The following is a 144179-nucleotide window of genomic DNA, read 5'->3' as shown; positions in this document are numbered from 1 at the left end:
TTCCTTCTGTTGTTTCTGAGAGAGTACCTGGTACATAAAAGCCACACCATAGCTACTAAATAATGCAAATGAGAGCTTAAATTGCAATTTAACTACCAAATTCACAAGTTTTCTTAAAAATAAGTACTTCTCATCTCAATATGTCTGTTTCCCAAACTAAAACAACAACAACAACAACAATGGAACAATGTTAACTAAAAACCCTTTTTGTAACAAGGAAAAAGCTCGGTTAAAACCACACCTTTCATGAAATTTATTATTTGAAAATCTCCTTCCTTCTTTAAGAAAATGTTTTTTCACTTAGAACTATACAGTGTTTTTTTAGATCCACTTCATAATTTGGGAAAATGATATCTTGGAAAATCACAATTGTATAAGAACATAAAAGTCTTTGAAGACACATTCATAGACTCATACATATTAATTTTTGAAAGATGATATTGCATTAAATAAAGAAACAACCATATGGAACAAGAAGAATAGGAAATGGTGAACATTTGAAGAAAAAAAAGATAAGGTGAAAATAATATAGATGAAAATGAAGAGATTGAAAATAAAAAAAGAAATAATTGAGGAGAATGTAATTGTAGCATTTTAATAAGAAGGAATAGATTCCAAAGCAATTAACATGTTCACCTTAAAAGAGTCTCCTATATTTTATAATTTTAAAGAAATGGATCAAAATGAATGTAGGAGACAACATTGGGATGAAATAATAATATGTACACTATATGTATTCAATTGTCTTCATTCCTAAAAATAACATTTAGAGAATACACAGTATTAGAATAGCATTGGCAATAAATATATATACCATTTTGTGAGCATGAATACATATTAATTGTTAAAGCAGAGCATACACCTTTGCAGGTATAAATAAATGTTCATGCAGTTACGTACTGAGCACAGATGGTTCCATGAGAGGGCATCAAATAAGTGGATCATCTCTTAAGAAAAATTGTAAAATGGTTAAATACTTAGAAGTTATATAACACTTACCAGCCTACAAAAATTAGCATTTTGAAGTAGAAACATGTTGTATGCATCATTTCATACCAAAATGATGACCTTTCTATGTCAATGAGAATGTAAACTGGTTTATTTCGTAATTATTTGACATAACAAACATTTTTTCTGTCTGAAGCAAATAATTTAATTTACCTATTGAAAAAATAACTTCAGTGAGAGAAGTTTCAGCCCCTAAAGCCAACGGAGCTGAAGCAGCTAAAATGTGAGAACTCAAAAGGGGAGAACAAACCACCCAGTGCTGCTACTCCACCTAAAGGAAAACACCATATCACACATATTTAACAATAACACAAAAACCTTCTACGGGACTGTACAGATCCCAGAACACAGGGAGGCTCTTGACTAACAACAGATTGAGTGTCAAAATATAAGAGAAATTAAGATTAGACAAAATCTGTTCCTTTCTATGTGGACTTCTCAACCTACTAAGTGCATGTTTGATTAATTTATCAGATTGTTAATTTCATTGTTGTACTGTAGAGAGTTTCTCCAGGTTTAAGAATAAAAAGAAGGGAAAAAGGAAAGATGGAAGGAAGGAAGGAAGGAAGGAAGGAAGGAAGGAAGGAAGGAAGGAAGGAAGGAAAGAAGGAAGGAAGGGGAGAAGGAAGGAAAGAAACAAGGAAAGAAAGGTCTTGTGAAAAAATTTAACAACTAAATAAAATGAGTTTAAAAATTTCAAATCTCAAAATCCACTGTTTTTTGATAACTTTGATATTGTTTTTGACCCCTCCTTCTTTCTGTCTCTGACAAAAACAAAACAAAATTTTTAAAAATATCAAGCAAAAACAACTAAGAAGATAAATAAATAAATAAAAATCACTGGAAAATATTGTATCAGTAAATATTATATCAGAAAAGCAATCAACAGAATAAATTTTTCACAGAAAAAGTTAATAAAATTAACATTTAAGTATTTTGCAGGGAACAATTTGAATATTTAAGTATTTTGCAAGGAATAATTATTGAACAATTATTAGGATCTAATGATAACTAAGAATATAAGTAGGTGGAGAAGATTATTACAGATAAATAGGGACATTGCATCATGATAAAGGGGTCTATTCTCTAAGAAGACATAACAATCCTTTACATTTATACATGTAGCAACAGAGCTTCAAAATACCTTAGGCTAAATAAATAAATAATAAATAAATAAATGTAAAGAGAAATAGACAAATCCAGTATTATAATTAGAGGTTAGAAACTTAAACACTCCCCTTTCAGTAACTGATAGGTCAAGCAGATATTTATAAGCATATATTTGACCAAAAAGTAACATCAATCAACTTGATCTGAATGACATTTAGAAACAACTGCAGATTATGCAGTCTTCTCAAGCTTACATGGAACATTCACCAACATAGACCACTTTCTGAGTCATAAAACACACCTGAAAACATTTAAAAACTAGAAATCATGCAAAGTGTGCTCTCAGACCACAAATGTTAAGCCAGAATTTACTACGAAAAACATAGCTGGAAAATCGCAAAATACCTGTATAATTAACAGCACACTTCTAAATAACACATGGGTCAAAGAAGAAGTCTCAAGAGATATTAAATAATATATTGAATTTAATGGAAATTAATATACAACCTATCAAAATGTGTGGAATGGAGAAAAGTACCACTTACATGCTTTCAAATCTGTAAATTTCTCAATATCAGAAAAGGATAAAAATCTAAAATCAATAATTTAAGTTTCTACTTTAGAGAACTAGAGAAAGAAGAACAATAGTAATCTAAAACAATCTAAAGAAAGAAATAATTTAAAAAAATAGAGCAGAAATCAGTACAGAATTCTTTGAAAATAAAACTGGAAAACCTCTAAACAGCTTAACCAAGAAAAAAAAAAGAGAGAGAGAGAAGACACTAATTACTAATATAAGAAATAAAAGAGGAATCATCACAACTGATCTCAGGGACATTCAAAGATTAATAAAGGAATATTTTCAACAACTCTATGGCCATAAATATCATGAATTAGATGAAACACACCAATTCCTGAATACGTACATACTATCAAAATCACACATGGAAAAATAAATAATAGGCCTATATTTATTAAATAAATTAATGTAATAATAACACTACACAAAAGAAAGCATCAAGCCCAGACAGCTTCAATGGTGAAGTCTACCTAACATTTCAGGAAGAAGTGATGCCTATTCTCTATAATCTCTTCCAGAATATATAAGTAGGGTGAACACATATTACTGTCATTTCTATGACCGTATTTGCAGATAGGGCCTTTAAGATATGGTAAAGCTAAAATGAGAATTTCATGGTGTGCCGCAATCCAATGTGGTGGGTGTCCTTAAAAGAAAAGGAAATTTGGGTACACAGAGAGACACCAGATATGCACGTGCACAGAGGAAAGACTATGTGATGACACAGTAAGAAGGTGGCCATATGAAAACCAAGGAGAGAGACCTCAGAAGAAATCAAACCTGTCAACATCTTTATCTTGAACTTCTAGCCTCCAAAACTGTGAGAAAATAAATTTCTGTTGTTTAAGCCACCCAGTATTTGGTATTTTGCTAGAACAGCCCAAGCAAACTAATACAACTTCCCAATTCATTTTATTAAGCCAACATTAATACCAAAATCTGATAAAGATATTAAAAGAAAAAAACTGTAGATCAATATCTCCCATTAACATAGATGTAAAAATTCTCAGCACAAAATTAGGAAGTTTAATCCAAGAATGCATAAAAACAAACATACCCTATGACCATGTGTGGTTTATTCCATGTATGCAAGACTGATTCAACATTAAAAAACAGAAAACAAAAAAACAATTAATGTAATCTGCCACCTTACCAGATTAAAAAAGAAAAAAATCATCTAATCATATCAATTGATGTAACAGAAGCTTTTGACAAAATCCAAAAACCATTTATGATAAATAATAAATCTCAGCAAAATAGGAATAGACAGAAACTTCCTCAATGTAATAAAGAACATCTTCAAGAGACTTATAATTAACAATTCTACTTAATTGTGAAGCATTATATGATTTCCCCCTAATATAAGGAACTAAGCAAGAATGACCTGTCTTACCATTCCTATGTGACATTGTACCAGAAATCCTAGCTATTACAATAATACAAGAAAAGGAAATGAAAGGTATGCAGATTATGAAGAAAAAAAAAAACTGTCTCTATTCTCAGATATGATTATCTATAGAAAATCCCAAAGAATCGGCAAAAAGTCTCCTGGAACTAATAGGCAATTATAACAAGGTTTCAGGGTAAAAGATGAATATACAAAAGTTAGCTGATTGCCTATATAGCAGCAATGAGCAATTGGAATTTGAAATTTAAAAACAATGACAATTGGGATCTACATATACGTACGAAGTCAGACAATTAAGTTCGCGAACTCATCCTAGAAAAAGTGCTACATACCTCATTGCTGAATATCACTACGGTCACCTTCCAAGTACTCCCCTTGGGAAGCTATGCACCAATGGCAGTGCCTAGTACACTCTTCAAAGCAATTTTGGAACTCTTTTTCTGGAATGGCCATCAGAGCTGTTATCGTATTACCCTTGATGTCCTGAATGTCATCAAAATGTCTTCCTTTCAATATTTCCTTTATCTTCGGGTAGAGAAAGAAGTCATTGCGGGGCAGATCAGGTAAGTAGGGAGGTGTGTTCCAATACAGTTATTTCTTTACTGGCTAAAAACTCCCTCACAGACAGTGACATGTGAACTGGTGCATTGTCGTGATGCAAGAGCCATGAACTGGTGAAAAGTTCAGGTCGTTTTTATCTTTTTCACACAGCATTTCCAGCACTTCCAAATAGTAAACTTGGTTAACTGTTTGTCCAGTTGAAACAAATTCATAATGAATAATCTCTCTGATATCAAAAAAGGTTAGCAACATCATTGCAACAAGTTTGCAAACTTAATTGTCCAAACTTGTATAAGCATGGGGAGAAGGTTGAAGATATTGTTGAAGTATGGAAGCATAGAATCTTTTGTGTGACCTACATTGATTCACTTATTTATTCATTTATCTATTTATTTAAGAATTATTTACTGAACCCTTAAAATTATTTACTGAACCAGTGAGGTAATACAAAGATGAGAAAAAACATAATTGATTTCTTTAGAAAATTCTAATCTATAAGAGACTACAGAATAAATACTAGACTCTTATATATGCAAAACTGTATTTTAAAATATTTAAAAATAAAATACCACAGCAGAGGAAGAAAGTTTATAACTGCACAGTTGGATTAAAAATAGTGACTTTGGAGGGAATGATGTCAGCAAGATGGAAGAAGAGTAAGCCCCACCCTCCCTCCCCTCCTGAGATTTCAAATTAACAACATATATACCAATTCCCTTTATGAGAAATCCAAAAATCAGTTAAGAGGCTTCAGGGCATCCTAGGTGAGTGTGAAACCAGCTGCATTGAAGCTGATAAGAAAATTTTGGCACCCACTCTCCACCTCCCCTCCCTCAGCACTAAACAATGCAATGGAGAAGAAAATTCCAACTCTCAGCTATTTGTGGAGACAAAGAAAGAAGACTGGATACATCTAAAGTTTTGACTTTTCAGGGGGGTGACGGAGAGACAGGTTTCTGTTTTGCCTGAATCTAGGGGTCTCTGGGAAAAATGATAGTTTGGAATAAAATGTATGCACCCACAAGAGCCTCTCCCACATGGAAGAGTAGAAAGCAATCAGAAAAAACAAAACAAACAAACAAACAAAAAAACCACCCATAAACAAAAGGATACAAACAAACAAAAACCCAAAAAACAATTCCCAGCTTCTCTATGTGGAGAGAGAGTTGGAGCATGCATCCAACATTCTGGCTTTGCAGGGAGTTGGGGGAGAGGCTGTCTTTTCAAGTGTTTTTTGTATTGGATGTCTCTGAGTGCTAGTGGGACCAGTATATTTTAGATGTCTGAGAGCTAATGTGAACAAGAGAGGAGGGAGGTTTGTTTGTGCCTTGCTCTGGCTCCAGAGGACCCATGCACTGTACAGCAGACAGATACTGATTAGCTTGGTGTATTCTACATCAGCGGAAGAGAAGATTTGTAGTGTGTATCTAACATCCCAGTTTTATGGGGGACTGCCCAAGGGCCTGGTTTCTGTCTTTCTAAAATCTAAGAGCTGACAGGAAAGGGTACAAATTGGGAGTCAATAAAAACAAAGGTGACTTTGAACTAGTAGGTACACATGTACATGCCTGCCTGAAACTTTCTCCCCTGGCACAGAATGCTCATGAGAAAACTCCTAGCTTCTGGCTTCCCCTTGGAAAGAGAGAGAGCTGAAGTGCAGATCTAATATTTTGGCTTTTTAGGGGGCTGTCTGAAGGACTGGTTTCTTTTTTGCCTATTGAGAATGCTAATGGCGCCCAGAATATTCTAGATCCTGGGGGCCATTGAGAACAAAGGAGAGGTGGGTCACTTAATTGTCACCTCCTGCTGCTTCACAAAACCAGATGTACCACAAATGGACAACAGAGAGAACAAGTGAGACAAACTCCTGAAAAGGGAAACCAGTAAAAACCTATATAATCGAAAATTTACAAGCACATGCCCAGAGAAGCCAGATCCACAGAAGAGATATGAGAGACCCCTAGAATGTCTAAGGGGTTGATCATCAAAGTTATTTCCCTATGAACCCAAGCTGTAAAGACTGGGAGGGATGGCTGTTTTTTTTTAAATTCCCAAATACCAACACAAAATTGTAAGAAACACGAATAAGTAGGAAAACATGACTCAATCAAAGTAATAAATCTCTAGATATTAAGCATAAATAAATGGAGGTCTATGGATCACCTGAAAAATAAGATAACCATCATAAAGATGTTCATCAAGTTCAAGAAAACAATATATGAACAAAATGAGATAGGTAATATAACAAAGACCCAAAGAGAAATTTTGGATCTCAGGAATACAATAATTGCATTGAAAAGTTCATTAAAGGGATTCAAGAGAACTGATTAAACAGAAAAAGAATAAGCCAACTCAAATACAAATAATTTGAAATTGTCTTGTTAGAGGAACAAAAAGTCAAAGAGAATGAAGAATGTTAAAGAAAACCTAACCGATGTATTGGATAACATTAAGTTGACCAATATATACATTATACATATTATATACAATAATATACAGTAAACATACATACATATTTAATACAATAATATATATTATACATTATATACATACAGGTATTATGCACACACACACGCACACGCACACATGAACACACACACATACATTCTTGGATCACAGAAAGTAAAGAGAGGAACAAGTCTTACTTGAAGAAGCAATGGTCAAAAACTTCTGAAATCTGGAGTAGGAAATGGACATCCATATTCCAGAAGCTCAGAAGGCAGAAAAATAGAATGAACCCAAAGAAACCCACAGTGAGATACATTATATTCAAACTGTCAATAGTCAATTACAAAAAGAATCTTTTGAAATCAACAAGAAAAAAAAATGACACATTTGTACAAGGGAAATCCCAGTAAGATTATCAGTGGATTTATAAGCTGAAACTTTGCAGGGCAGATGGGAGTGGGAAAATATATTCAAAATGCTGACAGAAAAAATAGAAAACAAAAAACAGCCTAAGAATGTTTATATCTGGCACAGATGTTCTTTAATAATGAAACAGAAATAAAGAATTTCCCAGATACATAAAAGCTAAGGGAGTTCATCCACCACTAGACTTGAGTTACATCCGTGTTTCCCCGAAAATAAAACCTAGCTGGACAGTAAGCTTTAATGCGTTTTTTGGAGCAAAAATTAATATAAGACCGGGTCTTATTTTACTATAATATAAGACCCGGTATAATATAATATAATATAATATAATATAATATAATATAATATAATATAATATAATAAATATAATATAATACCGGGTCTTATAGACGCATTAGAACTGATTGTATGGCTAGGTCTTATTTTCGGTGAAACACAGTATGTGGACCTAATAAACCACCCAAATATATGAAGAAAACACTAAAATAATAGGGGAAATAAATAGCAATACAATAATGGCAGGAGATTTTGATACCCCACTTTTAATTATGGACACAGAAGATCAAAAAGGAAATCGAGGACTAAACTAACACTATAGAGCAATTGGGCCTAATAAACACATAAAAAACATTCTACTCAACAGCAACAGAATACATACTTTTCTCAAGTGCACCTGGAATATTCTCTGGGATAGATCACAGGTTAGGCTACAAAACAAGTCTTAATAAAATAATGTAATACCAGGTATAATTTCCCATCACAATAAAATAAAACTAGGAATCAATAGCATAAAGAAAATTGAAACATTCACAATATGTGGAAATTAAACATCCCACTCTGGAACAGCCAATGAATCAAAGAAGAAATCAAGAGGAAAATTAGAAACTATCTTAAGACAATTGAAAACAAAAATATGACATGCAGCAAAAGCAGTATTAAGGAGTTTATAGTAATAAATGCCTACAAATGCCTTAAATAAACAACTTTACACAAGAAACTAGAGAAAGGAGAAGAAACTGAGCCCACAATAAGCAGAAGGAAGGAAATACAGATTTGAGAAAAAACAAATGAAATAGAAATGTAAAAGACAAAAGAAACGATCAATGAAACTAAGAGTTGGTTTTTCGAAGAGAGAAAATAGACCAAACTTTAACTAGAGTAGCCAAACAAAAAAGAAGATGCAAATAAATGGAATTGTACATGAAATGGGAGATATTGCAACTGACACCACAATACAAAGGATCATAAGGGTCTCCTATAAATAATTATATGTCAACAAATTGGATAACCTAGAAGAAATGAATAAATTCCCAGAAACATACAACCTACTAAGAATGAGTCTGAAGAAATAGAAAATCTAAACAGGCCTATAACTAGCAAGGAGATTGAATCAATAATCAGAAGCCTCCCACCAAGGAATAGACCATTATTGGATGCATTCACTGGTAAATTCAATCAACCATTTAAGTAGAACGCTACTCCTCAAACTCTTACAAAAAATTGAAGAGGAGGGAACATTTGCAAAATCATATTATGAGACCAGTATTATACTGATTCGAAAGCCAGAAAAAGACACTACAGGAAAGCTACAGACCAATAGTCTTGATCAATATAGATGGAAAAATTCTGAACAAAGTACTAGCAAAATGAGTTTATCAGCACATAAAAACTATTGTACAGCATGACCAGGTGGGACTTCTTCCTAGGATACAAAAATGGTTCAACATACAAAAATCAATCATTGTGGTGAACCATATTAACAGAACAAATGATAAAAGTCATATAATCATCTCAATACATGCAGAAAAACCATTTGACAAAATGTAATGCTTTTTCATGATAAAAACTCTCACCAAACTAGGAATAAAGTAAATTATCTCAACATAGTAAAGGTCACAGAATGTAAGGCCTGGAACCATAAAAGTGGTAAGTTACTTGACATTGGTCTTGGCCATGATATTTTGGACCTTACACCAAAAGCAAAGGCAACCAAAGCAAAAATAAACAAGTGGAACTACATCCAACAAAAAGTTCTACACATCTTCTTTATCCAGTCATCTATCGAGGGACACTTTAGTTGTTTCCATGTCTTGGCCACGGTAAATAAAGCTGCAATGAACAAAGAAGCATATATATCTTTACAGATAAATGTTTTCAGATTTTGGGGGTTGATACCCAGGAGAGGGATTGATTGCTGGGTCATATGGCACAATGGAATATTATTCTGCCATAAGAAAAGATGAAATAATGTCATTTGCAACAGTATGGGTGGATCTTGAAATTATTATGCTGAGTGAAAAAAGTCAGATAGAAAAAGTAGAGAACCATATGATTTCACTGATATGTGGTACATAAAACTGAAAACAACAAAGGAACATGACAAACAAATGAAGACACAAAAACTCATAGACACAGACAATAGTTTAGTGGTTACCAGAGGGTAAAGGGGCCGGGGGGTGGGAGATGAGGGTAAGGGGGATCAAATATATGGTGATGGAAAGAGAACTGACTCTGGGTGGTGAACATACAATGTGATGTATAGATGATGTATTACACAATTGTACACCTGAAACCTATGTAACTTTACTAACAATTGTCACCCCAATAAACTTTAATTAAAAAAAAAAAGTTCTGTAAAGCAACAGAAACCATCAATAAAATGAAAAGGCAACCTACCAAATGGGAGAAAATATTTGCAAATCATGTATCTGATAAAGGGTTATTTCCCAAATATAAAGAACTCATACAACTGAATAGCAAAAGAAAAAAGAAAGAAAAGAAAAGAAAAATCAAATTAAATAATGGGCAGTTGGTCTGAATAGATGTTTTTCCAGACAAGACATACTGATGGTCTGCAAGTACATGAAAACGTTCTCAACATCACTAATCATAAGGGAAATATCAATCAAAACCACAATGCGGTATCACCCCACACCTGTTCGAATGACTGTCATCAAAAAGACAAGAAATAACAAGTGCTGTTGAGGATGTGGACAAAGCAAACCCTTATGCACTGTTGATAGGAATATAAATTGGTGCAGCTATTATGGAAAACAGTATGGGGATTCCTCACAAAATTCAAAGTAGAACTACAATATGATCATGCAATTCCACATCTAGGTATTTATCCAAAGAAAATAAAGACACTAACTTGAAAAAACTATCTGCAGCCCTGTTTATTGTGGTAATAGTTACAATAGCCAAGATATGGAAACAACCTAAATGTTCATCAGTAAATGAATGGATAAGAAAATACTATATATATATATGACATGATATATATGTGTGTATATATATATATATATATGACATGAGATATATATGACATGAGATATAATACACATAATATATATGTGTATATGTATGCACATAAAAGCAATAAAATATTATTCAGCCTTAAACAAGGAAATCCTGCCATTTGCAGCAACATGGGTAAACCTTGAGAGTATTAAGCTCAGTGAAATAAGTCAGACAGAAAGACAAATACTATATGATCGAATTTATGTGGAATCTAAAAAAAAAAAAAACATGTCGAACTCATTGATACAGAGAAAAGATTGATGTTTGCCAGAGGCATTTTGGTGGGGGGTAGGTGAAATGAATGAAGGAGATCAAAAGATAAACCTTCTAATCATGAGATAAATAAGTCCTAGGAATGTAATATATGCCATAGTGCCTGCAATTAATAATACTATACTGTATATTTGAAAGTTGCTAAGAGAATAGATCTTAAAAGTTCTCATCACAAGAAAAAAAAATGTACCTGTGTGTTGGTGGATATTACCTAGAATTATTGTGGTGATTATTTAGCAATATACACATATTGAGTTATGTTGTACACCTGAAAGTAATATTATATGTTAATTATATCTCAATATATATGCCAGGGGTGCAAAAAATTGTGTACACGTTTTAAGAAAGGAAAACTGTATTAAAATTGTAATACTCAATATATACTGATAACAAAAGGTGAATACAAGTCACGTTTGACTTCTGCAATTACAAAATGTGCTCAAAATGGTTACCATCAGCATCCAGACACTTCTGATTACAGCAAAATACTGCTTGAGCAACGTTGACCAAAGTGTCCACTTGTATACATTTTTTGGCACCCTTGGTGTATAAGATATTCACTGCAGAAAGAAATAAGTTGTCACCTGTACATGCAAAAGCATACATTATTATTATTATTTTTTAATATATAGAAAACTGGGATGTGCATTTCTTCTTTATAGATCCTGGCAAGTTTTCCATAGTTATTTCTAAATAAAATAAAAAAACAAACAAAACTGATGAAATTTATCTACGTATCTAAGAATGGTTTGTTTTTCATAAGTAATAGAAATAGAGGTGAATAAGCTATGCTCAAGTCGTTCACATTTTAGTGAAGAGAAATAAGCAATAAATAAAATAAGCAAATGGGTAAATGATAGACCGCAATGTACTGATAATTATGAAAAAATGAACAGCTACTTTCCTTTAATCTAAGTATGTTATTTTTTTCTTAAAAATGTGGTCAGTGACCACAAGAAAGCACAAACTAAGTAAAGCCAAGTAACTGCAGACTTCCACAGGATACTGATCTTCATCCTGGAGTATATGTACTCCTGAAAAACTCAGACTTCCAGCAGGTTTTCACATGTAGATTTCTTAACAGAATCTGTTTTTAAATACTTGTCTTCCATAGGTATTTTCTCTACCTGAATATGACTTTCTCCCTCTCTCCCTTCCTTCACTCCATCTATCTTAGAATTCAGTAGTTGAAAAGGGACATGTGTTGGTAAAAGAAAAGGATGAAGTTACACCTTTTTGGCAGAAAGCTAAAAATCTAATCTAGTTGATAGATTGGCAGTGAGGGCCAGGTGTACCATTCGGTAATATATGGTGACTATTTTACATAAACTGAATGACTTAAATCTGTAGCTCCAAGGTTTTGATAAAAGTATATTTAAAACACATATCCAATATCTAATACAGAAATTGTGTCCATTGAATCTATTTAAAATATTATGTAGCAGCTTTAAATTCTACAGGGAGATACACAGTTTTTAATACATTAAAGATATGTTAGCAAAAATATTTGGAGAGCATTTTCATTGAGTGGACAAACATCAAGTTTAGCAATGCTAGACAATAAAATTTATTCAACCTTAACAAAGGCATTTGCTTAACTGTTAAATTGGACTTATCCCTTTTAGGAGAAGATCATATTTATGTTTTAGTATTAAAATTTGAAATACTTTGTTTAAATGTTTGATTGAACTTAATTAGTCAGCAGGACAAAATAACCAGAGTGTTCTAATTTTTCAGTTTTCTCAGATTGGCTATATCTGATTACTCCAATGAGGACATAGTTTCAATAATTTGGCATAAGAATATCTTATTAGCCTTTTCCATTTCTTTAATGACAATCACAAAAAGGGTTTTGGCTGCTCTTGGTGGTTCTCAGAACGAACCTGATGAATACTGTATGATATCTAATGCCATTGATAGAAACATATTTTTAAGACACTGTCCCCAAATCACACTTAGGTGACCTTAATCGCATAGCTCAGAAAAAGCATGGGGTCTCTCCCTTTCTTCCCTTCTCTGCACTGGATGCAGTCATATATTGCTCAGATCCCCCAATCCCTTTAGGACCAAAACATTTTTTTTTTTTTTTAATTCTCCTGGGGCTAAGAGTTCGCATCTGAGCCCCCAACCTCATTGCCCTATTTACTCAAGGACACTGCCAAGGTCAAGCTCAATGACTGGTCCATGCCCAATTCTGGACAGTTCTAAACTGCCAGACTAGCTTCAGAGCTCCCTGTAGTATTAAAAGGCTTTTGTTGAGATTACATCCATGATCCAACAGCTTCTGCCCAATCTCGCTTCCTTTATTCCTGTATAGGAGTGATTCCAAAAGCACTCCCATATGAACTTCATGCATACACAGCTCGGCCAGAAGATCTGTTTCCAGGGAAGCCTAACTCATGACATTCTCTCTACTTATATTCAATTAATTATAAAATCTGCCCATTTATCTCATATGGAGTTCCAAAATCTGCTACCTCTTCCCATCCTCACCATTACAATGTTACACCAGACCCTCACCTGGCTTCTATTAATTCCTATATCTACTTCCATTTATTTCCTCATTAAACCCATCCTTCATATTGCTATACAATGATCTTTTACAATTTTAAACCATATCGAGCCACTATCTGTCTTAAAATCTTTAAGTATTATTTTATTCCTAGAAAAACCAATTCCTTAAGAAGACATACTACATAGGTCCTATAGAATCTAATCTTTCAAACTATTCTCGTTCTATACTTCAGCAGTCCTGGACAATTTGTAGTTGTCTGTATATTTGATGCTCTTTCACTCCTTCATTGATTTATACATGCTCTTCTTTCAATCTGGAATTACTTTTATTTTTTTGTCCCTCTAAACTGATAGGCAACCTGCATCGAATCAGTTTTTACCTCATCTGGGAAGACCTCCCTAGGCACAGTTCACCTCTCTTCCTAGGACTGGTACATATCCTTGTTGCATGACTTTTTGTATTATACTCTTTTTTCTTTTTTTAAACATGTGCACTAAGTTTTGAACTTCATGCATATGTTGTTTTATTTATCATATTAAAATAACATTAAAATAACATTGTTTTATTTATCTATTTCCATGGTACCTGATTCAGTAAATAACTGAAAGAAGTGGCATTGATTAGAGAAATATTGTTAATGGGGAAAAACTTGCATTTCAATTCTATTTTATGATTATGTAGGATTTTTGGAGAACATTCCAATAACTCTCCATCAGAGGGAAAGATCTTCCTTCCCTCCAGACTTCAAGCAATTAAGAACCTGATACTTAACTATTATTTTATGTTCATTAAAAGAGAGAATATGGGAGATAATCAAGGAATATAAGACCGTGTTTTTGCCCTAAGGATGTCTATAACTAGGAATAAGGCAATAAGATTAAAGGATTATAACAATAGAATATGTCCAAAGGTATGTAAAATACATATTCTTAAAAAAAAAAAAACTTTAAAGAAGAGTCAGAAGAGACTTTGAAGGATAAAAAGAAAGCTACAATTATTAATCAACTACAGTTTTCTCATTTAGTCTACATAGCACCTTTCTGAGTTAGCTACTATTTCCTTTACGCACGGGGGAATTGTGCCCCTAAACACTGACATTAAATAGCTTTAAGGACTTGAAGGAAGGACTTTTTGATTCTCTCAGTGATCATCTATTTTGCTTTTCTAAAATTCACTTCACTGCATACCAATTCAATGCTATCTCTTTTATAATTTAAATCATTTCATTCTTTCCTTTAGAAAAAACATGCAGCTTTTTTCATAGATTTCTTATCTTTAATTGACTACCTTCCCTCTTTTTGTCCCCAAATGCCTAATCAATAAGCATGTATCCTAGGTGTTTTGATGATTAAAGAACATATCAACATATTAACAGTGAACATAATTACTGCGGGATTATCCATCTGGTTCAGAATCCATTTCTCTGAAAAATTACTGGAGTGCTGCAATATATAAAGAAAACATATGCTAAGCGAAATAAGTGAGACAGAAGTTGAAAACCATATGATTTCACTGATATGTGGTGTATAAAACTGAAAACAACAAAAGAACAAGACAAACAAATGAAGAAACAAAAACTTATAGACACAGACAATAGTTTAGTCGTTACCAGAGGGTAAGTGGGGACGAAGGTGGTAGATGACGGTAAAAGTGATCAAATATACAGTGATGGAAGGAGAACTGACTCTGGGTGGTGAACACACAATGTGAGATATAGATGATATATTACAGAATTGCACACACGAAACTTATGTAACTTTACTAACAATTGTCACCCCATAAACTTGAATTAATAAAAAAAAGAAAAGAAAAAAGAAAAGTTATAAAATTCCAGACCCTTTGACAACAGTAAATAGCCATGCAGTTGTATGCTCAAAGTCAAAGGAGACTATAGGGTTGAGAGATAAAACTAAGCAGATAATCACAGTTTGACATGTTGGAGTGAACTGGTGATGGGTTATTTTGTAGCCAATTTCTGGAAGTACATAACTATACAGATGCTACATTCGGGACACTGCCACTTGGTATAATTGTTATAAGCAGCAATAATATGGAGGGTAAGGCTGTTCAGATGAAAAACTGAATTGTGTGGCAAAAGGCTTCCTTTGGAAAAGGAAAATTAAAACATCTTTTGTAAATGATGAGCATGTCAAGTTTACTTGTTTAGCCATGTGATACCATATCATGAATAAAACGGACATAATAATGTCTGAAATATATACGGACATTATTATCTTGAAAGAAAACACATAGAATAAATGCAATCATTGTACAATGCCATGTGATCAGTTGTAAAACAGAAGGTGAAGCATGAGGTCCAGGTTTAAAACCTTGGCATTTAAAAGTTTCCTTAATTTTCAAAGTGCCGTTCATAAACATTAGTTATTGCTTTTTCTGATAAATTGCTTTTCTTGAATACACCTTACTTGAAGCCTGAACAATAGGCTGAGTTTGTAATTACTAATAAGAATGCATCACAAATAACTGAGGAGGATTAGCTATTGTTTGGCATAGTCAGGTTAAGTCAGGGCTTCCTGATCCATATGCTGGAATATTCTGTTCTCTTCCACAGGTCATCCTCAGCCTAATTGCAGTGAAAATCAATATATGCAAAGTCTTTTAGGTGGAAATGCAACTTCCCTGTGTGTAGTTTGGTCTCTTCCTGTTAATGCAAATAGAAAACTTCTTATGCCTAAATTATATCCTTCAAATAAGCTGTCCAGTCTTGCCTAGGAGAGATGAGCAGCGGATAGTAGTGCATAAGTAGTGCACAGTTTGAGGAAAGAACAGGGCAACATCTTTCCAACATCAATTAGAATTCATGTTTTGTGTGTAAAAATTGCCATTCCTGGTTCTAACTGGTTCTTACTCTTAGTTTTAATCCTTTTCAGTTGTCAGGCCAGAAGAGGTATGTCTAATATACGCCTGATCCGTTGGGAGAAATAATAGTTGAAATAAGAGCATTAATTTATACACTTAGATTAGATTTACTTTTGTATGTGCCTAAAATTTGGTTCAAAAATCCAATCTTTTTCCTTGGTTTACAAAAATGGTGAAAAATATATATGTAAGTGTATACACTTTTTCTCTATTTTCTTTATTCCATCAATCAATCTATTTATGGCCTATTTTGATTTTAGTGTGAAAATTTTAGGCATCTTAAAAATTGGCAATTTTGACAATATTTTAAGTAGAAAACAGTACCTTGTTTCTGTGAAGATAAAGGCTTATGAAAATACTTCTGTGACAGGCAATAGTAGAAATTTAAAGTACTGGTACTAATGTGAAAACTTTCAATCACAAAATTTTCTATAATTTCCATTTCTCTACATGATGACATTTTTGCTAAGTTGCAAGAAAATATCAGAAAAGATTACAAAACTGAGTTTATATTGATGTTATACAAATGGAGTCTATGTTGACAAAAAATGCTATTCGTTTAATTACTTCTTCTGTGTGGGTATTGATGAATTTAGGATTTGGTTTTACTTCTATAAAACCACGTTAACTTGTTGTATATAAAATATTATATATGTGTGTGTGTGTGTGTGTGTGTGTGTGTATGTACATGTGTGTATATATCTGTCTCTATATGACAGACATTTCTTTATTAGATTTTAAAAAAACACCTTTCACGTTTTCACCTATTTGAAAAATATAAATAGAAAAGTATAATTTTAGATGATTCATGCATCTGCTAAAGTAAACATATTATTATTACCAACAGTTATATCATATAGTTAGTTTATTTGTTCTATCCAGTTGTCAGTGAATTGATTTAGAACAAGAAAATGGAACCAGCAGATGCAAACCCACTGATTTTTGGCAGCTGGAAGTTGAACAGCTGAAAGACATGACATTTTGAAGCAGGCATGAGCAAGAATATTTGGCACAAGCTGGTCAGTTTACAACAGCAATATTGCTTTCTAAGTCACTAATGCATACTATAAACAAAATATTAGGGTTGGTAATGAGAAAATAACTCTATTTATTTCAGTGTTGACCTTCTGAATTCAAATTCAGCATCTGCATATATTACATAGACTATTTGAAATATCTCTTCTAAGTGGATTTTAAAGCACAGGAAAATAGTTCAACTTTTAAAAACGCTTAGGTTTTGAATTCAACTCAAAATATAGACATAGTGTCTCAAGGTTGGATGTTCAGCAATAAAATGTCAATGTTTACTAACAAAGCCATAAACCTAGTAGCAAACAACGGAATGCCTCAGAATATATAAAACTTTGTCATAAAGTTCATTCAAGGAGTACATCCAATGTACTTATTATTTCTTATTCAGAGCTTCATTGATGTTCATTTAATATATAACTCTTAATATTAATTACTTGGTATCAGCCTATAGCAGATTGGAATATGAGACTATTAGGAACAGCTAAAAGGTGAACTAGCTGACAGTCTTGAGATTGAAAGAAGGAAAAAAAAAAGAAGCTGTCTTGGAATGATATCATCATACAGTAAAAGGATAAAGATCATTTATGAGTCTGCTGAGTCTTGCAGTAAAGTTTCAATTATGGTCAGGTCAGTTTAGGCAGCAAGAGAAGGATAGAATTAAGTCTTAAGGAGGAAAATATGACCAGAAAAAGTGTGTAAAATTTAAAAAGATACTTGTGCTTAAATAGATAGGACTTAGATGAAAGAATCAATTGATAAAAATATCATAATAAATGGTAAGCAATAAATAAATAAATAAATTAAATAAAAATTGATCCTTGAATGATCTCATGAAGTAGAATTACCTACTTAACTCTACATAGTTCACCTCCATCTGCATTGTTTTATGAGTTAAATAAAGAACACAGTATCATTTAATCTCATCACTACTACAGTTTTTTTGGGGACTTATGTAATGAAAACAACTATTATTATTCAGAGTAATATAGTATAGTCAATGCATTTATTCATTACAAATTGTGTGCCAAGCACTCTGCTCAGTGCTTTAAATGAATCATCTGACTCATAAAGGATTCATAATTGTATATAGAACATAGATATGAGTGTCTAAAACCTTATCAACTAAAAAGACCTATGCATATGAAAATACTGAATATATATCACATACCATAAAATTAGCAATTTGTTCTTGTGCACTGTTGAATCCTAATTTTTTTAAAGTGGAAAAACATAATTATTACCTTCCCTGATAAATGTTGTATTTTTAATTCAATAAACCTAGATATTTTTCTTTTATTTACCCGCCTGACGTACTGATTTCAGGTATTTGCAGAAGTTGGCAGATACTTTTAAAATAAAATTAAAAAAAAAAAATGACTGAAACTCCTTGAGAAAATGTCTGTTATATTGCCTATGACTTATACTTAGAGATGGACTTTCAAAATAAAATAATTGGTAATAATTGATGATCATACATTTCTAATAGGTAATGTCTCTAAACCATTCTGTGTCCATTTACTTAATAAATCTTTTGGAACCGAATAATTCAGTTGTTTAAAACACTTTTATTGCGTGTCTTATGTGCTCTGGGAACTGTGGTGAATCCTAGAGATATAAAAATGAAAAATACAGGTCCTGGTTCCAGAAGATTTCATTGTTCAACAGTATTAATTACAGTTAAAGAAAAATACATTAAATCCGACATTGAAACTTTGAGTTTATTAGTACTTTGTATGAATTATTTATTGATCTTGTCCTAAGATATTAATTATACAATTTCTTTCTAAATATTTAGTAAATTATTGAAATCATAAACAACATTTATCTTGATCACTTCTTTAAAATGCCAGCCATTCAAGGTTATTGTGCTCCCACAGTGTGTCTTGTGTTTTTGGCACCAGGGGACAGATATAAATAAGACACATTTGAATGGTATGAGGTAGCAAAAAATAATTAGTAATTAAGATTTGATTCCACAGACAGCAATTAAGGCCAAAAAAACCTGTTTAATAATATTCGATGTAGGAAGTAAAATTGAAATGCAAAAAATCTACTTCCCTCAGTAATAAGTACTTTTAAATATTAGGAAGTGTATGGAATTGCAACATCATGTTATCTTAATTTAAAGTTTATTCAGATACTTAATAGAATTTTTATAATATGAAACACTTCATCTTTTTAATTCTCACAAAGCTCATCCATCTAAGCAATAAAGTAAAAACAAGCAAACAAAGAAACAATAATTAATATGGGCAAAGAAAATTAAAAAACTTAAAATGACAAATATACTTTGAAATATATGCACATATTATAATAACCAAAGAAATGGAAATTAAAATAAATAAAAAGTTAGCATATCAAACTGTGAGAGATAGCACTAAATACTCATAGATATGTTGTGAAAAAAAGGACCTTTTTTATAAGGTGTTTGGATATAATTAATGTACACAGGTGTTTTGGAGGACTATTTATCAAGATGGATAAAAATCCTTAATATTAGATAAACCCAGACCAATAATTCCAATAATACACAATTATGTTCCAAAATACTGTAACAAGGATATTCATTAAAGTGTTACTGTATTCATATTGTATTCCTATTGCACAAATTGTACATTGCTTTGAAAAATCAGAAAAGAACAAACGAACATAATGAAATTAAAATTACTTGCATTTCCATATAGAGACAACAATCATTGATATTTTTGTCTACATTTAAATATATGTTCAATTCTTCACAAAAGTAGATTATGGACTTACACAAACATACTTACGTGTATGACTGTTGGTTTGGAATCCACATAGCTAAAATAGAAAAGACCTCCAGTAATACTAAGGAATTGCATAAATAGAATATGGTACATCAATAAGGATTTTTAGTATGACTTATCTTACTGGTTGTTTCATAAGAGACTCTTTATAGCATCTTTAAATTTTTTTAATGTTCTTCTGTGGATATATATTTAGCGTTTCTCAGCCAAAATGATGCATGCTATTTCAAAATAGATTGTTTTGGCATTTATCAAGAACAATTTCCAGAATTAGGTTTTGCTTTGGTCATGATTTAAAGCCTTGGAACTATAGCTCTTAAAAGAAAACACAGAGGGAATAAATGTTTATATTATGGACACTGAATGTGGACATCAAGGCCAACAATCATTAAAAAAGAAAAGTAAAAAGAATAAAAAATAAAATGTAGTACAAAAACTAAGACACTAAAATATTTTTAAAAATTGCTTGGAATATATCATTTACTGTGATAAGTCCTTTATGTACATTATCTCTGCGTTTTTAGAACTGTAGTTTAGCCGCTCAGTGGCCACGGAATCATCTTAGTGTCTGAAAACACATTTTCTTATATAATAATATAGAAAAGTATATTTCAGAGCTCATCACTTTTAGAAAGGGTAAGCATTATTCTATGTAACTTTTGTTTCAATTTTATATTATGTCTTTGTGTGTGTGTGTGTGTGTGTGTGTGTGTGTGTGTTTGTCATGCAGGCATCTCTGTTCTTAATGTAATATACTTCTTACAGTAGGTCATGGGCAAAACAGTTGAAAGTCACTGTCTTATTTAATCACCATGACAAAATTTGCGTTAAGTACAGGTGCTACTGATAATTTACAGAAGTCAAATTGAGTTTCAGAATTGATGATCTTCCCACTTTTATATTTAGTATGTGGCAGAGTCAAGTCTTGAGCCTAAGATTCTGAGTGTATCAGAGTTCCATGATTTAGATTTCTCCCTCTTTTTATAGGTATCTGCTCTTTCCCATATTTTCTAGTTCTCTCTCTCTCTCCCTCTCCCTCCCTCCCTCCCCTCCCCCTTCTCTCTCTCTCTCTCCCCACTTTATTTATGATCTAGAATAATTCTGCTGTTAGTTTTAACCTTTTCTTCTACAGTAACCTAGCAACCTCTGGGGATTTGCATCTTTCACAAGCACACAAAAGAAACAAAAATATTACTAAGGCAAGCAAAATCTCCTCTATCATCAATTTGGAAATCCTCTCATATATGAAAAGATTTGAAGTTATCCCTTTGAATTTTTTATGAATTTTAGACTATGTCAAGATGTCTTGTGTTCTTCCAGGGTTCCAGCAGAATCACAATCACATTAACATGTTTGAGTCTGCGGGGTTTTACACACACACACACACACACACACACACACACACACTCACACACACACACACACACAAAGAAAAAAGAAAAAAGAAAACAACAAAAAAATGAAAACAAATCTCACAAATCTACCTAGGGCCCTCTTTATGATGATACATAGTATTCTAGATATTATGAAAAGCAGAACATGTAGGAGTTGGATAACTACAACAAATATAAATGTATTGCCAAGCTTTTAAGAACTTATAAGATAAATATTCAAGAGAAACCCACCCCCCACCCCCCAAAAAAATCATACAAACAATGTATCTGATTCTGGAAACCAGAAGGTAGGTTAAAAGGCTCGATGAATGCAGAAGATGGTGTCCCTACGTCCCGCCCCACCATCACCACCACACCATTGCAAAAGTCTAGCACAGCAAATCACAATTTGGTACATTCTTTACCACACATGCAAAAACTAGTGGCATGAGGCAATGGATGGGTTTATTAACTTGACATTGTGGCAATCGTTTTGCATTGTATATGTATGTGAAATCATGTTATACACTTTAATTGTGTACAGATTTGTCAATTATACCTCAGTAAATCTGGAAAAAAAGAATTTGGGGCGTTATAGGCCTAAAGGGAAACTGCACATTGCTCCTATCATGAGAAAAAGTCAAAAGATACAGCTAGTATTTCAGAGAACTGGAAAAACCTAAGGCTAATACATATATAAATATTGCTTTTTTCCTATTTCATTTGTCATATAAGAAATGCAAATTGTTTAAGTAGCTTTATTGAAGTAGAGTTGACATGCACGTAATTAAAGTGCAGTTTAGTAAGGTTTCTGTATCAATAAACATGAAACCATCACCACAAAAAAGATAATGGAGCTATCCATCACCTCCAAAAGTTTCCTCATGCCCATTGTAATTCCTCCATACATCCTGTCACTCTTCACTTCAATGCCCACCCCTAAGCCCTCATCCCAATCCTTAGCTCGCCACAGTTCTTTCTACCTTATATCATTATAGATTAGTTTGCATTTCCAATAATTTTATATAAGTGAAATCATTAGTGTCACATCATTTTCCTGTGTATGTGTGTGTGTGGTGGGGGGAGGGGTGGCAATGTCTTGTTTCTTTTACTCAGCTTAACTATTTTGAGATGAATCCATGTTGCTGTATGTACCAATTTTTATAATTAGTATTTCATCATACAGATATACCACAGTTTGTTAATCAATTCACCACTTGAAAAATACTTATTAATAATTTTGAACTATAATGATTACAAATAAATTCGCTATGAAGTTTTGCATAGCATTCTTTTTGCAGACAGTCTTCCATTTCTCTGTAAACACCTGCTAATATAATACCAGAGTCATATGGTGATCTTAGGTTTCTCTTTTACAACACTCTTTTACAAACCTTATCAGGTACTCCAAAGTGGCTGTACTATTTTATGTATAGGAGCATTCTACTTACTCTACATCTTTACCCCCACTTGAAATTTTGTTATTATTTAGAATTTAAATCATTTTATTAGGTATAATGGTACCTCATCGTGGTTTAATTGACATTCCCTAATGACTAATGATTTTGAATAAATATTCCATCCATAAATCTTTTTTGGTAAAGTATCTGATTAAATCTTCTTTAAAAAAATATGTTGTTTCTTTTATTACAGTTGAATTTTGAGAATTCTTTATGTATTCTGAATGTAAGCATTTTATCAGATTCATGACTTGCAAATGTTCTCTCCCACTCTGTAGTTTGCTTTTCATTATCCTAACAATATTTTTCTGGAACAAAAGTTCTTAATATTTATGAAGAACAATTTGTCTTTTTTCTCTTTTAGTGATTGTGTTTTTGTGTCATATGACAGAAATCTTTGCCTCGCAAAAAGTCACAAAAAATTCCTATCATGTTTTCTTCTAGAAGTTTTATAGTTGTAGGTTGTACACCGTTTATTGAAAAGACTATTCTTTGTCCAAGGAAGTGTATTTGCACTTTTGACAAATATCAATTGACCATATATGTATGGGTCTAGTTGTGAACTCTACATTCTGAACTACGTGCCTAGTTCTGAACTCTATATTGATCTATTTTTCTATCTTTATGCAAGTACCACATTCTATTGATTACTGTAACTTTATAACACATCTTCCAACTTTGTTATTTTAGAAAAATTCTTTTAGCTACTGTATTAGGGTTCTTCAGAGAAACAGACGAATAAGATTATATATATAGATATATATATATCTATATATATATCTATATATATAGATATATATATATAATCTTATTTATAGCTATATATAAAACATATATAGCTATATATCATCTTATATATATAATCTATATAATCTATATAATCATATATATATATATATATATATATATATATATATATACATGTATATATATATCTCCTGACCAGTCCTAAGATCTGCATTTTGAGTCAGCAAGCTGAAGACCCAAAGGCTGGCAGGCTTGATATCCAGGAAGAGCTGATGTTTCAGTTTGAGTCCTAAGGCAGGAAAAAGGCAATGTTTTAAGCAGTCAGGCAAAAGAATTCTCTCTTACTTGAAGGAAGGGTTGCCATTTTGTTCTACTCAGGACCTCAGCTGATTGGTTGAAGCCCTTCCACATTAGAGAGAGCAATCTGTTTTGCTCAGTCTAACAATTTAAATGTCAATCTCATATGAAAACACCCTCACAGAAACATCCTGAATAATATTTGACAAAATGCTGGGCATTCTGTGACCCAAGCAAGATAACACATAAACTTAACCATCAAAAGTCTAGGTCCTTTGTATTTCAATATGAATTTCATTTGATTGATTTCTATAAAAAAAGCCTGCTGAGATTTTGATTGGAATTGTACTGAATCTGTAGATCAATTTAGGAAGAATTTAAATAATAAATATATTGTGTTTCTTGATCCATAAACATGGTATATATCTCACCATTTATTTAGGACTCCTATAATTTCTTAACTAAAGTCTTGTAGTTTACAATGCATAGTTCTTGGAATTTTTTTGTTAGAACTGAGTAATTTATATTTTTATGCTACAGTAAGTGGCACCACTTATTCCTGATATTTGCAATTTGTGTCTTCTCTCTCTCTCTCTCTCTCTCTCTCTCTCTCTCTCTCTCTCTCTCTCTCTCTCTCTCAAATCTGAACAGAAATTAATCAATTTTATCAATTTTCTGAAGGAACCAAGTTTTGTTTTCATTGGGGTTTTTTTTGTTATATTCTGTGGCATTGATTTCTGCTTCGATCTTTATTTCCTTTCATTTACTTTCTTTGTAGTTCATCTTCCCTTATTTCTCTAGTTTCTCAAGGTAATAACGCACATTGATTAGAAACCTTTATTCTATTCTAATTTAGACGTTTACTACTCTAATTTTCCCCTTTAAGTTTAGCTTCATCCAACAAATCAGTATGCTGTGTTCTCATTTTCACTAAGTTGAAAATATTTCTATATTCCCTTTTCATTTCTACTTTGACCCTTGTGTTATTTATTTATTTTAAATTTTTTATTAAAATATAGCTAACATACAATGTTATATTAGTTTAAGGTATACACAATAGTTATTCAACATTTACATACCTAAAGAAGTGATCACCATAAGTCCAGCAACCATCTGACACTGTACCACACTATCACAATATTACTGACTATATTCCCAATTCTGTACATTGCATCCCCATGACTTATTTGTTTTATACCTGGAAATTTGAACCCATTATTCTCCTTCACCTTCCCCCCCTTTTTTAAATTTTCAATTATAGTTGACATTCAACTATATTATTTTATATTAATTAATGAGATTATTCTATATTAATTTCAGGTGTACAGCATAGTGGTTAGATATTTATATAATTTAAGAAGTGATCCCCCTGACTAGTCTAGTATCCACCTGGTACTATACATAGTTATTACCATATTATTAACTATATTCCCTATGCTTTCTTTACATTTCTGTGACTGTTTTGTAACTACCAATTTGTACTTCTTAATGCCTTCACCTTTTGCACCCTGTCCGCCAACACCCCTTCCATTTATTACCCCAGTAAATATAGTACCCATCTGACACCCTAAATAGTTATTACAATATTGTTGACTTATTCCTTAAGCTATACCCTACATCCCCATGACTACTGTGTAACAACGAATTTGTATTTCTTTCTCCCTTCCCATTTTTCACCTATTCCCAACCCTCCTCCCATCTGGCAATCATCAAAATGTTCTCTGTGTCAGGCCAACTTGTTGTGAGGACTGACTGTGACTACAGTGGGCGGGCGGTTGTGCACAGTCTAACCCTACTAAGCAGGGTTCGCTTTAGTGGGCTTTTGTTGCCTACCCAGTCTGCCCTTTAGGTGTGTCCTCCTTGGAGGTGTCTGGGTAATGCTCCTGCCCAGCCCAAAGTGGCCTCTGGGCCACCTGCCAGCACCTGGGCCTCCTGAGAGGTGACAACTGCAAGCCAAATTTAACTACAGTCTGTGCCCTGCCCAGGACCACCTAGCATGAGCCACAAAGCAATCCACAGATAGCTGCTGCCCACACTATGCTTGGAGGTGCCTTGAGAGGCTAAGCCATGAACTAGTGACTGGCTGTCACTAGTGTTGGGCTTCAGGTTGCTCAGCCAGAGGTTCAGAACATGCTGAAGCCAGGTGCTGCTTGTTTAGGTTTTGTGAGCTTTTGAGAGGTTTTAGCAATGTCCATAGCATGAACCAGTGCTGTTCAGTTATACAGAAAAGCCACTGGAAGCAGGTTGGGTGTGCCTTAAAGTCAGGTGGGGTGTGGCCACAGGGAATCACTAGGGTGGGGCAGATGAAAGGTGATAGACAATTTGATGGAGACTCAGATTGGCATCTGCCTGCATCTGCACACAGGGAGGAAGGAGGGCTCAACAAAAAAACAATGGTTCCCGTCAGCATCTCTGTCCAGGAGAAAGCTGCCCCTCCAACCCTCTCTGTGAAGCTAGACAGGTCAGTTCCTCACCACATGTCCCTGCCACCTCTTCAGCTGCTGCCCCAGTGCTGGAGCTCAGAGCAAGTGAGTCCATCAGCAATTAAATCTGTGTATGGTCCCTTTAAGAGGAGAGCCTGGGAGTGCAGCCACACTCAATCTCACTCAGTCACAATCTCTTCTGGTTTTCACTGCCAAAAATTATGGGGGCTTCTCTCCCCAGCACTGAAACTCTGAGATGAGGAGAGGCTGGGACCCCTTGCTCCTCAGGGAGGACCTCCACAGCAGAGATATCCCTCCCAAGTTTTAATAGTCACACATGGGTATTGGATCAACTCATTCAGCATCTCTGCCCCTCCTACCAGTCTCTAGCATGTTCTTAGTTGTAGGGCTTCAGTTCAGCTAGACCTCAGGTGATTCCCAATAATGGTTGTTCTGTGGTTTAGTTGTAATTTTTATGTGGTCCTGAAAGAAGATAAGCACAGTGTTTACCTACTTTGCCGCCATCTTGACCAGAAATTTTACCCATGTGTTATTTAGAAGTATGCTATTTAATTTCCAATACATGAAACTATCTTTCAGTTATTGATTTTTAAATTAATTCCTTCATGGTCACAGAACTTACTTTGTATTATTTGAATCCTTTTGAATTTGTTGAGCTTTGTCTTATGGCATAAAATATAGTGAATATTTTTGATAAATGTTTTATGTGTACTGAGAAGAGTGAAGTATCCTATAAATATCATTTTGATTAACTTGTTTAATACTGTTGCTCAATTTTTTCAATCCTTACTGGTTTTTCTGTCTATTCTCTCTAGTTTTGAGAGAGGAGTTTTGAAATCTGCAAGTAGTACTGTAGATTTATTTATTTATCCTTTCGATTTTATCAATTTGTGCTTAAGTATTTTGACTCCTTCTTATTAGATGTAGAAACATCTAGGATTGTGTTTTGTTTGTGTTTTTGATGAATTGATCCTCTTGTAATTGTGTAATTATTCTCTTTATCCTTTGCTCTGAAATCTGCTTTAATATTAATAGAACCATCCCTATTTTCTTTTGAAAGATATAGCATAGTACATCTTTTTGATTATTTTACTTTTAACTTTTTCTAATTGTATATTAAACATGGTGTTCTTGTAGGCAGCATGTATTTGGGTCTTGCTTTTTATTACATATACTAAAACAAGTTCTGTCTCTTAATCTGAGTATTTAGCTCATTTACTTTTTTGCTCATTGATAATCTTGGGTTTACATCTATCATTTTGCTCTCTCTTTGCTGTGTGTACCCGTTAGTGAGAACATTTTTCTTCCTTTTCTACCTTATTTTAGACAAATGAAATATTTTTTTTTAAGAATCTCATTTTATCTCTTTTTTTGCTTAGTAGTTGTATTCTTTAAATGTTTGCTTTAGGATTTATATACATCTTTAACTTATCACACTTTATCTTTAAGTGATATATTTGTTTTATATTATGTTTAATATAAGAACCTCATAACTATATACTTCCATTTATCTCTTCCTAGTCTTTGTGGTATTTTTGTTGAAAAAAGGAAAATAAAAAGCAGCCCCTTATGTCCAGAAACTAATCTCATGTTTATAGCTAAGACTTGATGTTATTACAGAATGATTTAATGCGTACTGCTAAAACATTTTGTTCTATTGAACATAACAATGTGACAGAATGTCTATATGAGGTTACTCTGAGACCATGATAAAATGAGACAAAAACAAGGTCACTAGGCAATTCACAAAACACTACACATCCCTCATTCTTGCTAAATGGCTTTACCAATTACAACTTTATTCTCGTACTAGTCTTTCCGCCTGCAGAAAAGATTTACTGAGATGCCCAACCATATAGTTGTCCCACTTTTAGACAGCACCCAATCAAGTATGAGCCACTGTTTCTTTAATACCTTTCACATATTATCCAGGCAGAGATTAAATGCTATAATACAGTTTTTTCAAACATCCTCTTAGTAAGGCACTCCATGGTTCCCAATGCTGGGTTCTCTATCATTGCAACAAATACTAAACTAAAGGTCTTTAAATGCAGGTGCTTTCCTAGTGGGCATTGGTTGAAGAACATTGACATTTCCATATATTTTCTTCTACATACGAGTATGTTATAAAACAAGATTATCCCATGAGAATGTGGAATAAATTTTAAAAAAAAGCAATGCTTAAAATCTCTCTTTGAGAATAAAAAAAAGTGCAATCATTTTGATCACCATTTTCATATTATCTTATAAAATTCAGAAAGTAAACAACCTATGATCTGTACTTCTTGATAAATACTTAATAGATATATGTACTAGGTAACACCTCCAATATGTCCAAGCAATTCTGTTTATAATATCAATGAGCTGTAAACAATTTGTTTCCATCAATAGGGAAATGGATAAATAAATCACAACACATTCATATAGTGAACATTAATGAAATACAGTTGCATGCATCAAAATGGATATATTTCCTATTCAGTCAGAGAAGAAAATAACCAATATGATACCACTAAATATAAAGAGTAAATCATACAAAACTAAATAGTATGTGGCTGGGCATATGTAGATTTGTACAAAAACTATAATCGCAAATTATACACATAAGATTCTTGTAAATGGTTTCCTCTGGCTGAAAAGAGAGAAAAAGTTGGAATCAGTGATAAACAGGACTGAAAAATATGGTTATTTTGCCATTTCCTGGTACTTAACTTGGGTTGTGAATTAATGGGTTCTTATTAAATTTTTATCATGCATATCTTTCTGTTCATGTGGCTGTGATGGATAGATAGATAGATAGATAGATAGATAGATAGATAGATAGATAGATAAAATCTCTTAAAATGTGTATACTTTTTTTGGATATATATATATATATATATATATATATATATATCTCCAAAATATATGCATATTTTGTTATAGTAAAAGGAAAAATACCCACTTATATATATTAATAAAAATTTTCCAAATTTGAGAATAAGGAAAAAACTGACTGTGTCATCCTTAAAGACCTTACTAGGGCATTTTCTAACAAGGCTGCCTGAGTGAGTGAGGCTTCCTGATACTTTGGAAGACTGCAACTTTAAATAATTGATTGGGGTTTGCATAGTTTATAATTCTATGAAACCAAATAAGTGTGATTTTTTTTCTGTCCGTTAAAGAGAGGATAACCCCAAAAGCTTTTCAAAAATCATTTGTTTGTAATTTACATATCTCATTTTATTTTCTTCACTGCTATATATAATGTTAGTTCTCAAATCTCTGAACTCGCTTTGCAGCCTGCTGTTTCCCTCATTATGTAAATTAAATTTTGATACATGTGTTGTATTTGTTTGAGCATTATATTTTTAACATTTTGAGAATTATAACTCACTCTTACGGAAGTCCCACTTATACGTTATACTCATTGGACTGGAAAACTGCTCATGGTTCAAAAAATCACAAGTACAACTTTGAAATCCCTGACCTTCCTGATCTGTGAGTTTTTGCTGAGTTGTAGAAGAATGGCCTTATTTTCATGCGGTCACATGTTAATACCTAATGACCTAAGGTGTTTTCCTTACAAAAATTAGGAAATAAACCTATAAGTGATAACTGAAAGTTGGTGAAAGACAATTAATGCCTCATCATTCTGTTTATCTATCAAGTAGGAGTCTGAAATATCCGTCTGACTTGGTCTTGGAGTTCAGGGTGGCAGTTTTCCCTCCAGAGTGAGAACCTTGTTTATCTGGTTCTGGTTGGACACCTGTCTTTTTAAATTTGAAACTGGTGTACTGTCTGGGATGCCACAGTTTCAATTATTAATAAAAATCTGTGAAAGCTTCAGAACCTGAAAGCAAATAATGAAATTCAGATGTCTTAGTGTTTCTTCTGTTTAAGGAATTTCATAGCTTGGAGAGCTTAGTATCAGAAAGTAAATTGGGGAGAAAATATGTCTTATAAATGAAGAAAGAAGAAAATATGTGTACATGAGTATTTTAGGGTAAGAAATTATACTTTCTTAGAGGTCTGCCTACTTTAAAGGTTTTTTGTTTGTTTGTTCCATTTAACCTCTCAGGAGTTGTTTTCATATCTTTCGGTGCCTATATTTTATTTCATGTATGGATAAAGTTGTAAAATGGAAGTTGCAGACTCTCTATGCTTTTAGGCATTTTATCTATAAAAGACAAGAGGCTTAGTTTTTCTTCCATTAATATTAGTGTGAAATCTTTTCCTAGGATATAACAAATTCGATTATGAAGTTTCTTAACTTTAAAGAAGTTCCTATTTTGATTGGCTAATAAAGAATAAATGCTTATATAAATCATATCGAACTGCTCATATAAATCTAATAGAAACTAATTTGAGTATACCAAAAAAAATAGTTTAACTATACCAGACTTTTCAGAAAAATGCCTTCTCACAAAAGCTGATAACACAGTCACTATTTTTGAAAATTGTATGTAGACTATAATAAAAGTATATATTTAAAATTTAAGGATTGAGTTTGTTTTCTCATAGAAAAACCTAGTTAATAATAAAGTCCTTGAACTTGTGATGTTATCAAGATGGCCAAATAGGAAGTCCCAGTCATCAATTGCCCACGGAAATACCATTTTACAACAGAGCAGCACAGGAGAGATTCTCCCATAGGCTTTAAAGATGTTAAGATGACATATATGAGAACCATGTGGCTAAGGCCTGAGGGCAGTTTCTGGGAGCTAATAGTGACCCCTAAGCAACAGCCAGAAAGAAAATGGGACCTCAGTCCTACACTTATGAGGAACTTAATCACACAAACAGCGGGCTGGAATTTAGAAGCCCTAAATTTCAGTTAAGATTATAGTGCTGGTCAACCAGACACCTTGATTTCAGCCTGGTGAAACTGAGCAGGGAACTCAACTAAGCCATGCCTTGGTTCCTGAGTCAGGAAAATAAATCTGTGAGATAATAAATCTGTGTCACTTTAAGCTGGAAAGATAGTAGTAATCCATTATGCAGCAATAGAAAACATACAGTATGGATACTGTGTCTTTTCCTTTAAGGCATGTAAATAGGTATGTGTGACTGTAGGGAAACATACAGTAAATATTTGTGAGCTCTGCTGGTCTTATGTATAACATATGTAATAACCCTTCTTCCAATTTTTTGCATGTCTGTAGAAAAATTATTTCAGTTACAATTATAATTAATATGGATGATCAAGACTGTAGTAGAACTAATGATATTAAAGAAATACAAATGTGTATTGAAGCTTGTGTGTGTGTGTGTATTTTAATCAGTATTGTAGTTTTCCGTTATTAAAGGGAAAAGGGACTAATAGCTTAAAGTCAAAATGTGTGGTTGTATCAGAAGGTGAAAGAAGATATTAAAATATCAATTTGCAGATATACAGAGAGTGATAGAACATTTGAGGGAAAGTGAACTTGATGTCTTTTAGTTTAAATACCTGCAGATAATGAGTCTGAAAAAAAAAAATGAAATGTGCTAAAATTTTGACAAAGTTGGCTCTTTTTGGATTAGGTTATTCAAAAGAAAACTTAAATCTTCTGAGTTCTTTATTTCCAATTGTTATATTACTGCAAGACTAGAATTTTTTTTTCTCTTTGTTAAAATGACAAATTGGTTTTGGAGTATTAAGTTTGCTCTTAAGGAGAGCTAGTGTGTAATCTGCCAGGTAAGAAAACTTTTAATCATACTAGAATAACTTTAGGTGCTTTTCTGCTGAATTTGTCTTGCCTGTAATTATTTTTAAAAGGACAAACAAATGATAGAATATTCTCACTCCTCAAACAGTTAAAAAAAATCCTTACAATTGTATTCTGCTATATTTTTAAATAAGCCATTGTCATTTGGAGTAATAGGTTGCCTGATCTGACAGAATAAGAATTAACTATGTAGGACTGAGTAAACTGATACGAAAAAAGAAATATGTGTTTTTAAAAAATGTATCATGATTAGATTCTTGAAAATTTAATATCTGATACATCTATAAAACAGACTTTTCTCTTCTTGATCTCATTTCAGTAGATTCTCATTTTGTAAACTATAATAAAACATTTAAAAAAATGATATCTTGCTCTTGCCAAACACGCAAGATTAAGGAAAAAAATACTTTTACCTATGCTCTTTATTTTTAATGGCTGTATAGATATTTACATATGTTTAATAAGAAATTGTCTCCTTTGTACTATGAAATAATTGGACACATTGATTGTACAATCAAGGCTATACCTGGAGTTTTATACTTGATAATAGATTTTGTTTAATATGGAGTGACAAGCCTGCCATTAAAGTTTGGACTTCATGTGTAGATGTCTACCTAACCCTTCCAGGAAACTAGCCTGTTACCTGTTCTTTGACTTGCCAGGTTGCTGCTGATAGATTAGGAAAGTTAAAAGATTTGAGTTGACTTCAACTAAAGGGAATGAACCCAAATTTATAGATATAAATGAATTTCTTGGTTTTTCTGTGTATACTTAACAGTTAGGCAAGAATGTGGTTTGCCCCTGCTAAGACTGTTTTGGTCATCGGCACCTTATATAAGGAGTATACTGTCTAATTCAAGAAAATTGCCTGACGATACATAATAGTTCAATGCTTAACCGGACTGAAAAGTAAATTTGCACACCTATCAGTTCTTTTGCAAAGGCCTACAGAAAATTTTGCCATAGTTGCAAAACAGTTCTACTGTAAGGCATTAAGGTAACATGACATGGAAGAGTGGAGAGTAAAGGAGGGGAAATTTGAAATATTTAGTAATATCTACCATCTCTTAAGTGTGTGTTCTATGTTAAGCTCAATTCTGGGCAGTTAAAATGTTATGCTGTTGCGGAAAACGGCGGGGACCGAGAAACTCAAGCGACACGCAGAGATCAGGGAGAACACAGCTTTATTACCCCGGCGGGCTCAGTGGGATTGCTCCCAAATACTGAGCACTTACGGGGGGGTTGGCCGCTTTGTTTCATAGGGTTAGGCCTCCAGGCTTGGGGGGGGATTTGCACCATTGCTATTGCGGCTCTAGGGATTGGTTAAATCTGGCTGGGGTGCCGGGGAGGTCCGTCCCTAACAGCTGTGATCGCTCAATACTGTTTTGACCGGAAAGCCTCTAACTGCTGTGCTTGCAGGAAAACTGCTCCGATAAGATATCGGAGGAGGGAGGGGGACGGAAATCTCCTAAGGCTGTGCTGGCAGGAAAAAACCATCCCAACAATGCTATATAATCCTCAATACAATTTTTGGAAGTGAGTCTCATTCCCTCTTCACAAATATTAAGCTGAGGTTGAATAAGTTGCAGTAACTTACCAGAGAACATGCAAGTAATTGAGTCACGAAGCCAGGAATCAAAACCAGGTTTGTGTTGCCTAGTCAGGGGTCCTCCCTTGAATACTTAGTGTAACTGAATTCTCCATTTCCAGTGAAAACATTTTGGACATACAAATGACCAGTTAATCCTTTACTTTCTTTTCCTCCACTTTTTTGATTTGTGTACATTTTTAAAAACTAAGAGGTGAAACTTAAAGTGGAAGTAGATACCTAAATTAGATAAAATATGTGCTCTCTTCTGGAACAGCAGTCCAACAGACATTTGAGGACTCTGTAGATTGTTTTGCGTAGTACAGGCAATTTAACAATTTAATTTTTCTAATCCATGAGTACAGAATATCTTTACATTTTTTGTGTCTTCAATTCCTTTCTTTAATGTCTTGTAGTTTTTAATATATAGATCTTTCACCTCCTTGGTTAAATTTATTCCTAGACATTTTATTCTTCTGGGCATTGTTTTCTTAATTTCTCTTTCTGATAGTTCATTATTAGTGGATAGAAACACAACAGGTTATTATGTATTGATTTTGTATGCTGCAAATGTACTGAATTTGTTGATTAGTTCCAACAGTTTTTGATGGAGTCTTTAGGGTTTTCTATATATAATATTATGTCATCTGCAAATAATGACAATTTTACTTCTTTGTTTCTAATCTCGATAACTTTCATTTCATTTTCTTCTTGCCCAATTGCTTGGGCTTGGACTCCCAATACTATGTTGAATAAAAGTGGTAAGAGTAGGCATTCTGTCTTTTTCCTTATCTTTGAAAAAAAGCTTTTAGCTTTTTACTGTTGAGTATGATGGTAACTATGGGCTTCTCATATATGGCCAACCACAGGCATCTAATATCAAGCATCTTTTCTGACCACAATGGTTATACCACTGCAAATTAATTACATGAAGAAAACTGGAAATTTTACGACTATGTGGAAATTAAACAACATGCTACTCAACAACCAATGGGTCAAAGAAGAAATCAAAAGAGAACTCTAAAATACTCTGACACAAACAAAAATGGAAATGTAACATAGCAAAATTTATGGTATGCATCACAAGCAGTCTGAAGGTAGCAATAAATACCTACCTCAAGAAACTAGAAGTCACAAATAAACAACTTAATTTTATACCTCAAGGAGCTAGGAAAAGAAGAACAAATGAAACCCAAAGTTAGTTGAAGAACAGATATAAAGATTAGCGTATAAGAAAGTGAAATAGAGACTAAATAGACAAGAGAGAATATCAATAAAACTAAGAGCTATTTCTTTAAAAAAATAAACAAAATTGACAAACCTTTATCTAGTCTCACCAACAAAAAAGAGAGAGGACAAAAATAAATAAAATCAGAAATGAAAGAGGAGGTGTTATAACGGATACCACAGAAACACAAGGGATCATAAGAGACTACTTTGAACAATTATACACAACAAATTGGACAACCAGAAGAAATGGATAAATTCCTAGAAACATACAACTTACCAATGCTAAAATAGAAAATCTGAACAGACCAATTACTAGTAAGGAGATTGAATCAGTAATCAAAAACCTCCCAACAAACAAAACACCATGACCAGATGACTTCACTGGTTAATTGTACTAAGCATTCAAAAAAGAATTAATGGCAGTCCTTTTCAAACTCTTCCAAATATAGAAGAGGAATCTTCAAAACTGATTTTATGAGGTTGACATTACCCTGATCTCAAAACCAGACAAGGAAGCCACAAGAAAATTATAGGACAATATTCCTGATGGAAATAGATATAAACATCCTCAACAAAATATTAGCAAACCAAATTCAACAATGTATTAAAAGGCTCATACACCATGATCAAATGGGATTCATTCCAGGGTGCAAGAATGCTTCAACATTAGCAAATCAGTCTATATGATACACCACATTACCAAATAAAGGATCATCTCAAGAGATGCAGAAAAAGCATTTGATGAAAGTCAACATCCATTTATGACTAAAAAGAAAAAATATCTCAACAAAGCAGGTATGGAGGGAATGTACCTTATCATAATAAAGGCCATATATGATTTACTATGTCTTATGCTTACTGGGGAAAAAACGTTTGTCTATTTGTTTGTTTGTTTTTAAGGAAATCATTAGCCACAACTTCTGTCCCATGAGGGAGTCAGAGTGTTCAAACTTAAAAGTCAGGTATCTCTCATGATGGCACTTAGTGAAATCTACCAATTGTGGGGACATCTCCTTCCATGAAGAAATAATTTTAAATTATTCTCTAGCTTCTTGCCTCAACATGTATTAATAATCCCACTACAGAGAATCAACTCTTATGACACTACAGTCCACCCTGAACTTCATTAAGCACTTGCTTATTTTAGCTGTTATAACTTTTTTTAAATTACCACTTTGAGTGCATTTATGTGTTTTATTAGTATGATGAGTATGTGATTTACAGCTCAGATAGCCTCTTAGTGTTATTTGTTTGTTTGTTTGTTTTTCATGCTGCCTCACTAACCTGTCTAAGGCATGGTAATATTTCATAAGAAGCTAATAGTCTATAGTAGTATTGTAAATATAAATCAATTTTAAGTTTAAACATCTTCAACGAATTTCCATTCTCTTTTAAAATAAAGTCAAATCAGTTATCATTCCCACCCCGCTCCTTACTACATGTAGCTTTTCGTACTGATTTTTTTTTCTCTTTTTCTGAAATCCCCACTATTGATGCTTTCTTTTTCCTGTCAACCTGTGCAAATGCTGATACTCCTATCTTTTTCACTGAACCTTTTTACTAGTCTCGGCCCAAGTCTCAGTACATTAAGCAATTACGCATGTGCTCTTACAATGTAACTCATATAGCACAGGTCTTCCCTGATTACAGGGAATCATTATTTCACTTTCTGTCTTCACTCCTTTAATTATTTGTATTTTTCATTAGACTAGAGCTTGGTGAGCACAATGCCTCTGTTTGCCTCAGGCCTTTCAGCAGGATTTTGCAGTTTGTGTGCTGAACAAAGGGTCCATCCAAGAGTGGATGTTTAGGTAGGACTTACGTTCCACTCTTACTAAACCATTTACTCTTTCTGTCAATTTCTACTCAGATGGGGTACAGTTTTGCAGTAAATTATCAAGGTCTTTTTAAAATTCTTGCAGAGGTCCTGCGTATGCAAATGGGTCCCTGCACTTGCTATTCTACATAGTATTTCTAGGATTAATTCAGTGTCTGACAAAGGTAAGACAAAAAAAAGTGTTAATTGAATGGATTAATTATGTTACCAGCTGATAAATAGTGTTTCTTCCATTCAGTAACTGTATTTTAGCTTTATGCCATTTCAGGTCAGGAAGTAATTGATGTAGTTGTAAGAAAAACAAATTTAGAGCTCCTGAGTTAATTATTTGAATTCTACCATTTACCAACTGTGTGACCCTGGGGAAGTTACTTAACCTCTCTGACTTTTAGATCCCTCATCTGCTAAATGGAAATAGTCACACTAGTTATTCCATAAAATTACCACAGGAATTAATTGAGCAAAAATATATAAAGAACTTGAGACAATGCTTGGCACATAAAAATGCTTGTTAAGTTCTTATTACTATTTTTACTGTCAGAAACAATCCTGTAAAACTCATTATTAAATACTTGAACAGTATTGTTTATTGCATCTTTCATTAAATTTCTTAAAGGAGAAATTTCCCTCTGGTATCTGTTCTAGGAATAGTGTTGCTTTTGCTGAGAAATGGGTTATTTATAATTGATCATATTCTCATCCTTGTATTACTACTTGCATAGTCAAAGCTGAATCTGCAGTCCACTTATAGCAAATTAATAAGACTTTACAACATGTAATTTATATACTAACTTGCATAGGTCTTGCTTATATTTCATTTTTAGATTGTATTTTTGTTACTTCAAATTGATTTAGGAAGTTAATATTTTATATCAAATAATCAATTAGTAAAATATTAGAAAAAAACTGTGACCCTAATTTTGTATGTAATTTTCACCAAGATTCTTAATTGTACAGTATAGTTTTTAAATATATCCAAATGGTAAAATACAAGGTTTCAAATGGGAAAATATTAGAAAATTTTGCATGATATCCTATATACATATAATATCTTTGTATTATTTATTCTTAAAGGATATTATCACTTGATAAATCAAAACATTATTATTGTAGCTATATTTACATGCTGCCATAAAGTTTTTACTGTTATTTCTTTATAATACACATACTAGGAACCATATATTTTGTGGAAAATGGCTTTTATAAACATTACTAACCTTAAGGGCTGTACTAAAAAACATAAAAATTTTCCTAAGAAAGTAAAACACGCAGACACACACACCAGACAAACACAAAAATCCCTGCCTATTCTAAAGTCACAGTGAAAACTTTAATGTTTGATTCAAAACTGCTGTACTTATCAGAGGCATTAATGGCCCCTGGAGATCCTGTTAAAACTATTATATGAGACTAGAATAATTACTATTTTCCTGGTAGTTAAAGTTATCAATTGCTTAGACTTCTTTATTACGTTTTAATTGGCAATGATTTAAAAATATGTCAACACCGTTCTGATACAATTGTAACATGGGAAACGTGGTGCTTCTGTATTCTAAATTTAAAATTCCTTTTAATTTTAACTGGGATAGAAAATGGAGCTTCTGAGAGATATGTAATTGCGATTTTTCCTATTCTATGGTGTGATTCCATATATAGCTCTGAATATTATTTTCCCTCTTTACAAAATCTTCTCAAGGTCACATGTTGCTGTGCCATCATATTTTAAAGTAACTTCTATAGAAATGCTGTACCAAATTGATATTAACAAGTTTAAAGAAAATTTACCCATGAGATCTTAGCATCTCTCCTGAGTAGGTATCTTAGCAAGTGAGGGTTATGGACTTTATTCTTTCCTCCATTCTCTTATAAAGAATTATCACACAAATATCCACAATCAATAGTAAAAATAACACCTTTAATGGCCTAGGTCGTTGGAACCCAAGAAAAACTGCCTGAGGGAATAGCCTTGTGAATCTCTGATCCCCCACCCTCCAACCCCCCTCACACACACACACCCAAACATTTTAAGAAAAAGGAAGTAAAGTCCCTGCAATAGTTGTAGAATCTCCCTGCTTCCTTCCTGAAGAAAAATGTCTTCAGGGGACATATTTAACTAAGGGGCAAAAGGCGAAAGAAGGAAAATTTGTCCTGCTAATCCCCTTTGCCAAAATAAACCCAGGAGTTCTCTAATTTAACTTCAATTGATTGATCACGTTGTTTTGTTACCAGAGGTGTATTTGACTTGCTCAACGTCATAAAGTTAGTTACCAGTAGGGATTTAATGATAAAAATGTGATATTCTGTCAAGTTAGTCTCTACCAAGTTGCTTTTCTCTTACACAGATGATGGCATTTGTCTTTCAAGGAGTGGGGACAAATATTCCAATTAGCCAAGTTCATGAAATTTCTCAAAGCTTTGATTTTGTACTCTTGACAGTGACAGATTAGTGACAGACTTTAAGCAGCCAAATGACAGAATCAGGCTTAAATTCTAAACTGGTTACAGTGATGAGAAGAATGATAGACTAACAGAGAATAATGAAGAGGCTATGATCGTGGTCCAGACCTGAGCATGAGAGCAAGCTTCCCCAGTAATAGAGAATGTGGGCAGAGTCTGAAGAAGAAAGATTAGGTAAACATTTGGGAAATAAAAACCATAGATTTTCGGATTAAACTTCAGGGCGAGGAAGATCTTGAGAATGATATTTATAGCCTCTATCAGGTTTGAAAGAGTTAAGCATAAGTGAGATAGAAAAACCACGGGCAGTCAGAGACATGGCCACCGTGGAGGAGATTGGGGCAGAGACCATGGCAGGGCCAGAGGAGATAACTTTAATGGCTAACAAGGTAGATCCAAGCTGCAGAGCACGCCAGGACTGTCAGCTCAGGTGTGGAGGTGGAGAGCCTTTCAGCTTGTACCAAAGCCATTCAAGCTGCAAAGCCTGCCAAAACTATCAGCCCAGCTACAGGGAAGGGCCAATCAGCTTGTAGTTAACAATTTCAAACTTCAGAGAACATGCGCAGTCTGAAGAGATAATAGTCTCTTGTCAATCACAGGTGTCAATCAAGTTGTCCCACACCCGGAGAGGAACAGCCCATCTCAGATAAAACCCCCAGGCTCTTGTGATCTACGCCTTTTTGAGCCTTGCTTTTGCTCGGGGCTGCTCCAAACATTTTGGAGTGTACTTTTTCTTCTAATAAACTGCTTTTTCTCTACTTTACCTCAGTATCTCGTTCAATTCTTTGCTCGAGACACCAAGAACCTGGAGATTGCACAGAGAAGAGCTTACTCTCCGGTAACATAAGAAATGACCAAGAAGGCCTTAACATATCTCTCTGCTTGACTGAACTTTAAAAATCTTCTTTATGCCTCTAGGGCCCTAATTGCCCTCTCACCCAGGCCTAATTGTGGAGGACCTCCTTTTTCTTAGTGCATTTATTTAGGAAACTTGTAAATTGTTTTCTCTGCCACTTTGAGATAAAAATCATTTAAAAAGCTTCTTGCCAGTTTACAAACCCAAAACTGTATTTCTCACAGACCAAAACTTTCTCTTGGAATTGTCATCATCAACAAACATAGCATCTCCGTCAATCTCTGTGGAAGGGTAGGAACTTAACTCCAATTTGCAAAACTACCTCTTGTAATAAAGATGCGAGAAGTTCATTTTTCCTTTGGATAAAGCGAATTAGTCAACATAGATAGTTACTGCAGTTGTTTTCTTGTTTTTGTTGTCTGTTCACTCTCAGCTCCACCCTGACTTCACTTCTCTGAACCTGTGTTGCTTTTTATCCCTAGATACCAGTGTATGAACTATCAATTCAGTAAGGACTTTTCTCATCTGGTGGGCTCAGTTAAGTATTCGATAAATCTTGGTCTTCTTAGCATTAATTTCTAACTAGTTATCTAGCACAAATATTATAATTTTGAAATGGAAATTATATTAGTGTTTTAAGGCTGCTACAAAGTATAGCAAAGTGGGTGGCTTAAAATAACAAATGTGTTGTCTCCCACGTCTGGAAGTTAGAAGTCCAAAACCACAGTGTCATTAGGCTCTCCAAAACTAGCAATCCTTGATGTTCCTGGGTTTGTGGATGTGTCCCTCTAATCTCTGTTGTCACAAGGTCATTTCCCCACTGTGACCTTCCATATCTTCCCTTTCTGAATGTCCAAATTCCCCTCCTCTCATAAGAGCACGAGTCATATGGTATTATGGGATCATTCTATTCTAACATGACTTCATTTTAAGTAATTTAATCTGCAATGACTATTTCCAAATAAGGTTACGTTCTAAGATACTGGAGGTTAAGATTTCAGCATATTTTTGGGGGGAGAGAAAAGGGGGAGAGAATTCAACCCTTAACAGAGATTAAAGGATGATACCATGCCTTCAAATTCAAAGTCCTTCATGAAGCTCTGAGTACTTACATCTAATCACCTTCTGTTTATCTAGGATACTTTAAAATGAGGGAATTCAAATCGATCCAACAAGGTGGGAAGCACAAATACCAAGTGCTTCTATCATAACCTGTCGAATAGTTTTTGAAAAGCATATATTTTTCCCTACTTCTATTATCATTTTCACAGTGGGTTTGATGAATTTTAGCAAATATCAAAGATGATATAAAAGACATACTTGTGAAAATACAACAAGCTCCTGCAATGCAATTCAGAAACTACCACTTGGTGGCAAGATAATGCTGTTGTTAAAATATGCCTAGCAGTGACCTAAATACTTGCTCTTTTCAATTATAAATCCTTGATAAATTTAACATAGCTTCGTAAGGGGAGTCAGGCTAAATCATTCATACCTTTTTTGAAGAAAATAATTTGCATAATAAAAGTGACTAGTAAAATACACATGTAAAATCCAATTCAAACAATGAGTTCATTGTATTTTGGCTATCCTTTAAAAAGACATCTAAAGTGAAACATGAAAATGAATAAGAACATAATCATTTCATAGATATATTTTATATCTCTTTGTTTCTTTAACTATTTTAGACCAAGGTGTGGTGTCATAAATATTTTTTCAGTTCTAACCTATTGGGTTGAGCATAAGTATTCAATCCAGTATTTATATTTATCTCCTGATAAAACTTTTGAACGTCTCCCTTTATTATTGAACTGCTGCCACTTTTTACAAGAATTAATGAAGCTTCTGACAAAGCAAATGGATTCCTTACTTACCTCATCAGCGGTGTGGTGTCAGTGTTGTACTTAAAAAATGTATACGATTTGGTTAATGAACTCCATGTTCATTCTAAAATACTAAAGGAGCATAACTGTTTCCAAGGATTCTCTGAGAGGAAATACAGTAATAATACGAAAAGCCTATTCATATTTGTGAAGGAAAATAAAAAGGGATAATTAGAAATATATTTGTGGGTAAGAAATTATGTGGTTATAGAGAATACCAAAGATTAAATGATATTCTTGAGCAACGTGGAATGCATATAATTAGTCAGTTGTTTTGTGGTCAAACAAAATACCCTTTTTAAACACTTATTTAGGTTTTTCATAAATAGTTCTTTTAGAGAACAGTTGAGAGAAAGAAAGGAGTAACCTCTCATTGACATGTGAGAGATAAGAGTTTGATTTGTTGTAGTTTGAATTATTGAGGCAAAGAATTATAGTAGTTAGGTAAGCAAGACTTGGCATTCGACACTTGGTTTGGGTCCCCTTTCTATCATCCACTAGCTATGTAATCTTGAGCAAGTTACTTAATTTCATTCCACCTCAGTTTCATCACTTGTAAAATGGGGGAAACAATAGTACCTATCTCATCGTATTGATGTGAGAATTAAGTAGAATTATCCATTTAAGGTGCATAGCATAGAATGTGTTATATTGCAAACATAAAATATTATTTTTTAAAATTATTTTTTCCTAAGCATCCATGAGCACATATTTCTCTAAGATATTTGGTGAACCGTGAGTGTCTTGGAAGACTCTCAGGAAAGATGTTTTTACCAAATTTCCTTTTCCTGAGTCTTTTCACAACTCACTAAAAAATTTCAAATAGGGAAAAATTATGGGGTCATTTTGGTTGCTCCACAGATCAATTCTTCTTGTTCTCTCTGGCCTTTGGTACTTTGCTTTGGCTGGCAATAGGAATTCAAAGAATGCCTGGCGGTGTTATGCTTCTGGGAAAGTGCTGAAGCCCTGTAGTGATAATGCTGAGTGTAGCTCCAGGATGAGCTTTTCAACTTCTGCGCCATGGTCTTTAATGAATATTGCCAAGGGCTGCCGACTTTTAAACTTCTTTTTTTCTCAATGTTTTGTCTCTTAACATATTGCCACAGCTGATAGAGAGAGATATCACCGTGTCCCTCAGGATGTTAAAATATTCTACTCCGTGCTTATTGTCATTGGCAAAGGGGCAAAGCTGTATCCAAGCAATGATCTTGAAATGCACTGTGCTAATTAGGTCTTAGAGGAATGCTCCTCTTTGTTACTTTTAAGGTTGGCTATTTGTTAACTGAACAAAAGCAATATGGGGATACACAAATAAACCGCCTTGGGAAATTAAGTTTAAATACTGAAAAATAATTTTTATAGAAATATCTAGCGTCTCAGGACTTCAAAGTTTGTTTTAATGTATTTATAGGTAGTTTTGATGTTGATTAAATCTATAAGCTATTTTGAGAAATATTTTTGGCAGAGTCACCTCACGTAACAAATAATTGGCATCAATAAAGGTTTGAGGGGATCCAAGAGACTGGAGTATCTCTATACAGCACACTAGAAAGAGACATAAAAGTAAGCCACTGGCTATTTTGAGGGACAAGAACAGTACTTCTTCCTCTTACCCATTCCTACTCGAAATACACAAATACGGGGGGAGGGGAGAAAATCATGCTTAGCTGCTTGCTGTTGTAGTCAAAACATAGACAACATTTTTCTAGCTATGCTGAAAAAGCCTGGTCAGTTCAGTGATGATACTAGAAATAATAATTTAAAATATATATATATATATGTGTGTATTTATACATATATACATATATATAAATAGTGGTGGGGACAGAAGGGATTAAAAATGCTAGTTAAAAATTCATGCTTATTTATTGCATCTTGATTGTATTCCTGTATTGTGAAGAAAGATGGCCTCCAACAAGGTAATTGCTCACCCAGGTAGAGGCCCAGTTTGTCAAATGTTATAGTACTTCTCCTTCCTATTCCTAAAGTCAGTCACAGAAGAACAAATACTGCATGATTTTGCTTCTATTAGGTACATCTTAAACAGTCAATCACACACCAACAGAGAGTAGAATGGTGGTTGCCAGAGACTAGGGGCAAGGGCAAATGGAGGGTTGCTGCTCAACAGAGATACAGTTTCTATTACAAAAGATGAGTCAGTTCTAGAGGTCTGCTGTTCAACATTGTACCTGGAGTTAACAGTACTGTATTGCACACTTAAAGTTTGTTAATAGAGAACATCTGGTGTTAAGTGTTGTTACTGCAATACCATGTTTCCCCGAAAATAAGACCTAGCCGGACAGTCTGCTCTAAGGCGTCTTTTGGAGTAAAAGTTAATATAAGACCCGGTATTATATTATATTATATTATATTATATTATATTATATTATATTATATTATATTATATTATATTATATTATATTAGACCCAGTCTTATATTATAGTAAAATAAGACTGGGTCTTGTATTAATTTTTCTTCAAAAGATGCCTTAGAGTTGATGGTCCGGCTAGGTCTTATTTTTGGAGAAACATGGTAAAAAAAAAGCAACAACTCAAAATTGTCTATATTCAGTATTTCAAGATAGATAAGAATGTACACAGTTTTCCTATTAAAACAAACACAAGTCATAATCAGTAGAGAACACTTAAAGCATAAAGGCAGCTTAGTTTATTTAGATGATAGAGCATATCATCTAAATGGCAGCTGGGGTGACATGGGATACAGGAGAGATTGTATCCCGTAGTTGATGGAAGATTTATGTTTTCCAAATAGGGAGGAATTTAAAATGTTTTGGAGAACTAGACTTCACAGAAGAGGACTATTACTGAAAGATCCCTAGCGGTCACAGAGTTGATAGAGAAAAGAATTAACATTGTGGGGAATATATGGTGATAATTCAGAGGTGAATGAGATCACACTTTATGGTGGTGACCAAAAGCAGCAACGATGGGTAAGATAACTTGGGTTTTACAGAGGCAACGTAGGAAATTTGTTGGACTGTGTGGGATAGGATGCAAGTTTATATTACACCAGAAGATAAAGGATAGATTCTGATATGTTTCTAAAGGGCAAATTATGATCTCTGCTGAAGGATTCACTTCCAAACAGACACAATGCTAACAACAGACCACCTTTTGCCCTTTATTATTTCTAAAATTATAAAACCTAAGGAAAAAAAAATGAAATAAAAAATGAGTAGGTTGTTTTGGTGAACAACATACCTGAGGCAAAAGGAGGTGAGATTATGATTAGAACAATGAGCCATTTGTGTCTCATAACAGAGATTACCTCCCAGGATAATACAGTGTTTATAATACTAGCATCTCTCAAACCTGGACAGGGAGTAGACTGACAAAATACTTTCAAATTGTTGTTCTTATCACTCTGGTTTCTATTTATCTGTCTTATCACTCTGGTATCCCATCCTTGTTATGGTAACATATTATTTTTAGTTAGATTAATACATTGATTACAACTTTCAAATCTATTTTTTTTATTGTACTTTAAGAACCTACTTTCTTTTTTGACCAGATAGATTTCATGCCCCTGTTTTCCTAGTTTTAGCAAAGAGGACTTATCTTTTTTTTAAGTTTTTGAGTCTTTTCCCTATCACTAAAACATTTCATGCACTATTTATGAAAGCTTAAGAAGTGATTCATAAAGGAAACTACAATAAGCATTTTAAGTCAATTATGAAAAATATATATTCAATTTCAAAGGGGAAAAAAGTAAGTATAAAATACAAAATGCATTGAAACTCATTAGAGTAGAAGTAAACAACATGATAGCACAGTATGAATGTGTATTGCTTCCATGTAGTTGTTAAGGATTTTGAAAATTATCACTTATAAAATGGTTGGGTTAAAAAACTATAATTGAGGCTTTTTGTTAATCATAGAATTATCTGATATCAAAGATCACGAGTTGACTTTTTCTTCCACATCATTTGTGGCAAATAGAAATTACTAGTGAAATCTGTATTTTCACAATGTTTTAGAAATCTTTGGAAATTTTATAAAAATATACTTGTAAGGTATCTGATAGACATTTATCTTATTAGAGTCTACTTCATGGATGGTGTAGATGCCTGACCACTGCAGTGTGTACCTGAAGCTGAAGCTGAATAATAATGAATGTCAACTATATATTTTTTAATATATATATATATATATATATATATATATATATATATATATATATATACACATATAGTCACAGGAGGTGCAGTGCAGCATAGGGGATAAAGTCAATGGAATTGTAACAGCTATATACGATGTCAGAGGGGTAGTAGATTGGGGAGGGGGTTATCACTTTGTGAGGGATGTAAATGTCTAGCTATTACATTGTTTTGAACACCTGAAACTAATTAAAAAAAGAAATCTGTTTTATATATGTATGTGTGTGTGTGTGTGTGTGTGTGCTTTCCATATAATTGATATGAATTACAGAAATCGCTATACATAAATTCCATTCTTTGGAATTAAACAATAATAGCATAAAGATTTTAGAAATTAGATAGATAGTGGGTTGTGTGCATCAAAAACATTTTGTTATTTTCAGAGATGTAAATATGTATTTAAAAGCTGAAAATATTTGTTGTTATATTTCTTCATTAAATATCTGCTCATTTTTCTCCAAACCTACACAAACTGCACAATGTTATTACATGTCTCGATTTGGGTATTATTCTCTCTGAACAGTAATATAAAAACAGGAAATTTCAGAGAAGCTATATTATTTCTTTCAAATAAATTCATCCTGGATCTTCATATCTTCATCTATATAACTCAAGATGTAATGAGTCTAATGGCAGTAAATTGGCCAAGATTGGGGTTATTCTCACAATTTGGGTCTTTTAGTAGAGACTCACAATTACTAGAAGACACTGGAAACAGAGTGGATTTGAGGAAAAACATAAGATATGATTTGTGGGAGTAATGAGTCAGGGAAAAATTATTTTTCTATATAGCTTTTTAAAGTGTTAATGGGTAAGATTACTGCATAGTTTATAAAATATACTCTACCAAATCAGAGTTCCTTGAAAGATAAATAGGGATTCGAAAATAATGTAAAATTCCTATTTTAGTGCCTAACGACAGCAGCTTCAATAGAAAAATTTTCAAAGACAATTGAACAGATTCATCATTAGATGTATAAAAACAGGTTGGTCCTTTGAGTTTCACCTCCCCACAGTAAGCAAGGTCTGAATACAGGTGGATAAGTGGATACTCTGAGGATGATTCCTGTTCAGCAAAATGGATCATTTCTGGGATACAAACACCTGCTAGCACATACATTTGACTTTGGCCTGGATAGAAAGATGAATTGTTCTGGGTTGTCTGGGCTACCTGAGGGAGTACTGGGGGGAACTAAAGACAGGAGTTGTGCCACACCTCTTCTTCTTCCTGTCAAGTATCTCCGAGCCTTAGAGCAGCACTTTCTGTGTGTGGTTCAGAATAAGCGCGCAATTTATATTTGTGGAACAATGACTAATCAACTTTCCTTCTTGTGCTCGTTCTCTTCTTTGCTCACCTGAACATAAAAACACTTACACACACTTATGCATACAACTTTTCCTCAGTTATGCATTCATCTCTAATTATCATTAACAAAGGATAAAAACAAAACAAAACACTTCTTAAAAATGCCTACTTTAATCATCTTTATTAATTGCAATTGCACATATTGGAAAATAGTAGTACTTATATATGGAAGTTGTTATTTATTCAGTCTCCAGAGAAAGCTCACTTCTTCAAATGAATTACGAATTCTTTGCACTGACTTTGTAGCCTCCTGCCTTCTCTAGAGTACCTGGTACAATACATAACACGTTGTGCCTACTAGGTAAATAATTGTTTAAATGAGTGAAAGGGAACTAAATATTTTAACTGTGAGATATACACACATGAAATAGTAGGAAGATCAAATTTACCACAGCACTATCAACATTAACAGTAGGAGTTAGAAATTTCTCAATCCCTAATATGTATGTACTGTTTTCCATATATAATTTCAGATATTTTTGAAAAGGTCAGTTTTATTACTCCCAATTTACATATGAAGAAAGTAAGGTTGAACCACTTGACATGTCCAGGGTCACCAAGCAGAGAAGTAGAAGAAATCTTTTTACTATTTCACACTCCCTCCTAAATTATGAAAACCTTATTGAAATCTTGACTTAGATTTTCCTTAAGGTTTTATAATTTAGATTTTATTTTTCTGACCGATATAATAAGGTCTTAGATGTCTTAAAATGTTCTTCCTTCTCCATTCTCCTTTAACTTATCTGCTTAGCATAAAAATAAAAAAAAATAAAACTTGTCTTTATTTTTCTTCCATTCATTTCATATATTACTTTCTTCAAAGATACTAGTGAAAAATGGTCCAGTCCTAATAACATATTTATGCGCTTTTAAAGTGAATCAGAACATTATAAAGAAACACTGCTACAAATATTTAAATTACTAAACTGCTTAGAAAATATATTCAAAATTGTGATAAAAGTTCCAGCTAAATCTGCATCTCCTTCTATCAAGCATAAACATTTATGTAAACTAAAAAAAGTAAGACTATTCATTTTTAAACTTTTTTCACTTTTATTCATTTAGTTATGCTGCCTCACACTGCAATTATCTTTATTACAAAAGCCAAATATTTTAATTGCCCTAGAAATTAAATAAGTGCAGTAGTCATGGTTTTACCTTGGAACTTTTTCTCAGATCCTCAGTGGTTTAACTTAACTACTGAGCAATGACAAAAGTAAGAGTGTTAAATGTGAATATTAAGAGTAAAAATGTTCATACACCTGTGAAGCCATCATCAAGGCAATACACATATCCATCATATCTCCAAACTCATCAAATTGTAAACATGAAATATATATATATGGGGTATAATTTTTTTATATAATTATACCCCAATAAGCTGTTTAAAAAACAGTAAAAATTTTTTTGAAATATAGAATATATATTCAGATAATGGGACTGTGAAAATTATTTTCTTTCTTCTTCAGAAAACAAAAGGAATAAGAGTGAAAATAAAGACTAGCTACACACAGGTCTTTCTGTCATACCCCAAGGGGGAAAAATTAGTGTTAAAATTTGAACATTAGCTAAAAGACATACTCACTAAACTCAACATAAATTTTCAGAGGAATTTTATTCATGTTGAAAAGATTTAGTAGTTAATGGAAATGAAGACCTTCATTTCCTATATTACAACAGACCGGTTAATTCAGGCTAACTATCCTGCTAAGAATAACTAAATATGCTTAAAACAAATTAAAGTTGCTTCTGTGTCTGGAGAAATAAAACTTCATCCTAGGACTCAAAGTAGTCCAATACATTTTTTCAAGGAAAACCTGAAGCTTAGAATGAAAAATAGTAAAGTCCCTGAAGAAAAAGCACCATGAGTGAAAATGAGTTTTTAAAAACAGACGGTAAACACAAATCTACCAAGCCTTGACTATCAGACTTATCAGACACAAAATAAACTGCTCTGCTTATTTTATTCAAATAATTTTTAAAGTCATCAAAACCTCTGCAGAAAATAGGCACTATACACATTGACCTACCCATTTTTTTTTTTTTTTTTTTTGGTGGGGTAGGGTGAGGGAAGTGAATAGAAATTGAATAAATTAAATGTTGAGTAATTAAAAATAAAAACTGAGTGAGTGGATTGACAAGCTAATTAAACATACTTGATAATACGGCAAAGGAAATAGAAAATAAGGCAGCAATGTTATGTAGAATACAGCAGGTAAGTGCCAAAGATAGGACATATCTAAGAGAAGTTAGACAACATGGTGAACAGAGTGAGGATGTCTAATTGTAATAAAAGGAGATTAGCAAGAATGGGTCACAGGTAACATTGAAGAGATAGATAACCGGTGAGACTTTTACAGAATTAAAGGGCAAAAACCACAGATTCACGAAGCCCAGTGAATCCTAAGCCAGATAAATAGAAGAAATATACATTTATGCATAACATAGTGAAAATGAACAATAATAAAAAAAAAAATCAAAGAGAAAATCTTAAAAACAGTCAGGGGGAAAAATATGTCCTTCAAAGGAATGAGAATAAGACTGATAGCCCACTTCTGAACAGCAACAATGCAAGACAGGATACTGAAGAAAAAAAAGTTTCAATTTAGAAATTTATACCCCCAAAAATATTTTCAGATTTACACAGAACTTGCCATCATTCAAGGAAATTTGAAAGGATATCCTTCAGGCAGAAGGAAGGTGATCTCAGAAGGAATGCCTGTGATACAGGAAGAAATGGAGAGAAAATGAATTGGTAACTCTGCGAATAAATCTTAGCAAATGGCACCTTTATTAAACAATAATCTTTATAATTATAGTTAAAAAGCAATATAGAATTACAGTAAATGACACTTTCAAAATCAGTTGAGAGCATAGCAAGTGGTGTTAAAGTTTTCTAAGATCCCTTGTTACTGAAAAATAATTTGCTTAAAGTATTGTTAATCATTCGATTTTGATAAATTAACTGCATACTCACCTTCATATAGCTGTTAATTTTTGTAATATGTAAATATATTTTCTATTTTTTAAAATAGAATTATGTTAAATGCCCTCTTTCCTTTCCCCACACAAATATTGCAAATAACTGCAGGAGAACCCAAAGGTATAACAGGATTCTAAAAGCTAAGTTCTCTTATACAGGAATATTCATTTAATTTTAAACAGTAAATACATAGGAGAAATGTTTCCTTGTATGTATGTCATACACGTTCTTCCAAATAAAATTGAATGCATAGAATACAATAAGAACTATATTTGAAAAATGATTAGACTTTTAAAAGTGTGATTTATAATTATAACTTTTACTCTCCTATGATTGTTGGTGAAAAATTATGGAGAAGCGTACATGCAATTTCAAACAAAGCTTTAGAAGTATATGAATGCACAAAAAAATTTCAGAATAATTGAAAGGAATGGTTTTCTCTATGTAAGATAATATTTTAATAATAGCTTTTGAACATATAGTACTTATTCATCTCCATTCATTTTATCATAATGCTAAAATAATGAATTTGCTCACAGTGGGCTATATCATTAGAAATTAATGTTGGATTTACTGTATTCTGTTAATAAAAATGCAAAGGGGAAATTTCTCTTTTTAAAATTGAAACTGGTAGTAGCTCCTTCTGCCTCTTAATGTTGGTGCATAATTTATATTCACTGAAAAGTTTTTCTATTGCTTCCTTTCACTTATAGTCATTAGTGGAGTGAAAAAAAGGAGTTGAGATCCTGAAAAAATGACCTTCCTTTAGGGGTAAATATGCCTAAGTATGAGTTTGGTCTCCTCTGTAGAATAAAGCTGATGGGCAGTCTATCAGTTTGGGTCTAGAGAGAGAGAGAGAGAGAGAGAGAGAGAGAGAGAGAGAGAGAGAGAGAGAGAGAGCATTCAGATGTGCTGCATAAAAAAAAAAATCAAAGAGTTTTTACTCATTCTCTCTCTCTCCCTCCTTCCCTCCCTCTCTCCTTCTCTTGCCCCTTCCGTCATTTTGCCCTCTAAAAGCTGAGGACTCAGTTGACAAAAGTGTCAGAAATATTTTTTTAGAAACAAGGAAATCTAAAATTAAGTTCTACCCCATCTTTCCATATTGCTAATCTTCACTAAAGCATGCTAAGTACACAGATGAATACATGCTCTATTCCTTTTCATCTGGAGGAAAAGGGAAGATCTGCAGCTGTTGTTCACATTGTCTTCATCTCAGGATGCAGCAGTGGAAACATCCATCATTTGAACTAATTCAAAGGACATAGGACATGTGAATGGAAGTAAAGAAAAGATGTTAAGTTATCTCTAACCACTAACAATCTTTGGGGTATTTGAAAGAATAAGGAGCCCCCATTAAAGTTTATGTATATTTATAATTCAGAAAACAGCAGTCTTGAGCTATTATCTGTGATATGTTATTTAACATAATTATGTTACAAATTCTTAACCAGATGTTATATGAATTACTTATGTGCTTAAAATTTTTGTCACTTTATATTTCAAAACATATATTAAAATAATAAAGTCAGAGGAAATATGTTCTCCTTCAGGTAATATCCTGCTCCCTTAGATATGTTTGTTGTATTTACTCACAGGAGGGGGGTAAATTTTATTTATAAATTCTGCATACAGGGAAGTGCACAAATTATAAGTTGATGAATTTTTACAAAGTGAACACACCTATGTACCATAAACCAGAACAATAACTAGCATATTACTAGCATTCAGAACCTATTATTATGTTGCAGCCTACTTACTACCCCATAGATTAGCATATTTTGGAATTTCATAAGAATGAAAAAGTGCTTTTACTTTTTGACTGGCTTCTTTCAACATGATTTTGTTTGTCCAGTATACCCATGTGGTTGCAAATGCCAGTAATTCAGTTTTTAACATTGTATTATATTCCACTGGGTGAAATATTTTAATATTAATATTTTAATATTATAAATTATGCTGTTATGAACATATGAGGTATCGAGGTATGATTGAAAACTATGGTGAATGTTTAAATTTTTTAAAAAATGTATTACAGTAAAAGACACATTGCCATTAATTCCCCCCAAAATGCTCCCCCTCACTTCAAACACACTTATCCCATCATTCTTGCCACTTTTTGAAGCAGTTCTGGAAGTCCTCTTTCATGAGTGTCATTACTTCATCCTCCTTCATGACAACACTGTATCACACATCTCTTCTGGTACAGGAATTTCTGTCAAACAAAAACATTACCTTATTCACCAGATCTGGTACCCTGTGACTTCTGGCTCTTCCCCAAATTCAAAATTGCCATGAGAGGAAAATGTTTTGAATCAATTCAGAACATCGAGACAGCCATGACAGCACAACCAAAGACACTCACTAAGGAGGACTTCCAGAACTGCTTCAGAAAGTGGCAAGAATGATGGGATAAGTGTGTTTGAAGTGAGGGGGAGCGTTTTGGGGGGATTAATGGCAATGTGTTTTTTACTGTAATAATTTGTTTTATTTAAATGTTACCAGATTTTGTGATCGTACCTCATATGTACATATGTTTGGTGAATGTATTTACATATGTCTGCATTGTATATAACCCAGAAGTAGAATTTCTGGGATACAGGACACATATACTGTGTTTCCCCAAAAATAAGACCTAGCCAGACAATCAGCTCTAATGTGTCTTTTGGAGCAAAAATTAATATAAGACCTGGTATTATATTATATTATATTATATTATATTACATTATATTATAAAGACCTGGTGTTATAGTATAGTAAAATAAGACCAGGTTTAGATTAATTTTTATTCCAAAAGACACATTAGAGCTGATTGTCCCGCTAGGTCTTATTTTTGGGGAAACACGGTATATTCAGCTTTAGGAGTTAAATTACTTTTGAACCACTATTCCATCAGTGGAATAGAAGCACAGAGGTGAGGCAGATTAAGTACTTAATTTAAAGTCAGGCTGGCATTTAGTCCTGTGCACACTACTTTCTTTACTAAACAATATCAGGCATATTATATAATTTTATGGACCCTCTGTTTATTTATTGGTAAAATGCAGGTATACTATGCCATACATTCTTATTTCCATACTAAATAAAATAATGTATATTGAAAAATGCATAACAAATTTAGTGCTTGGTAGGTATTTATTTGTTTACCCCTTTGTCTGGGTGTTAGTAGAGTTAAAAAATAAAATTATGTGAATTTGAATGATTAAATCAGAGCTGTGAGAGTCATTTGGCAGTCTCTGCTCTATCCCAAGTTTTCTCTTGTCACTCGTCCCTATTGATTTCTTTGGTACTGCATAAGCTTGGTGTGCACAGTAACTAATGCTCATTAATTAAGAATTTATTAAGCGACAGCTCTGTGTTCAGCATTGCTATGTGCTATGTGGAGAATGCAGAATTAGCACAATCATCATTTCTTATCCCTTAAGGTACTCAAATAAAAACTGCAGAGGCTCAGGAAATATTTTAATAACAGAACAAATTACAATCTGGTTACATTATAAAAGCAGTGATACCCTCTGCTTCATTCTTCTTCCACATGACTACAGTTGTTAAACTGCAAAATTTAAAATTGTAAACATATAAAGTTTAAAAGAAAACCTAACATTTGTTCATTTTACCAATCAGCTATATACAACTTTCAAGAATATTTTCTAAAACAATCTTTTCAAAAAGCATTATACAGAGAGTCAAGATGATAGAACAGGTAAATGCAGTGCCTTCTGCCTCCCATGACCACATTAAAATTGCAACTAAATTGTAGAAATATCAACCTTGAGAGTGATCTGAAGACCAGCTGAAGACCAACTCCTATAACTAAGGATATAAAGAAGAGGCTACGTCGAGATTGGTAGGAGAGAAGATGAGAAAAGTGCAGACCCCAAACCCACAGGTAGTAGCTGAGCACCAGGAGGCACACCTCAGCAGCATAATTACCCCCTGAAGAGTGAGGGGTCCCAACCCGACACTATGCTTACCAGCCCAGGGGTCCTGTGCTGGTAAGAGGAGACCCTACAACATCTGACAGGAAAAATAAGCAATTATTCTGTCTGTCCATCTTCGTGAGATTGAAGGTGGCTGGAAACTTCAATGCCCCGCAAAGGGCCCTCACATAGACTCACTCACTTGCAAACATTCACCCTGGGCTTCATTGTAGGGGCAGCAACTCTAGACACACCAGGTACATACAGGGAAAGACAGAGTTGCATAGCTTCAGGGCAAGAGCTAGATAGACAGCCACCATTATTCTTGTGTGGAACCTGCCTCATATGTAGCCTACAGGTGGGCAGCATCTAGCCTGTGTTAAGCCTTCCCCCACAGGGTCAAATATGAAACCACATTGGCCTGGTGATTCCGTGCATACCTTAACCTGGTGACTCCCTGGGACCCTGCCCCACCAGCCAGTGCGGCATTGCTGGGGTTTCTCTCAGTTTCTGGGTGGCCAGCTCTACCCTGCAAGCCTGTGGGATGATTTTACAGCATCAGATGGCCCATGATGTCCTGGGAAAATTTGTTGTCAGGACGACGGTCTCAGCTCATGCTGCAGATAAACAAAATCAGAAATAAAAATGAAGGGACAGCGCAAACAACAAAAATACAAAAAAAAAAAAAAATTAAGAAAATACTACAAGCAATAATCCACCAACAAACTAAACAATCTGGAAGACATGGATAAATTCCTAGAAGCATACAATCTTCCAAGCATGAACCAAGAAAAACAGAAAATCTGAACTACCAATGAAATTGAATCAGTAATCAAGGAGCTCCCAACAACAAAATTCCTAGACCAGATGGCTTCACAGGTGAATTTTACCAAACATTCAAAATAGAATTAATACCTATTTTCCTCAAACTAGAGATGGTACATATATACAATGGAATATTATTCTGCCATAAAAAAGAAGTAAATATTACCATTTGCAACAACATGGATGCACCTAGAGGGTATTATGCTAAGTGAAATAAATCATACTGAGAAAGAAAAATACCATGTGATCTCACTATGTGTAATCTAAAGAACAAAATTAATGAACAAAGAAAACAGAAACAGACTCTTAGATACAGAGAACAAACTGATGGTTACTAGTTGGGAGAGGGGTTGGAGATCTGGGTGAGAAATTTGAAGAAATTAAGAAATATAAATCGGTAGTATCAAAATAGTCATGGGGATGTACAGTACAGTATGGGGAATATAGTCAATAATATTGTAAGAACTATGTATAGTGTCAGATGGGTACAGAAATTATATAAGTGCCTAACCATTTCGCTGTACACCTGAAACTAATATAAAATAATATTGAATGTCAATTATAATTGAAAGAAAAATGGTCACGGGAATATAAAGTACAATATAGGAATGTAGTCTGTAATATTATAATAACTATGTACAGTGTCAGTAATAGAGTAATAGACTTATTGGGGTCATCACTTTGTGAGGTGTATAAATGTCTTATCACTATTGTGTTTTGTACACCTGAAACTAATATAATGTATGTTAATGGTAATTGAAAAATAAATTTTTAAAAATTAAAAACAAGAAATATTTCAACTGAAAAATAATAAAATTTATGTATCAAAACTCATGGGATGCAGCTAAAGCAGTATCTTTAGATAAATTTATAGCCTCATATGTCTGAAAATTTATGAGTTAATCATCTAACTCAAGAAATTATAAAGAGAACAGAGTCCAAAGTAGTGACATGGGGGATAATAAAGATAAGATCAGCAATTAAAAAACAATAAACATTGCATATAGGGTGTTAGTTTTAATAAACTTTTCTACTGATTTCTAATAAGTACAGATGAATAATATTTTGCAACAAAAATATGAGAAACATAAAATTATTGAAGATGGCTGCTCATCAGAACTGAGATTCTCAGATAGGTTTTGCTTTTCTGTTAATCATTGTTCAGAAGCAAATCAGATCAGTTGATGGATAAGTCTAGCAAAAAGAAGTTAATCATAAGCAATATGACTTTTTTCTAGTAAGAAATGAAGAAGTGAGAGTGATGTATTATTTTTATGTCAGGATTGAAGAGTTTAAAAAACAATATCAGTGAAGACAGAACAGTAAGAGTGATACTGTCCTGGAGTTTGAAATATAGCAGGGGTTTATCAGGCCTTTGAAAAGTGGTGGTGGAATGTCCTATGAAGATGGCAGCATGGATGCAAATACATAAATGAATTAAATAACAGGGTATGTGTATTGGGAACTAAAATGGTTTGTGTTTTTTTTTTTTTGAGCTTAATTGCAAATGGAGACATAAATGGGTAGAACATAAAATAGGTGGAATAAACAGGAACTGTATCATAGAGGCTCTTTTATATTTCCATCTACACTAAGGAATTTTGTTTTTTGATAAACATTGCTTTTCATATTTCTATGTGCATAATAGCTTGTATTTCTTTTTTTTAAATGCCGGTTCCTGAGAGCTCTGCTACCAGCAACTCCAACTCTCTTTGATTTATTTTATTTAATGGAGGACCCAAAGAATTTGTATTTATAAGGTTTACACTGGGAGAAACACTGTTTTAGGCATTGAAAATCTAAGTAGAGGAATGATATTGCCATATTTCTGGTTTATAGGAATAATTTGAGAACAGTGAGCCCAGGATGATTGTTTGGGAGGCTATTGGAAAAGTATAGGTGAGCAATAAAGTTTTGAAATATAAGGATTTATGACTAAGATAGTAATGCGGTGCACTGGCAAATGGCATAATAAATGGTATAAGAAAAGCATGTCCTTAGTTTCTATTTCTCACATGTACAAAATTTCTATCTCACATTAAACACAAAAATTCCAAATGTATCAAAATCTAAATATGAACAATAAAGCTTTTCGAGGAGAAAAACTTAAAACTTCGGCTTAAGCATAGAGTTTTAAAATAGAATATACAAAGCTTTAGAATAAAAAATGATAAAATGGACTATGTTAACATTCACATCTCATTCATTCAAACATCATTAAGAGAGTGAAAGGGCAACTGAAGAGTAGGAGAAGCTATTCTTACATGTATATTCAGAATATATAAAGAATTCTTAAAAATAATAAGAAAAAGACAGAAAACAATGAAATATAAGTTAAAAACTTACTTTGAAAGTAGATAATCCAAGTTGTATATTAACATATAAAGATTTGCTCGTAATATAAGACATTAGGGAAATGCAAATGAAAACTGCAATGTAATACCTCTGCAATGTAATCCCCAGTGGAATAGCTACAATAAAAAATAATTTAAAATTCAAGTATAGACAAGGATTTTCAGTAATCAGAACTCATACTCGTATACTGCTTGTAGGAATGCACATTGTTACAACTTTGGAAAATTATTTGGTTCCGTCTCCTAATCTGAATGAATAAGTACCTGTTTTAGGCATTGAAAACCTAAGTAGAGGACTGATATCGCCATATTTCTGGTTTTATAATTCTACATCTTTTTATACAGCTACCACAAATCTATATACAGATTTAACAATATACTTTATAATGTTCACAGAAGCACTATTCATAAGAACCACAAACTGTAAACAATTTAAATTCTCATCCAGAGTTGACCTAATACATTGTGGTACCTTCAAAGAATGGATACTACATGGACTAATTATCTACTGCTGCATATAAAACCATTCCAAGCTTACTAGAATAACAAACATTATGATCATAGGTACTATGAATCGAGAATTGCAAATAGGGTACGGTGGGGGTGGATTTCCTCTGTTCTATGATGTCTAGGGTATCAGCTGGAAATATTCCAGTAGTTAAGGTTGATTTCAATGGCTGGGAACCGAAAACTTCTGAAGGCTTCTTCACTCCTGTGTTAAATATCTGATTGGGATTACTAGAAGGCTGTCTTCAACCAGAACAATTACATGTGGCTTACATTTCTCTGGGCATTTCTGCTTCATTCTAAGAAGGGAGAGTCCTTAGAGGGAGCATTTGAAGCGATAGTGTTTCAAGAAACCAAAGTAAAAACTATAGTGTTTCTTCTGCCTTAGCTTTAGAAGTCACAAACCACACCTTATCCCTTAAGCCACATTGTGTTGATTAAAAGCAAATCATTAAGGTTACCATGCTTCAATGGGAGGGGAATTAGACTCCGTCCCTTGGAATGACAAGGTGACTTTGCAGATCATGTGGGCTGGGAGATTCTTCTGTGGCCATCCCTGGAAATACAATCTACCATAAAATACATTGGTAAGATTACAGTTCAACCAATCAATCTAGATGCATCTTTCAAACATATTGTTGAGTTAATGAAGCCAGACACAAAAGAGTACATGTTGAATAAATCCATTTATATACCGTATATTATAACTGATAACATCATTGTATGCTTTCACATGTAAAGTTGGTGGTTACTCATTGGGGTAGTGATTAAAAGAGAGCAGGTTTCTGAAGTATTATTTATTTTATGTTTCTTTTTTGAATACTAGTCACAAGGTTGTGTTTATATGTGAAAATTCATCAATTGTTCACTTATGGTACAAACATTTCTCCTCCTGAAGTATATACATTATACTTCAAAAAAAGTTCAAGTAAAAAAACCCAAAAAAACAAAACAAAAGAAAACAAAAATCTTTCCATTTGTTTATATTTAGGATATATGGTCTTTGTCAATATTTTAAAGTCATTTCTAAATTTTTGTTTCCTTTTTCTTCACTCGTTGCTTTGTAGTTTCTTTATTTGTTCGATCATTATGCTTCTGCACAGAACTCTTACAAAGAAGCATGCTACCTTGTTAGAAATAATACTTGTAAAAATAAGGCTGGTGTAGTTCCTCATTATTCACACAAAATAACTTATTTCTAAAGGTAAAATTAAAGTCACTACTAGAGCTCCTCTTTGCTAAAAAGAGTAAAATGGAAAGTATTGAATAAGACATGAAGAATTACAATACATGAAGCAATTGTGATCTTGTTATTATGGTACTTATATATGTTTGGAAATAGCCATTTCCTCAAGAAATTTGGAAATTGCCCTTTTTTTCCTTCTACTTTTTAAAAAACCTGCATGTAATCTATCATCAAATCTTTTCAGTTTTTGCTTTAACACATATCCAGAATCCAACTATCCCCTACCGCCTCCACTGCTATTGTTCCGTTCTAATCAACCATTATCTTCCACTCAGATTTTTCAATAGCATCCTAATAAGACCCCCTGTTTTGCTTTTCAACCCTCACATTCTAATTCACACAGCAGCCTCAATGATCTTTGTAATCTGTCAGCTCATGTACATCATAGTTGCTCTTATGCAACTCATCCTCCAATAGCTTTGATCTCAGAATAAAAGTCAAAGATCTCACCAAGTCATACAATACCCTACAATGCTTCAGCTCCTTCTGTTCTCCCAACTTGTTTTCTTTACTGAGCTACCTTGCCTTCCTGCTTTTACCAAAAAGTCAGGCAAGTTTTCCCCTTGAGTCTGTATTTGCAATTCTCTCTACCTAAACTTCTTTTCCCCCAGATCTCTGAATGCTCCGTTCTTTCCCTTCCTTCTGGTGTTTGCTCAAATTCCACATTTACTTTGAAATGATCTCCTCATCACTCTAATATTTCAACTCTTTTTCTGTCTCCATCATTCCGACCTCATTCAAGTCTTCCCAGCTTAATTACGTCCAAAGCACTAATCAACTTTACATAGTTGTTATGTTGCATGCGTCTCATGCTTATAAGTCTTCTCTACCTTACTTTCATAGTGAGTTCTGCCTCTATAAGGATGGGGGTGAGTGGGAGTTCAGAGGGTTGAAGTGTGGTGGTGGTGGTGGTGGTGTGTGTGTGTGTGTGTGTGTGTGTGTGTGTGTGTGTGCGTGTTCTGTTTTCTCTTTCTGAAACAATATTCTCAATTCCTCAACTTCTCTTTTTCTCTATTGTCTCTATTGTCCTCAACTTTCATTTTTAAGCTCAAATGTTTTCCCCTTAGGGAGTTTTTCTCTTCCGTCTAGAAAAAGTAGTTAGGGCTTCCACCTATTATTCTCTATCATATTTCCCTGTTCATTTCTTTCATAGATCTTGAGTTATCTTGTTCATTTAATTTTTGACTTGTTTTCCTTCATAACTAGAATATAATCTCAGTTAGAAGACCTCATTATAAAATTAATGTGGGAATAGAGTGAGATTTTTACCTGGACATTGGCCTTTTTTTCTCTTTCGGCAATTTCTCTTATACTAGATAAAGCTTATGTTTGTCTTTTGAGTATATTTTTTATTACATCTTAAAAGATAGCTAAAAAACAGAGTTTGGTAATATTTTCATTTGCCAACATATAAACTTTACCATTTCTACTTGTGAGGATATTCCGTTTTCTTTCCCAACTACCATATTTTTTTCATAGAAGAAGGGAAGTTTCCTTCATCTACCAGGTCCAGGGATGAGCCTGACAAACCTGATGGTAATCCCGAAGTCAATTAACTACAAAAATCTGTTTGGCTCCAGAATTGTTGTATGACTGACTCTGAGACAAGAAGGTGAAATAGAGGTTTGCTGGGGGCTAAAGATAAAGAAGTTCTCTATTTACTAAAATAAATCACCAGATATATTATTATTCATTCTGTTGATTTTGTGTTATGTGATTGTGAAGCTTTGACATTTTGTAGTTATTTTGTTCTCATGAAGCCTCCCTCATCTTAGGGATGAAGATAGATGAATTTATTGTCAGGGAACTTGGAAAGATACAGAATAGATCAACTGGATTTAGCTAGATTGAATCAGCTGTATCTCTGGACTTCTAGTTGTGTGAGCAAATATATTTGCTTATTTTATCCATTATAATTGGCTCTTCTGTACTTGCAGCCAAAAACAGCTCAACTGAAATTCAGAGTTTTGATTCTCTTATTTAATAGCACTTTCTACTATTGTACTCAGTCAGAAGATTCTGTATATCATCCGTTGCTTTGGGCTACTGATTTACATGTCATTGTAGCTGTTTGAAGAGGCATTTCATGGTAGAGAGCTCATGCCTATTAGCTTCGCATTGCTTTGAATACATATCACATTTTATCTAAACTTTCAAACATGAGAACCTAGTTCCCGTCATTGTTACTGTTATTGATCAGTTTAGTGTCTTCCAACATCTAAAATCAATTACAAGTCAAAGGTGATGCTATTTTATTCTTCATTCCACAGACTGTACACTGATGGGAGTTTCTTTCAGGTAGTAAGAGACCAATTTCAGAGTTTGTCTGCCTCTTTCAAAGTTGTATAATCTTTCATCATTTAATATTGATTCATTTTTCAGTCAGGTTGGAAATGTTTTAGAGAGTAACTCTTAGTAAAACTAACCAGTCTTACCAGTCAGTAATATCTCAACTTTCCTGACAGTATACTGTACTTCCAGATGAGTTGAAATTTTTCTCTCATATAATTTCTTACATACTATGTTATCTTTGTAAGCATATAGAGAAAGTAGTAATATTCTCTTTTGAAATAAATCTATAAACAAATGCACATAATAATTTTCCTGATTTCATGGTAGGTTCAATTTATTTAAGAACATGGAAAACTTGCAAATACGTGGCATAATATTTTCCTCTCTGTTATTTTCCATCTGTTTTAGAGTCTCCAAAAAATCCTATGCTACTGATTCCTAGGTTACATACACATAAAAATATGTTTGAAAATATTGTGGTTATTATTTTATTTATGAAAAACAATATTTTTCCTGGTTACAATTTTGAAATGTTTAACTCAACCACAATAAAATAACTTATTTAAGAGAATGACTAATACAAAACACTTTCATATTTTAACGCGTTATATAAGTAAGAACTAAAATTTAGATAAATAACATGGATATGTTATTAAAAATAGAAGAAATGTATTTGAATTTATACCTTTTTTTTTCTGATTGTTAGATCAGTCCTATACCACAATCTCTCAGAATAATTTATTACATTACCATCTACAGAACACTGTCGATTTAACAAAGGGTTTCTTTTTTTCTGTTCTATACTAGTTTGTTACTCTTAAATAAAATATGAGTTAGACTATTCTCAAAAATATTTTTTAAAAACTAATCTATCATATTATAATAATGCTTATATGTGGAAAGATAGCTATGCCTCACTATATTAACACTTAGACTCATTTTGGTTGCATTGGCATTTCTTTCATTATTGTGCTGAGTTTCTATTATAAGAATTTAGTTAAACTTAGTGCATAATCAAGAGTAGGGAACTGTACTTGATATATTTAAAACATTATCTGTTTGAAATAACATTAATGAGTCAATGCTTGAACCTAGAACAAAATAAACATTAAATCCAATATTTAAAATCATAGCCCCAAATATCCAAGTCCAGTTGTTTTTAGAAGTTAATTTTTATAAACAATTAGGAGGAAATAACATCATCTTTCACAAACTCTTCCAAAGAATATATAAAAGAAAACATTTCCAAATTTGCTATATAAAATTTCTACACCAAAACCTGTCAAGAATATTACAAGACACTGAAATTATAGGCAATATATCCATGAACGGTGAGGCAAATATTTTAAAGAAAAAATTAGCAAAGTGAATTCAGTGATATATGATAAAAGGAAAGAACAAAGGAGTTTACGTCAGAAATGAAAGATAGTTCATATTTGAAGGTTCAACATTGTAAGCCATCACATTAACAGAAAAAATGAAATATCTTATGATCACCTAGATAAATGCAGAAAAAGAACTTGATAAAAATTAGCAGCATATTTTTATTGTATTGTGATAAAAATAAATATTAACAAATTATGAATAGAATGGACTTTTAAAATTTGAAAAGCATTTTTACAAAACACCCATCAGAGCCATAATGCTTAATGGTAAAATACTGTAAGCTTTCCTCTTGAAATAAGGAATGGGACAAAGACATTCACTATCAACCCTTTTGTTTAGCATTGCGATGGTGGCCCTAACCAGTACAATAAGATGAGAACAATAAATAAAATTTAATTGTCATTATTCGCAAATGGCAGTAGATGTCCTATAGTATCCAAAAGAATCTATAGACAGTCTATGTAAGTGTTTAAGGATATTTTTTTGCAACAGCACTGATTAAAAAGTTGGATATACAAAAATAAATTTGTTTCTATATACTACCAATATCAGTAGATTTTTTTTCAAATTAGAGTAGCATTCAAATGCTACTTTAGCATTTGAATATCATGTATGATATTCAATGATATTCATGATATTCAGACTTATCTAGCATGATAAGTCTGAAATCTTTCAATGAAAACTGTAAAAACATATTAAAGAGATTTAAAAAGTTCTAAGTAAATGGGAGAATATGCCATGTTCATGGATTGCAAATTTAATTTGGTAAGAATGCCAATTCTCTTCAAATTTGTCTATGGATTCAAAAGAACCATAAGTTTTGTTTGTTTCATGGAAATTAACAAGTTGATTATAACATTTATTTGAAATATCAAAGGGTGAAAAATTCCAAGATAATCTTAGAGAATAATATCTGAAAGATTTCAGCTACCAGATATTTGTACTTATTATAGAGATAAATGAAAGAGTGAGATATTGACATAAAGATAAACCAATACACAAGGGAAACAGAATTCAGCATTCGGAGAGAGACACATTCATATATGGTTCCTTGATATATGACAAAATATAACACCATATAGTGAAGAAATTACGATCTTTTCAACAAATGGTATAGGGTCAAATGGATTTTCATATGAATAAAAACATTTAACCCTTTCTTCAAAACATATAAGTACCATTTATACTGATAAATTGTATTTCTACTAGAACTTTTTTTTTGTTTTTAAAGGAGGGAGAAGCTCACTGTGGCCCATGCAGGAATCGAACCGGCAATCTTGGTGTTATTATCACCCGCTCTAACAAACTGAGCTAAATGGCCACCCCAATAAATTGTATTTCTAAGTGAGATTGCTTAAATTAGGAAAAAAAGGAGAAATATAACTTTATGAGCTTGGAGTAGAAAAATATTTCCTAAAACAAGCACAAAATCTAACCATAAAGGAAAAGTATACATTTGATTACATTAAATTTAAGAATTTCATGTTACCAAACATGAAAGAGCATGCAGATACTTTGGACAGGGTGTGAAAATGTGTTTACTTTAGATATATCTAGCAATTCTCAAAATACAAATAGCATATGTGAAGACTATGAAAAGAACTATAAATTAATAAACAAAAGTCAGACAACCAAACAGGGTGGCGGGGGGGAGGGAAGATCAAAGACTTGATCAAATACTTCATGAAAGAGTTTTTATGATTTTTTAAAAAGCCACTGGAATGGAAGCTTGAAAAGATATAGAAAGGATAAATAAAACCTGATGGATAAATAAAATCTGATTCTGGATGAGTAGGAAGAGGACAAAACTTTAGGAAATGGTGAAAGAGTTGTCCTTAGATGAGAGGACAAGATGCTCTGGATTGCAAGAGGGAGGCAGGGAAGCAGAAGGTGAAACTCAGTTTCTAAAATTGATCAGTAGATGCTGTTCAGAAAGTTCACGTTGAAGAGTTTTTCTTTTCTTTGTAAAGAGAGGAATGTCTTCTGATAAAAACAAGGATTCAGAATTAGTGCAACATTGAAGTTTGAGGAGAGTGGAGATCTCAATATGGAAAACCAAGAATAAGTTGAACAGGAGAACTTAGTAGAAATTTTGGGAAATATTTATGGTCAATCTGAAGTTGTCAGTCTTGAATTAATTTATAAATTAGTCCTAGAATCAATTTGCTGTATTTTGTGAACCGAGCTCTCAGTGGAGTTTTCCCTAATTCTTAGCTTCTATTTTAATTACTTCCAATCTGTGTGTAGCATGTCTATTTCCTTTGAAATTTTTCTACCTAATTAGCTTTGATTCTGTCATCAAGATTGATTTTGCTAAAAAAAAAAAAGAAGGAAAAAGCATGATTTCTAATGAGTTATAAAAGTATATTAATTTTTCTAATATAACAAAAGTTCTGGAGAAAAATACTTAAGTTCCTTCAGTAGTGCAATAATATTAGGGCTCTGAGTTGGTATCTGTGCAACTTTTTTGCTATTACTTTCATGGTCAGAAGATGAATTCTGCAGTCCCAAATACTGTCTTCTCACTTATATTCTACAAGTAAGCAAGAAAGAAGAGAAAGGAGAGCAAAAGTGTTTTCCTATTATTAAAAAAAAAAAAAAAAAAAAATTCCCAGAAGTGCCCTTCCTCAGGCTCAACCCCCTTCTTGATTCGACTTCTGGTGCTGCTACCAACTGAAAAATATTTTGTTAGTAAGAAATTGAGAGAAAAGTATACTAGGTAAATATCTACAATATTTGTTATAGTTCACCATTCAATAGCACTCTTGTCAATGGCTTAAACTTTCTTGCTCTTCTGTCATTTTGTCATATCCATATGTAAAAGCTCCAAAGCTGGACATTTATGCAAGATTGAGGAGGTTGTGATCAGAAATTGCATGTTTGACTTGCAGTACTTTTAAATATAGAGAAAAGACAATGCACAAGATCTGTTCATGAGAGCTAGTAAGTGAAGTAAAGCAGAGGTGAAGGTCATTGCTGATGAGTAGGTCAAGGAATTAAAGATCAAACTTAATAGCACACTGATTTCTAGATAGCAAAAGACATACAAAAATTTAAATGGAATTTTGCTTGTTTCTCTTTTAAAAAATATTTATTTATTCACATATTTATTTATTTATTTACTTTATTAGGGTGACATTGATTAGAAAAATCATATATGTTTCAAGTGTACAATTCTGTAATACATCATCTGTATATCACATTTTGTGCTCACCAGTCAGTTCTCCTTCCATCACCATATATTTGATCTCTTTTCCCTCTTCTACAATCCCCTATCACTTTACCCTCTGGTAACCACTAAACTGTGGTTTATGAGTTTTTGTTTCTTTGTTTGTCTTGTTCGTTTGTTGCTTTCAGTTTTATATCCCACATATGAGTGAAGTCATATGATTCTTGACATTTTCTATCTGACTTATTTTGCTTAGCATAATAATCTCAAGATCCATCCGTGTTGTTGTAAATGGCAGTATTTCATATTTTCTCATGGCTGAGTAGTATTCTATTGTGTATATATACCACAACTTCTTTCTCCAGTCATCGAAGGACACTTTAGTTGTTTCCATGTCTTGGTCACAATAAATAATGCTGCAGTAAACATTGGGGTACATATATCTTTATGGATAAATGTTTTGGGATTTCTTGGGTAGATACCCAGGAAAGGGATTGCTGAATCATATGGTAATTCTATTCTTAATTTTTTGAGGAACCTCTATACTGTTTTCCAAAGCAGCTGTACGAATTTACATTCTCACCAAGAGTGTGTGAGGGTTCCTTTTTCCTCACATCCTCTCCAACAAAAAAGTAATTCTTATACATTTTAGAAAACTAGAAATATACAAAAAAGGAAGAACTTGATATTAAAGTAGATTTATTTATTTTGAATAATGTATTTCCTACTCTAGGCAAAATTCATATAACTATAACTCCTCAAACTGCATGTAGTCTAGGAGATGTATATGCACAAATGCAGAAAAGGTTATAAATTTCAGAAGTTTTAAACCAAAAATGTACATCATGTAGTCTTTTCCCACCAAATTTAGTTCAATCTCAAAAATAACAATAAACCACTAATATGTGTAAGAAAACCCAACAGAAATCTCATAATACTCATAACAACTACATCTTGTACTTTTTCCAATGTTTTCACATTGAATCTTTCAAACATGAAGAAGATATACAGAATAATATAACACATATCTGTGTGTCTATTTCCCCAAACACATTTCCATGCTTTTTCTTCAAAATTAATGACTATACCCCATTTTTTACTTATTATCCCTTGCCTTTATAGTGATATTAAATAAATATGTTCAAATTATTTAGTTATATTTTATGCTAGTATGATATTATACTGTATAAAATTATCTTCAGATTCCGTTTTATCACTTATTCATGTAAGTTTTATTCATATTGATACCTAAAAATGAAATTTATTTCTTTATTTTTTTGTGGTGCAATATAAAATATTTGCCACTTCTCCAGTGGGAAATTATTTATATCCTAGTGATGTCATAAGTGGTCATAAGATTTGTTTCAGGCAATGAAATGTGGAGAGAAGTGATGAGTATCAACAGTATGTTTTTACTATTCTATTTCTTCCCCCTTCCCACAAAAAGCTTAATGAACCATAACGGGGACATCTCTATCTAATTATTGCTAGAGGGCAAAGGTTAGAGACCAGACCAGTGGCTAATCTATGATGTAGTGTGAGAGAATAATAAATTTTGTTGTAAGCCACTGGGATCATTTGTTACTGCAGAATAATTTAGGTTAAGCTGACCGATGCAATTTAGTTTCATTGCTAGTGAATATTTTATTGTGTAAATAGACCTAAAATTTTTATCCATTTTTTTGGTTGATTGTTGTTGATTGAATTGTGTTCCCTCAAACCCAGTTTCATATGTTAAAGCCCTTGACCTATAGTGACTGTATTTAGAGACAGACCCTTTAAAGAAGTAATTAAGGTTAAATGAGGTCATGAGAGTGAGACCCTAATGCAATAGCACTGGTGTCCTTATAAAATAGGAAGAGACTCTAGGGATGCTGGGGCACAGAGAAAAGGCCAGGTGAGCATACAGCAAGAGACAGCCGTCTGCAAGCCAAGGAGAGAGAGTCCTCAGGAGAAATAAAACCTGCTCACAATTTGATCTTGGACTTTCAGCCTCCAGAACAGTGAGAAAATTAGTTTCTGCTGTGTAAGCCACCCAGTGTGCAGTGTTTTGTTATTCTAATTTTAAGAATTATATTCTAGTACAAACACTATTATAATAAACATACTTGTTCATATTTCTTTCTGTACAAATTTGAGACTATCACATAAACTAGAAGTAAAAAATAATTACAATAGTAGAAGCCATATCTTCAATGTAGATTTTAATGAACTGGCTTTGCTTTTTTATATTCTTATCAGATTACCACTATTTGGACTATGGATAGCTCTTCACGAATATGTAGTCTCTCTCTGATTTTAGTTAAGCTCACTGAAGATAGCAGATATACCAAACATTATCATATTTCTATTAACACAAATGTAATGAACATTTCTGGTAAATACTTTTTATTTTCTAAGGGTGATTTTAACATGCTATTATTGCCAAACTAGAGAAAGCATAATTACCAGATAGAGTTTGAACAACTCTCAGGTTAACTAACTATTAAAATGAAGTCAATCCTGAGCATTCTGTACTTTTATTACAAATTTATCTGTTGAAGAGACAGAGGACATTTACTTCATGTACTTGATAAAATGTTAACCCTTGATCATCAATACAAATATCTTTCCTTCTGAATACTAGATATGTACTTATTATTCTATTCAAAACATAGCAGTCATTTCAAGGTAAAAGCTAAATAACCTGATCTTACATGATATTCAACAGGAATAATTTGTCTGTTCTTTTTAGATAAAATGTTGCTTTAGAAAGACTACTGGAAACACCAATCAAAAATTATAATTTAAATAGTTTCATTACAGAAATAATGAAATAGTCTAAACAAGAAAAAATCTTATTTCCAGCATTTTTATTCCAAACCTTTAAATACAATAATAATTCCCCAAATAAATCAGGTAATTTCTACTTTCCTCACCATAATGCTAGTTTGGTCCTTCGTGACCTGAAAGTTAATGCTTCTGAACATCTGGTGCAATTACACGTCTAGGTATGGCTTTCCATTCTTTAGTGTGAACAGAAAGATCCAAACTAGTGTATTGGGCAAGGACAAAAAGTTATTTTCAATACATAGCATATTACAACACAAAAATGTAATTTAATTCACAGAATGTTTTTTAATAACAACATAATTTATGGTAGAGTTTGCTTCACAGAAATAAAATAAAATTAGAAAAAAATAACTCGGAAAAACAAATCCTTGTTTTCTGAACATAGGATACTTTATAAAATCCTGGATAACTAATGTATGATTTTTAAAAGGAGCATAGCCCTGAAAACAGAAACTGAAGAATTGGCACCAGCTAACATGTACAAATTGAAAAATAGCAGTAAAATTTAACTAAGCTGAAATAACTTAGCACTTGTAAAAACCTCAAGTCAAAATTTACCTTGTAGTTTCACATTTAAGAATTGTTTATTGTTGGTACTAAACCCATGAAATACAGTATCAGAAATAGAAACACTGCAGGACATTTTACCATTTCCTGCAGGCATTACTTCATCATGTAATATTAGGGTGGTGCAAAAGTAATTGCGGTTTAAAAGGTTAAAAATAATTGCAATAGAATCAGGGATAAAATTGTTGAAGCCCAAGAAAAAGGAACCCATTAAGCAACCTGAGGAGATTGCAATGGAAATGCATATCTATTAATCTTAATAAAATTCATCCAATAGCGATACAATATAAAGTGGTATACCCTTCATGTGACCCAAAACAAACATCACTTATAGTCTGAGGTTTATTAAAATTCTCAAGTCCAAATACAGTAGAAAGAGCAAAAATAATTAAAATAATCAAAAGAATGATGAGAATTTAGACTGACTTTATATCTAAATATTGTTATTTTGACTAAATATAATATGTGTGTTACTATTTTTTTGCTTTTGATGCAGAAAGAAGTTGTAATTATTAGCTTTTCCCAACTCTATCCAGGTCAAATAAAAAATATATTTTCACAATATTGCATAATTTTGCTAAAATTATTGTTAAAACGTCAGTAATCTAATAATTACTGAGCACAGAAAGTATAAAACATATATTAAATTCTTTAGGAAATAAAATGAAATATAATCACTGACTATGCCCTCAAAACCTTGGTAGTATTGTTGGCAAGATAAAATGTGTAAGTATTTACATATAAATTTGATTTTATTGTATACAATAGAGTATAGACTGTAAATATTTTTCTAAGTCTTCTTAAAAGTAACCTGAGTTAATTTACTAGAGTTTTTCTTTTATTATTATCTGGATTATAGATAAATTTATATACATTTGAGAAAGAGGAAGATAGAGAAATCATTTTAAAACCTTCAGATCATGTGTATTAAGTAGAAGTACCATGGACTAGTTTAGTGAGAGTATCTGGAATAAATAAGATTCAATTTAACTAAAAGAATAATCAATTGAATTTGTTAGCAAAAATCTTCGAGGGTAAAAATTATAATGAAGGTAACTGATTTTTTTTAATCCCTGAGAAGATATTAATACAAATAAGGAAGTTTTGATTAAGATGGTTCAGTCAACAACACAAGTTTCCCCTCAATTCTCAAAATTAGAATACTGACCATTTAATAAAATTTAATCAACTAATCAGTCAGAGAAATTCTTCTTTTGAAAATATATTTGATTAAAACTATGTCCAGTATTAAGCTTATCTTGAAATATCCAAAAGATTTTGAACATTTAAAAAGGATATCACAACAAAGTCCATGCCTAGAGATTTCAATTTTGAATTTATATATAAAACAGTAGTAGAGTAACAGATATGGGCAAAGTCATGGGGAAGGTTACGTTGCCCAAGGGGAAACATAAAGGCTTCAGACAGTATGAGATATATGCACTTAGATGGCAAGTCATCAATGACTTCTCACATAGCAGTTTCAGTGGCCCAGAAGGCTGCTGAGAAGATTGTCAAAAGACTTACAGATTTATTTGTCTTGTTCCTTTGTTGCTTTCAGTTTATTGAGGTGACAATGGTTAAGATACGTAACTTTACTAACCATTGTCATCCCAATAAACTTTAATTAAAAAAAAGAAAGACAAAAACAAAGGGACAAGACAAACAAAAAAACAAAAACTTGTGGAAAAAAAGAAAGACATAAATTGAGGACCTTGCACGTTGCTTGAATCAACATTTTTTAAAACCTTTTCAAGATGATCAGAAAGATGGAAAATGTTTAAGGAATGAGTTTTGAAGTTTCTTCATTTTTCAGTAATATTTGAGCATAAATGTATTTGTTTCTTTTTTTAAGTAAATAACCATATTAACTTTTTCAAAGTCGTGGTTACTAGTAGGAATTAGAGCACCTACCCTTGATAATAGTAGTTTTTCAGCTACACGTTATTTTACCAGTTAGTCCTTTTAAATTTCTTATTATTTGATTCCCCCCATAGAATATAACTCCAAAAGGCACAGTTTCCTCTGTTCACTTCATCATGATGTCCTCAGTGATGAGTTTATGTAAGCACTGAATAGATTTTTTTTTTAAGGGAATTATAAATCCTATGATATGTTCACAATAACACAGTGTTTCTAATTTCCAACATTATTTATAAATATTTTTATAATCAAGTATATTGTAATAAAGAAAATGTAATGATACAATCCCAGTACCATTACAATCATTTGTGTATTTCCTTCAAAACTTTTATGTTATTCTATATATAGAATTCTGTTTAATTTATGTCTCTGTGAATCAATGAGATTATACTAGGTTATGATGAGGTACCAGACAACCAAAAAATGCCAACAGGTTAACATGGTCAAAGTTTTATATATTATTAATGCTCTATGTTTTGTGTGTGTGTGTGTGTGTGTGTGTGTGTGTGTGTGTGTGTGTGTGTGTGTGTCTGCGCCCAAGGTCATTGCGGCAGAGGAGAGTCACTGTAGTAACTCACGTACTGGGTTTTAAACCTCCCACCTATAAATGACACAACTTAATGCTGGTTAAGTCATTTTGGTTTGCATTTCATTCGCCAAAGCAAGATTATGACCAAAATTACTAATCATTGTCACCCCAATAAACTTGAATTAAAAAAAAAGTGAGAAAGTGCAGACCTACCATTTGTCTGCAATATAAAGACCTGAAATTATTTCACAAACAGTAATATTGACTGCTTAACACTTTCAGTTCACTGCTTGTGGAATTTACCCTAATCATAGAAAACAGAAAGGATAATTGATTTTACGTTACACAAATATAATTGAAAAGTACTAGCTACAATTCAGTCATCAAGGCAGGCTCAAAAATATAACTTACAAAAATGTTATGATTTAGTTTCCATCATTAATTAGAAATTGAGAGAATGAAAGGAATGAAATATCAAAAGGTATAACATTCAAATTTAATGTAGTATGTGCCATAATAGTGAATAGTGTTCAACTGTAAGTTAATGGCTGAGATGTCGCGTCCCACACGACTGAGAGTTGTGGGGAGCGAGGAGGGCGGCGCAGGGTTAAGAAAAGAAAGTAGTTGATGATAGATTATAAACAGGGCCAAGGGACCCCCAGTCTCAAGGACTGGACTCACCTAATCGGGCCTATGCATTAGCTTTTATTAGTTAGGTGAGGATAAAGCTTGTCAATCTCAAGATCTGTGAATCCCATACATCATAATAGGAAACTGATTCAAGCCAATCACCCTTGCCTGCAGGCAGGAGAACCATAAATCTCAGGATGTTTGTATTTCCCCAAGGGACACAACCTATATCCATATGAATAGATGGAGAGCATATCATTGAATCACTTCCCCTGCAGGTTGTGGGAAGGAATGCAGCCACAGAGGCAGAGGCTTTCCTTAGCCGGGGGAAGGTGGGGGGCTGTGCCCACCTCTGTGAACCCCATGGGTTCTCCTGTTGGTCCACACGTGGCTCCGCCTGGCTTGGGTTGTTCCCTCCATGGGGAATCTTACCCGTCATTGGCTGACCAGCCATCTTTCTGGGGCCAAACAGGGAGACATAAGGTGCAAGCACAAAGGTGAAGCAAAGTCTCTGAAAGGATCTGTCTCTCAGACTCTTCTTTTTTGGGGGGCAGGTACAAGGAGACAGACAGATAGGCTGCTGCGTGGCCACACTGAGAATTATAACTGTGGTAATAGTGATGATGTTGGAGAAATATTAAATTTTTCTGAAGACTCTTATATGAAGCAAGAAGCCATGATGGAGCTGGTAGTTGAGATTGAGGTGTTTCATTTCAGTAGGTACACTATGAGTGTAGTGACAAAAAGACTATATTTGTGAGCCTAAGAAAGAAATAATTTTAACAATTGCTTATTTTAGTTTCAGTGGTAACATATTTTTAGTGCTCTAATGCTCTTCATCATAAAAATATATTGGATGTTTTTCCAAAACATCTAAAAAAAATTGTTTTTCATTGAGAGTTCTAGAAAGAATAGTCAGTTCAGACGGTTTCCAGGAAAAAGCAGTATCAATTCAAATAGGTAAACACAAAAGATCAATTACCGTCTTAGATCAAATTGAAAATTATTTGATATCATTATCTTTTTCAGATCTCTCCTTCTATTTTGATGTTTTTATGCTATCTTTACAGATATTAAAGCATATAGTTTCAATGACTTGTCTGGAAATCGTGATGGATAACTGAAACAGGAAATTTATTTTAAGTGAGTCAAATAAGGGTTTATATTTGAATGAAACATCTAAATGTTTTTGTAGTTTTATGATTTTATGTAACAATCAGGGTAACTGTTGAATATTATATATTTCCTAATTTGATTGATTTAAAATAGTATTTCCTTCCCTGCATTGTATTGAGTTAGACATAAAATTCAATTAGCATATCTTTCCTTTTTCTCCTTTATTTTCCTTTCATCGATTTAGCAGATAAATGTTTCAAATTCCATTTTCAGTAGATATTTTATTATAGATGTCTTTCATAAGATGAATTCTAATGTCATTTTAAAAGAAATTGGAATCTAACCCAGTTGCTCTACTGCTATTTATATATAATACTTTTTTTTTTTTTTTTTTACAATATGAGGTACCCTTATTCTTATTGAAGACAATTCAAAAGTCTTCAAATGATTAGAAAATCTTTAAGGAAAATGGCTAATTTACATAGTATAATAAAAATGCTACTCAATAGTTAAAGTTATTCATAGATTTGGGATGACAAATTTCTTAAAGTTGTCAAAGGGAACCAGTTACAGAATTTTGAGACTATGGAAACAAATTATATTATTATTAATTAGTTTATGCAAATAAAAATTTTGCAAGACATCCTGAATAAATTAATAAAGAGAAGCCAATGATCTTCTTTATCATATACCTATTTAAAGTTCTCAATGGTGAGAATAGTATGAGAGAGGATTACAAATTATTCCTTATCTAAAATAAAATCGCATTTTATTTTCCATCTATCCAATGCAATAATCTCTCTTTCTGATTTGGTGTAGAAAATTAAAGTGGAATCCAAATTTCACCAGAGAGGAATGGATATAGTTACTGTGTGAAGGCACACACTGGACTGAACAGATATTTTGGATTAGTTTTATCAGATATTTGGATTAGTTTTTGGATTAGCTTTATGCTAATCTGTTATTTTATTAATCATCCTTATACATCTGAAAGATTCGCCTTCAAGATATATTTATACACTTTATTTATTTTGTGAACCCCAATACATAGATAAATCAGGTTTCCATGACCTGCAACGGTCAAGTTTGTTGACTTTATACTATTCTGAAAAAGCATATTAAAAGCTAATTTGATTGTTCCTGAATATTTCCTCCTTCTATTTTTATATACTGACTTCTATAAATATTGTCATTTTTACTTATTTATAAATCATATTGAAATCATAAGGTATAATTTGGAGTCTTATCTACAAGTGACTAATGTACTTTTCCATTTATTGATTAGAATATTTTAATATTAAATTCCTACTGATGTTAGGATGATTACAATGGATGCTATATCTTTGAAAGCTATAGAGGCATACATATGTTGGATCATACGATCATCCATTATGTTAATAATTGTCTCAAATTTATGATTCATCATAATAGAGCCTACCACACATGGGAAAAAGACAATAATGTGTACTTAGATGGTTATCAGGAAATGTCACATCCTGCAGGGCAAAAGCACTGGGAAGCGAGAAGGGCAGTTCAAGGTTAAGAAAGACAGTAGACAAGAGTAGAGTGCAAGCAGGGCCAAAGGAGTCAAGCCTCAAGGACGGAGCCCCAAATCGGGCCAATGCATGGCTTTTATTAGTAATCATACATGGAAGTAAAGCTTGTTTTTTCCATGGTCTACGAGTCACGTGCCTGACTGGCTGTTCTTCCCGAAAGCCCCCATTGTGCTCCAACATGTACTGTGATTTCACACCCATGCATAACCGCAGGGAATGGAATTACTGTACTGAAACCATCAGATAAAAGAGCCTGACTGATATTATTCCATCGGTTCCCAGCTTTCTGGGACACTCCCTCAAGGAAGCTTTACTGGTAACATTCTATTGGGTCTCAGCTTTCCGAGACACTTCCTTGTGATGTCACCCGGAAGGCGCGGGGAACACACGGTTCGGCAGCTGTAAGGCAACAAGGAAATAATCAGTTATTAATTCAGGAGGGAAAACAGAAAGATAAATTATCAACTTATGTCAAAAGTAAAAATAAACCATCGTTTAAGTCTTCATTTTGCTTCTCTTGATCTTTTACACTATTGCTCTAAACTAACACTGATTTGATGGATGGGTTCAAGAGGCTAATCCTTTTTTGTTTGCTTACTTGTATTTTTCTCTGAATTATATCTTGAATTATTCCCATAGTAACTTTAAAAATATATAACTAATGAGTCCATGTTAGATTTTGTTCATCTTCTCCAACACTGTATTTAGTAAGTTGTCAGAGAAAAGATTAGTCTCATTATCTTATAATAACATTACCCAGATAGCATTTTATAGCTCTGGTAGCTTTCAAGATATGTTATATGATATTTTATCAATAGACTCTTGGTAAAAATAATGATTGAAAAGCGTTAGGTTTGGAAACCTGTAGACTTCCTAGAAACATACATAAGGCGACAATTTAATGGACAGTTGTAAACTTTCAGGTGATTTATACCTGTGAATTAGATGAATGCTTTCAGAAAAGTTATGTATGAAGAAGTTGCTTTCAGCAAAATTACTTAAAAATACATTAAGAAGATGGTTTTCTACCCCTATCTATTGATTTTTTAAAATGTTAATAGATGGTCTATCACAAAAAGAATAGATTTTCAGTAATACATTATTTCAAGAAAGTTTTAAGATTAGTATAAAAGGACAAGAACTAACATTAATCTTACTAAAATTCTCACAACAAGCAAATAAGACTATTCTTATTCTTACTATAAATGTTAAGAAACAGGGTTAAGGAGGTAAGAGATGTGATTAGGATAAAAAGGTAGAAGATATTAAAGTATATCCATCCCACTTTTAGTAAGCAGGCAGCAGATACTCTATTTGTATTCATAGTTACACTAAGCTTACTCTGATATTGTGTTTTTCATAATTCATTATCAGTCTTCCTCTGATATTCTATTGCTTCATAATTCCTTATCAAGCTTCCTCTGACATTCTGTTCCTCATAATTCCTTATCAGAACCTTTTACAATTGCTCTTCACAGTGTATCTAGAATATGTAATTAGTTACATCCTTTAATATTCCTTAGAAGTGTTAGTTTCCCTAGAATACCCAAGTAATTTTTTTTTCATAAACTAGTTCTTTTATAATAGCCAGAAAGTTTATTTCATTTCTTTTATTCCCTGGAACTACTACTTTTCATTCTTTCTTTCCTACAGAATTTTATCTTAAAGTAGTATACGTTTATTCTTGAAGTCTTATTGATTCCACTGTCATACAACTCTAAACATAAAAGTATGTAAATTTAAATGTGTTTTTATTATTTCCTGTGGTCATAGTCCCAAGTGCTCAAACAATTATTTGAAAATTATTTTTATAATCATTATTAGAGCAAAATAGCTCACAATAAACATATTTCTAATATTAGTATATATTACTATTAAGGGTATAATTTTATTAGCAATATATATTACAAAATTCATGAAGCTAGTTTTCTTCATATGACTCATTTGAATAAAATAATTTTCTTATTGCTAATCTGAGAATAATAAATTACATTAATTTATTCAATTATTCTCATTTAATAAATTCTAATGCTATTTTTCATATTTATAGATGTAAGTGTTGGGAAAATCTGCACATGTACGTGCAGAGGTGGAACCCGAAAATTATTTCAACTCATTCTTTGAATTTATAACATTATAATCATAGGTCAAAAATCAATAATGGCCTACCATACAGTTACTTTCAATAATCAATTTACTGACAAGTTGGTTAGAGCTCCCTCTCCACTATGGTAAACCAACAAATTTGAAAACAGCTCTCTTACAAGAGGATTTGATACCCAGACATTGGTTATCTTTCACAAAGAGCAGTGGTTCTCAACAGGGCAACATTTTGCAACCCTGGGGATTTTTGGCAATATCTGGTGACTTTTTGGATTGTCACAGCGATCAGAAGAAATGCAACAGGCATATAGTGTGTAGAAGTCATGGATGCTGCTCAGGATCCTAAAATGTACAGGACAGTTCCCCAAAACAACAAAAAATGATATGGCCCATATTTTCAAAAATAAAAATGCTGAGAAATCTTGATCTAGAGGGATATTTCATTGATGAAGCTATAATTAAGTGATGTTGGGGTAAACATGATTTGCTATGAGTTTGTTATCTGAGTACAGTTTGTGCCATATTCTTCACTACATCTTTCTGATGATCTTTCTGCTGTCTCAGGACACTTCTATAAGAGCAATACATTTTTTAGGGAGATCACTTCAGGGATAGTGTAGATGCCTGATTACTGCACTGTACACTTGAAGCTAAAGCTGAACAATAATGAATGTCAACAATAATTTTACATATATTTTCACAAGAAGTGGAATACAGAATTAAGAATAGAGACAGTGAAAATGTAATGGCTGTATGCGATGTCAGAGGGGTAGTAGATGGGGGGAGGGGGTTTATCACTGTATGAGGGATATAAATGATAAATGTCTAACTATTACATTGTTTTGTACACCTGAAACTAATAAAAAAAAGAGGAAAAAAAGCAATACATTTTCGACAATGGAGAAGGAATGAAAAAGCAGTCTCATTACAGTAAAACTGTCATCACACTTGCTGTCCTTCTCAACAAAATATCTGAATTCAGAGCACACCACTATAGGTCAAAGTTCCAATTTTAAAGTAAATATAATGCTTTTCCATAACAGAAATATCACTGAGATGGGAAGCTATAAAGCTTGAATGGGTGTATGCTGCCTTGATCAAAGTAGGCTTTGATCAGTATTTCAAATTGTCTTTTTCTTTGATGTTTTGGAAATTTTCACACCTTAAGACATGAAATTAAAATTCAAAATGGGTGAAAATATTTTCCTTTTTTTAAGTGGAAGAGAAGGAAAACCTCACAATTTCTTGACTGGAGACACATATTTGGCAGATCAGTTTTATGAAGGGGAATTCATGTAAGTTGAGGATCTAGCAACTAATTTCCTTTAGAGCTGTCCTTGTCAGTTTTGTATGTGAAGGAATATGCATCAACTGTGTTTCCCCGAAAATAAGACCTAGTTGGACAATCAGCTCTAATGCATCTTTTGGAGCAAAAATTAATGTAAGACCCGGTCTTATATAAGATTGACCTTGTATCTACACCTTGTCTTGTTCACTTATAAATTATAAGAATGGGTCTTATAGTAAAATAAGACCAGGTATTATATTATATTATATTATATTATATTATATTATATTATATTATATTATATTATATTACATTACATTATTATATTATATTATATTACATTATATAAGACCCGGTCTTATTTTACTTAAAGTAAATAAGTAAATTTGTGCTCCAAAAGATGCATTAGAGCTGATTTTCCGGCTAGGTTTTATTTTCAGGGAAACATGGTATATCTATAATTATAACTTTATTTATGACTCTATATCTACAATAGGGGTCATCCTTTTTGTTTCTCTGGGAATTGCCTGTTCACAGGTCTTTCATGGTAAATGCCCTATTTACTTTTCTAATGAACTTTTCAATGAAGCATAACAGATTAAGAAAAGTATGAACATCATAAATAAATAGCTATACAAATTTTCACATATTTGTAACCAATACTAGATCAAAAAGAAGATGAGTACAGCACACCAGAAGGTGCATTTCTTCATTAAATTTAGGTCTCTTCAGCATTATTTTCTAGTTTGCAGCATAGCGATCTTGCACATCTTTGTTTAGTTTTATTCCTAAGTGTTTGATTTTTGATACTATTGTAATGGACACTTCATTTTTTTTTTCATTTTATATTACTTTTCTCCTCTTCAATAGACTTAAAAATTAGTTTTATAGATTGACCTTGTATCCACACCTTGTCTGGTTCACCTATAAATTATATTGTAATATAGACTTTTTAGATATTTTTGCATTCACATCATATAAACTCCAATAAGAGAAAGAAAATATCCAAATGAAGCATGGAGAGACAAAATAGTGGAGAATATAAAATAGAAGAGATAATTAGGATAGAGTGAAAAAGTCAAACATAATTCTATTTGGATCTAAAGAAGAAAAGGCAAGAGAAAATGAGGAAAAAGCAACTTAAAGCCACATTTTAGGGAAAACAGTATCAAACACAACAAAGTGATCTGAAACATAACAAGGGAAAAAAGATCAATTTTAAAGAAGTAGCAACAATGAAATCATATTATTCAACTAGACAATGGAACACAGAAGGCAATGAAATGGATTCTTTATGTTGAAATATAATGTGACAGTCCATAATTTTATGCAGAGTAAATATAACTTGGATGTAAAAGAAATATATTTTTAGTAAAATAAAACTGACAGCATTTGAAACCATAAAATCCACATACAAGCAGTCTGCAAGCCTAAGAAAAATGACAAAATAATTATAAAGAAAAAAATGGAAAGATAAATATACAGGGAAATATACACAGAAATGACTTGGGGAAAATAACAATAATATCTCAGTGGGATTAATATACAAGGTGTGATTGAAAATATGGTGAATGTTTAAATAAAAAAATATTTATTACAGTAAAAGACACATTGCTATTAATCTCCCCTCAAAATACTCTCCCTCGCTTCAGACCCACTTATCCCATCATTCTTGCCACTTTCTGAAGCACTTCTGGAAGTCCTCTTTCAAGAGTATCGTTACTTCATCCTCCATCATGACAACGCTCCGTGTCACACATTGCTTCTGGTATATGGCAATTTCTGTCAAATAAAAACATTACAATGTGTCCTCGTTCACCTTATTCACCAGATCTGGCACCATGTGACTTCTGGCTCTTCTCCAAAGTCAAAATGATTTAGGACATCCAGGCAGCCATGACAGCACAAGTAAAGACACTCACAAATGAGGACTTTCAGAAAATGACACGAATGATGGGATAAGTGTCTGAAGAAATGCAAAGTATTTTGAGGGGGATTAATGGCAATTTTGTTGTAATCAATTTTTTATTTACACATTCACCATATATATATACATTTTAAGAAAGAAAAAAAAACTGTATTAAAATTGTAATACTCAATATATACCAATAAAAAATGATGAATACAAGTCACATTTGACTTCTGCAATTATAAGAGGTGCTCAAAGTGGTTACCATCAGCATAATTTTAATACAGTTTTTTCCTTTCTTAAAATGTGTATACAAGTTTTTGGACCCCTCTTTGTGTGTGTGTGTGTGTGTGTGTGTGTGTGTGTGTGTGTATACACACATATGATTAGAAAGATATAAAAATGAATAATTTATATTAAATTTTAATTTGGGGATACATAGTATAATTTGTAGTATAAAAATTAAAATAATAATAGAAAATGTTAATAATAAATCAATAGAAGGGAAAAGTTAGAATTAAACCAACAAATAGATAAACAGAGCAAAACCCCCACCTTGATCCAAAGAAGAATAAGTAAAGGTAAAAGAATATAGCACCAGTAAGAAATATAGCAATACTAAACGCTGTGTTGAAATACAAACTATAAATCTATGAAGAGGTAAAGCATAAAATATAACTATATGGCAGTGAAAGTAGAAGTAAAAAGCTTCACAGCCACAAAGTAACTATTTTAACCTGTCTTTTTCCGTATCTGTTACACTCTTCATTTTGACTTAAGATATGAAGTGTGGTTGTACCAAAGACCAGAGAAAGGCAAATAACCTCTGCACACAGTGAGCTATTATCAGTTTTGATATATAGACTCAAGAGTATGGTAATAGATTAGTTCATATTTCTCATGTATATCAGATCATCTTTAGGGGGAAAAAAATCAACCAATGATAAATATTTATAGAGCGATATGAATAAGTTTTAAATTCACTCTTTTATAAGTATAACCCACCACAGACCTCAGTGGGAACCCTCACATAATTTTATTATTTCTTAAAGAAGTTATAGATTCCTGGAGAATGGTTGGTTTGAGAATACCAAGAAGGAGGGTTTAAAGGGTGACAAGAAATATGTATCATGGATGATATGATCAGATTTTCAAAATTTGTTAATTACTACAACTAAAATGTCACACCCCATGGGAAAATTAAGAGACCTATTATAAAAATTTAACTGACTTGATTCCCCTCTCCCCACAACCCATAAAGAGAAGGAGATAATTAATGCATGAGATACTGAGAGATAAATTTGTATCCTGCACCTAACACCATGCTTAGGTTTCTGAGAGATAGCGTCCAGAGGAAAGTCTAGCCCAATGAATATTCTATATCATTAATAAGAAATTTAAAAAATTAAATCTGTGGTTTGTTCTTCTGGTCTCTATCCCACTCAATTCACTCTATTTATTATTATTATTATTATTATTATTATTATTATTATTATTATTATTATTTCCATTCAGCCAATTTTGTTACATGAATGTTCTGAACTAGGCCACAAAAGCCGATAAGCATTACCTTGTTTCCTTCTCTCCTAGTTTCTCCCCTGGCACCTTTTGGATTCTCAGTATGAAATGCTCCTTCCTATTAGAAAGCAGTGATGGTTATGTGTATCTTGCCATTCATGAATAATGTATGAGACATGAGACTTATGGAGAGAACAGAAGCGCGTTTATAATCCTATTATTTCATCTAAAAATATTTTTACTCTCCAGATTTAAAATTGTCATATGTTCAAGAATAAAAAGAGAAAAAAAAAGCACCGAATAACTTTTTCTAATATGTCTTGAGAAAGAAAACCCGAAAATACACTTTTAACAATCCGATACTCTGGGATTTGAAAGGTTAGGTACTACCAATAGACTACGTGTGCCATTATTTGGTTTGGAATTGATGCAAATACGGCCCCTGTCACTATGAACCCCATAATTGTCAAGTCAATAACACTGTACAATTATGAACAATAATATAAACTGGGGTCTTGCAACTGCCCAGAAGTTTTATTTTGTCCTCATTTTTCTAGTTTCTGAAACAGCTTCATGTCTTCTCCAGCCTTAATCCTAAAGCTATCTACTCCCCCTTGATGCTCAGCATATAATTTTATTTTATGGCTCATATAAAAAGTAAATGCCATGAGCCAAGAGCTTTCTCATTTCCCTGACATCAAATCTCTACCCTCACCTCTGTCTATAGACAAATTTGTCTCTTTAGCTCTGTTTACAATGGATGAAATGCCTTTCTCTTGTCAAGAACCAGTCTCTCCGTGTGCCTTGTGGATCCTCACCGCTGCTGAAGTCTCTGAGAATTTACATGAGTTGTTGAACACCCTCCTACATCCTCAATCCTTCGCCATCTGCATCAATCCTTGAAATCTCCAATTGTCACTCTGATTATATGACCAATACACTCATCTATTCCCTTTCACAGCCAAATGTTTTGTAAGAATTGCCTGGATATGCAGTTTCCATTTCTTTTTCCCTTTCATATGTCCACGCAATCTAATCTGGCTTTTACTCCCACAATACCACCTAAATTGCTCTGTCTCTCTTTTTTCTTCTTTTTTTCTTTTTTACACTCAAAATAGAAAACATCAAGTGAGATAGCTGCTGACTCATTAAGATTCCTCCAGTAAACATGTGTTTTCTTCTTTTGATATCTCCTGGCTGGGCTGATTAAAATAAGTGCAAAGTTAGCTAAATCAACTTTATTAGCTAAAGTAAACTATTTATAAATCTTTAGATAGGATTTAAGTGCTTAAATAGCAAGATAGAAAAGCTGTCACTGTACCCCGCTAGGAAACATCCACAAGACCCTCCCGGTAAAAGACTTTGGAGCAGCCTATGTTCCTATCATTCTTGTTCTTAGATACTCTGCTCTTATTTTACTTTTATGGACTCTTTTATTAACCAAATACAGTTTACAGTGCAAACCATGTCATTAATGAGAGTTAATGAAGTGCTATTAATCATTACCCAAGGACCTCATGTGTAATCAGGACTCCCCCTACAGAGGAGGAGGCATGGTCACCTTCCTTTCTTGTTCAAGTTAAGTCAATCATTTTCTGTATTATGCTATCAAAAATATTAAATGAATCACTTATAATGGCTTTCATGTTTTTAAATACACTGGATTCTTCAGGTATTATCTGACTTGATTTCTCAACACTGTTTGCCACCACTGATTTTTCCTTATGGTAGCACTCTTTTCTTGGATTCTACATTTGTTTTCCTCTTGCTTTGCCCTAGTGTGCTTTGCAGTCTCCCTACTATTGAAGGAACATTCTCCCTGGATCTTTTGCCTTTCTTCCCATTTTGTGTGAGGCACTAACTGCATTGTTTTACTCTAACTTTACAAGGATATTTGTATAGCAAACAGCCTTGGAAGATCGGGTGTTGTCATGCTGTGGAGCATGCTTATTGTCCAGTATAAGAAAGGTAACTTCTTCTTCCAGAGCAAAGAGTAGGAAGACTTACTGCCCTTTGTAAAAATGCTGCTCTCCTATCTCAGGGTGTCTGGCCTGTAATACGAGGTTGGACAATGAAATTTGCAAACTCATCCTAGGAAAAATGCTATGTACCTCATTGATGAATATCACTATGGTTACCTTTGAAGTACTCCCCTTGGGAAGCCGTGCACAGATGCCAGCACCTAATCCACCTTTCAAAGCAATTTTGAAACTCTTTTTCTGGAATGGCCATCAGAGCTGTTGTTATATTACCCTTAATATCCTGAATGTCATGAAAATGTCTTCCTTTCAATATTTCCTTTATCTTTGGGTAAAGAAAGAAGTCATTGAGGGACATATCAGGTGAGTAGGGAGGGTGTTGCAATACAGTTATTTGTTTACTGGCTAAAAACTCCCTTACAGACAGTGCCATGTGAGCTGGTACATTGTTGTGATGCAAGAGTCATGAATTGTTGGTGAAAAGTTCAGTTTGTCTAACTTTTTCATGCAGCCTTTTTAGTACTACCAAATAGTAAGTAAACTTGGTTAACTGTTTGTCCAGTTAATAGAAATTCATAATGAATAATACCTCTGATATCAAAAAAGGTTAGCAACATCCTTGCAAGAAGTTCGTGAACTTAATTGTCAGACCTCAGATACATGAGTTCATATACACGAACTGTATATGTGGCCATCACTCTAAGCCCACATGCATTGACCTGCAGGACTTTGGGGTAAAGAGAACTCTTGCTGAGACACTCATGTCTCAGATATAGAGTCAGAGTCTCATGTCTTTCGCCAGTGTTATTGAAACTCTTTCAGGCTACATTTTTAGTTTGCAAGTGGGGCAAAATCTCAGACCCTTCATAACTCTTTTTCTTTTTGATGACCATATAACATTGTGTAAGTTTAAGGTATGAAACACATTGATTTGATACAATTATATATTGCAGTATGATTACCACCATAAGGTTAGCTAACACCTCCATCAAGTCACGTAGTTATTTCATTTTGTGGTAAGAACATTTAAGATCTAGTCTCTTAGCAACTTTGGGGTACATAATACAGTATCGTTGACTATAATCACATCTCTGCGCATCAGATCTGCAGAACTTATTCATCTTCTGAATAATGGAGTGTTTATGCACTTTAACCAAAATCTCCCCAATTTCCCACCCCTTTTCCAGGCTATGGTAACTATCATCCTACTCTCTGTTTCTGTGAGTTCAAAGACAAATACTGTATTATAGTACTTGTCTGTGAGATCTAAAAACGCCTTCATGGTTCTTGACACTCATCCTTTCTGGAATCTCTATATAGTGGAATTCCTTGAGCACTCATTCTCCTCTCACTGTTAGCTCCTAGGTGATCCCATCCACTCATAAATCGAAAGTCTTTTTATGCTATTAATTCATAGACTGATATCCATCATCTTTGTTCTGTTCCAAGTTCCAGATGCATGTATTTATCACAAAAATAACATGTCCAAGATTTAACCCTTGGTTCCCTCGAAAATCTCTCTCTATTCCTGTTTCCCCACTCATATTTCGGGAAACATGCCATATGTTTTCCTGCCTCCATGACATACATAAGTGTGTGCCTCTGCTGGAAGGACTATCAAATCTGTTCCTGCCTCTTAGGTTTTCATAAAGAAAGATGCCCCTGCTGCTCCAATACAAATTACGCCCATTATTTTTACTCAGTATTTTTCTTCACAGAACTTGTCATAATTTGTCATCATATATTTATTAGTGTGGGGGAAATACTGTCACAGTCACCATGCCTCTTTTAATTTTTAAGTTGAGTGAATTTAGGAAACATGTTTCCTTTCTGATTCTCTAATTTATTCTTAGTGTCAAGTATAGTGTTTGACACAGAGTAGCTATTGATTGATTATTTGTTGAATGAAGGCAGGCAATGACTGTGTTCATTAAATCTCTTCCAAGATCAGCCTATCCTTCCTTAAGCATAGCCATATATATAATGTGTATATGTTTATAGATAGTGCTTGCATATATATGTATATATATACACACACACACACATATATATACATATATATATATGTATATATGTATATATATATATATATATCCATCCATAAGGTCAAAGTCAAAATTGTTTCAGTGACCAATAGTAAATTATACATATATTCATAATTTATTTAATAAACATCTCATTAGGCATTTAGATTTTTTTCCCTTTTGTAGTTTAAATGAATTGTAAATGGACAACGAGGCTGATAAATTTTTGTTAGAATCTTCAATTAAATCCTCAGTTATAAAAACTATTTTCCTAAAATCAGTTGGTAATGTGTCATTCCCTTTGTCTGTCAGGATAGGGTAGATCATACTGTAGTAGCAATGTAATTCATTGTCTTATCAGCCAGAAGGCTTTATTGGCTGAGTAAAGCTCCATCTTAACACATGCTTCCCACATTCACCATGATACAGGGTTGTGCTCATTGAAAATTGCATTGAGACTCTTCAAATTTCTATAAGAAATTATAGAAATATACATTTCTTTCTCATTTACCAGCCCTTGGCCTAAGCAGCTCACAGGGTTATTCCTAATTTCAAAATTTCAAGCACCTGAACAAAACCCAGGACATTTGTCAAGTCTCCTATGCATTACAACACTTCTCTTTTAGAAACTGCACTATTCCTTTCCCTTCTCATTCAGGATTCTACTTTGATGTGGTCCCTTAATATTTTCTGACCTCCCCCTTTTATTTGCCAATACTATCAAAATTCCTTTGCCTGTGTTATTCACTTAGTCTAAATTTTATTGTCGTCACTCTCACCTATTGTAATGCTTCTCCTTCCTTTCTACTTTCAAATACTATTTCACTTGATAACTATTCTTAATTCTCAAAGTCTTCTTGCAGTCATAGTTCAAGATAGAGATTATACTCCATGCATTTTCATATTAGTTTGTACCATGTGACATTGCTAACGTTTGATTATGTTGACCTTCAAAAATAGCACTTCATGTGGTTTAACTTAATGTTTCTCGATGTTTATATATTAGCAGTAATATAGAGTTCTAATAAATTTTTATATATTTGCATTGAGTCTTTAAAATTGAAAGAATTTGCAATTTTCAGAAACAAAATACTTGAAGATCTAAAGGGAAGAAACTGATCATCATTACTCCATTCAAAACTATACGAATTAGATAAAAATGTTTAGTTGTTACAGAAATTAAATAAAATCAAAGTCAAGATCTCTAAATTTAACTAGGGTTAAATCTGCAGTATGAGAAAGTCTTAATTTGCAAATGTATTGTAACTGTCACTCACTCATTAGGATTGGCTCTTTTGTACAGAGATCTTCAGTTTTATTTTTCTAGATTAGCTGATAACACCATAGAGAAATTATTATATTTTTTAACATCTGTAATTTTGGAAGTTCTTCCATAAATAACATATATATTAAAAATAATAAAGTCTCCGATTTTAATTACCTGGTATTATTTTCTCTTGCACATTTCATTCTCTTTTTAAAGTCCAGTAGACCATACCCTATTTATCTTACATGGTCCAATAGCATATATTAGTATAAGAAAAACAATTTTAGATATTTTTCCCTAACCACAACAAAACTCTAAAAGAATACAAAAAACATTACATGTGACTTGTACTATTATAGTCACAAATCACTGCTTTGAAATATTAAAAACCATATGATGATTTTATGTATATGATTGTTCCACTCTTATTCTTCCATGAAGATTGAAAAATTAAAAATCGCAAAGCAGTTTACGCTATTTAAAAGCAGATGATGTATAAGAGCCACTTAAGTTGCAGAAGTGCTACCTGTCATTATATCTCCCACACCAGTGAAAGAAATTAGGTGTTTGAAAAGCTATAATGTGCCTTTTACTTGGAGTGCTCAGGCTTTAATTTTCTCTCTGTGGAATTACTCTGACATGATGAAGCCTGTCTCTGTTTAATCTGAATATGATACTCTTTCTTTATAAAAGTAAAATATAAAACCCTAAGAAATATTTTTTCAATTTGCATTTATACCATCCATTAAAAATATAGTACGCTCAACAATTTCCATTGCATACACAAATATGCTAGTTTCCTGCATTTTAAATCTTTACAACAGGACATTGAAAAGGACTCATTCTTCCTCAGTGTCTATTGAAATGTCAGTGAGACAGAATTAGATACCAAAATGATTGTGAGACCAATATACATATGAAGATTTTCAGAGAAAATGATCTACAACTTTTGAGTTCCAGCACCTCCCCCAAGAATATATGAATATATGAATATATATAAAAGATCAGAATATGAGGAGAAATTTTGTAAAATAGTTATATGACGCTATTACCCTATTGATCAGGGCTTGGAAAAATTAGAATATTTAAATATTTCCATTGTTTTCTAGAACAAGGACCCATGCTTGAACCACATCTCAGAAAGGTATAGTGGAATTGTGGGTGGAGGTCTGAATTCCCACCCCCCACCTATTCCCTCAGCCATTCTAGGTTGGAAATGATTTGTTACAGGGCTCACTGCTTTAGCAACAGAGCCCAGATAACTTCCAGCATTTGTTGGATTTTTAATGTTTCCATTGGATCTTTTGCCCATGGTGGGGTTGCCATGGACCATTTTCAGTAGGACTCCTTGATGGAGTAGGGAATCGTAGCAAGGAGAGGCTGGATTTATTCTACCAAACACACAATAGCTGACAAAGGAAAACAAAGTGACCTCTTAGAATAAAGAGACAGGCAATCTCATAAGGAAACTGCAGAAGATGTACTCCAGGAAGGACCTGCTAAAGGGCTAAACAACAACATGCTCCTGAGTAAATTAGCACAATCCCCTCCAGGCAATTTAGACACTCTGGTTTTAACCATTTAGCAGACATGCCATACTCCAGGTCACTTAGTTTAAGAAGCACTCTCCTGCCTCTTACCTCTCTTTCCATTTACTAATACTCCAGCTGAGAGCAAAAGAGCTCCAGAGAATGCAGGAGGGTTGAGCAGGAAAAAAGGAGGAAAAAAAACCAAACCTGCTCCAATCCCTTTAACCCTTAGATGCACCATGCAAAAGAGGCCAGAGAGGAAGAGAGAAGATATAATTCTAAATCAATTTACAACATTAAGACGTAAACATACATGTGATGGGATGCTCTAATTACTGCCTTGAGATGTATTTTTTAAATTTTATTATTAAAAGAGCTTTTTAATATCTGGTAATTATCAGGAAAGTTATTGCCTTGTACTAGTCTACGTTAAAGGGCAGGGGAGTTTATAGAATTAAATGTATTTGAAGGGACTGTAAGAGACCAAAATAGAGTTGGGTATTGATCCAAATTTTCTTGTTTTATACATATGTATATATTTACACATAATTGTTCAACATATACGACATCTAAGACTTTTTCATAAAAAAGTAATAAAAAATGAGGACGGGCATGGAAAGCAAGTTTGGTGTGAGACCTCTGTTTTGCCTGGAATTATAAATTTAGACAATTTTCTGAGACTTATAGTTTACTGTAATTTTCCATTGCTGAAATGAGAAGTTAATTGTTAGGCCTAAAATAAATTTAAATAATAAGCAATATACATTTAAAATATAAAATTAATAAAGATAAAAGTAAATGTTAGCTTTTATTCACTATGTAAATAACACTTTCTCAGCATCTACTGCATGGCAGGAGCTATTGTATCTGTGGTAATAACAGTAGCAGGGGCTACTTCTGAGTGTTTTTAAACCACTAACTCATCATATTCTCACAAAAACACTATGAGCAGGTACTGTTATTATATGCCCCACGTTAATAGATGAGCAAACTGAGGTTCACATTCATTAATCGCTGTAACTTGTTCAAGGTTATACAGTGTAAGATCATAGATTTTAAACCAGACAATCTGACTGCAAAATCCAGGCAGGATCTCAGTCTCTGCATTATAGACTTTTGGCAGTGAACAAGACAGAAAACAAGAGTACATTTCAATGGGAGGTCTAATAGCGTTTTTAATATGAAACTGTTACCCTGTTTGACACACACAAAAACAAAATACCCTTAAGGTTATGTTGTTGTTGGTCTAAACTCACATGAGGAAATTGCAGCTTAGAAAGTTTGTGAATTGCCCAAGTTCTAAAAGCAGTTGGCAGGATTAATTTCAATTGTGGTCTCACTAAAATAAAAACCTGTCTCCTTAACCAGTGAACCAATATTATATTTATTGTCTGAGTAAAATATTTAGACAAAGACAAATTCTCATTTCAAATAATTACAGTGGATAAAAAATGTTATGTTGTAACAGATGAAATGGACATTTAAATGCAATGTGTGTTTGTGTGTGTGCGTGTGCGCATATGCTGAATATATATGACATTTCTTTAATCAATAAAAATAATATTGTTGTAAAATAAATTTGTACATGTAAAACATGAATTGAAATAATTAAAAAAAATAAATCATAGAAAAAGAATTTCTTTTAAGTGTTTACAGGGCATTACTATTTATACCATCAACATGTTAGCAGCTATTAGCATGATATTTATTGAGTGTACACAATGTAGAATGCAAAGGTAATATAATGTATCATCTTTATTAATGAAAGACAGCAGAGACACACAGGGCATTATGTGCATTTTACATAATATATGTGTGTAATGAGAAAAATCACTATTTACTGGTTAGTGTCCTAGGAGTAAAATTACTTGAAAAGAGTATCTTCATAAAAATATTTTTCTTGCTTATTTTTATAGCATCTATTCCTAGAAGTATACTGAACACATGAAGTATTTGAGAAAATCAATATTGTCTCCTGGCCAGCAGCTTTTTCAAAATGTATTGGGAAAAACAAAGTGTTGGAAGGTCTTACAAGAAGATGTTTTGGTAAACAAACCAAAGAAACAAACAAAAAAACAAACAAGTAAAAAAGCACACATATATTTTCAAATATGTTTTTGCTTGCAGCTTTTATTTCAAGAAGACATATTTGTTTTAAAGTTACATTCATCTTTGTTTAAGTACGTGATGCCATTTTATAAAAGGGTGTTAAGGAATAAATTAACCTGTTGTAGGATTTTTTCTGTAGAGAAGAAATACGCATGTTTATGCATAATAAGTTGTACCAATGCTTTCTGATGTAATACACACACACACACACACACACACTCACACAAACATGAAGTCAGACTATTAAGTTCAAGAACTTGTTGCAATTATATTGTTAACCTTTTTTGATATCAGAGAGAGTGTTCATTATGAATCTGTATCAACTGGACAAGTAGTTAACCAAGTTTACTACTTGGAAGTGCTGAAAAGGCTGCGAGAAAAAGTTAGACGACCTGAACTTTTCACCAACAAGTCATGGCTCTTGCATCACGACAACGTATCAGCTCACAGGGCACTGTCTGTGAGGGAGTTTTCAGCCAGTAAACAAATAACTGTATTGGAGCACTCTCCCTAGTCACCTGATCTGGCCCCCGATAACTTCTTTCTTTACCCAAAGAAAAAGAAATATTGAAAGAAAGACATTTTGATGACATTCAGGACATTAAGGGTAATACAATGACAGCTCTGATGGCCATTCCAGAAAGAGTTCCAAAATTGCTTTGAAGGGTGGACTAATCATTGGCATCAGTGCATAGCTTCCGAAGGAGTGTATTTCAAAGGTGACCATAATGATATTCAACAATGAGTTATGTAGCGCTTTTTCTAGGATGAGTTTGAGAACTTAATTGTCAGACCTCAAGCGTGCGCACGCGTGCGTGCGTGCATGCGTGCGTGCGTGCGTGCGTGTGTGTGTGTGTGTATAGAAAGACATAAAGTAATACATTTAAGAGAACTACATTGCACAATATTGGGCAAAAACATCCTTTCTAAGTTAATTTAAAATAACATGATTAAATTGTTAAGTGGAAAATAAATTGATGACTATGGTTTTATTTAAAAATATGTTTATAGATGTTTGTTATCGTCCCCATATCTGACTATACTTGTCAAAATAAAAGAAAAAGATCCCCATGTTTTTAGTCTTTTCACATGCTATGTGACTTTGGTGTTATAATGTGGATTCAATTTTGCTATATGTGCTCTCTATAGATAACACTGTTGTGTGACAGCATATGAAAATATGTCTGAACTATTATTTTCAGTAGGGACTTTCTTGGCTCTCTAGGGTTAAAAGGTAGGCATGTGATAACTGTAAAGAAGCATTTGAGAAAGAAAACTGTTTGACATCAAATACCTACCCTATAGTTTTATTTGTAAAAGGGCGAATAAAAATGCATTTGTTTAGTTTCTGAGAAGATAAGTTTTGTAGAATAGAAAGAAAATGGGTTTCTAAAATCTGAATTATATGAGTTGAAATTTCAGATCCACTGCTTTATAACCCAGTAGCTTAAGATTTCTGGACTTCAATTTTTTCATTACGTAATTTATAATAACCAGCTGAAAGATGTCTTGTGAAGACCAAATAAGGACTTATAGATAACATGGTACAGTGAATTCTAAAGTCAAAAAATCTTCTTACTGTAAACATATAGGTTAAGAAATAAATATTAAAAAGACAGCAGAATCTCAAAGGAAACTTCTTTATGCACCAGAAACAAAGACAGAATGGCCCCATAGAACAGTGAGCATGGTTGAAACCACATGTAGGTTCAGAATCATGAAACAGGTGGATATAAGGAGGTGCCAAAGAACTCTTCTGAAAACTGAATTCGAGAGCTATGTTTAAAGACTAAAGTCAAGCTTTTGGGTGAAGCATAACCCAAACCCAGTATGAAATGAGGCTGAAAAGAGCTGGAAGGTGGTAGAAAAAGACATAGCCTTCATATGAGGACCTGAGTCAAATATGCTTTTGGATCAACCATATTTCTAATGTCCTGTAGTCACTCAGAAACACTATCTAAGATATCGGTTTTAATGGAGGATGATATGAGTCTTTTGAGGCAGCTACAAAATAGCAATTAGAGAGAGAGAAAAATTAAAGGAGCAGATCGTCACATAGGTAGATAGATCCATGGAAAAAAGAAAGGAAGGCTGGAAGGAAAAAAGGAAGGCAGGAAGGAAGGAAGGAAAGAAAGAAAGAAAAAGACAAATGAAAAAAGGAGGAAAGAAGCATGGCAGAAAGAGAGAGAGGGAAATCCTATACAAAAAAAGCTTAGAAATAAAAATTCCAAAATGCATGACAGAATCTAAGGCTAAGAAGATTGGCTAGAAAACTCCACAATTCAAAAAGTGATTTTCAGAAACTAAATTAAAAATAACTATTTGAGTATGTTCACAGAGATAAATGAGAATATAAAAGAAATGACTAAACCAATTAAGTCAGAGATTTAAAAAAAATTATTCAAGTGGATATGGAAAACTTGAATACAATCATTGATACAAAAAATGAAATATGATAAAATTAGTTAGATACAAGAGGAAAATAGGAGTTGTTGTCTAATGGGTATAAAGTTTCAGTTATACAAGGTGAATAAGTTCTAGAGATTTGCTGTACAACAAACATCATACAATGGGGATATGTTCTGAGAAATGAATTGGTAGGTGATTTTTGTCATTGTTTGACCATAGAGTGCACTTACTCAAACCTAGATGGTGTAGCTTACCACACACCTAAATTATATGGTGTAGTCTATTGCTCTTTAGGGGAGGAAACATAATTTTCCTTCTATCCTTCTGGGTTCTTGGCTTAGAGAGATTAATGGAGAAAAAACAAACAAGTATAATATGTGTACCTCCTGTTTTCCAGAAGAAACCCAGGAAAACTGAGTAACTCACCAAATACCTAAAGCCACCACCTTAAATACCATCTTCATCTTAAATACTGTCTTCAGCTGATAACAAAAGGTGATGCTGGAGTGGGAGTCAGTTATGGGAGGTTACCAGGAAAAGCACAGCAAACAAGGGTAAAGTTGTTATGTAGATTTAAGTCTTTGTCTCCTGCCACTGATAAGCTTTTCTGGAGATAAATTCATCACCCCTCTTCTTGGTCCAGACACACCCTTACAAATGGAGATTTCCCTTACAAATGTAAATGTATTTTACAAAGGGTAACTTCTACTTGTTTTTTCAGAGCTTCTCTTATGCCTGTTGTTTCTTAAAATTAACCAGCCTAAAATAGTCCTAATGCCAATTAGCTATATTTTGGGGTGACAAATTCTGTTCCCTTACAGTTCCTAAGCTACAAACCTGTACAGCATGTTATTGTACTAAATACTGTAGGCAATTATAACATAATGGTATTTGTGTACTGGGCTCACTAGCAATTCCTTTTCTGGGTGTTTATCTGAAGAAACCAAAAACTAACCGTGGAAAGATATGTGGACCCCCATATTCATTGTATTATTATTTATAATAGCCAAGACATGGAAGCTACCTAAGAGTCCACTGATGCATATATGGATAAAGAAAGTGTAGCATATAAATACAATGGAATATTATTCAGCTATAAAAGAGAAGGTAATCTTGTCATTTGAGACAAAATGTATGGACCTGAGGACGTTATACTAAGGCCTAAAGAACAGGGAAGTGAGGAGGAAAGGAGGGAGGAAGTACAGGAAACGGAGATGAGATCATTCTTAAAAAAAGGTACAGTGACAGGGAATTGTGATGGATGATAATACTGTTAGCATTGCAGGAAAAAAAAAAAAATTCCACCCCTGTGTTGCCATGACAGTTCCAACAAGGGCCAAGTTAAAACAAGGGAATCTCACCTCCTGATAGGAGGAAGTAGTCAGGGAAGACCTGACTTGGGAACCCTATAACGCCACCCCTAAATCTTGAATATTTCATGCCCCCATTTGAATAAACCCTAAGCTTCTTTGTTCTTCGGCTCAGTTGCTCTTCTTCTGGGCCTGCCCACTCTTATACCATTTTGAAAGTGAACCTTTTTTTTTTTTTTCCCTTAAATAAATCTGCTGCTTGCCAGTCTTTGTTCACATGACTTACTTGGTACATCCTTGTATTCTTTCCTATGACGTTTACCAAGAACCAGTTCTCCAGTAACAATACCTCAGAGAAATACAAGTGTTCTATGATCTCACTTATCTGTAAAATCTAAAACAAACCAAAACATCAAACTCATTAATACAAAGAATAATTTGGTGGTTCCCAAAGGTGGGCGGGATGAGGGTGGCAAAATGGGTGAAAGTGCTCAAAAGGTACAAAGTTTGGTTATAAAGTAAATAAGTCCAGAGGATGTAATGTACAACATGATGACTATAGTGCATAATGCATTATATATTTGAAAGTTTCTGAGAGAGTAGATCTTAAAAGTTCTCATCACAAGAAAAAAATGTTTGTAACTATGTATGTGTGGTGATAGATGTTACCTATACTTACTGTCATAATCATTTTACGATATACACAAATGTAAAATCATTATATATGAACATAATGTAATGTTATATGTCAATTATATCAATCAAAAATAGTCAAGTAAAATAATTAAATTATATATTAAAATAAATTTTGACATTAAATTAACCATAAAACATAAGACAATCAAATCATTTGATTCCATATTTTCTTATAGAAGAGGCAGAATTAGCGTAAAACATATTATAACCTTCTTTTAAAGAAACTGCTTCGAGAAGCCAGCTTCTAAATAGTGCATTATGTAAACTATATTTAGGGGATCTCATATTAAAAATACTAATACCTAATAGCAACTGTTATTATTGTTATTTTTAATTTAGTCATTCAACTTAAAAACATTTGTACTGAATCTTTTAGGGCTATAGCATAGAATAAATGCACAAAGCACACTGAAACATCAAGATATAGCAAATACAAGTTTTGATTATGATGATATTTTATATTTTCTCTTTTGTTCTTAGTCATGCAAAGAGATTGCCATAACTCATAGTTTTAAGAGGAAATAATATCTTTCTTTACTGAAGTCCAAAAGCATTTTTCTCTGACTCCTGTATGGGTTTTTCTTTTATGCGTTGTTACAATTTATGTCGTTATTATCTCTCACAAAAGGTGGCAAGTGTCTTGAGAGCAGGCAGGTGCCTTGTGTTATTCATCATTTCTTTTTTCCAGTGCCTCCCAGAGGGCAGGGGACATGCTAGATATGAATCAAAAAATATTTAAAGATGAATCTATAAAATGAAGTACTAACCAACAAAGCATTAATAATCACTTATTTGAATATAATTAATACCATTTGATAAGTATATAATATGAGAGATATCTAAACATAAAGACTCTGAAACAGTAGCCAACATTTTTAGAAAAGCAATAGTAGAAATATCACTGAATTCCACAAATCCATTTAAAACATTGCCTGATTTAATTAAATTAGATTTTGTTTTTGTTAGTTTCCTTTTTCTTCCAATGTTTTCTTTTCTACTGTCAATTTTTTTGTATTGTGTCGGTAATCATTATTTTGTTAGATGTGATAAGCAAAATTGTCTAAGAGGTGTAGCGGCACAACAACTTCATTTCTTTACTATGACTTTTTCCTTAGTTCAAGCTCCCTTTGTTCAGTCTAATAGAACTATGACTCACTGGCCTTTTTTCAACCAGAGCTTTCCACCTTTGTGCATAATTGCATGTCCACTTCCTTAATCATAAATCGCTTAGGACATCAGTTTCTGTCAGCATCAAATGACAAAAATGTAATAACCAGACCCCAAACTAGAGCAGAGTTTTGGTCAAACTAAAGATAACATCTTGACTTCAGTTATGTTTCAGCCTCAGACCTGTGAAAATGGAATGACCCACTGACCACATCCTCATGAAACCAGACAGGACAATGCCATGGGTGATATCAGGACCTGACGCAATGATCAACTACCTTCTACCCCAGCTGCCACTAATCCGTAGAGCTTATGCCTCCAGCTCCCTTGGCTCCCATGACTAATGACTCTTTCCCTATATAACCTATCCCTTGGGGCCAGGGCTTTAAGCACTAGCTCACCTGGGTCTACTGGCAGGAGGACCATTTCCTTAAATAAACCTTTCCTTTCTTTGCTGCAAACTCCCGTTTGTGTCTCATTTGGCTTTGATGTGCACAGGCAAACAAACTCCTTTTGTTCAGTTATAAATGTACATATATTTCTGAACTTTTTTACATGTGATACTTTTAAGAAGAATTACTGTGTCATGTAAATTTAAGTGGTCTTAAGTTTCTATTTTTATATCGTTCATAACTTCACGTATGTCATAATAACAATTTTCATGGTGTAATTTATGTAAAACAATGCAATAGCTGAATTTAAATAGGACAAGTGTATAAAAACCTGAAGGAAAATAAAACTCTCCAAGTTATAAACTAAAACACTACGTAGGGTTCAACTCTTCCTTTGACTTTGTTTATGGAGATTCAGATTTGGTTGTGGGTGACCACATTTTTCAGTCTCAATATTTCAGAGATTTTAGAGTGGTTTGTGTTATAAAATTAGAAGAAATTGGATTTTAGACCTTTATGTTGACCCGCTCTTCAACTGCTAATGAAATCATTTTCCTTCATATTTGAATTCCCTTGTAATCCTATCATTTACCTCCTTGAGGTAAGATTACTCAATTGTGTTCTTTGCGACTTCTTGAAGGTTTTGGGACCTGTCACCTTTAGCTCATCCTCTTGGTCAATGGGAATTTTACAAGATCATAGGCTCCTGGGGTGTAATGAAAGTTAATGAGGAGGAGGATGTCTCTTAACTGACTTGAATTCCATTCCAGGGAATTTTGTTTTTCTATCCTGTCCCTTAAAATAGCACTTCTTTTATAGAGACTTATAGCTTTTTACTACTCTTTGTGGAAAAAAACACAACAAAAACAAACCAAAAAAAACCACTTTGTTTTTGAAGTATTGTTGTACAATGGTGAAAATAGTCATCTGTATTTAAAATGTAAAATACAAAAACAAAAAAAGAACACCTCAACAAAACAGCAAAAAGAACCTCATAAGTATAAAAAAAGTGACAAGAAAGAAGATGTAAAAATGAGTCAAAAATGAAACAGCATATAATACTTATATAATACTTTAAATATATATAAGAAGGAAATAGCCCGGCAAAAATAAGCAACACCACTAAAGGGCAAGAAAACATGTTAATGCAGAAAATCTTGATATTGCCAAGGGCATGATTAATTCTTTAACCTCCGTGTTCATTGGAGAAACTAAAAGGTTACACTGTACTTGCAGATTGTATGATGTATGTGTCTAAAGACAGGAATATAAAATGATAAAATAAAATATATTTCAGTAGAAACAAATTTTTAAGAACTCTCTCATCATATATATGTGTGTGTATGTGTATATTCATGTTTATGATGAATTGCAATCAAGGCATTAACATCAAATTATCTCTATAGTGAGAACATAGGGAAAGTAGTTCAAATAAATACACACAAACACATATACATATCATGCATAGACACATGAGAAATTGAAGGATTCTTTTCCACGTTTCCTTTTAATTTATAAATATAGTATATATCAGTGCTTTTATTGTATTTCATCATAGACAGGCACAATAATTTACTTAAAATTCGGTTGTTTCAAATGTTTAAATATTATGAATAATTATCTGATGAGTATATTGTATAAACAACTTTGAGTACTCCTTTGTTTATTTTATGGCACATAATTATAGACTCATTTGTCATTATACAATGTATTTATAATTGCTCACCACTTTAGAACTAATTCATTATAACAAATAATTGTATTCATTTATTACATATATATATATATATATATATATATATATTAAGTGCATAAATATATTCCATATATTTTTCTAGAAGCAAAGATATAGCAATGAAAAAAGGAAAAAAGAAAACCTCGCCTGCCTTCATGAATCTTATATTTGAGAGAGACAAAAATATAATAACAATAAAAATACATAATATATTAGATGCTCAGTTTTCTATAAAGGAAAATAAAACAGAAAAGAATAGGTGATGTTGGAGAAGGGTAATTTTCCACCGAGAAGGTAATATTTGAATGAAGGCATAAGGAACACAAGAAAATGTCCTATGCAGTTCCTCGAAAGAGGGAATTTCAGCAATAGGAAGCACCCAGTGCAAAGGCTCTGAACCAGCAATGAAATATACAGCAAGGAAACCAGGGTGATGGAAATAGGAAGTGATCCTGGGAAAGTGTTAGAAGAGAACTTTTGAGAGGTAGCTAGGTCTGCAGATCACATAGGGCCTTGTGCACTATTTTAAACTTTATTTTATTTTGAGTGGTACTAGAAACCTTGGAGGCTTTTGAACTGAATAATATAATCTGATTTACTTTCTAACAGGATATCTCTGCCACTAAATTGAAAATCAACAGAGGAGGACCAAGAGTTGCATCACGCTTTAAGAAGCATTTACAGTAACCCAGGTGAAGATAACTTATTTGAGATGGTGGCTCTAAGAGGAGGTAAGAATCTAGTTCTTTCTTAAATACTGAGCCAGTAAAACATTGTCGAGGATTGGAGGGCTTTAGATGCCTCCAAAATTGGGCTTTAGCAATCAAAATGATAGAGCAGTCATGAATTACTATGGGGAATATTTGGAAGATGTAGGCATGGGACTGAGATTAGAACTCAGTTCTGAAAATGGTGAATTTGATATGCATAGGAGATATTGAGTGGTCCCTTAAATATGACTGTTTAATGTTCATGAGTGAGGTCAAAGCCAGGGATGTAAATTTGGGATTCACAAGTGGATAGATGTTTTTTAATGCCAGGAGGCTGGATGATAATTAAGTGATTAAATGACATAGAAAAGTGAAGAGGTTCAAAATTGGAAAACTGGAGATGTCAGAAATATAAGTTAGGTGAGAGGAGGAGGAATAGCATAGGTTGTAGAATAGAGGAAGTCAGTAAAGGTAGAAGGAAACTTGAGAAAACTGTAATGTCTTAAAACCTCATAAAGTGTCCTGGGGCCGTGAGAGTGATCGGGGTCTTTAAATTCTATTCACAGATCAAAATGAGATTTGAAATATAATTGATATAAACGATTTAGCTATCATTTTTAATCTGAATTTTTAATCAAGTATGCACAAAGTTTATGTCTAAAGGAAGACTCCATTTGCCAGTTAAGAATTAAATAAAGGTTTACAATTTATAATGTATTAAAATGTAAAAGCAAAAGAAAGAAAGAAACATAGGTTATTTTTAAATTATATGTAATAAAAGGATTTTGGTCACTGTGACATAAACATATAAAAATATATTTCATCTAGGTTCTCAGCAATTAGATCTAATAAAAAAATCTTGGTATCTTTAAATAACAAATCTTAACACAATATTTTAGGAACATGATGTCATGAATACAATTCTGTTATTTGGATGTGCCAATTATTTGCTGGAATTCATTCTGTGAACTATGGAATTTGAATTAACCTAGCATATTAACATATGAAATTCTCAGCCCAGTAAGACAAAATCTACACTCTAATATGTCACCATGTTTAATCAATTTTTTTTCCAATTTGAAATAGTTTCTCATTGTTCTGATTATGAAAAGACTATAGCTATTTTACAGTTATTTCACACTCTGACTCTAACCCGCATCTTCAAGTACATCTCCCTGCATCTCTTTGCCTAGTCTTTCCACATTTTACATTAAACTTTTTGTATCGTTTGAGTATAAACCCTTTCCTAAGTCAATTTAAAAAAATATGCATTTGTAACATGATCCCAGCTAGCTTTAAAAAGCAAGCACTCTATTCATCACCCTCTCCCATTTCCTCAAAAGATTTTAGAACATAGTCTTACTTACCTGTCTGACTCCTACTCCTGGTTCCTGTGCCAAATCTTCTCATTGTCAGCATTGTGAATGTCTTCCTGTTGTACTTAGCCCAGGCCCTTTGCTTTGGCCTCAGTGGTCATAGGTTTCATTTTCTTTCTTTCTTCCTTTCTTCCTTCCTTCCTTCCTTCCTTCCTTCCTTCCTTCCTTCCTTCCTTCCTTCCTTCCTTCCTTCCTTTCTTTCTTTCTTTCTTTTATTATTTATTTATTTATTTATTTATTTAATCCATCCATCCTTATTCTGTTACTTGATCACCTGTCCTGTGCCCTCTGCTGTAAAGAACATCATGGTCTATAGAGGGCATGGAGAGATTCGGCCCCAGGCTTGAAGTTCATTTTTCCTGTAGGTTATGCAGGTGTATGCTTGGGGGATGATATTGGTTTCATTGAGGGCCTAATTCAAGGACCTTTTGTAGTTTCTTTCCTGGATTAGTGTCTGTTTTATGGATTTTCCTTACCACGATATATGGTTAATTGCCCTTTAAGGATTTAGGAACAAAAGTGAACAGTGAGCAAAATTATCAAATAAAATATTAAAGTAAAACATACATATTGTAATGTAATGTTTGACCTAGTTCTTTGTTAGTGAGTTAGTGTACCCATCCTCCAATTACTATAAGTGTGGGTTGTTCGTAGCTAATAGCTGCCCTTCTTCTATGATGAACTTGGCTAACTGGACTTGGCGAAGTGAAGTTGCCATCTCTGGAAAGCGTTCCTCCCTCCATAACTGATTGACACTGAGGTACAAAGGACCAAGCCCCTTGTTTTCTTGCTTCAATGAAGCAAAGAAAATTCTACTGGCTGATTCATCTCCAGAGCACTCTCCCTCCACTGCCTGATTTCCAAACTACACGATATATGGAATTGTTATATACAATAGTGAAAAAACAGAATAGTGTTTATATTATGGGACCATTTTTGTCAAAGACAATATAGATGTTATCTTTTTATGAACATAGGATCTCTCTGGAAGCATACACAGGAAGAAAATGTAAACACATCTGTGTTAGAGGTGTTGAGGGGAGAAAATATAAGGAAGCAAATTTTTTCTATTTTTAATGTTATACCATGTCCATGCATTACTTATTCAAAAGTTTTATGGTTATTATTCATTTTTTAAAGCAACTGCTTTTTGCAGTAGCTTCTTACAGTTTGTGTGGAAGGCTAGCTATTGTTAAGAATCAGAGATAATGTCACAGAAAATCAAATTGTGATCTCCTGGGTCTGGGACAAAAAGAGAAGTAGGGAAGGAACAAGTGCTGACTAAAATTAGGTGTCCTGATGAGTTAGAAGGAATCACAAGTTCAGATTGGGGTTTGGAGGTTGTTCTGTGTGGGTCCAGCTGCCGAAGTGCATACTAGTCATGTAGACTCTGCCTCTTTTAGGGGACATTATAACCTATCTACTCACTGGAATGAACTTCAGTGTTCAGGCTGATGGTCAAGGCAGAGATGTCAGTTTGGCAAATGGCTGACTCTTTAATTATATATGTTTTATGAATTGTGGTATTTTAATTGAACAATTCATACCTATGTTTATATAATGTCAAAAACGACTTGCAAATAAAGGAAATATATAGGAAAGTTTTGGGGGAGGAGTAGAGATACATCAGATGAACAGGAAAATATTAAATGATGTTTTTTGATAAAAATTGCATATTAAAATGTAAGCAAAATTAGATTTATTGAACCAAAATATATTGAAAAGAAAGACTGTGTAAGTGATTCAATCATTATCTGTTAAATTTTCTAAGATATTTACTGAAGCCCAAATGTAGTTATCTTGGAATGACCTCAAAGTTTGGTCATATGTATTATATCTAAATTCATTTGATTTGTTTTATCTTTTGTCATAAAAGTACTGTCCAAGTCCTGATGTCCACTGTGTCATTCGATAACAGGGGCTGTGAATAATAAATATGAGAAATGTCACCTGGACAGGGATTTGGAAATTAATTTTTAGACGTGAGATTAGGCTAAACACTGTAAAAATATACTGCTTAACCTTTAACATTCCTGAGAATAATGATTAAGTTTACATACTTTCTGTGATAAATATCACATACTTCATATACTATGTATCTATTCCTATTAATTTCGTGGAATAGTGGCACTCCATGTCAAAATTTTGTTAAAATAGTTTTTAGCTGTTTAGCATTCAACCATGTAGTTTTAATTTATAAGTATGTTTGACATGCCAAATTTATGCCGTCTACTAAAGCATATATATTTGTAAAATGTTGTTTTTAACAAAAGAGCTTCAAAATCTACCTAGGAGAATGAGATATACTAATAAAAAATATTAGTAAGTCATTATTCTTGACAAAGCATGTAAAAATTTTGCATCATATTGCTTAAAGATTGTAAACAATATAATAGGAATCCTTGGTTACTAATAATTATATAGAATGTTAATATTAGTACCACTTCAAAGAACAAAATTTAAGAAATGGTTTCTTGCCTGGTTAGCTAAAAAATTCACAGTACAAAACGTAAATGTGTTTTGAAACCACTATTTTTGCATCATGATTTGTAGCACTTTTGTTATAGTCCATCCTATTATAGCAGAGAGAAATATTATTTTATACTTGCAGAGAATAAAAACTGCAAGCTCCATCTTCAGTGCAATGAAGAGAACTAACAACCATGAAACAGAGATAAGGTGGAGCTGCATAAACGATGGAGAGAAAGCAGGACAAAGGGAATCGAAGCAGAGAGAGTGTTACCAGGGGTGACATTTTTCCTCGGTTCTTGTCTTTTTGAAGGAAAGAATTTAGTCAAGAAACAGCATTAACTGAGTTGCAGAAAAGAAAGGTTTATGGTAAGGAAGTACACTCTGAGATATGGAGTGGGCTGACCCAAGAAATGGAAGCAGTGTCTCCTTATATTGTGTGAGAATTTTTATCTCTATGGGTAGAATTATCTTGCCCTCTCCCTCTCTAGTATCTTTCTTTTTTTCTTTTTTTTTTCTTTTTTGCTGGTTTGTCCTATCATTCTGTTTTGTTCTGAAAAGAGCCTAAGTGTGAACCCATAAATTTCCCATGATTTATTTGCGAAGCCCATTAAAAAGAGGGCAAAGCTATACTGTACGAGGTCTGATAAGATCACAAACTCATCCTAAAAAAAAAGTGCTACATACCTCAATGCTGACTATCACTACACTCCCCTTTGAAGTACTCCCCTTAGGGAGCTATGTACCGACGCTACCACCTAGTCTACCCTTCAAAGAAATTTTGGAATTCTTTTTCTGGAATGGCCATCAGAGCTGTCATCGTCTTACCCTTGATGTCTTGAATGTCAGCAAACTGTCTTCCTTTCAATATTTCCTTTGACTTTGGGTAAAGAAAGAAGTCATTGTGGGGCCAGATCAGGCAAGTAGGGAAGGTGTTCCAATACAGTTCTTTGTTTACTGGCTAAAAACTCCCTCACAGAGAGTGCCATGTGAGCTAGTGCATTGTAGTAATGCAAGAGCCATGAATTGTTGGTGAAAAGTTCAGGTTGTTTTCGTCCAACTTTTTTAGGCAGGCTTTTCAGCACTTCCAAATAGTAAACTTGATTAACTGTTTGTTCAGTTAGTACAAAGTCATAATGAATAATACCTCTGATGTCAGAAAAGCTTAGCAAAATCATTTTGACTCTTGATTTGGACTGGCAACTTTTTTGGTCATAGAGAATTGGCTGACTTCCATTGTACACTTTTTGACTTTGTTTCAGGGTCATATTGGTATACCCACGTTTCATCACCAGTGATAACACGGCCCAAAACATTGCTTGTCTCTCCAAAAGGTCTTGGCAAACTTCAACTCTCCTTTTCTTTTTGGTTCCTTGATGAGCTCCTTTGGGACCATTTTTGCACAAGATTTTCAATTAAGGTTTTCCTGTTTCTCTATCAATGTTTACTTGGTCCGCTATGCTCCTCACAGTCAGCCAATGATATTGATGCACAATTTGATGAACTTTTGCAATGTTTTCATCTTGTTACTTGTAACAATGTTTTCTGCTTGTTACTGTCCACCCTGACCTCTCTTCATCAGTGACGCATTCTCTCTTCCCAGAAAAACATTTAATCCATCTGTACACTCACTGCTGTTTTCTTCATGATGTTATCCCCATAAACTTGGACTAACATGTCCCTGATTTTACTTCCACTCTTGACAAGTTTAACAAGAAATTAATGTTTGTTCATTGGTCTAACTCAAGCTTAGATATTCTCACCATGGCACACAAAAACATGAATGCCACTCAGCAAGACACGGCCACATTTCAACAGGAACATAGCTGTGAGACACTGATATACTAAGGTTATGAACCTTACCGAGCTGTGTGTACAGTGCTGCCGATGTAAGTGCATAATGGCAAGTTCGCGAACTTAATTGCCATACCTCATATGGTCCTAAGAAGCAGGATGTACATTTTGATACGGTGGTTCCCCAAAAATAAGACCTAGCCAGACAGTCAGCTCTAATGCAGCTTTTGGAGCAAAAATTAATATAAGACCTGGTCTTATTTGGGTATATAATGTAATATAATATAATATAATAAAATATAATATAATATAATATAATATAATATAATATAATACTGGGTCTTATACTAATTAAGGGGAGGACTTTAATTAATATATATTAATTAAGGGAAGGGAAAGGAAAGGAAGGGAAAGGAAAGGAAGGGAAGGAAAAAGAAGGGAAGGGAAAGAAAAGTTGGGCAGCCTGAAGACAGGAACAGGAAAAACCTCTACCTAGAAAGCAATACTTAGCAGAAAAGTATCGCCAAGAACAGAAGCCTGAACAAAGACATTAACATAATTTTAAATAATGAGCCATAACATAATGTCCTGTGTGGGGCTAGAGTACAAAGCAGAAATATATGACAAGGAAGAAATACTGATATATCAGAAAGAGATATATAATCTGACAAATTTAAAGCAGTTGAAAAAAATGAAATCATAAAAACATTTGAAAAATGCACAAAGCAGTTGTGATGCCTCTGTAGTCACTGGAAATGAAGTCTAGAGAGAACAAATTTTTTTTTTAAAAAGTAAGCATTAAAATGATGAATGAGATAATTATAGAGGCAAGCAAATAAGACTTAGTGTTACATTATTGACCTCTCTATAAAAAAGCTAAATAATAAAAAATCAATTATTGAAAAATAGAATTTAGTAAAGATTTCCAGATATGAGATGACATATCTTCAGATGGAAAAGATGTATCTTTGAGACATGTATGTCCCAAGAAAAGTAATAGTCTATTCAACATCAAACATGTTAATAAATTACTGAACTTCAAAGATTGAAAAAAATCCAATTAAAACTATTAGCCATATTCTATAAAACAAAATTTAGAGGCTTCAAAAATTCCTTTCTAAGGAGTATTTTGGACAGTTCCATTGGCAGTACTGGAGCCTATATCCATATTGATTTGGGATGACTGTCATTAAGAAATGAACATGAACACAACTTGTTTATCATTTTAGTCTAATGATTTTGGTTTTTGATTAGGCATTCAATAAATATTTGCTGCAGTAATGAGTCAAATAGTAGTTTGGCTAATTCATTTACACTAAAATAAATTCGATTCTTTTAGTTGTACTCCTCTCTGGTAATTGTGCAAGTAAATGTACTTGCCCTTGATCTATAACACAGAATTTCTGAACTTTAGTGAATGTTGGATACTACTACATGGAACTCTACTGTACTATGTAATCAAAACATTATCGTAAATAAATAATATAGAGATTTTACTTGAAAGATATACATGAAATACTTTTTAGTTTATAATCTCACATTTTTATTCTGGTAAAATAATTTGATTATCTTATATATGCACTGAATTTGGCCCCTTATAGTTCTTATGGAAGTTTATTTTGATAAAACAAGTCTTCAGTTAAGGGTATTATAAGAAAGGGCCCAATATTTGATATTAAAATCATAATGTTCATTGCTTTGGAAAAAATGGGAAATTTTCTTAGGTCTTACATTAGGGAAAATAAATAACTGTTCTTCTCCTTTTAATTTAAAGACTTCAGTACAAAAGAAACAACACAGAAAAGGGTTAAAGATAGTTGGGGACTGACAGACAGTCTTCAAGAGCAGGTAGAATTTGAACTAAGTCTTGTGGAACAAACACATAAATCAACAAATGTACTTCCAAGGACAGTCTTTTTATGTATAATATCTGGCAGTGAGGAGAAGTTCCACCTCTTCTGAGAGTAGGTTGTTTGTCTAATTTGAAGCAGCAACTGAGATTTCTGGATATTAATGTCTGTGAGCTTGAGCTCCTGCTGGGCTGCTTAGTAAGGCCCCTTGTAACGCTTCCAAAAAAGCAATTTTGGTTTCTGTTATCAGTGCTGTTTGTTGAAGGTACAGCTTTGTCCAGTCTTACAAGTTCAATGACATGCACAAGAGGCAACCCCCAAAATGTATAGTTTGTGACCTCTGAATCTAGTTATGCGGGACGTATGTTATAAACTTAAATCATTTTAACTTTATTTTTTAGTGTTTATCTCTCTGTCTCATTCTCATCTGTACTTTATCTTTCTATCATTATCACTCTCTTCCTTTCCTACTGGAGCTAATATAATGCTGTCGAAAACGTTATATAATCTAATATGTATCAGTTTTTTTCAAATTCTGTGGATTTCAGAATTAATCACTTTTTACAGTGAAATGTCAGTCACAATAGCTTAATGTTATGGGATTTTTCACAATGATGAGTTTTCTGCTGAGTAGAGCAACCTCTCACCAAAAAAGCATTATAATGTGCTAAGGCTTGCAAGTCTTGGCAAATAATGGGAGTTATTAGTGAATAGTGTTCCAAGGGCTGAGAGGTGAAGGCACCCACTGATTGAGAAGGAAATGTTTTATGGGTCTATATTGAACAATATTGCTTGAGCATTATAGGCTTCTTTATACAGTATGCTAATGCTATATCTAGTCTACATATTTCCAAGTGATTAATTGTATCATTTCCCAATAGCCATTTGCACCTCATGGGGGAAATCATACATATGTATTAATCGTCTCTGAATTATTACTTTTTAATTTAAAAAATCCAAGGAATTAAACAATGAAAGGACTATAGAGATATAGAAATACATACTAAAAAAGGTCTTAGTCAAGGCTGACATTGCCTGTGTTTTAATCTTGTACAAATATAAAAGTAACAAGTTTGAAGAAGTAAAGTATTTTAATAACCCTTTGAATTATAGACTGATGCAACTTTAAAGCCCTAAATATTAGTCCCCTAACATGTTGGTTGAACAAGAGTGATAAATGATTGCATGTCACACTGTGATAGATGCTGTTAAGGGATGTGACTGTTCCAAGGAAGGGGGGTGACGGTATGAAAAAAATCAGTATCAACATAAAAGAAATTTTCAAAAGGAAGGGAAGAAGACATGAGAGAGAGAGGAAGGGATGGGGGAAACAAGAAAGGAAGGAAAGAGAGGGCACTTCAATTGGAATTTATAGACTTGAAACATGAAAAGGAAGAAAAAAATAACTTTAGGTAACACAAGCAATGGAGGACTGGAAACTTATGGTGATTTGAGAATTGTAAGTAGAACAAGGCAGTTAATGTAAAGGTTACAGAAGGAAAACTACAGTTAATAAAATATAAGAAATGAATTGGAGCAGATTATGAAGAAGTGGACCAGCTATGTAAAAGTGCTTTGTTGTACTTGCTGCAGAAAATGAAGTAACATTCAATGGCTTTAAATAGAGGTAATATTTATTTATTGTCATGAATATCAATAGTTTCCTCCTATTTACTTAGTTGAATATTTTATTAATGAAAGCTATCATAAAACATTCAAAGTTATGATTTTTTTACATTAAAATGTATTGGGGTGACAATGGTTAGTAAACTTACATAGGTTTCAAGTGTCCATTTCTGTAATACATCATCTATATATCACATTGTGTGCTCACCACCCAGAGTCAGTTCTCCTTCCATCACCATATATTTGACCCTCTTTTACCCTCATCCACCACCCCTCTCCCCGCTTGCCCTCTGGTAACCGCTAAACTGTTTCTGTCTATGAGTTTTTGTTTCTTTATTTGTTTGTCTTGTCTCTTTATTGCTTTCAGTTTTATATCCCACATATAAGTGAAATAATATGGTTCTCGACTTTTTCTGTGTGACTTATTTTGCTTAGCATAATAATCCCCATCCATGGAGATAATTAGATATCTAGATAATAGATAATAAGATAATCTGGATAATCTAGATAATAAGATCCATCCATGTCACAAATGGTACCATTTCATCTTTTCTTATGCCACAGTAGTATTCCACAGTGTATATATACCACATCTTCTTTATCCAATCATCTATCTATTGAAGGACACTTTGGTTGTTTCCATGTCTTGGCCGTTGTAAATAAAGCTGCAATAAACATTGGAGCACATATATCTTTACAGATAAACGCTTTCAGATTTTTGGGGTATATACCCAGAGGATGGATTGCTGTCATTAAATTTTATTAAATATAGTAATTTAGTATCTATCAAATACTTCTTGCTTCCTTTCCTTGCATACTATACCCACCAGCGTCTCTAGATCTTTATTTTCTCAACTGGTTTCCAGGCCTCCCATCTTGATCTTTTCAAATTCATCCTTCAGAATTCAGTTACAAAAATCTTTGTAAACTAAAGATCTTTAAAAATCTTCAGTGGTCTTTTTTCACTCCCACAAAGAACTATTGCATTGAAAACGTGGATTATCAGGCTCATTATTATCTCAAACATCAGCTCCATCTGTTACCTCCTACTTCAGGTTCTAAGATTCAACTCTACTTATCATTTCTCAGCATGTATTTTTAACTCACTGAGACTTCATTTTCCCTATTATTATTTTCTTTGCCTGAAATGGATCACACACTTTTTACTTTGCCATATTCAAATATCATAAAAATTTCTGGCCCTCATTATATAGATGAGGAAACTAAGGAGGATAGAATGTAATAACTTATCAAAATCACAAAAGCAAGTAAGGATCAGGATCTAAGCCTGAGGAATTTAGCTCCAGAGCCCATACCAGAACTATGAAACAAGGTTTCCAGGAAAATTTCTGTGGTGGCGGCCCAGCTAAATAAGGGTAATAGGAAAACACTCCACCTGCAATGGGAAATGGAAATACACACTTGTAAAATTTGGCTCTACCCAATGCTTTATTTGTTTGTATTCGCCACTTAAATTGTATTTTTCTTGTTGTGTGTGTGGAGCTGATCTCAGTACTCTCCTACACTAGTTTGATTTCAAAGTGTCCTAAGACCTGTGTTATTTAAATCACTGTGTTTCACTTTTTTGTAAATTGAATCTTTGGGCTAACCGGTTTGCGCTCATAATAACTGATAAAAGACTTGCAAATTATTCTGCTGAACTGGTTGTAAAGAAATAAAGGGTGTCATGTAGATATTAAAGTGCAAGGTTAACGTTGGTTTGGTACACCTTCAAGGAAATGCTCAACTGAACACAGAATGGTTATTCGCCGGTACTAAGAGATTGGTGGATGTGCTTTGCTGTTGTGGAAAGATCATAAACAGTCATTGCAGTCTGGAGGGTTGATAAAAATTGCACGAAGATTAACATGGCCAAAGGCTTGCCTTGATTTCAGGGGATATGGAGGGAAGTAAAAAGAAATTTTTACATAAAATGTGATCTTTCAATACTAGCAAATCAAGAGAAAATACACTTTGAAAGGCTGAACTTTTTGATTTTATTTTTTTAGTGAGAACCTTTCAATTATTTTAACTTATTCATGGTGACCAAAAATGAAGTAACATCACAGAAGCACCTCAGAAGGCAAAAACTGGGAATACTGGTTTCCAGTCAGGCATAAGAAGCTTGGAAATCATTATTTGTCCTAAGAAGTAAAAAGCTAAACAAACTGAAAAATAAATAACTCTTCTTAGATCCATAAGAAAAATAAGGTTACATGGCAGAATGTAGATTAGATTAATGGGTGTAGACAGACACTCATAGCATATCTGAGCAGGTATCCCTATGCTGAAACCTTCATGAGAATCACTAATTGATGAATTTCTGAAGGCTCAGTGTGAACAAGCAGAGAATTAAAAACTCCAGGGGACCACGTCATGAGGGAGTGGGCACACATTTGTGAGTTTTACCTCCTGCAGTTTTACCAGGTTCTCACAGTAAATAGTGTAGAAAAACTCCTTCATGCTTCCAGCAGAAGGGGGAAAGGAACAATTTTGAAGTTTGCTAGAGCATGCTGTGCTTAACAAGGTACGTCCTCAGAAGAAAGTATTTAACTGTGGTCTGATCTATAGGGATTTTATCAAAGCCTGACTCACCCGAGGGAAGAGAAATAGCCAATTCCAGGTGGCTCTAGCTTTCCACATGCAGGAAGGGAAATGCTCAAAATCCAGCCCACTTGAGCAATCCTGTCCCACCTAAGGGGGCGGGGGTACTGACAAGCACATGGGAAGGTCCCAGTCCAGAGGCACAGTTTTACCGAAAGACTAAGAGAGCTAAGGAAACAACTACAGAATGCGTCCCCTCCTCTAACACCTTACCTCCACATTATTAAAGGCTTATTTACAGCAGTTCATGTTATAGTACATCAGTATACCAGTACACCAGTACATCATGTTCAGCTATTAAGAAAAAAGAAATAAAAGACACACCAAATGCAAAAACACCTTTTGAACAGATATAGCAAACATTTCTTTTGTGTGTATGGTGAGAATGCTTAAGATTTACTCTGTTAGTAAATTTCAAGTATACAATACTGTATTATTAACTATGGTCACCATGCTGTACATTAGAGCCTCAGAACTTCTTTATCTTATTACTGAAAACTAGTACCCTTTGATCATCTCCCATTACCCCACCCACCCCCACCCCAGTCTCTGGCAACCACCATTCTCCTCTTTGCTTTTGTGAGTTGGACTTTTTTTTTTAAAATAGATTCCACAGATAAGTGATAGCATACAATATTTATCTTTCTCTTTCTGGCTTATTTCACTTAGCATAACTCCCCCTAGGTTCATCTATGTTTCAATAAATGTCAGGAATTTCTTCTTTTGTTAAGGCTGAATAACATGAATAACATTTCATTTTGTGTGTGTGTGTGTGTGTGTGTATGATATAGATAGAAATACAGATATAGATATGTATCATATTCTCTTTAGCTATCTATTTACATTCCACTACAATATACATGGGTTTTATTTTCTCAACACCATTGCCAACACTTGTTATCTCTTGTCTTTTTGATGATCACCATCCTACCAGGTATGAGGTGATAATGTGTTGTGACTTTGATTTTCATTTCTCTGATAATTATTGATGCTGAATTTGTCATGTACCTGATAGACATTTGTATGTCTTCCTTGGAGAATATCTATTTAGGGCCTTTGCCTATTTTTCAGTTGGACTTTGTTTGTTTTTTGGGTGTCTTTTTTATTTTTTTATTTTGTATTGAATTGAGTTCCTATATATTTTAGATATTTAGATACATAGTTTGCAAATATTGTCTTCCATTCTGTGGCTGGCCTCTTCATTTTGTTGATTGTTTCCTTTATGGTGCAGAAATGTTTTTAGTTTAATGTTGTCCCACAGTTTATTTTTGAATTTTTCAGTTTTCCTCCTGTTATTGATTTCTATTTTCATACAATTAGAGTCAGAAAATATGTTTTATATAATTTTAGCATTTTCACATTTGTCAAGACTTATTTTGTAATGTAACATGTGGTCTATGCTGGAAAATGTTCCATGTGCATTTGAGAAGAATATTTATTGTGGATTGTTCTGTATGTGTGTCTTGTATCCATTCAGTATATAGTGTTATTTAGACCCACTGGTTCCTTATTAATTTTCTGTTTGGATCAAATATCCAAAATGAGGTAATAAAGTGAGGTAATAAAGTCCTCCATAGGTGTTGTATTGCTGTCCATTTCTCCCTTCAGCTTTGTTAATATGTGTTTCAAATATTTAGGTGCCTCAATGTTGGGTGCCTATATATTAACAATTATTACATCCTCTTGATAAACTGATCTCTTTAGCACTATATAGTGACCTTCTTTGTCTCTTGTGAGCAATTCTTACTGAAAGTCTATTTTTTATGATATAAGCATAACCACTCCTGCTCTCTTTTGGTCACCATTAGTATGGAATTTTTTCCCGCCAATTCTTCACTTTCAACCTATGTGTGTCCTTAAAGCTAAAGTGGGTCCCTTCTAAGTAGAATCTTGTTGAATCTTGTTTTCTCATCCATTCAGCCACTTTGTGTCTTTTGATTGGCTAATTTTATCCATCTGCATTTAAAATAATTATTGATAGGTGAGGTCTTACTGTTTCCATTTTTGTTAATTGTTTTCTGACTTTTTAAAATTTTTCCTTTGTTTTTTTTTTCTTCCTCCCTGATTGTGTTCCTTTGTAATTTATTTTTTGTTTAATGGTATGTTTTAATTCCTTTGTCTTTCTCTTTTGTTTAACTATTATAGACTTTTACTTTGTGGTTACCATGAGGCTTAAATAGAATATCATCTGTAATTTATGTATGTATTTATTATATGTATAAAACAGTCTATATGAGCGAATAACCACTTACATGCAATTGAATACAAAGCTTTACACTTTTGCTTTCCTATCCCCATGTTTTATGCTCTCTATGTCACTTCTTACATCTGTTTATATTGTGCATTCATTAACAAATTGTTGTAGCTGCATTTATTTTTAATATTAAGTTTTTTTACTAAAGATAATAGTGATTTACACACTATCATGACAGTATTAGGGTATCCGAATTTGACTACAATTGACCCTCGAACAACATGGGTTTGAATTGTATGGGTCCACTTGACACAGATTTTTTTTTTCAATAAATATATTGGAATTGTTTTTGGAGAATTTCTTACTAACATGAAGTGGTCGTATTGATTATACTAAGCTACCATAAAGCAATCATATTGCTGCTTCTTTGTATAAAATCATGAATTGTTATACCTGTAAATAAATATGAATTTCTTTTTCACATTATCTTTTCATTTCTCATGTCCAGTTCTAATAATACTTTTAGCATCTACAGGATTCTGTATCTTATAAGACAATATTGATACAGGTACTGACATACAGACAATTCATCTTGTAAAGAGACAACATAAATTTATGGTATTAATAAATACAGTATAGTACTATAAATGTATTTTCTATTCCTTATGATTTTCTTAATAACATTTTCTTTTCTCTAGCTTACTTTATTATAAGTATATAGTGTATAACACATATAACATACAAAATAAATGTTAATTGACTGTTTACGTTATCAGTAAGTTTTCCAGTAAATAATAGGCTATTAGTGGTTAAGATTTTAGGCAATCAAAAGTTATAAACAGATTTTTGATTGTGTGGGGGATCAGCACCCCTAATCCTCACGTAGTACAAGGGTCAATGTATATATTTAGCTTTACCATGAGTTTTATATTTTTGTAGGTTTTTGTGTTGCTATTTAGTGTCCTCTCACTTCAAATGGAAGAACTCCCTTAACATTTCTTACAAGACAGGTCTAGTGGTGATTACTCCTTTAACATTTGGTTTTTTGGAAATGTGTTTATCTCTCCTTTATTTTTGAGGGACAGTTTTGCTGGATATAGTATTCTTGGTTGGCTTCCACCTTCCCCCTTCAGCACATTGAAAATATCATGTTACATATTTCGTGTTTGTTGCATCACTAGCACTTAGTACAATATGTAGTACATAGTAGGCATTCAATAATTATTTACTGAATGAATACTGAATAAATGAACAATGAGGTTTGGAAGTTTTACTTATCCCTGGGAAAAACAAGAGCTAGCTCCATGAGATCCACATTTTACTCCATAGAGTAGCAGAAGTAGATCCTAACACAAAAAATCTGATCTCCCTCTCCCATCTGATTCCCAACCTGCAAACCAAGCAAGCAGGCAACCAACCAACCAACAAACAAAAAGATAAATGAAAACAAAACAACAAAAAAACTATTGCAAATAAAGCAAGAAGAAAAACAAAGGAGAGACAGGCTCAGATTTCAGATACATTTCAGTAATAGGTATGCCATCACAAAGATCTTTGAGCTACTCTATTTAAATATTTTCATTGATTTACTCACCAGAAATGGGACAGCACTCACCTGACTTTTAGTATATAACTTCCTAGTATAATTTATTTGCTGATGCTTTAGCTCATACATAACTATAATTTTCTTAGGAAAAGAGTAGGCCCATTTTAAAACTCTCTTCTTATAAATAAATAAGCAAGATAGAACCTCTTATATAACAGTCCACAAAGGAAAGAGACTATTTAAAGAAGAGATAACAAGTAGTGATTATATATTGCTTACTATGTACTCAGTTACTAAGTGCTCCAATCCTCTCTTGTTAGGTACTCCACTAAGTGCTCATTTAATCCTCACAGCAACACCTAATAAGGCAGATAGCATTGTTATTATTCCCATTTTTTTTCCAGATAATAAAACTAAGTTAAAGAGAAGTGAAATGATTTAATCAAGTTTACACAGCAGAGGTAGGATCGGATCCCAGACAGTATGGCTCCAAAATCCAAATTCTTTGATCACTTGCCTCTATTGCCTCTTACACAACAAAAGAATGATGAACAAAGCTACAGAAGGAAACCATTTGAACTGTTACAAAAATGAGATATACTCATATGTTAAAAACAGCAAGAACTAAAAGGAATGTCACTGAACATGTGTTAAATGCCATGGAGAACAAGATGGTGAAAACAAACAAAGAAACAAATGTGTTCTACATATAAGAGAAAAAAAACACATCCAGCATATGCACAGAGAGTTTTCTTGAAAAATACTGACAGGAAAAAAAATAGAATAAAAATCTATTACAGATATAATAAAAGAAAATCTTACCTAAATAAAGATATGAATCTGTATAGTGATAGTAAATACCATGTTCCAAGAAAAATTCATGTACAGTGGTACACACAGAGGTATATCTTGACTGAGTGTATTGCTATTTTATGTCCTCTGCCATTTTTTGCTCTTTTTTACTTTGCCCCCTGTACAAATCAATTCTATGAGAAGCTATTACAAATCAAAACATAAATATACAAATAAAAATATAATGTACAGTACTCAGATATGAACCAAAAAGGAACATTCATTCATACTCACAGTAGCTTGGGATTTGTTGAATCTAGTAGTCCCTGGTGAGGTTTCTAAAGATGGCAAAAAGTTGACTGGTTATTAAGACTACTATGACCATATTGAATACTAGAATATCTAATCAGCACATGACCATTTAAACCCAAAAATTTATGGATTGTATATTTCTAAAAATGCTTCTGTGCATTGAACAAGTTGTAAAAGATTTACTTTCCAGATCAAGCTCACTTTAGCCTTAAGATCAAGTTCTAATTGAAACTGTTGACATGTACAGAAAGTGTTCTAAATGTGGCTATTGTGATTCATGAATTTAAAAAGGAGTTTAAAAGCTTTGTGTATGTGTGTGTGTGTGTGTGTGTGTGTGCGCGCGCGCGTGAATTTAATGTATTTTAGGTTCTTCACTTCTCAAGTACCTGATTTGGCTTTTTCAAATGCTTGTCTCTTAATTTCAAGATTTGGCAAATATGCCTTCAAAACAGATACTTTTTATATTGAAAAATTACTGAATGAATGCATAATAAAGAACATTTAAAGAGTTAGTGGAGACCAGTGTGTGTGATGGGAAATGTCTACCCTTTGACTTTATAAGTGTATAAGCAAGATTTACTTATTATACTTGAATTTGGAATGGTCTGTGATCCATCAACTTAGCACATTTCAATTACTACATAGAAAGTCAAATAAAAGTCAAATTCAAAGCCCAGAATAAAGAGAATATTGAGAATATAACAATTTAAAACACTTTTTATGGTACACCAGCATTAAATTAATACTGCTCAAATAATACAGAAGATTTATAGTAACACCAAGAGTTTCCTTCCAATGTACAAAAGAAAATCATGGAAATGTTTTATATTACATATTTTTAAAACGGAATAGTTTTATAGCCTTATAGATTTAATTAACCCAATACAAACAAACAAACCCACCCCATCTCAATTCTACACTCTGTCCTTTTTTTCTTTTTCTTGATCAAGGTGAAATCTTATTTTCAAGGTAGAGTTCTACATTTCCATATTTCTTAAGCCATATTTAATAAACTCATATATTAATTTTGGATGTTTCTCTCTTCACTCGTATACACAAAACTCCAGAAGATTAAATATTCGCATATCCTATCTAGATAAATCTTTCATTTGTTCTTAAAACCATCAAATTTGGGGTTTTCAACATTTTCCTTCCTCATAATGTAAGGAATGGAATTGGTAGATTTGATAAAAACTTATTTTTTTACCTTGCTGCTCCAGAGTTTTAAATGTCATTTGGATTGGGTTTTAAAAGATGAGATGTGAAAGTGGAGATGTTTCTTGGCTTAAGTCCCTTAGTAGGGATGGATATTAAGGTAGAAGGGTAGTGACCAAGGCCAAGAGAAGACTAGCTGTGGACTCAGGGCTCTTCCATCACTCTTGGTGCTCTGTGGCTTAGAGGCTATTCTGGCAGCGATTGTGGAGCTGATAAGCAGATTACTAGGATCTGCCACCTTGTGGGAAAAAGTGCCAGCAGGAGCAGTACCAATGTGAAGGCCATCACAATAGTCACAGTAGATCACTCTCTCTGTCTTTTCCCAGCCCTCCCTGACACCACCCCTATCCTAGAGGCCTCTCCAGACCCCTACACTCCCACTGCTGTCTGGGAGACCCACTCTTACCTGAGGACTCTGGACCTTGGCACTGGTCAGGGGCAAACATATTGAATTTTAAACATAAAAACAAACAAACAAAAACCTGACCAAGTTTTCAGGCAGAAAAACACTAAGCCAACTAATGAACGGAATAAAATCAAGTTTGGCCCAGATATCTCAATAGCAACAGTCAATTCCAATTTACAGTAATGTAATGACAGCTGAATGCTAAGTGATGGAAAGGGTGAATTAGATATTAAACACAAACAGTCATTCATGCGTAGGTACAGAAGAAAGACCTTTACAAACGACACAAGAGCTCAGGGAACATAGAACCCATAGACTCTCTGGAAAGCTGTGGCTTGAAGATGAAGTCCTGCCCACAAATACATTCAGTGAAATAAAAGATACAAAGATATAGAAATCATGTTATGGCCTAGTTGCTGATGAGCAGTGAATCTATTTAAATGTGGAAAAGTACTACAATTGCAAGAATTATGGTACACAAGGGAACAAAAATGTTATAAACTATGACAATACAAGGTAGAGTTGTTATATAATAAAAACATTGAGATAAAGTGGGAGAGGAAATGCAGGAGGAAGTAATTTGCACAGTAATTAAATTATATGACTTATCTTACGACAATAACTTAAAAAGGAACTAAAAGACACCTGTATATTTAACAGATGGCACAATATATCCATGCATTCCATGTATGTACACAAAACAAAACAAAACAAAGGAAATACCAGAAAGAGTTTATGTTGGCATTTTCTTTACTGTAATAATGTGTGCCTGTATTTTGTATATAAATATTTAGCATAGGGCATGATTTAAAAAATGGGTTGAACTTGGTATGGTATTTTTGGAAAACATAGCAACACTTCACCTCTCCTCGAATATTTTGTTGGATATTTTTCTGCCAATGTTGATAACTCCCCATATCTTGGAAAGATTCTGTAGCGTTTCAGTTTCTTTCAGACGCTAAAATATCTCATACAGTCTAAATCAGTCTTTAATCTTATATCCAATTCAGTGTTTCTCTACATTCCCCAGTCAGGGATAGAATACCAGAAAGGAAGGAGTTGATTATTTTCATCCTCTTTATTTTACCTCTTTCTTCCCTGCAACTCAACTTGAAGGATAAAAAAAACAGGAGGGATAAACATTCCACAAGGAAAGGCTCTTGTATTTCATGCTGTTAGTAATTTTATCTTTCATTTGAATTCGCTCTTTTATGAGATCCATCTAAACGTCAGTTTTAGAATGAGAGTACTTTAATGGGTTCCTTGGAGGGTCCGTCAACACATCATCGCCAAACCGTACCATTCCCTGAGTATTGCCTCCTTTGTTTGACCTCTTTGGAGGTCCCTCTTCATGCTTGTTTCAGTAGACCTGCCTGATATCTGCTTTTCCTAGCATTTAACATTTCAAAATGGTCTCCACGTGAACACTTACCTTTTACCACTATTGCTCTCTATGTTTTTTTTTGCATTGTTATTAAAGATTGCTGTCTCCACCGTCCTGCCTCCAGATTTTTCCAGGTAGGAGTATGGCACTTTATCTCCCAAGACTCCAAAGGCAAGAAATCTGTGGTGCTATGCTGCCGTCGCAGTGTGGGGCTGGCCTACTAATTCTTTAGTGAGAATTTAGTGAGATTCTGATGTCTGTTGTAAGGGCAAATACAAATTCAAAAATAAGAGGTCGTTCCGATAAATCTAGTACCCATCTACCCATTACAATATTATTGACTACATTCCCTGTGCTGTACTTCACATCCCTGTGACTATTTGTAACTACCAATTTGCACTTTTTTAAATTAAAATTTATTGGAGTGTCTAATCTCTATGTTGTATATCTGAAACTAATATAATATTGTGTGTCAATTATAATTGAAAAATTAAAAAATATATATTAAAAAAAAGTGGTCTTTCGACCTGTTGAAAATAAGGGAAAGTAAAGGACAAGATTCCCTCCTCCCTATTTGTAGTGAATTTACTTTAGAAACTAGATGTAATTGTAATTTGTTTCTCTATACCTTTGAAATGTGTATACAACTTTAAAAAATATAAATAAGCCTCTTGCCAGCTTTATGACCTTGGAATGTCTTTTTCAAGGACCTAGTAACCATCTTTGAAATGTAAACATAAAGGAAGATAGTGCCCTATCTTCCAGTTTTTATGGAAAGGTAGAAGGCTAATTTCCTCAGGGTGCCTAGCTCCAAGCTGCAACACTACCTTCAATCATAAAGATTGTCTTTGCAATCTCTTAGCAGATTGCCTGTGATGTCCATCACATTCTGGTTTAATGCTTATTCAATATAGAATTGTTTTCTTTTTCTCCTACCTCTCTAGAGGTGTTTGCTGGATAGAGAGAAGATTTTAAGCATATTTCCCCAACACCATCCTCCTGCAAGCATAGTTCTTTTATAGCACTGCTACCTGCCTCAGAGTGCAAAAGCATCCTCCCTTTCCCAACAGGAAACATTTAACATTTATTCTTCTTGATACTATTGGAAATGGAATTGTTTTCTTAATTTCCATTTTGAATTATTTGTTGTTAGTGTATCGAAATGCAACTGATTTTTGGGTGTTGATTTTGAATCTTGCAAAGTTGCTGAGTTTGTTTATTATTTTAAACAGTATTTTGCATGGGTTCTTTAGGTTATTTATTTATTTTCAATAAACATTCATATGCAAGCCAAGGGGTATGAAAGTATACACAGTGAAAAGACTCATTCTTTCCCTTTCCCTTCAGGCATTCAATTTCCTTCCCCAGGTATCAGTTTCTTATGCACTGTCCCAAAGATATTTCTTAGATACATAAGTAATTATATCCTCCTATTCACATTATTGTGTACTTTTGTCTACTTTCAGTATATCATAGCAATATATGATATGCTTCCTTATTTTATGAAATGCAGAAAGCTGCATTTCTATTAGTTACTTTTTTTGGCAGCAGTATAGTATATCTGTCATATTTTATTTCTTTCTACTGTTCATTCATGCATTTCAGAAAGACTTCTCTGAGTAGCAGTTTAATATATTTCTTAATTTTGTCCTTTACCTTCCATGATATTGTATATATATAAATGGCTAGTAACATTTGCAAAATGATTCTCTATTTTACTTTCCTTTTTCTTAATGACTTATACAAGTAATATAACCATCTAGATTTTTGTCTCAGGGAGTCTGCATAAAATATTCAATTATGACAATGAATCTTATCTCCTTTCAATTTCTTGAGTTGAGAAATCTCAGCCAGCATCGATTCCAGATCTGAGCTCCACATGTTAAGGTACTTCCTGATTCCCACCTCATGTTTCTTCCCTTTGATCTCACGTTTCTCCCCTTTATTCTTTTCTAATAGAGTATTAATTTCAGGAATTACTTTGGCCTTTTCTCTTAGGCATCAGGCAATTGTTGTAGTTATTTAAAATCCCTGTATGGCTCTGAAACTTCCTTTTGAATTATTTGAGTTGAATTTCTTCCGACCTTTGAACTTGTGGGTAAGCTACATGCTCAAAAATCCTTCATGGCTTAAACGGAGAATGACTTAGGAAAAAAACAATCTATAAATGCTTAGCAAGGCATAATATTAACCATTTAAAGCTAGAGACTCTTTCGTACACTCAGAACTTTGTTGCCTTAAATTTTTTAAAGCAGCAAATATTTTTATTAGCTCCTAATATATGAATGGCTTATATGTGGAAGAGTTCATTCCCTATAGCTGAACAGGAAAAGATGTAATTGTATAATGAATTCACGGATAAACACCAGTAGTCTGCATCCTGAAGCTATTTGAGCCCGTTAAATCCTACCATGTAGCTGAGGCCTGCCTGGATGGCATTAACTTGCCATGTCATTTGTGGTTGGCACTTGTTGAGGTCACACTTGCACTTCAAATTGGATTAAGCCAACCAGTAGTCACAGTCAAACATGTCTCATGTGTTTGCCTCCGTTGAAGCCTATAGATCTCCTGTGATTGCTGAGACTCACGGCCACTTTTTTAGGGTCTGGCACACAAATTAAGAAACTGTTGATAACTCATAGAAATAGCCACTCACCTGATGATAAAGCATCAATAAGCTGGAGTAACTTGCCAAGGTAAAACATTAAGAAGCCTAAGACTTTATACCTTTTGCCAATTGCAAAAGGCCAACATGTTAAAGCCAAATTGTAACAGCTATACATTTATATAGTTGTGGGAAACAGCCTCATGGCTTGAAATAGGCATTTATAAACAGCAGAGTCAAAATACCTGCCCATATCAAAAAGCTGTAGGAAACACACATGCACCCTATTTTAATAATAATCTTTCTGTAATGTTCATTTTGCTCCTCCATATCTAGTCCCTATGTATTTCTCAGCTATGTATAGTTTTCAGTTATCTGCCACATGTTGGGTTAAAAAGAGGCTAAACTAATAGACCACACTCCTGCACTCAAATGCTAAACTCGTTGAAAAATAATGACAAAAAATATGTGTACTGAAGACCAACCAGATACTGGTGAACTGTTTCCCTCGTACTGAGTCTTAGATTTAGACATGCATTTCTAGCAGGGTTTGTCTGAAACAGGTATCTTCTTTTAAGCACAGAGCCTACACCTGGAGAAGAATAGAATCATGTTCTACGTGGGTCACTCACTATTGAGGATGATAAAAAGTCTGGTCAACACATGTCCTTCCTTTTCCTCTAAACTTGCCAATTACATAAGCCATTTCATTTTTCCAGCTGTGCAGTGGGTGAATGGATGGATCTAAGTCAGTATTTTTACACTAAGGTGGCTTCTACTTAAAAAGAACAACAGGAATGCTGTAGAAGCTTACTCGTATCTCCTTCAATCCCTATATCTCCTTCCCAGACTTCCACCAACACATCACATTTGAAACTACTTCAAGCTAACATATTTCAGCTGAGCTTAACATGCTTCTCTTGATTTATGTCTCTAAAACTTCAATAGATCCAGACCCATATTCATTTTGAATAAAAATAGTATTGAGGGGGAAAAAAAGGAAGACTTAATTGAAAACGTCCTATGGCTACAACTCAAGACGTACCTTCCTCTTCTAATAACTATCATTAGTGACAATATAGGATTATGTAAGTTTACCTAGCTCATTGTTGTATCATTCTTTTTAAACAAAATCGCTTGTGGAAATGCACATTATTTTTGTTACTCGAGGAAAAATCTGCAGCTTTCTGTACACTTTAATTCTAATCAATCTATATTTGTTAATGTGGGTATATTGTGTTATTTCTTCATAATTCATATTATTAAAGAATGAGCAGTGATGGATGTTCACCAGAACAAGAAACCTCCATCCATTTAGAGGGCTGGTTTGATGAGAGATACGCCATATGGCCTTGGTACAGAATCTTAAAAAAAATTATGAGCCTCTGTTTTGTCTGCTTCACGAATTAAAAATATATCACATTTGATCCAGTTTGAGTTAATTTTGGTACATGGTGACAGATAGCATTCTAGTTTCATTCTTTTGCATGTGGCTTTCCAATTCTCCCAGCACCATTCATTGAAAAGACTGTCTTTTCTCTATTGTATGTTTTCGGCTTCTTTGTCGAAAATTATTTGTCCATATTTATGTGGGTTTATTTCTGGGTTCTCAATTCTATTCCATTGGTCTGTGTGTCTGTTTTTCTGTCAATAACATACTGTTTTGATTATTGTTGCCCGATAGTACATGCTGAAGTCAGGGAGTGTGATACCTCCAGAATTGCTCTTCTTAGGATTGCTTTGCTATTCGAGGTGTTTTCTGGTTCCATACAAATCTGATGATTTTTTATTATATTTCTTTTAAAAAAATGCCATTGGGATTTTGATGGGGATTGCATTAAATCTGTATATTGCTTTGGGTGGTATGGCCATTTGAAGTATGTTGATTCTTCCAATTCATGGGCATGGAATATCTTTCCATTTCTTTGTGTCTTCTTCAATTTCTTTTAAAAATGTCTTATAGTTTTCAGTACATAGGTCTTTCACATCCTTGGTTAAGTTTATTCCTAGGTATTTTATTCTTTTTGTTGCAATTGCAAAAGGAATTATTGTCGTTCTTTATTTCTTTTTCTGAGATTTCATTGTTAGTATATAGGAATGCAATGAACTTTTGTACGTTGACTTTGTAGCCATCAACTTTATTGTATTTGTTTATTGTTTCTAATAGCATTTTGGTGGAGTATTTAAGGTTTCTATATATCGCATCATGATGGAAGGAGAACTGACTCTGTTGTGGAACACACCAACACACCAATGTAATATATAGATGATGTATTACAGAATTGTACACCTGTGTAACTTTATTAACAATTGTCACTTCAATAAACTTTAATTAAAAAAATATATATACAACCAAAATGCCCATCGGTAGATGACTGGATTAAGAAACGGTGGTACATTTATACAATGGAGTATTACGCAGCCATAAAGAAGAAAGAAATCTTACCATTTGCAACAACATGGATGGACCTAGAGAACATTATGCTAAGTGAAATAAGTCAGACAGAGAAAGATAAGTACCATATGATCTCACTTATATGTGGAATCTAAAGAAAAGAATAAGTGAATGAACTAATCAGAAACAGTTTTGGAGACAAAGAGGAAAAACTGAGGGTTGCTAGATGGGCGGGAGGGGTGGGGGGGTGGGGGGGAGGGTGAGGGGATTGGAGGGCAGTCGGTGACCACAGGATGGCCACGGGTTTGAAAATTAATCTGGGGAACGTAATTTAGTGGTTACCAGAGGGTAAGGGGGTTGGTGGGTGGGAGATGAGGGTAAGGGGGATCAAATATATGGTGATGGAAGGAGAACTGACTCTGGGTGGTGAACACACAATGTAATTTATAGATGATGTGATACAGAATTGCACACCTGAAATCTATGTAATTTTACTAACAATTGTCACCCCAATAAATTTAAAAAATAAAATAAAAAAAACATATATATATATACATATATATGTCACATTTAAAGCTTGTTTCAAAGAATAACCTTTTTAGTCACTTTTTAAAAATGAATGCTTGGCCATCATTAGATCATCTCTCATCCCTTCCCAATTTTCTTCATTCTACCGCAAACAACTTATACCTATGAAGAATTTGATTTTTGTGGTGCCCCTTTCCCCCTTGCCGATGTGGCAATGAAGTCTCCAGGTTTAATACTCTCTCTAGACAAGCAAGGCCTTTCTATGGAGATTGTGTGGTAACTATAGAAGATACTAAATGTAAACACTACAGTACTTCCTGACCATGTTTCTTCTTGATTTTTATGTGATAGAGAAGACAAATACACAGATACATACCATAACTTTCTAATAGGCTATATTAAATCCTCAGTAAATTAATGTAGTGACTCAGTTATCACATATTAAAATTAAAACTACTCTGCATGCCAAAAATTATATGTTAATGAATCCAAGTAGATTTGATTTTCTAAATGTGGGAAACCATAGTTGGAAAGGCATTATTGTATTTGTTCACTTGTTTATTTTTTTCCTATACCCAAGATTGCTATCAAAATATTTACCTTCCCCTCAATTTTGCTGTGAACCTAACTTCTTTTAAAATACATATTTGTTAGGTCTTTCCCCCATCTTTATTTCATTCAAGGTATCTCTGGACAAAAGGAATAAATAATTCCACTGGGTCATTTTCCTTAACAATCTAAATGTCTGCGGTTTTATTCATTGACAAATGTATCATTTTAATTTTAAATAATTTTTATTTATCATTGTTCCAAATATAGCCGTACGTAAACTGAAATGCAATAGTGTTTTCTATTAATACTGAGTAATGAAAACAATATGCTGAAAATAATCTTTCTTTACACATATGCAAAATCATATTCTAGCCTTTAGTTGTATCATTAGCTGAAGATCAATTTCCTATGAAATGATGTATTTTCTTTCATGTTGGGGAGTTACTTTCTGCAATAATTTACTGGTGTTGGGCTTTGCAGTATAACAGTCTATGTATTTTCAGAGGGTTATAGATTTCATGCTTCTCTAATTGCACTAGTAAAATATAACTAATAGACATTTAATTTGACTGTATCTTGAAGGCTAACCCTTCCTCATGAAATAATGTCTCTCTAAATTGCAATCCCATACTGAGTGATTTTAATTATATATGCTTCTTGTGAATGTGTCAACAAATTTTTCATTCCCCAGTCACCTGAGAGAAAATTTTCAAATAAGAAGAAATTGCCCCCATCGGTACAGAGTAATAACTGTTATGTTGATGAAAGCTTTGATATGAAGAGTGTATAGATTGGTGAACCCCTGGGGTCACTTAGGAAGGCTGCTGAGTTAACAGTCTGCAAGGTTAGACCTTCCTTGCTTGTAGTTGGAAACGGCCTCAAGTCCCCATGTGGACTCATAAATGGTATAGAATGAATACCTAAACTCAAGCCATTATCTAGTATTCTCTTCAAAGAATAAAGTGTTTGTGTTCTTATGTGAAGGGGATTATCAATATTAGTTTTTCCCAAAAGAGGACCACTTCTATTTCCTCCTTGCAAAGAAAAACATTTCTACTGACTCTCTTTCTCTGATTTTGAAAAAAAAAAAAAAAAAATAGCTCATCTGTGTCTTGCTGGAGAGTGGCCCTTCTGAGCTCCTCAGGATGAGACGCTATCAGGCACCAAATTTGATTAATGCGAAGCATAAAATGGAGTTTAGTGAGATAAGTGTTAACATTTTTTCATATGAAAATGAAATGAGGGAAATTGGGTAAAATGTTTTATAAATATTCTATCATGTGTATGGTAGAATTCTATCACAGCCCTTTTTTCTCCCTTCGCAGAGTTTTTTTTTTCCTTTTTTTTTTCTTAAGCATCAGTTTATGGGTGAATGCACTCAGACCTAAGCCAATATTTCTCCCACTTCAGGCTCATACCTGTGGGGTGTGCTATGCTGTATATAAAGGAGCATGTGCCAGTATGGGCAAAGAATCACTCTCCATCTGCTGTCCTGCAGTTCTGCTCCAGGTAGAACTTTCTTTATTACCTTTATCCCTCTGCCAGTACCAGCACCTGGATGTAGTTTAACTGCAGTCACTAGGCTGTATTTTAGGCAGAAACCTGACAGGGAAGAAAAACATATTGTGGGGAAGTGCAGAGTATTTCACCTTTCTTTTACACTTAGGAGGGTGATAACTAAAAGCTTTACTTGCTGAGAATTTGATCTCCAATATAAACACAGGATTTCTCTAGTTCCTGTCCATGTAATCGCCACCCTCTAGAACAAAATCTCCTCATTATATGGCATTTACAGGATATTGCTCAGCTCTCTGCAGTTGATAGTTGAGCAACAAAATAGCTCCCCGTGGGTCAATTTCAGACTTAACTGAGGTCGGTCATGACTCTGACCTTGGTGAGCTGAGCCTTTTCCTGTGTTCCAGTGTAAATGGCCTCAGCTCCAGGAGGTTTAACCTTGCAACGCAAATCCTTTCAGGGTACATATGCACAAAACCTTTTCTTTGCTGTAGACAATTTTTCTGTTCATTAGATCCACACATACATTTAATCTAAACATTTGAATTGATGTTGAAGTGATTCAACATTAAGTGAGGCTTTTACATATGGGTGACTCTTTTTGACAAGAATTTATAAAATAGGTGTGAATTTGCTCCATAACACACATGTAATATTTCTTTTTTTTTTTTTATTAAAGTTTATTGGGGTGACAATGGTTAGTAAAGTTACATTGGTTTCAAGTGTACAATTCTGTAATATTTATTTTCTTGTTTTTATGAATCAAATTTGATGGTGAAGGCTAACAGTACATTTTCAGCATCCCCTCCACCCCCACGCACTTTTATTTTATTTGTGAAGTGTTGATTTGCTAGTTTTGCTATAACATGTCACTACAGACTTTGTGGTTTAAACAACACAAAATTATTACCTTACTGTTAGTATGTAGGTCAGATCCACAACACAGTTTTCACAGGTCTAAAATCAAGGTGTGAATGGTGCTGCATTCCTTTCAAGGTTCTAGGGGAGAATCTGTTTTCTTGCCATTTCCAGCTTCTGGAGACTGCGTGCATTTCTTGGCTCACAGACCTCCTCCATTTACAAAACCCATGGCAGGCTGTGGGGACAGAGCCCCAAAAAGCAGTTTCCAGGCTCTCGGCCTCACATAGAAAGGTGCTGGCTCAGGTAGTAAATGGCCATCGACTGTGATCAAATGGCCAGCAGCTGTGGCTAGTTGGCCGTCAGCTGTAACCAGTGAGCCATTGGCCATGAATATAACTGCCGTGGCTCGGCTAGCAGAAAAATGGGGGCTAGCAAGAAGATGGTGACTGAGTCTGCAAGCGGCACAGTGAGGGTTGAGGATTGTGTTGCTCCTGGTTCCTGTGTCTCCAACCCAGCCGCCAGTGAGAGTATAGTGGTGTGACTCCCCTACCTATGGCTCCGTGGGTGTTCCTTTTTGGCCTCACCATGTCCTGCGTTCTTATGTGGGGAGTGGGACCAGAGACCCCGCCTGACACCCTGCGGGCCGCCCCACCTGACAACTGGTCCAGCAAGCAGAGTCCCCCGCACGACACATGGCGTAGTCGGCAGGATACCCCGCCTGACACCCTGCAGGCTGCCCCGCATGACACCCCACATGACAAATGGCGCTGTGAGCAGGGTATAGTGCCGGCCAAAGCCCTCCAAAGGGCGGTGAAGCAGTTTGTGCCTATGAACACTCAGTTGCAGGAAGACCAGGAGGAGCAGCTGCCGGAGAGCTGACCCCCGTGGAGGGGTGGGAAGACGTTGATGGTTCCCCAACCAGCAGAGGCCGGAGAAAGGGAAGGTCCTTGCAGCCCTGTGGGCTGGGAAGTGCTTGCTGAGGCAGCCTGGATGCAGGACTTGTCCCAGGAGGAAACACTTGCTGAGTCCTCCGTGGGAGCTGAGGGTGAGGTCAAGGTCATCCCTCACCCCCAGGACAGCCCTGGCGAATGACTATGGACTATGGGGAATTGCCTTCCATCCCTAATTTAATGGACAGCTTCACTATTTGTTTGGGAACATACCACCATGTAGTGGAACTGGCAGATGTTTGCTTTTGTGTCTTGACCGGCCACCATTGAGAATATGTAAGCACCTTGACTGTGAGCCGCTGTTGTTCCAGCACAGTGCCATGAGAGGCTGTGGGGACAGAGCCCCAAAAAGCAGTTTCCAGGCTCTCGGCCTCACATAGAAAGGTGCTGGCTCAGGTAGTAAATGGCCATCGACTGTGATCAAATGGCCAGCAGCTGTGGCTAGTTGGCTGTCAGCTGTAACCAGTGAGCCATTAGCCATGAATATAACTGCCGTGGCTAGGCTAGCAGAAAATGGGGGCTAGCAAGAAGATGGTGGCTGAGCCTGCAAACGGCGCAGTGAGGATGGAGAATTGTGTTGCTCCTGGTTCCTGTTTCTCCAACCCAGCCGCCAGCGAGAGTATAGAGATATGACTCCCCTACCTATGGTTCCGTGGGTGTTCCTGTTTGGCCTAGCCATATCCTGCGTTCTTGTGTGGGGAGCAGGACCAGAGACCCTGCCTGACACCCTGCACGACACTTGGCGTAGTCGGCAGGATACCCCACCTGACACCCCGCAGGCCGCCCCGCAGGATCCACTGCATGACAGAGGCCCAGAGAGTGGCAGTGCCCTGAGAGCCCTGGCTGTGTCCAGGAAGTCTGGCTGTGTCCAGAGAGAGTGGCAGTGCCCTGAGAGGCCCTCGTGTGCTCGGGGAGACTGGTGGTACCCTAAGAAGCCCAGGAAGTCTGGCTGTGCCTAGAAGTACTGGTGGTGCCCTGAGAAACCGTGGCTGTGTCCGGGGAGACTAGTGGTACCCTAAGAAGTCCAGGAAGTCTGGCTGTGCCCAGAAGTACTGGTGGTGCCCTGAGAAACCCTGGCTGTGTCCGGGGAGCTTGGCTGTGTCCAGGAAATAGCATTCACCTCCAGGCTCCTCGCACAGGGCCCCTCGCGGAAGACTCTTGTCGCGTAGATTGTGAGGCAAGACCCTGTAGGGGTGGAGTGTGGGGACAGAGCCCCAAAAAGCAGTTTCCAGGCTCTCGGCCTCACATAGAAAGGTGCTGGCTCAGATAGTAAATGGCCATCGACTGTGATCAAATGGCCAGCAGCTGTGGCTAGTTGGCCGTCAGCTGTAACCAGTGAGCCATTGGCCATGAATATAACTGCTGTGGCTAGGCTAGCAGAAAAAAAGGGGGAGCTAGTAAGTAGATGGTGGCTGAGTCTGCAAGCGGCACAGTGAGGGTTGAGAATTGTGTTGCTCCTGGTTCCTGTGTCTCTAACCCAGCCGCCAGTGAGAGTATAGTGGTGTGACTCCCCTACCTATGGCCCCGTCAGTGTTCCTTTTTGGCCTCACCATGTCCTGCGTTCTTATGTGGGGAGTGGGACCAGAGACCCCGCCTGACACCCCGCACGACACAGGCTGATGAGTTATTTTCATACCCCATCACCCTGACTTCTGTCTCCCTCCTCTACTTTTAAGAAGCCTTGTGATTACATTAGGCCCACTTGGATAATTCAACCTAATCCTTTTATTTTACATTTAAGTGAATAACAACTTTTAATTCTATCTGCAACTTCAATTCCCTGATGCCATGTAAAGTGACATACCCATGTCGGGAATCTGGACATACTCATTTTTGGGAAAGGTGGCATTTTTCTGCCTACCATAAGGAATAGGGAATTTCAGGTTCTCACTCAGACTAGATGGGTTTCGTAATTAGGCTTCAGTTGTTGCTACAATTACCAGTACTGCAAATGTTCTCCAACTGTTGGGTACCGTGTTCTTCCCTTGCTCCTTCAAAAGTGCACCAGAGGTCACTGGGCTTTATAACCTGCTTCTGCGTGCATGCACACATCCTCTCCCCATGTGAGGGGCCCCATCTTTGGGGCACTTTGTGGGAGTGTCTCAATTCCTGCCAATGGCGGAATCATGGGGGTGTTTGTTCCAGTCTTTGAATTGTCTGGTCCTCTGGTGTCCAGAGTTGGGAATCCTCTCTTAGGGGCTAACCATGCCTCCTCTTCCGTTCTAGTCACCAGCCTCTCTTCTCCTTACCCTCATCCTGCTATGCTAGCTTAATTCTTTAATGGAGTTTATCTTCAAACTCAAAGGCGAAACGTGGTGTTGGGGGATGTCCTCTATGGTCCAATAACCCAGGGTAGTTGTCAGAACCTAACTTTAGAACAGTAAGGCTTAGTTATTGTTCTAGGAAGGAAAACGTGTAAGTGAAAAATTTCTAGCATTTCTTTCCTTAAATTTAGTTTCCTTCTCTTTCTTTCTGTTTTTCTGTTTCTCTTCCGGTTTCTTTCAGAATGTATTGTCCTTGACTCTTTTCTGATGTATGTAAAGGAGAGAGAAGATATACTAGAATTGATTATTTATTCTTACTGCATTTACTTTTATATCATATTAATGTCATGCATACTTCTGAAATTAAGTTTCCACCTGCACATGTAGTTCTTTTCTCTGGGAGTGAATATTTTAATTATTGCAGAGAATGGTGGGGGCTTAAAAGATGCTTTGTTTCATGTGGTACACAGAGTATAAAAATTAAAGTGAAAAATTGTTAGGTATACATGTAGAGAAAGTATATAATAATATAACAGTAGACAAAGTAAGGGCAGAAAATCTTTTCGGGCTGTTATGATAAACTTAAACGATAAGTGGGATGATAAAGTTAAGATAGAATGTAGTAGTCAATGAGAATGATACTAAAAATGCTAATTAGAAAAAAAGAAAGAAAAAAAAATACGAGGGCAAATAAATCAAGAGGGAAAAGGAGAGAGAAGAAAGAAAGAAGAATGGAAAAAAGGGTGAAAGGAAAGAGAAAGTCCTAAAGTCAAATAATATTTTCATAAGAATGTGCTTGTCTTTAAAAGGGACACATTTTTAAAAACATAATAAAATAAACTCCTTGTGCCATTAAATATTACTGACATGACCATATTCCAGAATAAGCTTAGATAAGTAATACCAGGCAGGAAACTGATAAAATGAAGAAAAGTAGTGGCATCCATGTGAAATAGATTAGTGCATTATTTAATGCACAGCCTGGCAATTGCTACACCGTATCGCACGAGGAAATCCATTGTATAGTCACTACACTACATACACATTTCGAATTAAGCCGAGAGTTGACTTTGAGATGCCGAAGATGATTTTAGTAGTGATTTGTTTTAGTAGTATTGCCTTAGGATACCATATTTTAAATATGATAATTACTCTGGAAAATTTATAGCTATGACCAAATTATTTTTCTTGTCTTGCGTTTTTCCTTTCTTAGTGATCTGTAATTGTTTTTGCAGTGGCTCAACTTGAGATATTATCCTATATAATGAAAAAGGTCTGGATGGTTTCATTGCTTCCCTAGTATCAAAGGAGCATAGTGACCTAGCTTCCTGTTTCCTGGGGACCTCCAAACCTCTTGAATTACACTTTTGTTACAATGTCACTTAAAAACCATGACCTTGTTTTCTGAGAATTCTGTTACTTTATTATGCTACTTACAAAAAGTAAAAAAAAATATACCTAATTTTTTTAGAAAAGCACTTATTTTTTTTCTTTTCTTTTGTATATACATTGGAAATAAATTTTGCAGTCTGTAATTACAGGACATGACAAACAGTATCTCTCATTTTAAACAAAAAATATAATAGGCTGCTAAATGTCTATCATTTTTATTTCTCTAGAGAGGAGCAACTTATTCTTTTCACTGCTCTGTACCAAAACCTCCTAGAAGATTACCTAGCACGTAATATGCTGTTAAAAAATAATTCGTTGAATGTATGAATATATAATATTTCATAGTGGCTCCAAGTTAATAAATCATTGGCATATATTTCCCTTTTATCTACATATGAAAATCATGGGGGGAAATGAGGAGTTTATGTCTCACTGATATGATTAGATTCACTCAGATTTACTCATATTTTTATTGTAAACAAGTTTATAAATTCTGGAAGATTAAAGATTGAATATTGCTATAATACAATCTCTGAAATTATAAAAGGGGAAAAGCCTTCCACATTTGTCTGTACTTGTGAACAGAACATTGGTCTAAAGGAGTAAACAACCCTAAGAGACACCAGCTGACAAGGCAGGATGTACACAGGCCTCCAGGAATGATGATTTTATATTCAGGAAATCTAATGTGGGCCACCCAGCACTCTCTGAGCAAGTTTATGTGACAGTCCAAGGCAACAGCCTCTAGTTCCAGGACCTGAAATGGGATTTCCTTCCTCTTCCACCCATTAAGTCTTAGGCTCTAAAGATGTACTGGTGAATAAGTCACAGTCCTTGATCTCAAGGAGTGGAAGGTATAGTAGGGAAGAGAGAAAAGAAAACACACAGCAGGGCTGTGTTGTACATGGATGTTGAGCTAGAGTGGGTGTAGAGAAACAATTCTGATGAGCACTGAGAAAAGGCATCGACTCTTCTGGAAGTCAACTTCCTAAGTTAGGGAAACAACACTATCAAATCTTTTTCATGCTGAAAAACTAAGGGAGAATGTCATTTTTTCCAAAATCAAATGTTACAACTTTATGGGTAAATGCTGGAGAGATATTCCGTTTTTCTGGCTTTCATCACACCTTCCTATCATTCTGGGTGACTGAAAATGAATAGAAATAGTAAATTACTGTAGATTATTTTTGTCTTTGCCACTGCTAAAATTGTTTCCTGAAAATTCCCCATACAATTTAACTTAGCTATTATTGTCATCAAAAAACAAATCATTTTTGTTTGTACTTTTTTAGGTGGAAAAGCCATGATAATAAAAATGAATTTCCTAAAATTTCATTTTCCTTCTAGCTCCTTTCTTTTCTTTCTACCCTAAAACATTCCTATTTTCTTCTCTCACCTTAGTTCTTTTACTGTTTGCTTCCTGCTTGTGCCACCATCCACATGTACACCCTTTCTGACACCTGCAGCCTGATTTTTCTACATACCTTGTTTGTCATACTCTAATTCTCTCTGACACACAATTCCTGCCACTCACATTACCTCATAGACATTATCTTTTAAATGGCCTATCTCTTACAATTCCTTTCTTCTACATATTCCTTCTCGGTCACTACAAGCCTATCCTCACTTATTATCTGCCTCTCATACATATTCCCTGGCTAATGTCTAAATCTAAACAAGGCCAGATATGCTTACACTCAGAAAGTCAGTAGTGCCAAAGCATCACTCTCAGCTGCACAGCTATTTCACCAAATAGTGACCTAGAAACATTGAACTTCTTATAGTATTAAGAAGGCACTTGACTGAATCTCAACATTGACCTTCTGTCTCTAATGTAAGTGCATACACACCCACACCTACAACCACATACGCACACCCCTCCCTCTCTCAGTGATTTCAACTCTTAGTTGTATTGGGTGCATAGATGACACAGGATACAGCCTGGATTGTGGTGCATGGTACACATGGAAGAAAAGGAACTGAGAATCCTAGTATTTTATCAGTTAAATATCTTTGAAAAGAAGACGAGTGAATAAAATGTCTGTGTAACAATTGAATCCAAGGCTTAAGGAAAGTGGAATGGAAACTGCCCACCCATATACTTTATATGACTATTTCTTTTCAAAAGAAAGAATATATCATGAAACTTTATCTGGATTTATTCTTATTCAAGACAGATTACAAGAATAATTTTACAGTGAAAACTGCAAAGTGAAATCTATAATTTACAACAAATTAACACATATTTGCATACCTGAAGATAAATTTTAAAATAACATTTTCACTGATTATTTTTCATTGGGAAATATGGTGCTTTTTATTATGTTTCTTACTAATAAAGTGTTTGGAAGAAAACTCGTATTTCATCATGTTCTACACAGGCCACAGAATTAACTAAGAAAAAGTGTGGCACAGATTGAGGGTTTCCCGTTTACCAGACTAAAATAATAAAAGGGAAGCTATGTAAGTCTAAAGAAAAAAGAAAAAAAAAAAAACATTGTTTAAATCAAGTTAACATATATTAAAAGAAAAATTGATCTTTCTGGCTCATACTTGAAAAATCTGAGCGGAAACTTTTAATTTTTTTCTAATTTCCAAAATTTGTAGTAATATGTTATACCAAGATGTATATACAAATCAAGCAGATTATCAAAAGCATCTGGTACTATTCAAAAACACGTCGTAAGTGTAATTCAGTATATTTTACATCTTCAGGCCTGACTATGAATTAGAACTTTATATTTTCTCTGAGTAATTGGAATTCTTTATCTCACCTTGCTTTGATAAAATGATAGTCTTTTTTTTTATTTATGTAAGATTTTTGTTGGCCCACCTGCTGAAGTCATTATGTGCATTATTTTATTTTATCTAAAAAGCTATTCTATTGTATATATCTGGAATTAATAAAGCTACATTGTTTTTAAAATATTTTATATGCAGGTAGATAACAGTTATATTTCAACATCCCTGAATTATAGGGTTTTTCCCTATTTTAAAAGTTTCTTTCATTACTTAAAATAAATTATTTTCTAAGTTTTGAATATCATATGGTCACTTCTGATACAAATACATTTTTCAAACATCATTTTTTTTTTCAGGATAATCCACATCACTCTCTATTTCTGCTTCTTTATCCTTTCCAATGAGAAGACTTAATATATCTCCCACTCTAACCATTCTGCTTTTCTTCCATAATTTTTCCCTGCTCAGCCTGACTTTATCTTTTTAGAATGCGTCCTCAATTTTGCTTCTCACATTGTAGCATTTATGGCATCAAGTGCATTTCTACTTGCTGTATATATCTAAATTTGTGGTTCCTTTTCTCTTCAAGAAGCTGTTAGTAAATCAATAGTTCAGTTTGCATTAACTGTGTCTTAGAATCAAGAAAATATGACACATGGGATTTACAGCCAGTTACTTGAATTCTTTGGAAATTGGTTTTCTCATTTTCTTTCAACGTCTAGGCCCATCTTCAGGGTCATATCCTACAGAAAAAACTGTGCCATTTTTTCCAAGTCTTTACATCTCTGACCACACTGGAGTCGTCCTCAACATCCTCTTCCTGCTCACTCATCTCCTTTTGATCACTCTCTTCATCGGAGTCCTCTTCAAACACTTTTTACAGAGCCTTTTTAGGGAACATTTTTAGAGATTATAATACTTTTGAGTTTTATGAAAAATGGAAAATATATCCTGAAATCATTAAAAGCTCAGGGAATCTCAGTGAGAAGATATTATGGAAAAATGTTTTCATAATTTGATGCAATTAACATGATACTAAAAGTATTAATTCAAGTTCCAGGAAGCACAGCGTTTGTGTGAGGCCAGATGTCTGGACTGGATTCTGGGGACTGCTTTCTTAAAATGAGACAATTTGACACTAGTCATAGACATTACATATAAGTTTTATGGCAGGGCCTCTGGTCCATCCCTCCCTCTCTGTGGGTCCATACACTGCTAATCTCAAGGGCCACACTTGCCCATGAAATACATTTTTGAAAAATTTGGGTATGTGTGAGGCAAGGAGTTAGAAGTGAAAACTTTTACGTATCTGGGCTGAAAGGTAATGATAAGTAACCATAATGGTGGTGTTCCCAGGAAAGGTACCTGTTTACACATATTATCCAAGCATAATTATCCCTATTTGTAAAATAAGTTGTATCTTCATCTACTTAGTAAGGGGAGAGAATATTGTACTCCTTGGTCCAGGGAAGCATCAAGTAATCTTGGAACTCAGTGAATGAGACAAAATCTACCCAAGGCAACAGCATCCTAAACTTGCAAGTTTGGAGTAATAGTTTCACTTCTCTGGTACCCTTCGTAGTAACAAAACCTTAACACCCTCAGAGACACTTCTAGAACAGGAGGTTCCAGAGACCTCTGCAGAAGGGGAAATTGTTTGTTAAAGATAAGCACACAATAAAAATAATTGTCACATAGGAAATTATGCACATGAAGGAAATAAAGCTAACCCAGAAGAAAAAACAACTACCTATGGGCTTGAGATAATTTAACATCTGTACAGACTATGGCTCTGCCAGTCACCTACCTCCCCATTCTTTCTCCCCACTTTTTGCTAATGAAAGTCACACACACAATAAGTTTTACTTGGGAACGTAGCTGCTGGCCATGTGACTAAGGTTTTGAATGGGGTTGCTTTCTGCATCTTCCATATCACTTTCTTGAAAATTATTAATTATTCTCCAGCACCTTCTTGTCTCTTTCCATCAGCCAGAGCAAAAACATGGTGCTGGTGAGCCAGCATTGACCCTGCCAGACATGATAACGAGGATAACATTCTACTCAATGGCAGAATAATGAGAAACCTGTGTCCCTGACAGTCTTGTGGACAGAGCTGCCTACATTCTCTGCCTGACTATTATGTGAGAAATAAATACAGTTCATATTATATGAAACATTATAATTTTGAGTCTCTTTTAAAGAGCAACTTAAACTATTTTTTAACCAATAGAGGTACCATAACATAAATATAGTAAACAAATAAAATAAATAAAAGAAGGAAGAGAAAGCAGAATGAAAAAATAAGATACCCTGAAAAAAACATACATTTGAAAGAGATTCAAGTAAAATAGAAAAAAAGTTAAAAACTTGAAACAAAAATGGAAACATTGCATATATATATATGACAATGCCAAAGTCAATATTATCTGAATAGCAATTTCAGAAGGGGAGCATAGTGAAAAGAGACAGTATTTTAAAAGATAATGAGTAACAATTTTCCAGAATTAGGATGTAAGAATTCTCAGATTGCAAAATATACCTCATTCCAAGAAGTGTATAAATATGGTAATAAGTCTGCAGAACTCTTAAGGTAAATAGAAATTAATATAGGCAACTAGAATGATAGCTAACTTCAAAACAGAAATAATAAATGCAAGAAGTAAATGAAATAAAAATTTCAAATAACCAAGGAAAACAATTGTCAGCTAAGAATTCTACAACTTAAATTTCTATTAAAGTTGAAGATAAAATAGTCATTTTAAAATAAAAATTACAGATTTCGTATTTATGTCCTCAAAATTATTTTTAAAATGTGTTTAAGTAAATAGACACTTGAACTCAAGAAGATCAAATTCAAAGGAAGAAGCAACATGAAGGGAAATAAAGTAAATATAATGTTAAATATAATTACCTACTGGGTATAAAATCAAGAATATTATGTTGAATAGCTAAATAATTAAGGAAGTGGAGCATAGAAGGTTGAGGAGTTCTTGGTTACATGTTTAACAGACTCTAAGGTTTTTATATTATTAAAGAAGAGCATAGATATATTGATAATCTTAAAGTTTATCAATTCAGTTGGTCAAGATCATTGTCTACACTGAGTTTCACCAATTTCCACCTTCTTGTTCTTTTTTATAGTCATTAAAGTTATGCATTCCACTTCACCATTTTCTGAAACTTCTCTCATCAAAGTCAACAATGTCCTCCATTTTGCTTAATCAAATATGCAATTCTCTTCTTTATGAATTGGTAGCACTTGACAGAGTTGATGACTCTGTCCTCTTTTAAATATCTTCTTTACTTGTCTACTAAGACTCAATACTCATTTAGTTTTCATTCTACCTGTCATACAAACTTAGTTTTCTTTTCATATCCCCCTTCACCTCTCCAACATCTAAATAGTGCAGGGCCCCAGTATTCAGTTTTTGGATCTCTACTCTTTCCTATCTATACTAATTCCTTTGGTAGTATTATCAAGAATGATGGTTGTTAGTAATAGTCTATGTTCTATGTTTCTAAAAATATATATTTCTAGCTTGGATTTCTCTCTTACATCTCAGAAACTTATAGATATATATTTACTTGCCTGAGCCATTTCAGTGTTTATTTGACACCTGAAACTTAACATTCTTTTCTGTGCCAGTTAATGACAATTTTATTTTTATAGTTGTTTAGGCTGTAATTCTTAAAAACATCATTTACATTTCTCTTTTTCTTACATCCTGCACTCAATATATTGGCCTCCTCCTTGCTTTATTATCAGAGTATATCCAGAATCCACTCATTTCTTACAGCCTGAACTGCTACAGCCCTGAAACAATTTCAAACACACAGATCACATACACCTCCTTCCATTATATTTTGTCCTTTTCTCTCCTTCACACCAATTACTCTTTTACTAAATGATTTTTTTTTCCTAAAAAAAATTGTCTGTTTTTTACTAAGGTTTGTTTCTGCTTTTTTTACTACTGTATAACACTAGGAGCTCAATAAATATTTTTAGATAATATTATTGGATAATTAAAGCATGGAGATTTAAAAGTAAGTATTTGAAGAAGAAATACAATGTATTATTTCAAGCCAATATAAGAAAGACAATTTCCCTAAAAATAAGAGGAATTTAGCAGATTGAATATTAAAAAAATGCAAACTGAGAATATGAAATAAGTCCCAGATAATTTCACTTTTCCTCATAAAAGAAATATGTAAAACATTGTAACACAGACAAGTTAAAATTAATGAATTGGAAAATGTTTATCAGGCAAATACAACATAAAGAAGGCTATCGTATCATAACTGACAATAGACTCAATTAAATTTAATGGCAAGAAGTACTATAAAATATTTCAAAGATGATTAAATAATGAGAAATTAATAATTAAATGTGTTACTAATATTTAAAGACCTAAACTTAAGAGGTAAAACTATAAAACTTTTAGAAGAAAATATAAAGGGAAAGCATCATGACATTGGATTTGGCAGTGACTTCTTGAATATGACACCAAAAATACAGACAAGAGGAGATCCAAGATGGCAGATTACATGATTTTTTACCTTAATTACATTAATTGAGTTTCACATGTTAAAACAAATTTTCATTCCTGTGATAAATTCCATTAGGTGTGGCATATAATCCTTTTTTATTAATATATTGCCAGATTCAGTTTCCTAGAATTTTGTTGAGAATTTCTGTATATAAGACATTCATAAGAGATATTGTACTGTAGTTTACTTTTCTTGTGATGTCTTTCTCTGGTTGGCTAGTTTGCAATTGCCTTTTAAGCTATATCTATATCTTGATTAGATAGATAGATAGACAGATAGATAGAAGACAGATATGAAAATATAGACATACACACTTTTAAATTATCTGTTTGTGAGTATACAAATTTTAAAAAATCAGCAGGAAAGGCCACTATGATAAGAATAATTATTTTAGATATAGACACTAAACTTGCTCTATGCACTGTAAGGCAGAAAAAGAGAATAAAAAGTAATAAATGACTTGTACAATAAGTGGGAAATGTGAAATATAATATCAGAAGTAAGTGTGAATTACACAGTATGGCACTAGGTTAGTTAAAACCACCAATGTAAGTGAGGGCCCAAGATGGCAGATTAGGTAAACACTGTGCTTATTTCATCTCAGTATCACACCAAAATTGTGAATAAATTATAGAACTATCAACTTCCAGAATCATCTGAAGACTAGCTGAGCAAGACTAGCTGAAAAAAAGATATATGAAGAAAAGCCCACATTGAGATTGGTAGGAGGGACAGAGATATGAAATGGGGTGACCCCAACGTACAGATAGTAGGTGAAAACTGGGAGGGACACCTCGATGGAGTTCCCCTCAAAAGAGGGAAGGGTCCCAGACCCACACTGGGATATACAGCCCAGGGGACCTGTGCCATGCCAGTAAGAGGAGTTCCCAGAACATCTGGTAGTGAAAATCAGCAAGGACTTTGTCTGCCTATCCTGGTGAGACAGAAGGTGGGTGGAAACATAGACGTCCACTTAAAGGGACTGCGTACAGACTCAATTGCTTGCAAACACTCACCTGGGCTCCAGAAGAAGAAGAGTGGAAACTCCAGAGGCCCAGAGACATGCAGGGAAAGACTGAGCTGTGTGTCTTCAGGGTGAGGGCTAGAGGGACAACAGCCATTATCTTTGTGTGGAACCTGAGACACATGTAGCCTATAGGAGGGCACCATCTTTTCCTTGTTGAACCCTTCCCCAAAGGGTCAAATCTGAGACTGCAATGGCCTGGTAAAATCTACATGTACGCACCACCCTGATGATGCCCTGGGTCCCTGTCGCACACAGCTAGTACTTCATCACTGGAGACACTTTTAGCTACTGAGTAGCCAGCCACGCTTCACAAGCTGCAGAAGTCTTCTACAACAGTGATGGATTGCAGTGGCCGGGGGAACTTTTGTTGGTGAGCAGTGAGCCACAACCTATGCTGCAGCCTCTCTTGGGCAGCTCTCAGGGATATGTCAGCTCGAGGCAAGTGGTGGCTGGCTATATTATTCTCAGGGCATTTCACTAAGTGGTCACAGGCCAGACACTGGCATAAGAACTGAACCTGCATTAACACTGTAAAAGACACTGGTCACACCTCATGACTCCCTTGCACTTCCACTAGTGCTGTATTTCCTGAAGCACTCCCAACACTGGGTCAACCAGCCCAGCCTGTACATCTAAAGAGGTTCTTTCAATGGATGAGCCTTGTGGGCATGCTGGCAGTTGGCAATAGGCCTAGAGGGCCCTAGGCCTTTTGATAAGCTTCCCCAGGCTCAATACTGGTGGCAGCCAGTATCAGTTCACAGCAAGGTGACCCCCACATGCCTCCAGATCCAGAACAGGCAGCAACCAACCACATATAGCTTTGTTGCGCCAACCAGGTATCCCTGGGCCAGTCATAGTCAAGTCTGAAATTGGCCTGCACAGGAGAACTTCTCAACACCAGAAACAGCATAACCAGAGGCCAGATTCAGACCACACCAGAGCACTACCTGGTTAGCCCTACAAATGGCATACACAAAGGGTGGTCTTAACAGGAAGAAGGACCTATGGGGGTGAATCCCCCTCTGAGGGGTCAGCCCCCATACAGGAGCTCCAAACTGTGGGTGTACCCAATCCTCACTGTCAGTTAGCTTGGGAGGCAATCTCACCCACTGGTGTGCCAAAAGGAATCAAGACTCAACTACAACAGGATAACACACACAATAAACTCATGGGACACTACTAGAACATATGCCAAAGAGATCAGTAAGACTGCATTATTGGACCACACAGGACATATGCTAGAGAAGGCCACCCATCAAAGACAGAGAGAAATAGGAGATCTACCTAATACACAGATGCAAGCTCAGAGACACAGCCAGAATGAGAAAACAAAGAAACATATCCCAAATAAAAGAACAGGAGAAACCTTGAGAAATACAACTAAATGAAATAGTTACAATCAACCTACCAAAGACAGAGTTTAAAACACTGGCTATAAGAATACTTCAGGAACTTAAAATTTCAAGAGATAGTAAGTATAAAGAAGGACATAGAAACTAGAAAAAAACCTGTCAGAAATAAACAATACAATAACTGAAATGAAGAATACACTAGAAGGAATCAAGAGTAAATTAGATGAAGCAGAGTATTAAATCAGTGACTTAGAAAACAAGGTAGGAGAAAACAGCCAGTTGGAACAACAAAAAGAAAAAAGAACTTAAAAAAATAACAACATGAAAATATTTAAGAGACCTGTGGGAAAACATCAAGCATAACAACATCACAACATAGGAGTACCAGAAGGAGAAGAAAGGGAGCAAGGAATTGAGAACCTATTTGAAAAATTAATGACTGAAAACTTCTCTAACCTGGCAAAGAAAATAAACATAAAAGCTCAGGAAGCACAGAGAGTCCCAAACAGGATGAACCCAAGGAGGTCCACACCAAGACACATAATAATTAAAATGGCAAAGGTTACAGACAAAGAGAGAATTTTAAAGGCAGCAAGAGACAGTCAACTAGTTACTTACAAGGGAGCTCCCATGAGTTCATCAGCTTATTTCTCAACAGAAACTTTTCAGGCCAGAAGGAAGTGCAGGAAATATTCAAAGTACTGAAAAATGAGGGCCTACAACCAAGACTACTCTAGCCAGCAAGGCTATCATTTAAAATTGAAGGAAAGATAAAGAGCTTCTCAGACAAGAAAAGTTAAAGAAATTCATTGCCACCAAGCTATTATGACAAGAAATATTAAAAGGTCTTCTTTAAGCAGAAGAAAGGAGAAAACAGACAAACAAACATAAAAGATATGAATAACAACATGGCAATAACTAAGTACCCACCAATAATCACTTTAAATATAAATGTATTAAATACTCCAATCAAGATATAGGATGGATAAGATAACTACACCCATGCATATACTCTTCACAAGAGACCCACCTCTTATTAAAAGACACGTAGACTGAAAGTAAAAGGATGGAAAACAGTTTTTCACACAAATGGAAATGAGAAAAAATCTGAGGTAACAATACTTATATCAGGCAATACAGACTTTAAAATGAAAACTATTATAAGGGACAAAAAAACATGTTACATAATAATAAAGGGATCAGTCCAACAAGAGGACATAACCCTAGTAAACATTTATGCACAAAACATATAAGCACTTAAATATTTAAACCAAATATTAACTGACAAAAAGGCAGACTGGCAGTAACAATCATAGTAGAGGACTTTAATACCCAGTGATGCCAATGCACGAAACTTCCAGACAGAAATCAACACACAGACAGTGGTCCTAAATGACACACTAGACCAGATGGATTTCATTGATATTTTTAGAGCATTTTACCCCAAAGCAGGAGAACATACATTCTTCTCAAGTGCACATGAAACATTTTCCAAGACAAACCACATGTTAGGCCACAAAAGAAGTCTCAATCAATTTTAAAAGACTGAAATAATATCAAGCGTCTTCTCTGATCACAATGGTATGAAACTAGAAATCAATTACGAGAAAAAAACTGAAAAACTCATGAACACATAGAAGCAAAATAGCATGTTACTAAATAATAAATGGGTTAACGATGAGATCAAGGAGGAAAGCAAAAAATAACTTTAACCATATGATTTCACTGATATGTGGAATATGAAACTGAAAGCAACAAAGGAACAAGACAAACAAATAAAGAAAAAAAAAAAAACTCATGGATACAGACAATAGCTTAGTGGTTACCAGAGGCTAAGGAGAAGGGGGTTGGTAAATGGGGGTAAATGGGGTCAAATATATGGTGATGGAAGGAGAACTGACTCTGGGTGGTGAACACACAATGGGATTTATAGATGATGTAATACAGAATTGTACACTGGAAACCTATGTAATTCTACTAACCATTGTCACCCCAATAAATTTTAATTAAAAAAAAAGATAACTTGAGACAAATGAAAATAAAAATACAACAACCCCAAACCAAAAGAACACTGCAAAAGCAATCTTAAGAGAAAAATTCAATGAAGGCCTGCTTAAAGAAACAAGAAACATTTCAAATAAACAGTCTAACTTTGCTCCTAAGGAAATTGGAACATGAACAGCCA

Source organism: Rhinolophus ferrumequinum, chromosome 6 (assembly GCF_004115265.2).
Source record: "Rhinolophus ferrumequinum isolate MPI-CBG mRhiFer1 chromosome 6, mRhiFer1_v1.p, whole genome shotgun sequence".
Classification (NCBI taxonomy): Eukaryota; Metazoa; Chordata; class Mammalia; order Chiroptera; family Rhinolophidae; genus Rhinolophus; species Rhinolophus ferrumequinum.
The sequence above is the reverse complement of the archived record's forward strand: the minus strand, read 5'-3'. Positions refer to the sequence as shown.